Source organism: Phyllobates terribilis, unplaced genomic scaffold (assembly GCF_046119375.1).
Source record: "Phyllobates terribilis strain yellow unplaced genomic scaffold, ASM4611937v1 Scaffold_7__3_contigs__length_470593459, whole genome shotgun sequence".
Classification (NCBI taxonomy): Eukaryota; Metazoa; Chordata; class Amphibia; order Anura; family Dendrobatidae; genus Phyllobates; species Phyllobates terribilis.
Genome location: NW_027362767.1, coordinates 57,832,433 through 57,963,470, shown reverse-complemented (window position 1 = coordinate 57,963,470; position 131,038 = coordinate 57,832,433). Strand labels below are relative to the sequence as shown.

The window sequence follows — 131,038 nt, the reverse complement described above, 5'->3', positions numbered from 1 at the left end:
CCTCCCATCCAACCAGACAGAACAGAGATCTTCAGATTGTGGGAAAGCATGCCCACATACAGCTGTGCCAACCTTATGGAGTCATACAAGAATGCATCCACTCTGCGTTTCAGATATACATTTTTTTGCTTAGTCACAGAAGCAGAACAAATCTGATGGCAATGTCAGACGCCAACAGACCCTAATGTGTATGTGTAGACACAATCGTGCTGCCCATCCTTTGGGCAACTCTCTAAGAGGGCCCCTGTACACCACAAGCCCCTATTATATAGTAGTTGGGGGTCCGGTTCCTGCAATTAGGGCTTCAAACTTCTCAGTGCCTGCACCAAATTCATCTACATCCACACAGATTAGTACCTGGATGTTCCATTCAATTACTGCAAAAATAGATCTGAAAAAAAAACACACAGTGGAGTAACACAGACACTATCATAGAATCCTAGAATGTTAGAGTTGGAGGGGACCTCCAGGGTCCTCGTGTCCAACCCTCTGCTCAATGCAGGATTCACTAAACCATCTCAGACACATATCTGTCCAGCCTCTGTTTGAAGACGTCCATTGAAGAAGAACTCACCACCTCTCGTGGCCGCCTGTTCCACTCATTGATCACGATCACTGTCAAAAAGTTTTTTTCTAATATCTAATCTGTATCTTCTCACTTTGAGTTTCATCCCATTACTTCTAGTCTTTCTTTGTGCAAATGAGAATAAGGATGATCCCTCTACACTGTGACAGCCCTTCAGATATTTGTAGACAGCTATTAAGACTCCTCTTAACCTTCTTCTTTTACAAGCTAAACATTCCCAGATCCTTTAACCGTTCCTCGTAGGACATAGTTTGCAGTCCGCTCACCATCCTGGTAGCTCTTCTCTGAACTTGCTTAAGTTTTTCAATGTCTTTTTTTTTTAGAATGTGCTGCCCAGAACAGGACACAGTATACCAGATGAGGCCTGACCAAGGAGGAGTAGAGGGGGATAATTACTTCATGTGATCTAGACTGTATGCTTCTTTTAATACATCCCAGAACTGTGTTTGCTTTTTTTGCTGTTGCATCACACTGTTGACTCATGTGCGGTCTGTTATCTATTAGTATATAATGGAAAATGCAACAGGTAAAAGCTGCTGAAAAAAAAGCGCTAAGGCATATAAAATTCAGCAATTGCTACCTTTATTCTTCATCTTTTTTTAGCCATCCAGTTTCTAGACCTGTTAATTCAAACAGATGATGCAGGGAGGCTGTTCACATGATGTGAAAGTTACTTGCAATTTGATAGCGGACATCTCCCAAGCTGGATTCGTACTGTTCCTTACGGTCAGTATTGGCGAATCCGTAAAAATTGCACACGTGATCGTGATTTTTGTAGAGAATCCCATATATTAAAAAAGAGGTTCCTTGCAAAAGGTTACCCAGAAAAACTTTTATGGGATGCATTTAATAAAACAAAATCACTAACACAGGAATCCTGTGTAAATGAGGTTTTGGATTCCAGGTCATCTGTGTGTAAATCTAGCGATTTAGCTAAATGGAGTTTGATAACCACATATTGCCAGCCCCGTCTAATTATTCATACGTTATTGCGTAAATATTGGTATATTTTGAAGGCAGATCCATTTCTCTCAGAAGTTCTCCCACATAAACCAATGGTAATATATAGGAAGAATAAGTGTTTATGAAATTTAGTAGCCCCCAGTAGCACAACCTGTAAGAGAATAGTAACACACATTGAGGATTCTAGTGATGTGGGCTGTTACCAATGCAGTATCCCTAGGTGCTTGTGTTGCCATAGTATTATCAATGGGACTTTGAGTTTCACATCTAGAACTACAGGTGAACGCTTTTTCATCAAACATAGGTTGTCATGCCAATCCACCTATGTGGTTTATTTGTTGGAGAGCACGTGCGGTCTTCAGTATGTGGGCTGCATGGTACAGACCATGCATGCCCGTTTAAACAAGCACAGACAGAATATCAGAAATGGGTATCAATTGCATAGTTTATCAAGGCATTTTAATATTGTGCGTCAGAGGGACCCTAGTCAAATGACCCTTACAATTATTTGTCATATAGATAAAACTATGCAAAATTGTTTGGGCAATCTTATTAAGAAAGAAAGTTTCTGGATTTTTAAATTGGGCACTTTAGCGCCGGAAGGACATAATCTTACTATCGAGAATATAATGAAATGAGCTTTATAACAGCTTCTTTTAGCGCACATAATTAAATGCATGTTTTAACATTTTTTACATTTATTAATTTTAAATTAAATATGCATGCGTGTGTGTGTTTATGTGTGTGCATGTATGTACAGTACAGATCAAAAGTTTGGACACACCTTCTCATTTAAAGATTTTTCTGTATTTTCCTGACTATGAAAATTGTACATTCACACTGAAGGCATCAAAACTATGAATTAACACATGTGGAATTATATACTGAACAAAAAAGTGTGAAACAACTGAAAATATGTCTTATATTCTAGGTTCTTCAAAGTGGCCACCTTTTGCTTTGATGACTGCTTTGCACACTCTTGGCATTCTCTTGATGAGCTTCAAGAGGTAGTCACCGGAAATGGTCTTCCAGCAATCTTGAAGGAGTTCCCAGAGATGCTTAGCACTTGTTGGCCCTTTTGCCTTCACTCTACGGTCCAGCTCACCCCAAACCATCTCGATAAGACATATTTTCAGTTGTTTCACACTTTTTTGTTAAGTATATAATTCCACATGTGTTAATTCATAGTTTTGATGCCTTCAGTGTGAATGTACAATTTTCATAGTCAGGAAAATACAGAAAAATCTTTAAATGAGAAGGTGTGTCCAAACTTTTGGTCTGTACTGTATATGTGTATGCGTGTATATACAGTGCTGGCCAAAAGTATTGGCACCCCTGCAATTCTGTCAGATAATACTCAGTTTCTTCCTGAAAATGATTGCAATCACATATTCTTTGGTCTTATTCTCTTCATTTAATTTGTCTTCAATGAAAAAAACACAAAAAGAATTGTCCTAAAGCCAAATTGGATATAATTCCACACCAAACCTAAAAAAGGGGGTGGACAAAAGTATTGGCACCCTTTGAAAAATCATGTGATGCTTCTCTAATTCGTGTAATTAACAGCACCTGTAACTTACCTGTGGCACCTAACAGGTGTTGGCAATAACTAAATCACACTTGCAGCTAGTTAACATGGATTAAAGTTGACTCAACCTCTGTCCTGTGTCCTTGTGTGTACCACATTGAGCATGGAGAAAAGAAAGAAGACCAAAGAACTGTCTGAGGACTTGAGAAACCAAATTGTGAGGAAGCATGAGCAATCTCAAGGCTACAAGTCCATCTCCAAAGACCTGAATGTTCCTGTGTCTTCCGTGCGTGGTGTCATCAAGAAGTATAAAGCCCATGGCACTGTGGCTAACCTCCCTAGATGTGGACGAAAAAGAAAAATTGACGAGAGATTTCAACGCAAGATTGTGCAGATGGTGGATAAAGAACCTCGATTAACATCCAAACAAGTTCAAGCTGCCCTGCAGTCCGAGGGTACAACAGTGTCAACCCGTACTATCCGTCGGCGTCTGAATGAAAAGGGACTGTATGGTAGGATACCCAGGAAGACCCCACTTCTTACCCCGAGACATAAAAAAGCCAGGCTGGAGTTTGCCAAAACTTACCTGAGAAAGCCTAAAACGTTTTGAAAGAATGTTCTCTGGTCAGATGAGAAAAAAGTAGAGCTTTTTGGGAAAAAGCATCAACATACAATGTACAGGAAAAAAAAAAGGCATTCAAAGAAAAGAACACGGTCCCTACAGTCAAACATGGCGGAGGTTCCCTGATGTTTTGGGGTTGCTTTGCTGCCTCTGGCACTGGACTGCTTGACCGTGTGCATGGCATTATGAAGTCTGAAGACTACCAACAAATTTTGCAGCATAATGTAGGGCCCAGTGTGAGAAAGCTGGGTCTCCCTCAGAGGTCATGGGTCTTCCAGCAGGACAATAACCCAAAACACACTTCCAAAAGCACTATAAAATGGTTTGAGAGAAAGCACTGGAGACTTCTAAGGTGGCCAGCAATGAGTCCAGACCTGAATCCCATAGAACACCAGTGGAGAGATCTCAAAATGGCAGTTTGGAGAAGGCACCCTTCAAATATCAGGGACCTGGAGCAGTTTGCCAAAGAAGAATGGTCTACAATTCCAGCAGAGCATTGTAAGAAACTCATTGACGGTTACCGGAAGCGGTTGTTCGCAGTTATTTTGGCTAAAGGTTGTGCAACCAAGTATTAGGCTGAGGGTGCCAATACTTTTGTCCGGCCCTTTTTTTGAGTTTTGTGTGAAATGATCAATGATTTGATTTTTGCTTCATTCTCTTTTGTGTTTTTTCCTAGCAAGCAAATTAAATGAAGATAATAATACCAAAGAATTTGTGATTGCAATCATTTTCAGGAAGAAACTGAGTATTATCTGACAGAATTGCAGGGGTGCCAATACTTTTGGCCAGCACGGTATATATACACACACACACATATTGTATATATATATGCATTTTTTTAACTAATTTTTTATTAATGTTCTTTTTTTGTGAAATATAATTTGATTCATGGTATCCTATATGCTGGTTTGTGTTTTCACACGCTGGCTTGCAGACAATATTAGGGGGTTAAATTACTGATTGTTATTATGTCATTAATGAGCGGTTCAATCGGTTTGTTTTTTGATCCTATATAACATTCCTGAGGTCATTTCCTTGTATCACCTGATGAAGACGACTTGCATGCCGTCGAAACGCATTGTGTTTTTAGAATGACTTCAATAAAAGGTAGCAATTGCTGAATTTTATATGCCTTAGCACTTTTTATCACCAGCTTTTACCTTTTGCATTTTCCACATTTCACCCCTTTTTGGGGTTACTGGTGAGCTGCTTTGGCTTACTTTTTAATTTTAGCTCATGGACTGTTTGCCCCTCATTTTGACATCCTAGCGCTTCCCACTACCAGCTTCAACGTTTTTTTTTTCTTTTCACTATTAGTATATAAGTCTTTTTCACACATGCTGTTGCTTAGTTCTATTCCTCCCATTCTGTGGATGTAATTTTTGTTTTACTTACCCAGATGCAGAACTTGCATTTCTCCCCTAAATACCATTATATTACTCACTGTCCATTGTTCAAGCTTATCTAGATCCTTCTTAATCCTTTCTCTGTTAGCTATCCCTCCTGGCTTTGTATTGTCTGAAAATTTGATTAGTTTCTAAGGTTGAGCGAGTATGTTCTGTCCGAGTATACTCGGGTCGAGCGACGAGTATTTATAGCTGCTCGGTGATAAGGTTGAATCGCTCCCGTGTGCATGATTTGCAACTGTTTGCAGTTTTATTACATATGAGGAATGTGTAAGAAATAGACATTCCTCACATGTAATAAAGCTGTCAAACAGTTGCAAATCATGCACACGGGAGAGATTCAACCATATAACCGAGCAGCTATGAAGACTCGGAGCTCGGCCCGAGCATACTCGGCGAAAGGGTTAATAGAACATACTCGCTCAACACTATTTTCCCTTCAGTTCCCTTATGTACATCATTTATAAAAAATGTTGAACAACACTGGGGCCAGGACATACACTTGTTGGTACCCCACTTGGGACACACTTCCAACTGGATGTGCAACTAACATACACTGCTCAAAAAAAATAAAGGGAACACTTAAACAACAGAATATAACTCCAAGTAAATCAAACTTCTGTAACATCAAACTGTCCACTTAGGAAGCAACACTGATTGACAATCAATTTCACATGCTGTTGTGCAAATGGAATAGACAATAGATGGAAATTATTGGCAATTATCAAGACACCCTCAATAAAGGAGTGGTTCTGCAGGTGGGGACCACAGACCACATCTCAGTACCAATGCTTTCTGGCTGATGTTTTGGTCACTTTTGAATGTTGGTTGTGCTTTCACACTCGTGGTAGCATGAGATGGACTCTACAACCCACAGAAGTTGCTCAGGTAGTGCAGCTCATCCAGGATGGCACATCAATGCAAGCTGTGGCAAGAAGGTTTGCTGTGTCTGTCAGAATAGTGTCCAGAGGCTGGAGGCGCTACCAGGAGACAGGCCAGTACACCAGGAGACGTGAAGGGGGCGATAGGAGGGCAACAACCTGTAACATCCCTGGCGGCGTGCTGGCATGGCTTACCACCTCCCACCATGCAAGACCGCCATCTTACCTATCAGTCCTGGCTGCACACTTTGCTCCAGTATCTGCTGTGTGCATGTCTCTTGTCTGATAGCTTAGGACGGCGGCGCGGTTACTGTCTGATTCTTATAGTTACTGTGTGTGTACAGCCTATTGTTGTGAGTCACTGGATACTTAAACCCCCTCCACCCAGTAAGAGGTGCCTGAGCAACACTTTCTTTCAGTGTGTTCTGTGCAACTGAGTTGCTAGGTCCTGTCCTGTATCTTGTCTGTTTCCGCCACCCTGAGGGCTGAGTACCTAGGCCTGTTACCTGTATCTGTGACTTGTAGTCTGTTTCTGCCACCCTGGGGGCTGAGTTCCCAGGCTCGTTCCTGTATCTTGTTCCTGGTTCAGATCCTGTCTGAACAGTGTCCTAGCCCGTTACTTGTTTGTCTCTATGTTCGTATCTTCCCTTTTCCTGCAGTGTCGGAACTTGCACCTAACTCCAATTCGTTGTCTCTGTACTTCGGTTTGTGAGTTTAGTGTTCACTCGCTACTTCATTGTAAATACCTTGTGTGTATCTGCTCTGCTTGTGTACAGCACATGCGGGTTTTGCTCTGCTCTGCTTGTCTACCGCACCTGCGGGTTTTGCTCTGCTTGTCTACCGCACCGGCGGGTTTTGCCCTGCTCTGCTTGTCTACCGCACCTGCCGGTTTTGCTCGGTTCTGCTTGTCTATCGCACCTGCCGGTTTTGCTCGGCTCTGCTTGCCTACCGCACCTGCCGGTTTTGCTCGGCTCTGCTTGCCTACCGCACCTGCGGGTTTTGCTCTGCTTTGCTTGTCTACCGCACCTGTGGGTTTTGCTCTGCTCTGCTTGTCTACCGCACCTGCGGGTTTTGCTCTGCTCTGCTTGTCTACCGCACCTGCGGGTTTTGCTCGGCTCTGCTTGCCTACCGCACCTGCCGGTTTTGCTCGGCTCTGCTTGCCTACCGCACCTGCGGGTTTTGCTCTGCTTTGCTTGTCTACCGCACCTGTGGGTTTTGCTCTGCTCTGCTTGTCTGCCGCACCTGCGGATTTTGCTCTGCTCTGCTTGTCTGCCGCACCTGCGGCTCTGTTCCTGTATCCCAGTCTGTACTGGTCCCTATCCTGCCTGAGTTCCTACCTGCCAGTACCCACCTGTCTGCATACCAGCCGTGCCTGCCAGTACCCACCTGTCAAAATGCCAGCCTAAATTGCCTGTTCCTGCATTCCCCGATGTGGGTCAACAGCTGTGACTGGGGTCTGACCTGGAGTAGCACCTGGTCCCTCTGCTCGGTTCCTCCCTTGTTCACGGAGTCGACTGAGCCGCCGTGCGACCTTGGTCGCACCGAGTTGATACTTAGTCACGCCCCTCCAGGTACTCCTCGGTTCATGGCCCAGTGGGATCACTAACCACGCTCACGCCAGTCAGTCCGGGCGTGAGCGTAACAGTTTGCTCAGGCCATGGTCCCCGTTGAGCCCCACGGCCCTTCGCTCTCAGACATTTTAATTCTTGTCTGGCAAATACGTGCACCAAGGAAAATTTTTTTCTCAAGCTGAGGTCCAGGCGATTTACGCACCAGTCCAAATGGAGCTATCAGCACTTGTTCCTGCGGATCCAAAACAAAGCCGTGCGTTTGTGGAGCAATGTATGCTGCATTTCAAATTCTATGCTCACTATTTTCCCACTGATCGGGTTAAAGTAGCACTTATGATGTCCCACTTAGCGGGTGATGCCTTGAATTGGATCACCCCCCTATGGGAAGCATGGGATCCTATCGTCTCTGACCTGCAGGCCTTCCTGGTGGCCTTTCTAATGGTCTTTGATGACCATAACCCTGAGGCTTCTGCTAAAGCTTCCCTTCCCAATATCCTGGAGCAGTCCCGATGGGTGATGCGTGTAGGTAGCCTACCAGCTCTCCAGCCTGAAGAGACTGCTGCCCACACAGAATCCACACAGGATGACAATGCTCCACAGAATTCTTCTCTTCTCAACCTCAAGAGGTAGTCCAGACGTGCTAGGCGTAGAGGTAAACCATCACGCCAGGTTCGCTCCTCCCAAAGACCTCCTGTTCCCCAGCCTCTAGAGGCAGCTACCCGCACAGAATCTATGAAGGATGACCATGTTAGTCAGGCAAAGCAGAGGCCGCAACTCAGTCACAAAATCGGATTGCGGTCCCGCTGTGGTTGTTTGGGACACCCTGACGGTCTTTGTCCAGCGAAGGTTGGAGAATCTCAAGACATTAGGCCTGTAGGAGAGGCTGCCCTTGGCGTTAGTGTTTCCTCTCCACAGATGACCGTGACTGTCTCCATGGCAAGTGAAGGCCTCGGATTAACCGGAAGTTTCGGGCGTATAGCCTTGAAGAGTCGGTGTCTGATTCCCGTCCGACAACTCCAGAATCCGGATTGGACATTGTCAGCGGAAGGAAGAGCCCTACTTAGAAACAGTCAAAATATGTCTGTACAAATTAAGCTCCAGATTGAAGCATTACATATGAAGAAGTTCACATTCCAGGTGCTGTCTGGCTTACCCACAGGTCGTCCAGAGCCGAGAGATCTAGTGCCCGCTCAGGTCTAGAGATCCTGTATGGTGTTTCCTGGGGGACTGATGAGGTACAAGGGATGTTCAGTCCCCATATCTTCAGGACAGTCAGCAGTGTCTTCTTCTTCTTCACCAGATCTGCTAGTCGCTGACTCGCTGTGTGCTGAAGTCTCCGAAGGAAGGGAAGTGGAGGCATTGTTGTTATGTTCTGCTACCAAAGCTAAGGAAAGAGAGGAGATCTGTCCCTACTATAGGACTCAGCTGAATCCCTACGATGTAACAGGGAACCTGATCCTGCGATCAGACCTGCTAAAGTCCTAATCTAGTCTGTACGGAGACCTATAGATGTGGGGAGGGAATCCCTACAAGTACTAAGGACTGGGAGGAATATGGGACACCTCCTAACAGAAATAGTAGCAGACAGACGAACAAACAAAATAGATAGAACATAGAGGTCCGTAGACCAAGCAAACTAACAGAGCTAGATACAGAGCACAGGCTAGCTAGAAAGTAGATATACAATGAAGTCCAGCAAAGCCAGAAGGGCGGAGCAGGATTAAATAGGCCAACAAGGTCATGTGACCAGCAAAGGAAAAAAAACCTAACAGCAAGGTTCTAACAGTACCCCCCCTTCTAAGAGGATCCTCCGGATCCCCTAGGACCAGGCTTATCAGGAAATCTCCTGTGAAACGCTCTGATAAGTCTGGACGCGGAAACATCATCTGACCTCACCCAAGAGTTATCCTCGGGTCCGAAACCTTTCCAGGCCACAAGATACTGCAAACTACCTCTATACCGTCTAGAGTCAAGGATGCGAGAAATTTCATATTCCCCGTCCTCCACCACCGGAGGAACAGAGGCAGAGGCGTCACCATCCGACACAACAGCTTTTTTTAACAGAGAGACATGAAAGACCGGATTAATTCTCCAGGAGGTAGGAACCTCCAACCTAACAGCAGATTGGTTGACAACCTGAAGCACCTTAAAGGGCCCTACAAACTTGGGACCCAATTTCTTAGAAGGAATCCTCAACCGCAGATTCCTAGAGGACAACCAAACCATGTCACCAACAGCGAACAAAACCTCCTGTCGTTTCCTATCAAAGTAGTCTTTAGATTTTCTGTTGGCCTCCTGAAGATTACCACGCACATCCGTCCAAACTCTTTCCAAATCACCGGAAAAATTCTCCTCCTCAGGCACGGCAGATCCCAACTTGGAGAACGACCCAAACGACGGATGTCTCCCAGAACAACAAAAAAAAGGCGAACAACCAGCAGAAGAAGATGTATGATTGTTCAGAGCAAATTCGGCAAGTGGCAGAAACTCAGACCACCCCTCTTGATTGTCTGCCACAAAACAACGCAAGAACTGCTCAACATCCTGGTTTTTCCTTTCTGTCTGGCCATTAGATTCAGGATGATATCCGGACGAAAACGACAAATGAATTCCCAACCTGTCACAAAAGGCACGCCAAAAACGAGCCACTTCCAGAGAGAGTCCCTGCAGGTGTTTAGCCAAATCCTGAACCGACACCATGATGGAACAAAAAAAAAAAAAATCTTTCCTTAGAGAATTTGCAGGCTGGACTTACTGTTATGTTCTGCTACCAAAGCTAAGGAAAGAGAGGAGATCTGTCCCTACTATAGGACTCAGCTGAATCCCTACGATGTAACAGGGAACCTGATCCTGCGATCAGACCTGCTAAAGTCCTAATCTAGTCTGTACGGAGACCTATAGATGTGGGGAGGGAATCCCTACAAGTACTAAGGACTGGGAGGAATATGGGACACCTCCTAACAGAAATAGTAGCAGACAGACGAACAAACAAAATAGATAGAACATAGAGGTCCGTAGACCAAGCAAACTAACAGAGCTAGATACAGAGCACAGGCTAGCTAGAAAGTAGATATACAATGAAGTCCAGCAAAGCCAGAAGGGCGGAGCAGGATTAAATAGGCCAACAAGGTCATGTGACCAGCAAAGGAAAAAAAACCTAACAGCAAGGTTCTAACAATTGTCCCCACATAGTCTCGACGATTGTACCAATGATCTGGCTTCAGATACCGTCCCGCCTCGTAGATGTGTCATCTCAGAAACCAGACTGAATTTGGTCCCTAAGCAAGGATCCTCCATCTTTAATAAATCTGGCAATAAGTCCATCAAGGCGGTGGCTACCTCCAAGTCTCTGCACCCCTCCAACCAGGCGGAGGACTTCCAGTTGTCTCTTGAATCTTCTGGGGTGCTACCTGATAACAAATGGAGAGAGACTTTTCTGCACCCTGTACCTGGTACTTCGCCCACTTCATCCAGTAAGCTTGGCAAAGTGTACGTCAAGGCGGTGGTTACCCCCGAGTTTCTGCACCCCTCCAACCTGGTGGAGGATCTCCAGTTGTCCCGTGAATCCTTTGGGGTGCTACCCGATATTAACAAATGGAGAGAGACTTTCCTGTGTCCTGTTACTGGTACTTCAGTCACTTCATCTGTTGCTGTGGATGGCTCGATGGGAGGAAGCATCCTAGTCACCAAGATGGTGAGACCAGTTTCGTTCCCTCTAGTGGATAGAAGAGGTAATCTTCTTGAAGAGAAGGATCGGCCTCCAAATTTTCCGCAGAAAATCCTTGCAGGCTTGAAGAGGGGGTGTAAAGGGGGGGGGTACTGTAACATCCCTGGCGGCGTGCTGGCATGGCTTACCACCTCCCACCATGCAAGACCGCCATCTTACCTATCAGTCCTGGCTGCACACTTTGCTCCAGTATCTGCTGTGTTCATGTCTCTTGTCTGATTGCTTAGGACGGCAGCGCGGTTACTGTCTGATTCTTATAGTTACTGTGTGTGCACTCCTAATGCGTCCCCAGCCTATTGTTGTGAGTCACTGGATACTTAAACCCCCTCCACCCAGTAGGAGGTGCCTGAATAACACTTTCTTTCACTGTGTTCTGTGAAACTGAGTTGCCAGGTCCGGTCCTGTATCTTGTCTGTTTCCGCCACCCTGGAGGCTGAGTACCCAGACCTGTTACCTGTTATCTGTGACTTGTAGTCTGTTTCCGCCACCCTTGGGGCTGAGTTCCCAGGCTCGTTCCTGTTTCTTGTTCCTGGTTCAGTTCCTGTCTGAACAGTGTCCTAGCCCATTACTTGTTTGTCTCTATGTTCATATCTTCCCTTTTCCTGCAGTGTCTGAACCTGCACCTAACTCCAATTCGTTGTCTCTGTACTTCTGTTTGTGAGTTTAGTGTTCACTTGCTACTTCATTGTAAGTACCTTGTGTGTATCTGCTTGTCTACCGCACCTGCGGATTTTGCTCTGCTTGTCTACCGCACCTGCGGTTTTGCTCTGCTCTGCTTGTCTACCGAACCTGCAGGTTTTGCTCTGCTCGTCTACGGCACCTGCGGGTTTTGCCCTGCTCTGCTTGTCTACCGCACCTGCGGGTTTTGCTCCGCTCGTCTACCGCACCTGCGGGTTTTGCTCCGCTCGTCTACCGCACCTGCGGGTTTTGCTCCGCTCGTCTACCGCACCTGCGGGTTTTGCTCCGCTCGTCTACCGCACCTGCGGGTTTTGCTCTGCTCGTCTACCGCACCTGCAGGTTTTGCTCTGCTCGTCTACCGCACCTGCGGGTTTTGCTCTGCTCGTCTACCGCACCTGCAGGTTTTGCTCTGCTCTGCTTGTCTACCGCCCCTGCGGGTTTTGCTCTGCTCTGCTTGTCTACCGCACCTGCGGGTTTTGCCCTGCTCTGCTTGTCTACCGCACCTGCGGGTTTTGCTCTGCTTGTCTACCGCACCTGCGGGTTTTGCTCTGCTCTGCTTGTCTACCACACCTGCGGGTTTTGCTCTGCTCTGCTTGTCTACCGCACCTGCGGGTTTTGCTCTGCTTTGCTTGTCTACCGCACCTGCGGGTTTTGCTCTGCTCGTCTACCGCACCTGCAGGTTTTGCTCTGCTCTGCTTGTCTACCGCACCTGTGGGGTTTGCTCTGCTGTGCTTGTCTATCGCACCTGCGGGTTTTGCTCTGCTCGTCTACCGCATCTGCGGGTTTTGCTCTGCTCTGCTTGTCTACCGCACCTGTGGGTTTTGCTCTGCTCGTTTACTGCACCTGCGGGTTTTGCTCAGATCTGCTTGTCTGATGAACCTGCGGCTCTGTTCCTGTATCCCAGTCTGTACTGGTCCCTATCCTGCCTGCGTTCCTACCTGTCAGTACCCACCTGTCTGCATACCAGCCGTGCCTGCCAGTACCCATCTGTCTGCATACCAGCCGTGTCTGCCAGTACCCACCTGTCTGCATACCAGCAGTGCCTGCCAGTACCCACCTGTCAGTTTGCCAGCCTAACTTGCCTGTTCCTGCATTCCCCGGTGTGGGTCAACAGCTGTGACCGGGGTCTAACCTGGAGTAGCACCTGGTCCCTTTGCTCGGTTCCTCCCTGGTTCACGGAGTCGAGTGAGCTGCCGTGCGACCTTCGTCGCACCGAGTTGATACTTAGTCACGCCCCTCCAGGCACTCCTCGGTTCATGGTCCAGTGGGATCACTAACCACGCTCACGCCAGTCAGGCCGGGCGTGAGCCTAACACAACCCAGCAGCAGGACCGCTACCTCCACCTTTGTGCAAGGAGGAAGAGGAGAACTGCCAGAACCCTGCAAAATGACCTCCAGCAGACCACAAATGTGCATGTGTCTGCACAAACGGTTAGAAACAGACTCCATGAGGGTGGTATGAGGGGCCGACGTCCACAGATGGGGGTTGTGCTCACAGCCCAACACCGTGCAGGACGCTTGGCATTTGCCACAGAACACCAGGATTGGCAAAGTCGCAACTGGTGCCCTGTGCTCTTCACAGATGAAAGCAGGTTCACACTGAGCACATATGACAGACGTGACAGAGTCTGGAGATGCCGTGGAGAGCGATCTGCTGTCTGTAACATCCTTCAGCATGACCAGTTTGGAAGTGATGGTGTGGGGTGGCATTTCTTTGGAGGGCCGCACAGCCCTCCATGTGCTTGCCAGAGGTAGCCTGACTGCCATTGGGTACCAAGATGAGATCCTCAGACCCCTTGTGAGACCATATGCTGGTGCGGTTGGCCCTGCGTTCCTCCTAATGCAGGACAATGCCAGACCTCATGTGGCTGGAGTGTCAGCAGTTCCTGCAAGATGAAGGCATTGAAGCTATGGACTGGCCCGCCCGTTCCCCAGACCTGAATCCGATTGAGCACATCTGGGACATCATGTCTCGCTCCATCCACCAACGTCACGTTGCACCACAGGCTGTCTAGGAGTTGGCGGATGCTTTAGTCCAGGTCTGGGATGAGATCCCACAGGAGACCATCCGCAACCTCATCAGGAGCATGCCCAGGTGTTGTAGAGAGGTCATACAGGCACGTGGAGGCCAAACACAATACTGAGACTCATTTTGACTTGTTTTAAGGACATTACATCAAAGTTGGATCAGCCTGTAGTGTGTTTTTCCACTTTCATTTTGGGGGTGACTCCAAATCCAGGCCTCCATTGGTTAATAATTTGATTTCCATTGATGATTTTTGTGTGATTTTTGTTGTCAGCACATTCAACTTTGTTCTCTACAAAGTATTCAATGAGAATATTTCATTCATTCAGATCTAGGATGTCATTTGAGTGTTCCCTTTATTTTTTTGAGCAGTGTATATATGAGACACTTGCATACCTTTCTAGGATGCAGTGAATACCCCTTCAACTGAGAATATTGTAAAGCCCTGCAGAAATAATCCGATTTTTTTTTCATGCTGAAACTTCACATCCCGTATCCTGTCCCCATCTCCAGAAAGCTTTCGGGTACTGGAAGGATCCGCCAAGTATATTAATTACCGCATTAATCAAAGCTTCTGGAAAGTCCTGTTTAATTAAGATTACAGAAGTAGCAGCTTAGTGATAACGATGCAGGTTTCATGGTTGACATTTAGTCTTAGTCACAACCGAAGGAAAATTTGGGCTATTTTTATGGGTTTCAGATGAAGAAGGTTACAGCATAAAGTAGAGGTCATTCGCCAATAAGATCCTTTAAGTGGGCTTACATGCCCACTCATGTGTTTCTGAATTTCAGATAGGACCAGATTTGTCAAATCTGCCATTTTGTACTCTAGTGTTGATGAAGTGTGTGATGACATAAGATGCGTCCTTTAATGAATTCGATGCACCCTTCTGAAGCCTTGCGCCAGCGCAAGACATGCTTGCCAGCTAGGGACTGGCGTACATCTGTGTCCTAATCTGTCAAAATATGCATCACTTTTGTGGCATAAATTAGGAGGAAATTTGCCAAACTCGCTTGGCCATGCCCCCGCCCAGTTGGCCTCTGACCACTGTTCAAAAAGATTGTTCTCAATACATCAGAAGTAGAAAAAGAAAGAAAAGAGGAGAAAAGAACTGTCTGAGGACTTGAGAACCAAAAGGATCGAAAAATATCAACAATCTCAAGGTTACAAGTCCATCTCTAGAGACCTTGATGTTCCTTTGTCCACGGTGCGCAACAAAAATCAAGAAGTTTACAACCCATGGCAATGCAGCTAATCTTCCTGGACATGGATGGCAGCAAAAATGATAAATGGAACTCAATATAGTCAATCAAGTTCCAAAGAAATTAAAGCTGTTCTGCAGGCTCAGGGTTCAGCAGTGTCAGCGCTATCTACATCAACATTTGAATGAAATGAAACATTATAGCAGGAGGACCCCACTGCTAACTAAGAGACATAAAAAAGCAAGACTGCAGTTTGCCAAAATGTACGCAAGTAAGCCAAAATCCTACTGGGAAAGAGTCTTGTGGACAGATGAGACCAAGATAGAGCCTTTGGGTAAAGCACATCATTCAACTGTTTACCGAAAACAGAATGAGGCCTATAAAAAAAAAAGATACCAAGTTACTTACCGGTAACAGGATTTTACAGAGCCCATGACAGCACCACCTGAGAGAGGGTATCCGCCCACCAAGGACAGGAACCTACTGAATAAAAAGGCGGTACCTCTCTTCCGCATCAGTTTTTGTTTCAGAGCATGAGAGGGCCTCCGAAAAAAAGGTTAGTACACAATTACCACCAAAACATTTCTTTGTAAACCACCCATAGTAGTGCACTGCACACCATAAGTGGTAAAAGGGAGGGAATTAATAGGGTGCTGTCATGGGCTCTGCAAAATCCTGTTACCGGTAAGTAAGTAGGATCTTTTCCCATTCTCCCATGTCAGCACCACCTGAGAGATTTAGAGAGATCAGACAAAAGAGGGAGGGATCAACGCTTGCAACACCATCCTCCCAAAGGACAGATCAGTAGAAGAAGAAAGGTAAAGACGGTAATGCTTGTAGAATGTAGAGGGGGACGACCAAGTTGCCGCCTTACATATGATGTCGATGGGCACATTAGCCTTCTCAGCCCAGAAAGCAGCTACGGCCCTGGTGGAGTGGGCCTTCAGGTTCTCTGGAACTGGCAGATTGCTAGAGGAGTACGCTAAACCAATGGTGTCCCTGACCCATCTAGCTATGGTCCCCCTCGTAAGCTTAAGCCCTTTCCTAGCACCCTGAAATGCGATGAATAAGGCGTCACTTTTCCTCCAGGCCTTCGTCACCTCCAAATACTGGACTAATACCCTCTTTACATCTAGAGTGTGAAGCCTTTGTTCCTCCGAATTTCTAGGATCAGGATTGAAGGAAGGGAGAGTAATTACTTGTGTCCTGTGGAATTTGGAGGCTGCTTTTGGAAGATAGAGTAACCTTAAGACCAGACCCGGCCTATCTATAGATACCTGAGTGAACTGAGTGAGGTTTACTGATAGCGCTTGCAGATCACTAACCCTACGGGCTGACGTTAATGGTACCAGCATGACTGTTTTTAAGGTGAGAACTTTCACCGAAACCTTCTCAAAGGGCTCAAAGGGAGGCTTGGTTAGCGCCTCCAGAACCAGATTAAGGTCCCATGGAGGCATCCTTGGAGTAGGGATGGGTCTAGATCTACTGCAAGCTTTAATGAATCTAGAGATCCATCTATTTGCTGCCAAGTCGCAATTATATAGTGCCCCCAGAGCTGATACTTGTACCTAAAGGGTACTGGTGGCTAACCCCATGATTAAGCCCCTCTTAAGGAACTCCAGGATGGCCCCAATAGGAACCCTACCTTTAGCGGACTGACCCGAGGTAGACAGAAATTTAGCCCAGGTTTTGCCATAGATCCTAGTAGTCACCGGCTTCCTACTTGCCAGTAGAGTAGTGACTAGACCTGGAGAAAACCCCTCGTGTTAGTAGTGACATTTCAAAATCTAGGCCGTCAAATGCAGGCCCGATCTCTGGGGATGGAAAACTGGGCACTGCCTGAGGAGATCTGGGGTGTTTGGAAGGACCCATGGTTCCGACTGGGACATCCTCCTCATCCAAGTGAACCATGGCCTCTTGGGCCAAAAATGGGGCGATCAATATAACCCTCACCTGTTCTTCTCAGATCTTCCTCAGGATGGTAGGAATCAGCATTAGAGGGGGAAATGCATAGGCCAGGGTAAAGTTCCAGGGAACTTGCAGCGCGTTTACAGCAAATGGCTTCTCCTTTGGATTTAAGGAGCAAAAGACTTTGGTTTTCCGATTGCGTTTGTTCGCAAACAGATCTATCCAAGGTTCCCCCATGGGCAAACAATCTGCAGGAATATCGCTGGATTCAATTCCCATTCCCCTTGTTTCAAAACGTGAAGACTTAGAAAATCGACTCTTACGTTCTCCTCTCCTCTTACAGTATATGCAGCGCCAAGAGCGTAAATAGATGATTCTCCGCAAAGTGAAGGATCTGTTCTGTCACTAACATCAGAGGAAGGGATCTTGTTCCCCCCTGACGATTGATATAGGCGACTGTTGTTCGGCTGTCCGACATTATCCGGATGTGTTGACCCTGATGCTGAGAACTGGACTCTACTACTGCGTTCCTGACTGCCAACAGTTCACTCATGTTGGAGGAGAGACCCGTCTCGCTGCTTGACCAGAGTCCCTGTATTGAAAGGTCTCGCAGGTGAGCTCCCCAGCCTTCTGCGCTTGCATCTGTTACCTGGAATGACCAAGGAACCCCCAGAGATAGATTTTCCGGATTCATCCACCAATCCAGCGAGCTGATTACCGAACTCGAAAAAGATATTCTTCCATCCCGGTAACCTCTGAGCTGCTTGTCTGTTGTCGGGATCTCATGCTGTAGACGTCTGGAATGAAACTGGGCCCACTGTACTGCTGGGATAGAGGATGTCATCGTACCCAGTAGAGACATTGCATTTCTCAGGGTCATGGATGGATTGCCGATTACACGTGAGATGAGGGAAATGATCTTCAACTTCTTGTCCTCTGGCAGAAGACAAGTTTGGTTCTCCGAGTCTAGAATGAGACCCAAAAATGACTGAACCTTCCTTGGATCTAGTTTAGATTATCCTAAATTTAGGATCCATCCCAATCCATTTAGAATGGCTGTGACCTCCGCTGGAGCCAGAACGCAGAGTTCTTTTGATCTGCCCACTACCAAAAAATCATCCAGGTAAGGGATGACTAGAATATCCTTGTCCCTTAGATGTGCAGTGACTTCCAGGATAATCTTTGTGAAAACCCTCGGAGCCATGGAGATGCCAAAGGGAAGAGCTGCAAACTGAAAATGCTTTATATGCTTGTCGATATGTACTGCTACCCTTAGATACTGTTGTTGTCCCGGAAAGATTGGGACATGGTAGTAGGCGTCCTTCAAATCTAGGACATCCCCTATAACACCCTGGGAACAACATCTTTATGGCTGATCTTATTGACTCCATCTTGAATAGTTTGTAAGTTAAATGGTCGTTTAGCCTTTTCAAGTTGACAATGGTTCTGAAGGAGCCATCCGGTTCCTTTATTAGGAATAGAGTTGAGGAAAACCCTTTCCCTTGCTCGGATATTGGCGTTTCTATTAAAAACCCCTTCTCGACCAGAGTGAGTACTTCCTGCTGTAGGGCCATCTGTTCTCTCAGGCCTCTAGGGGCTGAAATCATGATGGTGTCTCTGGGAATGGTTTTGAACTCCAATTTCAGCCCCTTTTCGATTATCCCTAAAATCCAAGCGCAGGATGAGATCTTCTCCCAGGCGGGAAGGAAGTGGGACAACCTTCCTCCTACCTGGGGAGGTCCGTCACTTAGGGGTTTTTTTACCCTCGGAGGATGGACCCCCTGTAACATACCTGGCGGCGTCCTTGCATGGTGGTCCATCTCCCACTGTGCAAGAGCGCGCACTTGATCTCCAGTCCAGAATGTCTCTCTGGCTTCCCTCCTTGCTGTCTGTTTGTCTGTTTTGGCTGCATAGGGCGACGCCCGCTGAACTTCCTGTTTCTTGTACCTGCTGCGGACACGCCCCTGTTGCACCTTCAGCCTATTGCTGTCCATCTTTGGGTATTTATACCACCTTCTTCCTCAAGATGGCGCCTGAGCACTGTGTCCTGTCAGTCGGCTTTTTGTCTCTGACATGCCAGGTCCTATCCTGTTTTCCTGCCTGTTTTCCAGTTCTGTGTCTGAACTGTGGTCTGTTCTTGTGAACACGCTTCTTGCCTGTTCTTTCGCCTTCTAGGGGCCGTATTCCTAGATCTGCCTGTCTGTGCCTTGCGGTATCTGTTCCCGTCTGAACAGAGTCCTGTTTGTGTCCCTGCCTTGCGGTATCTGTTCCTGTCTGAACTGAGTCCTGTCTATTTCTCCTGTCTTGCAGTATCTGTTCCCGTGTCTGAACTGAGTCCTGTCTATGTCTCCTGCCTTGCGGTATCAGTTCCCGTGTCTGAACTGAGTCCTGTCTGTGTACTCTTGCCTGCTGCCTTTCCTGGAGGCTGTATTTCCAGGCCTGTCTGAACACGCTCCTAGCCTGTTCCTCCCACCTTCTAGGGGCCGATTACCTAGATCCGTTCCTGTATCTTGTCTGTCCTGTCTGAACACGCTCCTTGCCTGTTCGTCCCGCCTCTCTGGGGGCCGTATTCCCAGACCCGCTCCTGTATCCCGCTGCAGTGTCGGTCTCTTCCGTACACTCAGTTCCAGTCTGAACTCTCTCCTATCCTTTACCTGTTTTGCCTCTATGTCCGTTCCTTTCCTTTTTCTGCAGAGTCTGAACTCGTACCTAACTCCTGCTTGTTGTCTCTGTACTCCCGTTTGTGAGTTTGTGGTCCCCTCGCTACTTCGCTGCAAGTACCCTGTGGGTATCTGGCTCTGCCTTTCCCTTCCTGTCTGTTCCGTGTGAACAGAGCCCTGTCCGTCCTGCTCTGACTCCTTGCTCACTGCTCCGGCAGCCTTGCTCCGCTCTTACCCTTTTGCTCACTGCTCCGGCAGTCCTGTCCTGCCCTGCTTCTGCCCGCTGCTCCGGCAGTCCTGTCCTGCCCTGCTTCTGCCCGCTGCTCCGGCAGTCCTGTCCTGCCCTGCTTCTGCCCGCTGCTCCGGCAGTCCTGTCCTGCCCTGCTTCTGCCCGCTGCTCCGGCAGTCCTGTCCTGCCCTGCTTCTGCCCGCTGCTCCGGCAGTCCTGTCCTGCCCTGCTTCTGCCCGCTGCTCCGGCAGTCCTGTCCTGCCCTGCTTCTGCCCGCTGCTCCGGCAGTCCTGTCCTACCCTGCTTGTGCTCGCTGCTCCTGCAGCCCCGTCCTGCTCTGTTCTTGCCCACCGCTTTGGGCGTTCCCTCTCTGCTGTGGTTGTCTACCGCATCTGCGGTTCTGTGACCCAGTCTGTACTGGGTCTTAACCTTTCTGTGCTCCAGCCCGTCCTTTCGGCCAGTACCTCCCTGCCTGCATACTCGCCTGTATCTACCCCTCTGCATACCTGCCGTGTTTGCTTACATCCACCAGTCTGTGCCAGCCTAACCTGCCTGTTCCAGTAATTCCAGTGTGGGTCAACCCCCGTGTCCGGAGTTTGACCTGGAGTAGCACCTGGTCCCTCTACCCGGTTTCTCCCTGGTGCACTGGCGTCGTATGCCGTCGTGCCACCTTGGTCGGATCGGCCAGATACTTAGTCACGCCCCTCCAGGCACTCTCCGGTCCATGGTCCAGTGGAACCACAACACCCGCACACGCCAGTCAGTCCGGGCGTGTGCATAACAGCATGCTCAGGCCATGGTTCCCGTTGAGCCCCACGGCCTTCGCTCTCTGAGAAGTTTTCCAGCGAATACATGCATTAAAAATAAATAAATTTTTTTTTTTTTTTTCTCAGCTGAGTTCCAGGCGAATTACGCACCCATCCAGATGGATCTATCTGCTCTCGTTCCTGCGGATCCGCCACGTTACTATGGGGATCCAAGACAAAGTCGTGCATTTGTGGAGCAATGCATGCTACACTTCAAGTTCTACCCTCTATGTTTTCCCACCGATCGGGTTAAGGTGGCATTCATTATGTCTTACCTGGCGGGTGATGCCTTGGAATGGATCAACCCCCTATATGAAACACGGGATCCGATCCTCCTGGACCTAATGGCCTTCCTGGTGGCCTTTCTAATGGTCTTCGATGATCCTAACCCGGAGGCTCCTGCTGAAGCTTCACCTCCCAATATCCCGGAGCAGCCCCGATGGGTAATGTGTGTGGGTAGCGCAATAGTCCTCCAGCCCAATGAGACTACTGCCCACCCAGAATCCTCACAGGGTGACTACGCTTTCCGGAATACTTCTCCCAACCTCAAGAGGCAGTCCAGACGTGCTAGACGTAGAGGCAAGCTGTCACGCCAGGGTCTGTCCTCCCTGAGACCTCCTGACCCCAACCTTGAAGTCCCTACTGAAGCTTCATCTCCCTGTATCCCGGAGAAGCCCCAACGGGTAATGTGCGTGGGTAGTGCTCCGGTTCTCCTGCCCGAAGAGACTTCTGCCCATCCAGACTCCACACAGGAGAACTTCCTGCACCCAGCATCAGATGCTTCACCCACTTTAACCGGTGTGCATGTCCAAGGATGCTCCAAAGCTGTGGTTACCTCTGAGTCTGTGCACCTCTACTACCTGGCGGAGGACCCCCTGTTGCCTCCTGAATCCTCCGGGATACCACTCGATGACAAATGGAGAGAGACTTCTCTACACTCGGTACTCGATACTTTGTCCGCTTCGTCCTGTGAGCCTGACAATGGGTACCCCAAAGTGGTAGTTACCCCCGAGTCTCTACACCCCTCCGATCAGGCGGAGGACCTCCAGTTGTCTCCAGAACCCTTCGGGGTGCTACCTGGTAGTGAAAGGACAGAGACTCTCCTATACTCTGTACCTGATACCTCGCTCGCTTCGTCCAGTCAGTCCAACCTAGTGTACTCCGAAGCAGAGGTTAATCCCGAGTCTCTACACCCCTCCGACCAGGCGGAGGACCTCCAGTTGTCTCCAGAACCCTTCGGGGTGCCACCTGGTGGTGAATGGACAGAGACTTTCCTATATCCTGGATCTGATACCTCGCTTGCTTCGTCCAGTGAGTCCGACCTTGTGTACTCTGAAGCAGAGGTTACCCTTGAGTCTCTACACCCCTCTGACCAGGCGGAGGACCTCCAGTTGTCTCCAGAACCCTTCGGGGTGCCACCTGGTGGTGAATGGACAGAGACTTTCCTATACTCGGTACCCGATACCTCGCCTGCTTCCTCCAGTGAGTCCGACCTAGTGTACTCTGAAGCAGATGTTTTCTCTGAGCCTCTGCACTCTTCTGACCCGGCGGAGGACCTCCAGTTGTTTCCTGAATTCTCCGGGGTACCACCAGATAACAAAGAGACAGTGACTTTTCCTCATTATGTACCTGATAACCCGTCTATTTCTTCCTGTGAGCTTGACAAGATGTACCTCGAAGCAGAGATTACCCCCAAGTCTCTGTCCCCCTCCAACCCGGTGAAGGACTTCCAGTCGTCTCCTGTACCCTCTGGGGTGCCACCTGAAAATATGTGGAGAGAGACTTCCTTGTGTGCTGTTCCTGGTACTCCACCCGTTTCGTCTGTTGCTAGGGATGGCTGGATAGGAGGTAGCATCCTAGCTAACCAGATGAGATCAATTTTTCCTGTGGACAGTGGAAGTGATCTCCTTGAAGTGAACGACTGGTCCTCGAATTCCCTGCGGAAGATTCTGGCAGGCCTGAAGAAGAGGGGGCGTAAGGGGGGGGGTACTGTAACATACCTGGCGGCGTCCTTGCATGGTGGTCCATCTCCCACTGTGCAAGAGCGCGCACTTGATCTCCAGTCCAGAATGTCTCTCTGGCTTCCCTCCTTGCTGTCTGTTTGTCTGTTTTGGCTGCATAGGGCGACGCCCGCTGAACTTCCTGTTTCTTGTACCTGCTGCGGACACGCCCCTGTTGCACCTTCAGCCTATTGCTGTCCATCTTTGGGTATTTATACCACCTTCTTCCTCAAGATGGCGCCTGAGCATTGTGTCCTGTCAGTCGGCTTTTTGTCTCTGACATGCCAGGTCCTATCCTGTTTTCCTGCCTGTTTTCCAGTTCTGTGTCTGAACTGTGGTCTGTTCTTGTGAACACGCTTCTTGCCTGTTCTTTCGCCTTCTAGGGGCCGTATTCCTAGATCTGCCTGTCTGTGCCTTGCGGTATCTGTTCCCGTCTGAACAGAGTCCTGTTTGTGTCCCTGCCTTGCGGTATCTGTTCCTGTCTGAACTGAGTCCTGTCTATTTCTCCTGTCTTGCAGTATCTGTTCCCGTGTCTGAACTGAGTCCTGTCTATGTCTCCTGCCTTGCGGTATCAGTTCCCGTGTCTGAACTGAGTCCTGTCTGTGTACTCTTGCCTGCTGCCTTTCCTGGAGGCTGTATTTCCAGGCCTGTCTGAACACGCTCCTAGCCTGTTCCTCCCGCCTTCTAGGGGCCGATTACCTAGATCCGTTCCTGTATCTTGTCTGTCCTGTCTGAACACGCTCCTTGCCTGTTCGTCCCGCCTCTCTGGGGGCCGTATTCCCAGACCCGCTCCTGTATCCCGCTGCAGTGTCGGTCTCTTCCGTACACTCAGTTCCAGTCTGAACTCTCTCCTATCCTTTACCTGTTTTGCCTCTATGTCCGTTCCTTTCCTTTTTCTGCAGAGTCTGAACTCGTACCTAACTCCTGCTTGTTGTCTCTGTACTCCCGTTTGTGAGTTTGTGGTCCCCTCGCTACTTCGCTGCAAGTACCCTGTGGGTATCTGGCTCTGCCTTTCCCTTCCTGTCGGTTCCGTGTGAACAGAGCCCTGTCCGTCCTGCTCTGACTCCTTGCTCACTGCTCCGGCAGCCTTGCTCCGCTCTTACCCTTTTGCTCACTGCTCCGGTAGTCCTGTCCTGCCCTGCTTCTGCCCGCTGCTCCGGCAGTCCTGTCCTGCCCTGCTTCTGCCCGCTGCTCCGGCAGTCCTGTCCTGCCCTGCTTCTGCCCGCTGCTCTGGCAGTCCTGTCCTGCCCTGCTTGTGCCCGCTGCTCCGGCAGTCCTGTCCTGCCCTGCCCTGCTTCTGCCCGCTGCTCCGGCAGTCCTGTCCTGCCCTGCTTCTGCCCGCTGCTCCGACAGTCCTGTCCTGCCCTGCTTCTGCCCGCTGCTCCGGCAGTCCTGTCCTGCCCTGCTTCTGCCCGCTGCTCCGGCAGTCCTGTCTTGCCCTGCTTGTGCTCGCTGCTCCGGCAGTCCTGTCTTGCCCTGCTTGTGCTCGCTGCTCCTGCAGCCCCGTCCTGCTCTGTTCTTGCCCACCGCTTTGGGCATTCCCTCTCTGCTGTGGTTGTCTACCGCATCTGCGGTTCTGTGACCCAGTCTGTACTGGGTCTTAACCTTTCTGTGCTCCAGCCCGTCCTTTCGGCCAGTACCTCCCTGCCTGCATACTCGCCTGTATCCACCCCTCTGCATACCTGCCGTGTTTGCTTACATCCACCAGTCTGTGCCAGCCTAACCTGCCTGTTCCAGTAATTCCAGTGTGGGTCAACCCCCGTGTCCGGAGTTTGACCTGGAGTAGCACCTGGTCCCTCTGCCCGGTTTCTCCCTGGTGCACTGGCGTCGTATGCCGTCGTGCCACCTTGGTCGGATCGGCCAGATACTTAGTCACGCCCCTCCAGGCACTCTCCGGTCCATGGTCCAGTGGAACCACAACACCCGCACACGCCAGTCAGTCCGGGCGTGTGCATAACACCCCCCAAACATGAAGCCTCTATTATTCGGCTTCTTGTCTCTCCAACTACTTTGGTCTCGGGAAAATTTGCTCCGATTATAATTCTTTTTCCGAAAGGAGGTCTTATAAACGGGGAACAGATACGCTAGGAAAACCAGTTTTCTTGTCTGCGGCCTTATCCAGGATGTCATCTAAGGCTTTCCCGAAAAAAAGTCCCCTTCACATGGGATTGAGCAGAGTTTTGATTTAGACTGCACATCTCCTGGCGAGGTCTTGAGCCATAATGCCCTAAGGGCTGCGTTGGAAAGGTTAGGTAACCTAGCAGCCAGCCTAACTGAATCTGCCGATGCATCCACAAGAAATGCAGCTGCCCCCTGCATAAGAGGAAGACCCGACAGAATCTTATCCCTAGGGACATTCCCTTTAATCTGTTCCTCTAATTGCTGTAGCCAGATTATCATAGACCTGGCAGTGCAGGTGGCTGCCACTGCCGGTTTCAGAACCCCCACTGTGGACTCCCAGGTCTGTTTTAGAAAAGACTCCGCTTGTTTATCGAGCGGATCTTTGAGGGCCCCCAAATCCTCAAAAGGCAGTGTGGATCTCTTTGAGCATTTCGAGATGACCACATAAATTTTCGGGGTTTTGTCTCACTTAGCCGCGTCCTCCTCAAAAGGGTACACCCGCTTCGAAGAAGAAGGCAGCTGGCCCTTCCTTTCTGGCTTTTTCCATTCCCTATCTATAAGAGTCTTGATCCTCTCATTGACTGGGAATGTGCATCTCTTCTTCTGATCCAGGCCCCCGAACATGATATCCTGAACCGTTTTGGGGGCTTTGGAATCGGCAATACCCATGGTTGCTCTAATAGTCTTGACTACAGTTAGTTCCATATATATTTGGACAGAGACAACATTTTTCTAATTTTGGTTCTAGACATTACCACAATGAATTTTAAACAAAACAATTCAGATGCAGTTGAAGTTCAGACTTTCAGCTTTCATTTGAGGGTATCCACATTAAAATTGGATGAAGGGTTTAGGAGTTTCAGCTCCTTAACATGTGCCACCCTGTTTTTAAAGGGACCAAAAGTAATTGGACAATTGACTCCAAGGCTATTTCATGGACAGGTGTGGGCAATCCCTTCGTTATGTTATTCTCAATTAAGCAGATAAAAGGCCTGGAGTTGATTTGAGTTGTGGTGCTTGCATTTGGAAGGTTTTGCTGTGAAGTAAATGACTAGCCCAGGGGGATGGGGACGACTCGGTACCCGGGCCTTTGCCTGGCCTTGGGGATGTCGCGGTGGTCGGCTCCCGGGCCCGTACCCTGGGGTCAGCTTTTAAAAGGGGATTGTTTGTTAATTTTATGGAAGTTTGTGACGCCACCTGTGGTTTCTGGTGAGAATCACCAGCGCTGCGGCAGTCCACTGAGGCCGGTGATAAGGCAGCTCGATGGTATAGCTCCCCACAGGTGGAGCTAGGCCTCAGGGCAGCGTACGAAGAGGGGGATGCAGGACAGGTGAGACCCAGCCGGGTCAGAGCAAGAACGGGGACGGACACGGTAGTCACTTCAGTACCTTTTACTGGTGGTAGTTCAGGCACATCCCGGAGCACTGTAGGGTGAAGGGTGCATATCAGGATCCTCCCCAATGAGCGGGTGTAGGGCCTCCTGTTTCTTGCCTCTGCGTAGTAAGTTTCTGACCTGCCTGAAGCTAGGCCTAACTTTATCTCTGTCCTGCAACGGCTGACGTTGTGGTAGGGCCTTCTCTTGGAATGCACGCTCCTCAGCTTACGGGGCCTACAGTGGTGGCCAAAAGTATTGGCACCCCTGCAATTCTGTCAGATAATACTCAGTTTCTTCCTGAAAATGATTGTAATCACAAATTATTTGGTATTATTATCTTCATTTAATTTGTCTTCAATGAAAACACACAAAAAGAATTGTCCTAAAGCCAAATTGGATACAATTTCACACCAAACCTAAAAAAGGGGGTGGACAAAAGTATTGGCACTGTTTGAAAAATCATGTGATGCTTCTCTAATTCGTGTAATTAACAGCACCTGTAACTTACGTGTGGCACCTAACAGGTGTTGGCAATAACTAAATCACACTTGCAGCCAGTTAACATGGATTAAAGTTGACTCAACCTCTGTCCTGTGTGTACCACATTGAGCATGGAGAAAAGAAAGAAGACCAAAGAACTGTCTGAGGACTTGAGAAACCAAATTGTGAGGAAGCATGAGCAATCTCAAGGCTACAAGTCCATCTCCAAAGACCTGAATGTTCCTGTGTCTTCCGTGCGCAGTGTCATCAAGAAGTTTAAAGCCCATGCCACTGTGGCTAACCTCCCTAGATGTGGACGGAGAAGAAAAATTGACGAGAGATTTCAACGCAAGATTGTGCGGATGGTGGATAAAGAACCTCGACTAACATCCAAACAAGTTCAAGCTGCCCTGCAGTCCGAGGGTACAACAGTGTCAACCTGTACTATCCGTCGGCGTCTGAATGAAAAGGGACTGTATGGTAGGATACCCACGAAGACCCCACTTCTTACCCCGAGACATAAAAAGGCCAGGCTGGAGTTTGCCAAAACTTACCTGAGAAAGCCTAAAACGTTTTGGAAGAATGTTCTCTGGTCAGATGAGACAAAAGTAGAGCTTTTTGGCAAAAAGCATCAACATAGAGTGTACAGGAAAAAAAAAGAGGCATTCAAAGAAAAGAACACGGTCCCTGATGCTTTGGGGTTGCTTTGCTGCCTCTGGCACTGGACTGCTTGACCGTGTGCATGGCATTATGAAGTCTGAAGACTACCAACAAATTTTGCAGCATAATGTAGGGCCCAGTGTGAGAAAGCTGGGTCTCCCTCAGAGGTCATGGGTCTTCCAGCAGGACAATGACCCAAAACACACTTCCAAAAGCACTATAAAATGGTTTGAGAGAAAGCACTGGAGACTTCTAAGGTGGCCAGCAATGAGTCCAGACCTGTATCCCATAGAACACCTGTGGAGAAATCTCAAAATGGCAGTTTGGAGAAGGCACCCTTCAAATATCAGGGACCTGGAGCAGTTTGCCAAAGAAGAATGGTCTACAATTCCAGCAGAGCATTGTAAGAAACTCATTGATGGTTACCGGAAGCGGTTGTTCGCAGTTATTTTGGCTAAAGGTTGTGCAACCAAGTATTAGGCTGAGGGTGCCAATACTTTTGTCTGGCCCATTTTTGGAGTTTTGTGTGAAATGATCTATGATTTGATTTTTGCTTCATTCTCTTTTGTGTTTTTTCCTTGCAAGCAAATTAAATGAAGATAATAATACCAAAGAATTTGTGATTGCAATCATTTTCAGGAAGAAACTGAGTATTATCTGACAGAATTGCAGGGGTGCCAATACTTTTGGCCACCACTGTATGTGTCTCCTGGCTCTATTACGTATCAGCTCTCTGGTGAACCTGGGACCTGTAGTTCTCCAGGGATTCCGGTTATGCCTTACTGGGTCGTAGAGATCCCAGTAAGCTCGGACCCGATGTCCGGTATATGTTTCGGGGTGAGCTGGGTAAGCTCCTCTGCCCCCACTGCTACTCACTTTCCACTCGCCTTCAGGCCACGCTCGGGCCCTCACTAGGCTACTCACACTAGCGGCAGCTTGCCGCGCTTCACCGATCTTATGGCGCCGGCACACCTTGAGCTCTAACTGAGCTACAACTGCGTCTGGACTGGGCTCCACTGCAGGCTGACTTCTCTGTAGACTCCAGACTAGACTGAGCTCGACTCTGTATTCAGTTCTGTACTTACTGAACTCTCCAGAGGAACTGCTGAATCCACTCTCTGTCTAGCTCCACCTTCCCTATTTATATCCCTAACGGGCTCCCTCTAGTGGTCTGAGGGGGAAGGTGGAGGTGTGTGTGTGCTGTGGGGGCCTCTTGTGGAGGAATCCGTTAATGCACCCCTCTAGGGTCTGTGGCTCCAAGCACAGCTGGGCGCCACATAAACATGCGGTCAAAGGAGCTCTCCATGCAAGTGAAACAAGCCATCCTTAAGCTGCAAAAACAGAAAAAACCCATCCGAGAAATTGCTACAATATTAGGAGTGGCAAAATCTACAGTTTGGTACATCCTGAGAAAGAAAGAAAGCACTGGTGAACTCATCAATGCAAAAAGACCTGGGCGCCCACGGAAGACAACAGTGGTGGATGATCGCAGAATAATCTCCATGGTGAAGAGAAACCCCTTCACAACAGCCAACCAAGTGAACAACACTCTCCAGGAGGTAGGCGTATCAATATCCATAAAGAGAAGACTGTATGAAAGTAACTACAGAGGGTTCACTGCACGGTGCAAGCCACCAAGAATAAAAAGGCTAGACTGGACTTTTCTAAAAAACATCTAAAAAAGCCAGCACAGTTCTGGAAGAACATTCTTTGGGCAGATGAAACTAAGATCAACCTCTACCTGAATGATGGAAAGAGAAAAGTATGGCGAAGGCGTGGTACAGCTCATGATCCAAAGCATACCACATCATCTGTAAAACACGGCGGAGGCAGTGTGATAGCTTGGGCATGCATGGCTGCCAGTGGCACAGGGTCACTAGTGTTTATTGATGATGTGACACAGGACAGAAGCAGCCGAATGAATTCTGATGTATTCAGAGCCATACTGTGTGCTCAAATCCAGCCAAATGCAGCCAAACTGATTGGTCGTCGTTTCATACTACAGATGGACAATGACCCAAAACATAAAGCCAAAGCAACCCAGGAGTTTATTAAAGCAAAGAAGTAGAATATTCTTGAATGGCCAAGTCAGTCACCTGATCTCAACCCAATCGAGCATGCATTTCACTTGTTAAAGACTAAACTTCAGACAGAAAGGCCCACAAACAAACAGCAACTGAAAACCACCGCAGTGAAGGCCTGGCAGAGCATCAAAAAGGAGAAAACACAGCGTCTGGTGATGTCCATGAGTTCAAGACTTCAGGCAGTCATTGCCAACAAAGGGTTTTCAACCAAGTACTAGAAATGAACATTTTATTTACAATTATTTAATCTGTCCAATTACTTTTGGTCCCTTTAAAAACAGGGTGGCACATGTTAAAGAGCTGAAACTCCTAAACCCTTCATCCAATTTTAATGTGGATACCCTCAAATGAAAGCTGAAAGTCTGAACTTCAACTGCATCTGAATTGTTTTGTTTAAAATTCATTGTGGTAATGTCTAGAACCAAAATTAGAAATATGTTGTCTCTGTCCAACTATATATGGACCTAACTGTAGTCTCTCTGTATTGTCAACTGAAAAACATGGTCTACCCCCTCCATCATCATCCGAAGATTCTGATGAAGACGATGACGAAAGGTCAGAGGGGGAAAGGGATTCTTTTGCAATACAGGATTCTACTGAGTCAGAAGTAACCCGTCTCTGCTCCACCCCCTTCAGGCCCCTCCCCCTGCCAGACGGCAGCGTGCTCTTTTTTTCTTTTAATTAACCAATTAAATTAACTCTTGCGCGGGCGTAGACCAAGCGGCTCCCGGTGCGCCTGTGTACGGGGATGCGTCATCCTGAATCGCACCCCGCGCACGAGCAAACCCGGGCTTCCGGCGCATTTGTCACAGGGGACGACGCGACCCTGCACATGCGCAGACCCGGACTTCCGGAGCACTACGTCACAGGGCGCGACGCACGTGCGCAGATCCGGAAGGCCTGCCTGCTGGCGCGCTCAGCCACAGACCTCCGTGCGTGCGCAGCCCCAGCCGCAGGACCCAGCGCACGTGGGAGAGGCCCCCGGAAGGCGCCCCCTCCCCCCCCCGCACGCAGACCCAGGTGCCAGCAAGATGGGGCTGAAGACAGAGGGCCCATCTGCTGCTTCTTCGCGACCTCCAGGCAGCATCGATCCCGGGATCCCGCTCCAGACCCCACGATCAGGTATGCGAGGCATTCCACCTAGAGAGGCACCCATCAAGGACAGGAACCAAAAACTGATGAGGAGGAGAGGTACCGCCTTTTTATTCAGTAGGTTCCTGTCCTTGGTGGGAGGACACCCTCTCTCAGGTGGTGCTGTCATGGGAGAAGGGGAAAAGAACACAGTACCTACAGTCAAATATGGTGAGGTTCAAAGGTGTTTTGGGGTTGTTTTGCTGCCTCTGGCATTGGGTGCCTTGACTGTGTGCAAGGCATCATGAAATCTGAAGATTACCAAAGGATTTTGGGTCACAATGTAGTGTCCAGTGTCAGAAAGCTGGGTTTGTGTCCAAGGTCATGGGTCTTCCAGCAGGACAATAACCACAAACATACTTCAAGAAGCACCCAGAAATGGATGGATACAAAGCACTGGAGATTTCTGCAGTGGCAGCAATGAGTCCGGACCTAAATCCCATAGAACACCTGTGGAGAGATGTTAAAACTGCCGTTGAGAGAAGGCGCCTTCAAATATGACAGACCTGGAGCAGTTTGCAAAAGAAGAGTGCTCCAAAATTCCAGCTGAGAGGTGTAAGAAGTTTGTGGATGTTTATAGGAAGCGAATGATTGCAGTTATTTAATCCAAAGGGTGTGCAACCAAATATTAAGGTGAGGATGCCAACAATTTTGTCAGGCCAATTTTTGGACTATTGTGTGAAATTATGTCCAATTCGCATTTTTTTCTCCGTTTTTTTTTTTGTGTTGTTCAAATACACACAAAGGGAATAAACATGTGTATAACAAAATAGGTGTAATTGCAATAATTTTCTGGGAGAAATACTTCATTTTCTGGAACAATTTAAAAGGTGCCAACTTTTTCAGCCATGGCTGTACCGATAAGCTATCATTAGGATGGGTCATCAATATCAGATCAGTGGGGGTCCGACATCCGGTCAGTTGTTTGCAGCTTCTGCTGCCAGTGTGCTCCATTCATTGTGTAGAGCCCATTTTCGAGCACCGGAGTGCAGCTCCCATTCACTTTAATAACAGCTGAGCTGCAGTACCCCAGAATAACCACTACGCTATATACAGAGCTGTGCTGTTACGACTCTATATACATTGTCCTACAGATGATTAGTGCAGGTGCCGGGCGTCGGACCCCCACTGATCTGATATTGATGGCTTATCTTAAAGAACATTAATCTATATATAAGTCCAGGACCTGTTTAAAGGCTCAGTATGTGTCCGGCCTCCTCCCCTCTGTCTGCAACGTTTGCTATTTCCATGAGTCACATGGAGCAATAGTACATGTTCAAAAGGGGACTTGAAGACCCCCGCTCTCAAGACCAGTTAGGGTCCCAGTGATCAGTGTGGATTAGGGATTTCTTGCATTAATAGTACAACCTGTTAGTTGAGTTGATGCTGGCAAGACTATCCACCCTCCCTCCCCGTAAGTAAACTGGAGCCGATGATCATGGGTGATCAGTAGATAAATTTAGACAGAGGTTCAGATTCAGGATTAAAACTCATCCCTTGGTGGATGGAAAAATCACTTTGTGCAAAACATAGTAGAGGAGGGAATTTACTGCCAAACCTCCCTGCTGTGCAGAATTATTCAGGAGGAAATGACTAATTAGTCACAGAGCAGAAAACATGACAGGCAGCGAACAAGCGCAAAGCAAAGAAACTTAACAGATTATGAGAAATGTAATGACGTCCTCATATAGGATACACGACTGTGATCAGCCATTATCATCACACTCCGCAATTTCACTAATATTTCATTAATTAGAGCAGCAGTTTGTGCTCCAGAGCAGCATTTCTTTCCATCTGGTCAAGAAATTGAAAAATGAGTGAGTAATTTTGGATGCTGCGGAGTCTTAAAAGAAGCTTTAAAGTGCAATTATACTTTTAGTGCATTATTCTGTAGACCCTTAAAGGGGGGGGGTCGTTTAAGTCCTCGGAAAACCCATCTCCTGGCTACAGTTTGTTTGAAAAAAAAAAAAACTAATTGCGCTTTACTCACCCTCCCCAAGTCCAGTACTGAGTCTCCACCGCTGCTCTTGGGAGTCTGCTGTCATCTGCAGCCAATCAGTGAGCTTGTGATGTCTACATTGACAGAACCGCTGAGCTCAGGGACTGCCTGCAGCGCTGTCGATGAGACGTCAGTGCTTCAGAGAGATTGGGCAGTGGCAAAGACTCAGCGCTGGACCTGGGAAACAAGAGAAAAGCACAGTTTTGTTTTTGTTTTGTTTTTTAACAAACTGCAGCAGTCTGCAAGAAAATAGGTAAAAATAAAATAAGGATATGCCTTTTTAAATAAATAAAATGTTTTAATATTGCATTTCGGGTGAATCTCTACAAGTAACCTGATATATGCTTTCAATAATTATGTTGGAGTATCTCTGAGCCGACGGTGCACGACTACGTGAGACAGACGAGGATACCTGTGGCTTTATAACTTGCATTTAATAAACATTTTAATCCAATTTCGCCTATTTCCATCGCATCTTCTTCAGTGCTCTCTGTAATGTGACTTGTCCCATAAGGAACGTGATGGTAAAATTCCTCTTGTACCATTCTCTGAAAAAAAATGGGAAAAAATACCATAAAGGTTTCATGGAGTATAATAAATCCCCAGCCTGCAGTTATAATAGTGTTAAATAATAAACCCTGTCTCTACCTCCAGGTCTGATGTGGGGTGTAAATTATGTAATAGTGTCTTACTGCCAAGAGTCTGCAGGACGGTGATGTCTGCCATAAATCCCCTATAAATACATTATAATAGGAATCTAAATATACATCAGCAGAAAGAAAACCTGGAATAATGTGAATGCTGCTGGTGCTCATATATATGGGCAATCGTACTAAGGAACGGTCCGGTCCAGATACACAGCGCAGCGAGAGCGAGGGCGGTCCTGATACACAGCGGAGCAAGGGCAGTCCTGATACACAGCGGAGCAAGGGCGGTCCTGATACACAGCGGAGCGAGGACGGGAGCAATCCAGATACACAGCGGCGTGAGCAGTCCAGATGCACAGCAGAGTTAGGGTGGGGGCGGTCCGGCACACAGCAGAGTTGGGGGGGGGGCGGTCCGGCACACAGCAGAGTTGGGGGGGGGGGGGGTCCGGCACACAGCAGAGTTGGGGGCGGTCCGGCACACAGCAGAGTTGGGGGGGGGGCGGTCCGGCACACAGCAGAGTTGGGGGGGGGGGCCGGCACACAGCAGAGTTAGGGTAGGGGTGGTCCGGCACACAGTAATACCAGGCGAGATTGATCAGACACATAGTAGTTAATGGGCGGAGGTGATCCGGGACACAGCAGAGCTAGACTGGGGGTAATTCGGCACACAGCAAGGTTAAGGTGGAGGAGGTCCGGCACACAGTAATACCAGGCATGAGTGAGCCGGCACATAGAAGTAAAAGGGTGGGAGTGGTCTGGGACACAGCAGAGCTAGGTTGGGGGTTGTCCGGCACACAGCAGAGTTAGGGTGGAGGTGGTCCGGCACACATTAGTTCTCTGGTACAAGGAAGAACAGAGGTAAACATTGAGTAGGGATGGAGTAACCTGACATATAGAGCTGGGGACTGAATAGCCTTATAGGTGGGAAGTTGTGGGGGAGATCTCCCATAGTAGTTTGCTTCTGAGTTAGGGAAGACCGGCGAACACACAACAGAGATAGGAAAAATATACAGAAAGATAAAAACCTCACAGTCTTTTATACAGAACAGTTTTGTATACCATCCTCCCAACCATTAGCAGGACATCTCATAATATACTATACACTGAGCCCTGCAGTGGCTCGGGGGACACACGTACCCATAGGCGGATTATAATGAGGGCAATCTGGGCTCCAGGGGGCCCATGGCCAGATTGCCCTCATTATAATATGTTGGCGCCAATGCGGCACATACCGGCAGACAGTAGCAGGGGGGCCCCGGACCGCTCGCCCAGCAGCAGCGCACGGCCGCTGCTTCTTCTTCGGCCGGGCCAGCACTGCACCTGTTAACTTCCCTGTGTGCTGGCCCAGCCGCGTCACAGCTAGGAGACACGGCCCTGTGCGCGGCCGTGTCTGCTAGTGTGACGTCACACAGTGTGCGCCCTGCACTGCTGCACCGGAAAGGAGCTGGACGACTGGAGCCGGGGGATGATAAGTAAGTGAGTGATTGAGTGTGTGTGTGTGTGTGTGAGCGTGTGTGTGTAGGCAGATATCATTGTGTGATGTCTGTTTATATGTATTTTTGTGTTTCAAATGTGTTTATGCGTGTATGTACAGTACAGACCAAAAGTTTGGACACACCTTCTCATTTAAAGAAATTTCTGTATTTTCATGACTTTGAAAATTGTACATTCACACTGAAGGCATCAAAACTATGAATTAACACATGTGGAATTATATACTTAACAAAAAAGGGTGAAACAACTGAAAATATGTCTTATATTCTAGGTTCTTCAAAGTAGCCACCTTTTGCTTTGATGACTGCTTTGCACACTCTTGGCATTCTCTTGATGAGCTTCAAGAGGTAGTCACCGGAAATGGTCTTCCAACAATCTTGAAGGAGTTCCCAGAGATGCTTAGCACTTTTTGGCCCTTTTGCCTAAACTCTGCGGTCCAGCTCACCCCAAACCATCTCGATTGGGTTCAGGTCTGGTGACTGTGGAGGCCAGGTCATCTGGCGTAGCCCCCCATCACTCTGCTTCTTGGTCAAATAGCCCTTACACAGCCTGGAGGTGTGTTTGGGGTCATTGTCCTGTTGAAAAATAAATGATGGTCTAACTAAACGCAAACCGGATGGAATAGCATGCCGCTGCAAGATGCTGTGGTAGCCATGCTGGTTCACTATGCCTTCAATTTTGAATAAATCCCCAACAGTGTCACCAGCAAAGCACCCCCACACCATCACACCTCCTCCTCCATGCTTCACGGTGGGAACCAGGCATGTAGAGTCCATCCATTCACCTTTTCTGCGTCGCACAAAGACACGGTGGTTGGAACCAAAGATCTCAAATTTGGACTCATCAGACCAAAGCACAGATTTCCACTGGTCTAATGTCCATTCCTTGTGTTCTTTAGCCCAAACAAGTCTCTTCTGCTTGTTGCCTGTCCTTAGCAGTGGTTTCCTAGCAGCTATTTTACCATGAAGGCCTGCTGCACGAAGCCTCCTCTTAACAGTTGTTGTAGAGATGTGTCTGCTGCTAGAACTCTGTGTGGCATTGACCTGGTCTCTAATCTGAGCTGCTGTTAACCTGCGATTTCTGAGGCTGGTGACTCGGATAAACTTATCCTCAGAAGCAGAGGCGACTCTTGGTCTTCCTTTCCTGGGGCGGTCCTCATGTGAGCCAGTTTCTTTGTAGTGCTTGATGGTTTTTGCAACTGCACTTGGGGACACTTTCAAAGTTTGCCCAATTTTTCGCACTGACTGACCTTCATTTCTTAAAGTAATGATGGCCACTCGTTTTTCTTTACTTAGCTGCTTTTTTCTTGCCATAATACAAATTCTAACAGTCTATTCAGTAGGACTATCAGCTGTGTATCCACCAGACTTCTGCACAACACAACTGATGGTACCAACCCCATTTATAACGCAAGAAATCCCACTTATTAAACCTGACAGGGCACACCTGTGAAGTGAAAACCATTTCCGGTGACTACCTCTTGAAGCTCATCAAGAGAATGCCAAGAGTGTGCAAAGCAGTCATCAAAGCAAAAGGTGGCTACTTTGAAGAACCTAGAATATAAGACATATTTTCAGTTGTTTCACCCTTTTTTGCTAAGTATATAATTCCACATGTGTTAATTCATAGTTTTGATGCCTTCAGTGTGAATGTACAATTTTCATAGTCAGGAAAATACAGAAAAATCTTTAAATGAGAAGGTGTGTCCAAACTTTTGGTCTGTACTGTATATATCTGTATATGTTTGTGTGTATGAGTAACAGCGTGCGGCCTCCCGCTGTCTCTTGGGGGGCGCCGTGCGGCCTCCCGCTGTGTATCGATGGCTACGTGCGCCTCCTGCTGGGTAACGATGGCTACGTGCCGCCTCCCGCTGGGTAACGATGGCTACGTGCCGCCTCCCGCTGGGTATCGATGGCTACGTGCCGCCTCCCGCTGGGTATCGATGGCTACGTGCCGCCTCCCGCTGGGTAACGATGGCTACGTGCCGCCTCCCGCTGGGTAACGATGGCTACGTGCCGCCTCCCGCTGGGTAACGATGGCTACGTGCCGCCTCCCGCTGGGTAGCGATGGCTACGTGCCGCCTCCCGCTGGGTAGCGATGGCTACGTGCCGCCTCCCGATGTGTATCGATGGCTACGTGCGGCCTCCTGCTGTGTATAGGAGGATTGTGGCAGCTCATATTGTATGTAGGGTCTCATAATGTATATAGGGGATGTCAGCATACTTAATTGTGCATACTGTATATAGGGGATGTCAGCATACTTAATTGTGCTCAATATTAAGTCATACAATTAATGTAAAAAAATGATTCTAATTCATGTATTAATATTGTGTCAAATGAATTTCACGTGAACTATCACATGATCTATCACAGGGGATCATGTGACATGTCACGTGATACATCAGGGGTGTGTGTGTGTGTGTGTGTGTGTGTGTGTGTGTGTGTGTGTGTGTCTCTTCTAAACTACCTGGGGCCCTTGCTACTCTTAATCCACCCCTGCACGTACCTGTTGTATTGTGCATGTTTGGTAAAGTTCTTGTTGAGGAAATCGTTATAAAAATCCGCCATCACTTCTGCCTCTAGTGTCCTTTTCCGTCCTGTGAAGGGCAGAGGAGATGTTTGGCACGGACGGTACATTGGCCGAGGATTAATCATTATGATGAGACAGCGATGTGCAGAGTCATCAGACTTTATGTCCAAGATGGAGATAAACACATTCCTGTTGCCTTGAATCAGCAATTTCCAACCTGTGCATCCACAGCTGGTGCAAAATTACAACTCCCAGCATGCAAAAAGGGGTTGTTTTGCAACAGTTGGAGAAATGCCATGTACTTATAGTAGTGACAATGCTTTCTGGGTTGTACACCAGGAGAGATGTCTAATTACAGAGGACCAAACCTCCTGGTGACCCCTGCGGTCTCTAGAACCAGGGGGGTACCGCGCTGCGAACAGGAAGCATTTGAATGGAGAGGAAGGGGTGACACATGCACTGATGGCACAGGTACCCAAACACTGGAAGACATACAGTCCGAAGCATATCCCGGGAAGTCTCACCTTCCTCATCTCTCTGCCCCAAACCCAAGGCGTGAAGTTTTGAGATGATAAATTCTTCTTTTTCCTAAAAAAAAAAATAAAAGAAATACATTCAATAATGATGATGGGATTACAGCCTGCAGAATAGTCCGGCCATTACTCTACTAGGACTAGCTGAACTATACAGTCATGGCCAAAAGTGTTGGCACTCTTGAAATTGTTCCAGAAAATGAAGCATTTCTCCCAGTAAATTATTGCAATTACACGTTTCATTATACACATATTTATTTCCTTTGTGTGCATTGGAACAACACAAAAAAAAAAAAGAGAGAAAAAGGGGCAAATTGGAGATAATTTCACACAAAACCCCAAAATGGGCCAGACAAAATTGTTGGCACCCTCAACTTAATATTTGGTTACACACACTTTGGAATAAATAACTGCAATCGCTTCCTATGACCATCAACAAGCTTCTTACACCTCTCAGCTGGAATTTTGGACCACTCTTCTGCTGACTGTCCCAGGTCGCTCATATTGGAAGACGTCTTCTCCCAATAGCAATTTTAAGATCTCTCCACAGGTGATCAATGGGAATTAGATCCAAACTCATTGCTGCCACTTCACAACTCTCCAGGACATTTCTGGGGACTTCTTGAAGTATGTTTGGGGTCATTGTCCTGCTGGAAGACTCAAAAACACCCGATGCCAGAGGCAGCAAAACAACCCCAAAACATCTTTGAACCTCCACCATATTTGGCTGAAGGTACTGTGTTCTTCTCTTTGCAGCCTCATTCCGTTTTGATAAACAGTAGAGATTAGCTATGGGTTGTAAACTTCTTGATTATGTTGTGGACCGTGGACAAAGGAACATAAAGATCTCTATGGAGATGGACTTGTAACCTTGAGATTGTTGATACTGTTCAATAATTTGGGTTCTCAAGTCGTCAGACAGTTCTCGTCTCCTCTTTCTAGTCCCCATGCTTAGTGTGGCACACACAGACACACAATGAAAAGATTGAGTCAACTTCTCCCCTTTTCGTCTGGTTTCAGGTGTGATATTCATATTGCCCACACCTGTTACTTGCCATAGGTGAGTGTGAACGAGCATCACATGCTTGAAACAAAGAGGTTTACCCACAAATTTGGAAAGGTGCCAACAATTTTGTCCGGCCCATTTTTGGGGTTGTGTGTGAAATTATGTCCAAATTGCCTTTTCTTCTCTGCTTTTTTTGTGTTGTTGCGAAACGCACAAAGGAAATAAAACATGTGTATAACAAAAATGTGTAATTGCAATACTTTTCTAGGAGAAATACTTCATTTTCTGGAACAATTTCAAGGATGCCAACACTTTTGGTCATGACTGTAGGCTCTGTCCAGAATGGCGAGTGTCTATGTTGGGTCTACACAGCCACTCTGGCCGCAACACAAGTGCCCAAAGATTAGTGCAAGTGAATGCATAAATTAAATAAGAAAATAAACCCATTTCTTAGATAAAACATTGTAACTGTAAGTGCTGTAGAGCTTGCAAGGACTGCTCTGAAACTGGGCAGATCCATCGTCCAGCTTCAGTGTCCCTGAGCTCCTGTGATGTTGCGGAGGCAAAGCTGCCTCTGCATGCAACATGGCAGAGCTTTGATTCGGGAGCATTTCGCCATACAGCAAGCAGGGGCAGAGTATCGATATGCCCCTGAGAATAAACCTTTAATTACTATCACTGGGTATGTAGGTGCAGCTGCAGGGTAGACACTGTATGTATAATATAGGCCATCCTGCTTGAAAAGGCCTTGCAATGTCTATAATTATCCCTGTAAATCCATTACAGCCTTAATTATGTGGATAAAGGGCATATAACAAGCAATGAATGCCAAGTCGTAGCATCTTCTGTCTGAAATATCAAACTATGCTAAGCCCTTTAACATGATTATTTCACAAAGAGGAGTTATACCTTAAGGAAAGTCAGATTTTGATTTGCCCAAAACTTTTGATTCCAATCTTCCGTTTCCTGACGCAATTCCCGAAGTTTTCTTTCCAAAGGAGACTCATCTGCCGGGACAAAGTATTTTATAGGTCGAAGATTGGAATATCTATCGGGAGGACCAATCCAATCATACTTGGATTCCACAGGTGGGCAGAAGCTAATAGCCTTAAAAAGAGAAAAAATATATATAACCTATATACAATGGTGGCCAAAAGTATTGGCACCCCTGCAATTCTGTCAGATAATACTCAGTTTCTTCCTGAAAATGATTGCAATCACAAATTCTTTGGTCTTATTATCTTCATTTAATTTGTCTTCAATGAAAAAACACAAAAAGAATTGTCCTAAAGCCAAATTGGATATAATTCCACACCAAACCTAAAAAAGGGGGTGGACAAAAGTATTGGCACTGTTTGAAAAATTATGTGATGCTTCTCTAATTCGTGTAATTAACAGCACCTGTAACTTACCTGTGCACCTAACAGGTGTTGGCAATAACTAAATCACACTTGCAGCCAGTTAACATGGATTAAAGTTGACTCAACCTCTGTCCTGTGTCCTTGTGTCTACCACATTGAGCATGGAAAAAAGAAAGAAGACCAAAGAACTGTCTGAGGACTTGAGAAACCAAATTGTGAGGAAGCATGAGCAATCTCAAGGCTACAAGTCCATCTCCAAAGACCTGAATGTTCCTGTGTCTTCCGTGCGCAGTGTCATCAAGAAGTTTAAAGCCCATGGCACTGTGGCTAACCTCCCTAGATGTGGACGGAAAAGAAAAATTGACGAGAGATTTCAACGCAAGATTGTGCGGATGGTGGATAAAGAACCTCGACTAACATCCAAACAAGTTCAAGCTGCCCTGCAGTCCGAGGGTACAGCAGTGTCAACCCGTACTATCCGTCGGCGTCTGAATGAAAAGGGACTGTATGGTAGGATACCCAGGAAGACCCCACTTCTTACCCCGAGACATAAAAAGCCAGGCTGGAGTTTGCCAAAACTTACCTGAGAAAGCCTAAAAAGTTTTGGAAGAATGTTCTCTGGTCAGATGAGACAAAAGTAGAGGTTTTTGGGAAAAAGCATCAACAGAGTGTACAGGAAAAAAAAAGAGGCATTCAAAGAAAAGAACACGGTCCCTACAGTCAAACATGGCGGAGGTTCCCTGATGTTTTGGAGTTGCTTTGCTGCCTCTGGCACTGGACTGCTTGACCGTGTGCATGGCATTATGAAGTCTGAAGACTACCAACAAATTTTGCAGCATAATGTAGGGTCCAGTGTGAGAAAGCTGGGTCTCCCTCAGAGGTCATGGGTCTTCCAGCAGGACAATGAACCAAAACACACTTCCAAAAGCACTATAAAATGGTTTGAGAGAAAGCACTGGAGACTTCTAAGGTGGCCAGCAATGAGTCCAGACCTGAATCCCATAGAACACCTGTGGAGAGATCTCAAAATGGCAGTTTGGAGAAGGCACCCTTCAAATATCAGGGACCTGGAGCAGTTTGCCAAAGAAGAATGGTCTACAATTCCAGCAGAGCATTGTAAGAAACTCATTGATGGTTACCGGAAGCGGTTGTTCAGTTATTTTGGCTAAAGGTTGTGCAACCAAGTATTAGGCTGAGGGTGCCAATACTTTAGTCTGGCCCATTTTTGGAGTTTTGTGTGAAATGATCAATGATTTGATTTTTTCTTCATTCTCCTTTGTGTTTTTTCCTTACAAGCAAATTAAATGAAGAGAATACCAAAGAATTTGTGATTGCAATCATTTTCAGGAAGAAACTGAGTATTATCTGCCAGAATTGCAGGGGTGCCAATACTTTTGGCCACCACTGTAGGCAGAAAAAAAATGGCAAAAATATATTATAGCTGTTCATCCTAAGAGTTATTTTTTACCCTTACTAGTATATTGTATAAACGTTTCCGTCAGTTCTAGAAGATGCATTACTGTATCAAGTTCTGCCAAAGTCTATAGCAACAGTGCCGCCTGCTGGAGAAACAGTGTTATAACAAATGGAGTAGGAGAAGAAACTGCATCAGCAGGACAACTCCTTCATTGACAGGATTGGTGGGGGTCTCAGAGGTTGGACAGCCTCCGATTACAACCTGATGGCATATCACCATATAAAATGGGAAAAACCCTTTAATCCTACATGTCCAGCATCTGTAACCCCCCTCATTAAACCTGGAAGGCTGCGTTCACACTGGTGACTGCAGTTTCGTTACATAAAAATAAAAAGGATCTGACTTAATACGGCCTCTAATGGAGCCTGACAGACCCCATAGGGACAGCAGTTCCCTTACACAGTCAGGCAGACAGGATTGTCGCTGCTGAGGCCACCATATTTTTTTTATTTTTGGGGTGGCCCTTTGTGTAGAAAAGCGTAGTCTGCTACTTTATTTTTCCTACATGGTTAAATGAATGGTATCCAGAGACACAATAACCAGTTGGAGGTTAAAAGGACGCTTATGGAGCTATAGACACAAAGGGCGAGATCTGCCAACCAAGGGAAGAGGTGAGGAGCAGGGACTGGCCTTTTTGACTAGTAAATTCGAGCGGTATGGTCCCCAGTTTTTAAATATATGTTTTAGGTTTTTTCCCACAGTGCAAAAACAGTGGATTTTCTACTGTGTATTAGTTTACGGAAAATTGGCTGCATTTTACAGCGCTAGCGAAGCAAACGAGATTAAGAAGTTTAATGCACATGCGGCAAAATAGGTTCACAGCATAAAGTTGACAGGAACTGAGGGTTTGAGATCTGCAGCAGGTAAATTTATGCAGCAGATACAGGTGCGAGTTCCACCCCTTGCCATGCAGCTTCCCTGCCTGTTTTCCGCAATAACTGCAGTAGCATATACAGTTGCAGGTATCACCATGTGACCTCCGCTTCCGGAGGCACAAAGCAAGAACGTTCCGTGCCTCCGCGTTTCAGAGTAAAACATACCTGGCTGAAATGAAACAAGATAGTGTCTGATAATGTCACGCCAGGTGTGGGAAAGACTTAGTGCAACTCAGAGGGAAAGGGAGCCCAGACACTAGGGAAAGGGGGGAGTGGAGACCTTCTAATCTGGTCTAGTGTCACCCTGTCTCAACTACCGTCCCTATATTGGCTCCTCACCAATCGCCGCACACGTGCCTTGCCCTGACTTTCCCTGGCGTATGGCTAAGGCTAAGGAAGGGAGGAGATGAGCACTAGTTGATCTCCGCTAAACTCTATAGACAACAAGGGTAGACAAACAGAGGGGGGATTGCTTAGCTGTAGACGACTCCAGCAAAATGCGCACACGTCCTCAAGCTCCAGAGAGGACAAAGTACTGCTCTTGCTAAGACTCACAGATGTCTGTAATGCCAAACGTAGAGATCTCCAGCAACCAACTGCAGGGCGACTGTCTGTCACCTCTGACACACCCGTGACAGATACATTCTTTAAAAGGAGTTGTCTCAACTTTATCAACGAGCACAAATTTCAATGTGCTTGGAAAAACAAGCAAATTTGCAATTTCTCTCTTATTAAGAATCCTCTCTGTTCTCAAGAATGGAGGGATAGAATGCCACTTCTGCAGTCTGTGGTGGTCAATCTCTTAAAATGAAGAATACAAACAAAACATTGGATTGCTACTTTATAAGTAGTATCTTATAAAGGTTACAGGCTTGCAATAACAAGAAGCCTAGTTAGAATAGCAAATAAGAAGAACTAAGTCATACCATGATTGCTCCGAGATTTAGAGAATCAGAGAAGTGAAAGAAAAACAAAAGAATTAACCAAGGGGTTTTCAAGAAGAAAACCAAATCTGTTGAGCCCAAAGCACCATACAAGGAAATTCCTCATGGAGATTTAGGTCTCAATAATGAGAACACACTCATCTGCAGAGCCCATGCCCGTATTTTGGATATAGAAAGAGATCTTTCAATGGGCAGTTAATATCAATTATGGTAGTACAAATGGGTTCTCAATATGTCAAGTAGTAATTCGCGCTTAAGGAACGGGATACAGACGCAAAGGGAGGTATTGGAAGTAAAAAGTGGGTCTTTATTAGAATATCAAGACATAAAATGTAAAAGGTATAAAAAGGTATAAAATATATAAGGAAGGGGGGGGTTTTGGAGTAAGAGCTAAAAGAAGTGGGGTCTAGAATCTAAAAAACACACACTGAGGTGTGTATAGTGAAACAATGGTCCTGAGGAACAATAATTGCTGGGTACAGATAGATCCTCTGTGGAGCTCAGAGTGGGAGGACCTGTAAGGAAGAGGAGTGGGTGGTTAGGATATTTAAGATTTTTTAAAGATATTTTAAAATCATTTAATTAAAATGGGTCCTGGAAGAGTAGTAGGGGTGGTATGAATGGATAAATACCTGATCAGATGAGTAGGGATGATCAGGTGGGTCGTCTCGGGCGATCCTCAGGTTAATACCTATGGTATCATCGATAATGAGTAACTGGTATGATGCGGTATTATGGTACAATATGGGGGTCTTAGTACCTGTATATGGGGTCGTGCTCCTGAGTCCAAACTGTTGATCACGTAGTAGGGATGCGGCTTATTGGGTTGTATGGTAACCTGCTCAGTGGCTGGGTTCCATTGTAGGTGGTACCTCTGACTGGTAGCAATAAAATAAGTAAGGCTAGTAAGAGGGTGGTGGGTTGGGTGTGTTGATCTAAGATTGGGGGGGGGGGGGGTTACCTGGCTTTCATCATACTCAGATATGTTGTGGTAGGTATCTAAATGGTTCAGAGAAATCTGGTATATAAGTAGCCGTGGGGATCCACAAGTGGTATTTGATATCACCTGTAAATGAGAATACAATATTATAGTATTGGGCAGAGATAGAGACCAGGAGGAGTAAGTGGTTGTAGGTTACCTGAGTCACTAGATATTTGAGTGCTATCCTATAATATTCCTGGTGGGATGATAGTGAGCTGTTGGTGGCCTATAGCCTCTGATCCAATATGTCCAGTGGTAAATAATATTACCTGTAGACGGAAATACAGGATTATGGTATTGGGCAGAGATAAGGACCAGGAGAAGTAAGTGGTTATTGATTGATTACCTGAGTCGCTGGGTTTATAAGTGCTATCCTATAATATTCCTGGTGGGATAGTGATGAACTGTTGGTGGCTAATAGCCTCTGATCCAATATGTCCAGTGGGGCACGAAAGTGGATGGTAACATCTTTAAGAGGTCGTCCCTGGATGGGGTAGATAGTACTGGAGGGAGGTCAAGGGATAAGATTAACCCCTTAATAACATCTGACGTACTAATACGCGTCTGTGCCCTGGGACTTAAGAGCCAGACCCGTATTAGTACGTCATCGCGATCGCGCCCGCACACAGGCTGTGCGGGCGCGATCGCCGCCGGGTGTCAGCTGATTGTCACAGCTGACACCCGGTACTATGTGCAGGGAGCGGTCACGCACCGCTCCCAGCACATTAACCCCCGCGATGCTGCGATCGAAGTCGATCGAAGTCGATCGCGGCATTGCGGGGGCAAGGGGAGGTGATCGGCGATACTCACCTCCTCTTCCGGCTTCCAGCGCAGTCTGCAAAGGCTTCCCGGGTGTTGCCATGACGACCCGATGTCGTCATGACAACATCCGGGTCACCAGAGAGCAGGAAGATTGCTTGGACATGCGCAGTGCATCTCCAAGCAATCTTCACACTGTGCACTTCTGACAGCCTTCATGGCATAGGGATGGTGCTCCATTCCTGTGCCATGCAGGCGATCAGAAAAAAAAAAGTGAAAGTCCCAGAGTGGGACAAAGTAATAAAGTGTATAAACTGTGTGAAAGTGGAAAAAAAAAAAAAAAAAAAAATGTGCAAAAATATTATAAAAAAATAAAAAAAATAATACACCAAAAATAAAAATATAATGTACCCATCAATAAATTTTATTATAAAAAAAATAAAAAAAAAACAATAAAAGTACACATATTTGGTATCGCCGCGTCCGGAACAACCTGACCTATAAAACTGTCCCACTAGTTAACCCCTTCAGTGAACACGGTAAAAAAAAAAAAAAAAAAACCAAGCAAAAAACAATGCTTTATCACCATACCGCCAAACAAAAAGTGGAATAACACGCGATCAAAAAGACGCATATAAATAAAAATGATACCGCTGAAAATGTCATCTCGTCCCGCAAAAAACAAGCCGCCATATAGCTCCATCAGCCGAAAAATAAAAAAGTTATAGCTCTCAGAATAAAGCGATACTAAAAAATATTTTTTTCTATAAAATAGCTTTTATTGTGTATAAGCGCCAAAACATAGAAAAATGATACAAATGTGGTACCGCTGTAAACGTACTGACCCGAAGAGTAAAGCTGCCTCATCAATTTTACCACACGCGGAACAGAATAAAAAAAAAAAAAAAAAAACAATTCCTGAATTGTTGGTTTTTGTTTATTCTGCCTCCCAAAAATCGGAATAGAAAGCGATCAAAAAATGTCACGTGCCTGAAAATGGCACCAATAACAACGTCAAGTCATCCCACAAAAAACGAGCCGTCACATGACTGTCTGCCAAAATCTGGAAAAATTATAGCTCTCAAAATATGGCGATGCAAAAACTAGATTTTACAAAAAATGCGTCTTTTAGTGTGTGACAGCTGTCAGTCATAAAAACCCCATATGATTCTGGCATTGCTGTAATCACACCGACCCGAAGAATAAAGTCGTCTAATCACTTATACCGCACAAGGAACGGCGTCAAAAATAAACTCTTGAGTTAGGATTGGGCTAGGGTTAGGGCTGGGTTTGGGGCTAGGGTTGTGCTGGGGCTAGGGTTGTGCTGGGGCTAGGGTTGTGCTGGGGCTAGGGTTGTGCTGGGGCTAGGGTTGTGCTGGGGCTAGGGTTGTGCTGGGGCTAGGGTTGTGCTAGGGTTAGGGCTGGGGTTGGGATTTTTTTCAAAAGTAAGAAAAAAAGATGACGATATGGCGACTAGTGTTGAGAGCAAGTGCTCGCTACTTGAGTTTGCATCGGGTGCTCTGGTATGCATTTAGTATCGTGGGTATTTGAGTGACATGCTCGAGTCTCTGCCCCATATGCTTCGCGGCCAAAAAACTTTACGGGGATTGCCTGCCATGCACGAGCGATCCCCGCATGTTTTTTTTTGGGTGTCTAATAACCGTGAAACATGCGGAGCAGGGACTCGAGCATGTCACTCAAGCACACGCTGTACATGGTGCATACCTGAGTACCCGATGCAAACTCAAGTAGCGAGCACTTGCGCTCAAGAATAATGAAAACTTATTCAATATGATGACCTAATGTAAACAAATAATGTGCCGTACCTCTGGGTTCAAAATGTTCACTATACACCTTAATAAAATCTTTGAGGGGTATAGTTTCCAAAATGGGGACACTTGTGGGGGAGCTCCACTGTTTAGGCACATCACGGGCTCTCCAAACGCGACATGGTGTCCGCTAACAAATTGAATGGAAAATCGGCTCAAATTGTTAGCGGACGCCATGTTGCGTTTGGAGAGCCCCTGTGTGTCCAAACATTGGAGCTCCCCCACAAGTGACCCCATTTTGGAAACTAGACCCCCCAAGGCACCTATCTAGATGCATAGTGAGCACTTAGAACCCCCAGGTGCTTCACAAATTGATTCGTAAAAATGAAAAAGTGAAAATAAAACACTTTTTCATTTTTATGAATCAATTTGTGAAGCACCTGGGGTTCCAAGTGCTCACTATGAATCTAGATAGGTGCCTTGGGGGGTCTAGTTTCCAAAATGGGGTCACTTGTGGGGGAGCTCCAATGTTTGGGCACACAGGGACTCTCTAAATGCAACATGGTATCCGCTAACAAATTGAATGGAAAATCGGCTCAAATTGTTAGCGGACACCACATTGCGTTTGGAGAGCCCCTCTGTGCCCAAACATTGGAGCTCCTCCACAAGTGACCCCATTTTGGAAACTAGACCCCCCAAGGCACCTATCTAGATGCATAGTGAGCACTTGGAACCCCTAGGTGCTTCACAAATTAATTCGTAAAAATGAAAAAGTGTTTTTTTTTTCACTTTTTCATTATTACGAATCAATTTGTGAAGCACCTGGGGGTTCCAAGTGCTCACTATGCATCTAGAAAGGTGCCTTGGGGGGTCTAGTTTCCAAAATGGGGTCACTTGTGGGGGAGCTCCAAAGTTTGGGCACAGAGGGGCTCTCCAAACGCAATGTGGCGTCCGCTAACAATTTGAGCCGATTTTCCATTCAATTTGTTAGCGGATACCATGTTGCATTTAGAGAGTCCCTGTGTGCCCAAACATTGGAGCTCCCCCACAAGTGACCCCATTTTGGAAACTAGACCCCCCAAGGCACCTATCTAGATGCATAGTGAGCACTTGGAACCCCTAGGTGCTTCACAAATTGATTCGTAAAAATGAAAAAGTGTTTTTTTTTTTCACTTTTTCATTATTACGAATCAATTTGTGAAGCACCTGGGGGTTCCAAGTGCTCACTATGCATCTAGAAAGGTGCCTTGGGGGGTCTAGTTTCCAAAATGGGGTCACTTGTGGGGGAGCTCCAAAGTTTGGGCACAGAGAAGCTCTCCAAACGCAATGTGGTGTCCGCTAACAATTTGAGCCGATTTTCCATTCAATTTGTTAGCGGATACCATGTTGCATTTAGAGAGTCCCTGTGTGCCCAAACATTGGAGCTCTCCCACAAGTGACCCCATTTTGGAAACTAGACCCCCCAAGGCACCTATCTAGATGCATAGTGAGCAGTTGGAACCCCCAGGTGCTTCACAAATTGATTCATACAAATGAAAAAGTGTTTTTTTTTTTCACTTTTTCATTGTTACGAATCAATTTGTGAAGCACCTGGGGGTTCCAAGTGCTCACTATGCATCTAGATAGGTGCCTTGGGGGGTCTAGTTTCCAAAATGGGGTCACTTGTGGGGGAGCTCCAATGTTTGGGCACACAGGGACTCTCTAAATGCAACATGGTGTCCGCTAACAAATTTAACGCAAAATTGGCTCAAATTGTTAGCGACACCATGTTGCGTTTGGAGAGCTGCTGTGTGCCCAAACATTGGAGCTCCCCCACAAGTGACCCCATTTTGGAAACTAGACCCCCCAAGGCACCTATCTAGATGCATAGTGAGCACTTGGAACCCCCAGGTGCTTCACAAATTGATTCGTAACAATGAAAAAGTGAAAAAAAAAAACACTTTTTCATTTTTATGAATCAATTTGTGAAGCACCTGGGGGTTCCAACTGCTCACTATGCATCTAGATAGGTGCCTTGGGGGGTCTAGTTTCCAAAATGGGGTCACTTGTGGGGGAGCTCCAAAGTTTGGGCACACATGGGCTCTCCAAACACAACATGGCGTCCGCTAATTATTCAAGCAAATTTTACAATCAAAAAGTCAAATAGCGCTCCTTCCCTTCCGAGCCCTGCCGTGCGCCCAAACAGTATTTTTTCCCCAAATATTGGGTATCTGCGTGCCCAGGGGAAATTGCACAACAAATTTTGGGGTCCATTTTTTCTTGTTACCCCTGTGAAAATAAAAAAAATTGGGTCTAAATTAACAATTTTGTGAAAAAAGTTAAATGTTCATTTTTTTCTTCCACATTCAAAAAATTCCTGTGAAGCACCTGAAGGGTTAATAAAGTTCTTGAATGTGGTTTTGAGCACCTTGAGGGGTGCAGTTTTTAGAATGGTGTCACTTTTGGGTATTTTCTGTCATAAAGACCCCTCAAAGTGACTTCAAATGTGATGTGGTCCCTAAAAAAATGGTTTTGTAAATTTTGTTGGAAAAATGAGAAATCGCTGGTCAACTTTTAACCCTTATAGCTCCCTAACAAAAAAAAATTTTGGTTCCAAAATTGTGCTGATGTAAAGTAGACATGTGGGAAACGTTATTTATTAACTCTTTTGTGTGACATATCGCTCTGATTTCAGGGCTTAAAAATTCAAATTTTGAAAATTGCAAAATTTTCGCCAAATTTCCGTTTTTTTCACAAATAAACGCAAGTGATATCGAAGAAATTTTTCCACAATCATGAAGTACAATATGTCACGAAAAAACAATCTCAGAATCAGGGGGATCCGTTGAAGCGTTCGAGAGTAATTACCTCATAAAGTGACAGTGGTCAGAATTGTAAAAATTGGCCCGGTCATTAACGTGCAAACCACCCGCGGGGCTTAAGGGGTTAATGAACAGAGGGAGACGGTGCAGAGTGCAGTATACTCACAGTTGGATGGCCTTACGTGGGGGTAGTCGCGGTCGGTCGTGCAGGATGTACCGCTGTCTGATGGGGCTGGTAGAAGTGTCCTGGATCCGGAGCGGGAGCGGAGTCCCGGCCGGTGACTACCGCTTCCCGCGTCTTCCGGATATAGAAGTAAGTGTGCTCCCTGCAGAGAGCGCTTGAGGACCTGGGTCACGTGACGGCACGTGATGCTAAAGATACGGTGGCTGTAGTGGGGCAATCTTCCAACGCGTTTCGAAAGGCTCGGCTTTCTTCTTCAGGGATAGCCTCACACAGCGCTATGGCACCTATATATGGTCTGATGGGGGTGTGGTCCTGTGAGTACCTGTCAATCTGTCAGTCAGCAAATGCAAATAATTCAATTTCGCTGTTAAGTCCTCTGGGTTTGAGGGTGTTTAATTGAAAGATCCATTTGCTTTCTGTTCTGGACATTGGGTGATTTCATCAAAACTATCTCCAATGTTTTGGCACAATTTGGATCCCTGTGACCTGGCTCCCATTAGGGCATCCTTTGTGTTTTTCCATATAGTGTTTAGATAGTGGGTGTCCGATATACTTATTTTTTATATTTCTTAGATGTTCATTAATTCTGACGTTCATAGGCCGTTTCGTTCTCCCCACATACATTTTTTTACATGGGCATAGTATACCGTATATCACCCCTGTAGTGGTGCATGTGATAAAGTCCTCAATAGGGTATATCTCAGGTCCATGGCTGACAGTACACTGTTTAGGTATTTTTAATGTTTTGCACATTTTACATTTTTTGCACGGAAAAAAACCTTTAATTTTTTGTTGAAAGGGGGTGTGTGGTTGGTTGTGTTGTTGGTAATTGTTTATTGTTGGGGCTATGATGTTTCCTAGGTTCCGTGCTCTTTTGTATATGAATTTTGGTTTGTCAGTAAGTAGTTCTCCGATTATTTTATCATCCCTAAGTGTGTGCCAGTGTTTAGTGACGATTTTTCTGAATAGGTAAGTGTTGGAGCAGTATGGTGTGATTATTGGGATATTTAACTGGTGTTTCACCGGTTTTTCATATGGGATTTTTTTATTATTATTATTGGATATCCCCAAGAGGTTTTCTCGTGGTATTTTGGCTACCAAATTTACCGTTTCTTTCAGGAATTCTGCATTATATCCTTTTTCGATGAACTTTTTAGTTAGTTGGTCGGCCTCTTCTTCGAAGTCTGGACCCTTCGAACAGTTCCTATGTAATCGTATAAATTGGCTACGGGGGACGTTGAGTAGCCAGTTTGGAAGATGGCAGCTGTCAAGTGGTATGTATCCGTTAGTATCTGCTGGTTTACAGTATGTACGGGTGTGGATATGGTTATCCTCGATATAAATTTTTAGGTCCAGGAAGTTCACCGTTTGGGTGCTGGTAGTTGAGGTGAAGTGTAGGAAATAATCATTCAAACTGGCTACTCAACGTCCCCCGTAGCCAATTTATACGACTACATAGGAACTGTTCGAAGGGTCCAGACTTCGAAGAAGAGGCCGACCAACTAACTAAAAAGTTCATTGAAAAAGGATATAATGCAGAATTCCTGAAAGAAACGGTAAATTTGGTAGCCAAAATACCACGAGAAAACCTCTTGGGGATATCCAATAATAATAATAAAAAAATCCCATATGAAAAACCGGTGAAACACCAGTTAAATATCCCAATAATCACAACCATACTGCTCCAACACTTACCTATTCAGAAAAATCGTCACTAAACACTGGCACACACTTAGGGATGATAAAATAATCGGAGAACTACTTACTGACAAACCAAAATTCATATACAAAAGAGCACGGAACCTAGGAAACATCATAGCCCCAACAATAAACAATTACCAACAACACAACCAACCACACACCCCCTTTCAACAAAAAATTAAAGGTTTTTTTCCGTGCAAAAAATGTAAAATGTGCAAAACATTAAAAATACCTAAACAGTGTACTGTCAGCCATGGACCTGAGTGTTATGCACACGCCTGGGCTGAGCGGCGTGTGCGTGTGATTGTAGTGATTCCACTGGACCATGAACCGGAGAGTGCCTGGAGGGGCGTGACTAAGTATCTGGCCGATCCGACCAAGATGGCACGACGGCATACGACGCCAGTGCACCAGGGAGAAACCGGGCAGAGGGACCAGGTGCTACTCCAGGTCAAACTCCGGACACGGGGGTTGACCCACACAGGGATTACTGGATCAGGCTGGTTAGGCTGGCGCACAGACTGGAGGGTATAGGCAGGCACGACTGGTATGCAGGCAGGCGGGTAAAGGCAAGCGCAGCTAGAGTGCAGACAGGGAGGCACTAGCAGGTAGGAACACAGGCGGGATAGGACCCAGTACACACTGGGACTCAGGAACAGGCAGGTTAGGCTGGCACAGACTGGTGGATATAAGCAAACACGGCAGGTATGCAGATGGGTGGATACAGGCGAGTATGCAGGCAGGGAGGTACTGGCCGAAAGGACGGGCTGGAGCACAGAAAGGTTAAGACCCAGTACAGACTGGGTCACAGAACCGCAGATGCGGTAGACAACCACAGCAGAGAGGGAACGCCCGAAGCGGTGGGCAAGAACAGGGCAGGACAGGACTGCCGGAGCAGCGGGCAGAAGCAGGGCAGGACAGGACTGCCGGAGCAGCGGGCAGAAGCAGGGCAGGACACGACTGCCGGAGCAGCGGGCAGAAGCAGGGCAGGACACGACTGCCGGAGCAGCGGGCAGAAGCAGGGCAGGACACGACTGCCGGAGCAGCGGGCAGAAGCAGGGCAGGACACGACTGCCGGAGCAGCGGGCAGAAGCAGGGCAGGACACGACTGCCGGAGCAGCGGGCAGAAGCAGGGCAGGACACGACTGCCGGAGCAGCGGGCAGAAGCAGGGCAGGACACGACTGCCGGAGCAGCGGGCAGAAGCAGGGCAGGACACGACTGCCGGAGCGTTAAGCAAAGGAGTCAGAGCAGACTAGAACCGCCGGAGCGGTGAGCAAAGGAGTCAGAGCAGACTAGAACCGCCGGAGCGGTGAGCAAAGGAGACAGAGCAGGCTAGAACCGCCGGAGCGGTGAGCAAAGGAGACAGAGCAGGCTAGAACCGCCGGAGCGGTGAGCAAAGGAGACAGAGCAGGCTAGAACCACCGGAGCGGTGAGCAAAGGAGTCAGAGCAGGCTAGGCTGAGTAGGGGGGACAGGGCTCTGTTCACACGGAACAGACAGGAAGGGAAAGGCAGAGCCAGACACCACAGGGTACTAGCAGAGAAGTAGCGAGTGGACCACAAACTCACAAACGGGAGTACAGAGACAACAAGCAGGAGTTAGGTACGAGTTCAGACTCTGCAGAAAAAGGAAGGGAACGGACATAGAGGCAAAACAGGTAAAGGATAGGAGAGAGTTCAGACTGGAACTGAGTGTACGGAGGAGACCGACACTGCAGCGGAATACAGGAGCGGGTCTGGGAATACGGCCCCCAGAGAGGCAGGACGAACAGGCAAGGTGCGTGTTCAGACAGGACAGACAAGATACAGGAGCAGGTCTAGGTAATCGGCCCCTAGAAGGCAGGAGGAACAGGCTAGGAGCGTGTTCAGACAGGTCAGACAAGATACAGGAACGGGTCTAGGTAATCGGCCCCTAGAAGGCAGGAGGAACAGGCTAGGAGCGTGTTCAGACAGGCCTGGAAATACAGCCTCCTGGATAGGCAGACAAGAGAACACAGAACGGGACCTGGCACCTTCAGAGTGCAAGCACACACTGAATGAAACACTATGCTCAGGCAGGGATAGATGGGAGCAGCTGAGCTATATACCAGGTGACAGACAGCAATAGGCTGAGGACGCACAAGGGGTGTGACCCACAGCAGGTACAAAAAGCAGGAAGTGATCGGGCGCCGCCCTTAAGCAGCAGAAACAGACACAAACAGACAGCATGGAGGGAAGCCAGAGAGACATTCTGGACAGGAGATCAAGTGCGCGCTCTTGCACAGTGGGAGATGGACCACTATGCAAGGACGCTGCCAGGTATGTTACACTGAGATATACCCTATTGAGGACTTTATCACATGCACCACTACAGGGGTGATATACGGTATACTATGCCCATGTAAAAAAATGTATGTGGGGAGAACGAAACGGCCTATGAACGTCAGAATTAATGAACATCTAAGAAATATAAAAAAAAAGTATATCGGACACCCACTATCTAAACACTATATGGAAAAACACAAAGGATGCCCTAATGGGAGCCAGGTCACAGGGATCCAAATTGTGCCAAAACATTGGAGATTGGGTGATTTCATCAAAACTATGTCCAGAACAGAAAGCAAATGGATCTTTCAATTAAACACCCTCAAACCCAGAGGACTTAACAACGAAATTGAATTATTTGCATTTGCTGACTGACAGATTGACAGGTACTCACAGGACCACACCCCCATCAGACCATATATAGGTGCCATAGCGCTGTGTGAGGCTATCCCTGAAGAAGAAAGCCGAGCCTTTCGAAACGCGTTGGAAGATTGCCCCACTACAGCCACCGTATCTTTAGCATCACGTGCCGTCAAGTGACCCAGGTCCTCAAGCGCTCTCTGCAGGGAGCACACTTACTTCTATATCCGGAAGACGCGGGAAGCGGTAGTCACCGGCCGGGACTCCGCTCCCGCTCCGGATCCAGGACACTTCTACCAGCCACATCAGACAGCGGTACATCCTGCACGACCGACCGCGACTACCCCCACGTAAGGCCATCCAACTGTGAGTATACTGCACTCTGCACCGTCTCCCTCTGTTCATTAATCTTATCCCTTGACCTCCCTCCAGTACTATCTACCCCATCCAGGGACGACCTCTTAAAGACGTTACCATCCACTCTCGTGCCCCACTGGACATATTGGATCAGAGGCTATTAGCCACCAACAGTTCATCACTATCCCACCAGGAATATTATAGGATAGCACTTATAAACCCAGCGACTCAGGTAATCAATCAATAACCACTTACTTCTCCTGGTCCTTATCTCTGCCCAATACCATAATCCTGTATTTCCGTCTACAGGTAATATTATTTACCACTGGACATATTGGATCAGAGGCTATAGGCCACCAACAGCTCACTATCATCCCACCAGGAATATTATAGGATAGCACTCAAATATCTAGTGACTCAGGTAACCTACAACCACTTACTCCTCCTGGTCTCTATCTCTGCCCAATACTATAATATTGTATTCTCATTTACAGGTGATATCAAATACCACTTGTGGATCCCCACGGCTACTTATATACCAGATTTCTCTGAACCATTTAGATACCTACCACAACATATCTGAGTATGATGAAAGCCAGGTAACCCCCCCCCCCCATCTTAGATCAACACACCCAACCCACCACCCTCTTACTAGCCTTACTTATTTTATTGCTACCATTCAGAGGTACCACCTACAATGGAACCCAGCCACTGAGCAGGTTACCATACCCCCCAATAAGCCGCATCCCTACTACGTGATCAACAGTTTGGACTCAGGAGCACGACCCCATATACAGGTACTAAGACCCCCATATTGTACCATAATACCGCATCATACCAGTTACTCATTATCGATGATACCATAGGTATTAACCTGAGGATCGCCCGAGACGACCCACCTGATCATCCCTACTCATCTGATCAGGTATTTATCCATTCATACCACCCCTACTACTCTTCCAGGACCCATTTTAATTAAATGATTTTAAAATATCTTTAAAAAATCTTAAATATCCTAACCACCCACTCCTCTTCCTTACAGGTCCTCCCACTCTGAGCTCCACAGAGGATCTATCTGTACCCAGCAATTATTGTTCCTCAGGACCATTGTTTCACTATACACACCTCAGTGTGTGTTTTTTAGATTCTAGACCCCCCTTCTTTTAGCTCTTACTCCAAAAAACCCCCCTTCCTTATATATTTTATACCTTTTACATTTTATGTCTTGATATTCTAATAAAGACCCACTTTTTACTTCCAATACCTCCCTTTGCGTCTGTATCCCGTTCCTTAAGCGCGAATTACTACTTGACATATTGATATCCCTACTCACTGACACATAGTGGTTTGTGTCTCCCAAATTCGCTGCTGTAGATTGACTAGCCTGCCAGCGCCTCTTTATTTGCATTATTACAAATGGGTTCTATACAGAAAATGTTCCACATTTTCATGAAAAATCTTGTTTAGTCTGTAGCCCAAACCATGCCACAATGTTCTTGGACTTGTGATAGATGCATGATCTTCGATGACCCATCAATGGTAACTCTTAGGCGAGCTGAGTAGAATAGCTACAATTTGTGCATAAAGGAGATTTTTTTTTGGGGGGTAGACAGATTGAAAAATCTTGGAAGAAGATTTTCTGTTCTTGTACTTTTAATTCCCTCAATATCTGATCTTTCGCTTGAATGTGGAAAAAATGAGCTATTACAAGGTGATATATATGTTTTTGGTCCTCTCTCTTGGGGCCAAGTCTTTAGGCACAATAGATAGCCGTGGTGGACAACTAAAGATGAAAACTCAAGGTTGTTGGGAGGTCGTTTTAAAGAAAATGAACAAGGCTTTCTAGTATTCCAACAAAACGTAAATTATTTTGGTGGTATCTATTTTCTAGGTCTCTAATTTTGTCTTGCATTTGATGAAGGCGGGTTGTTGGGTGATGGATATTTCTTAGGTAATGGTCTTCATTTCATAACAACCAGTCTGGTTTTAATTTCGCCAATTCTCTGTGTGTTGTTGGTAACTTATGCTAGCACTTAGTTTAATGAAGGCTATAGTAAATCCAGTCCCTTGCCCAGCACGGGGAGCTAGTAGTCGTGATCCTTCTTGGCTTACTGAGGCAATTGGGTGACACCCATGATCATCTGCAGATACCAAGCTGTTTGCAAAAAAGAAATCGAAATTCGGAGTCTCCATCAATTGAGAGGAATGGAACGGTTACGAGTCTTGAGCGTGTAAAACATTTGTAAGCACAGCCACGTCTTCTGTGCCAGCATCAGTAGATTGGGTGCTGCCTTGTGATCTTCCTTTTCTTCTGTGGCTGTTTTGTGAAGATAATTTTTCCATCATCAGATGAGGTCTTTCAGATGGTTGCAGAATAAAAGTGTATTTATGACTAGGAACGCTCGTTCAAGATAACTGTGCAGAGTAAAAAAAGGCTGCAGATCACTTGACGAATGAGGTCATTCAATGGGTGAAATGATCTTTTGGTTTAAAAAACATTGTTCGCGCAGTGCATCATCATGCGGAAATAAGAAATGATCGATGGTGATCGTTCTGAGCAGTCTTGTTTCAAAAGGCTAACAAGCATAACTAACTAAAAGTGTAGCCGATCGACATTCGTTTAATGTTGCCAATTGGGTAGTGTAAGCCCACCTTAAGGAGGGTGATATAATAGTTGGGAACAAATTGGAAATACTTGTTAAAGGTTTAAAATTAGATCCTGAAGTTACTCCCCTAAAGTCCGATTTATATAATAGTAAAAGGGTAGGATAACTTTGATGTTGTATGACTTGAATTAACGCACATTGGCATTGAGAGATATTTTAAAATCCTTTGGCACAGAAGTGCAGTGTGTTATTTTGAGTTTAAGATTTATTTTGTATCGTCACGTACAGAAGTTAGCGAATATTTACAATTTCAGGCGTTGAGAAGACAGAACACTTGATAAATTGTACTCTTCAGAACATTTCTGGCCACTTGCCTTTATAAAAGTTTCAATAAAGACGACTACTTGGTGGTGATATTGTATGTCATGGTTACATCTTCCCTGTCGAAAGGGTGTTTAAGCCAGTACAGACAAAACAAGTCAGGTAGGCTTTCTACAGTCCAGGTAGAGGCCTTTGGTGGTGACTAAGTCCTCCGTGTGTTGAGGGTTCTGGAGTAAACGCTGAGCTCCAGTTTCTTCCGAGTGCATCAATGGGAGTCGGTGTCCCAAGCCATGCAGCTAGCCCAATTAAAAAGTATTCTTCTGGAAGTAAGAGAATTGTGGCCTGTATGGTGAAAGATGGGATTTAATGATCCTGTTTCTGCGAGTAGTGTGTCCAGGGATCTCACAATACTTCCCTCTCTCCAGTTCACCCCATGTCTTATGATCTTTAATGGCGTCAGGCTTTGGATGTGAAGCACATATCTTCTAGGTCCAAGGCTGATGACAGCGCGAGGCGTCTAGTGGGAAAGTGCGGCTTGTGCACTGGGTACCCGAAGGTAGAAATTTTGAGATCTCTTTAGAGATTGTCCAGTAGATCAAAGACTTTCTTCTTTTCTGGCCTTTTTCATGTTGGATAGTGAGAAATTATAGAAGCAGCTATCTGGAACGCTAGTAATTCAGGATCTTCCGTCGCTTGGAAGTCCTCAGTAAGTAATTCTTACAACAAGTTTAGCCGGCTGGAAGAAGTTTTCGGAAAGTGGACAACCGCTTTAAAGGTTTATTCCGGGAGCTTTTCCAGGCTTCTTTGTTCGGCTAAGTGTAAAGATGCAGTATAGGCTTTAGTAATATGGCAAAAAAAGTGAAGACGGATCGTTAGGAATGAAATGGTGGTTTCAACAACCTTTGCAAACGAAAATCAAGAGCATGTAGAATACAAGAAACAATGTAAGACACAGTATCAGACAAAAATGATTTTATCCACTCACGAGCACCACTTTTTCCCCTTCCACCTCCTTAACTTAGCATTTAATAACAGATAAAATCTGAGAGCCTGTGAACTCACTGAGGAGTCAGATTGTAATAAGTGTTTTATCTCACCCGCTGCGCTGGAGTCACAGCTACACTGCTCAGTACATGTGCCACATAGGGACAGGAGACCCTCATGCGTGCAGCATAGAGGGGACATAAAACAGCTAGTCCCCACTCACTACCTCAGAGACAACTGAAAATTAGCAATCTGGTGAAAAACAGAACAATACAAGGCCTATAATGGCCAGAAATACTGTTATACAAACTCCACCAGGTATTATAATTAGTTACGCCATACGACAATAGATCCATAATAACACATTGAGCCCATATAACTGCGTCAATAAAACACAATTTGACGCAAACATCGTCAGCTTTATGGTCTCAGACGAGTATTGTGCGGCTGAGGCGGCGCTACTGCAGCCGAGAAACTTCTCTGACAGGAATTGGCGCGCTCTGCAGCAGCAGGCTCACGGCCGCACGGCATTCTGGGAGCCAGGCGCCAATAGTACAGGGCAGGGATGACGCAGTAGTTCATGACGTCACCTTGGCAGTTCCCGCTCTTGTGTCGGCGTCTCCGGAGCGCAGAGTGCGGGAGATCAGCAGCCGCGCGGTGTGAGGGCGAAGAAGGGGCACCCGGCCACAGGACGCCGCCATTAACTCCCCCTTTCAAAGATGGCGACGCCGGCTATTTTCTGCGCAGCTTTACGGCAGGACATCACTTCCGCTGTTGCTACGGCAACGTGGGAGTGCTAAGAGACGGCTTTTACAACCAGCGAGACGGCTGGGCCATGGTGACCCGTCACTGACAGGAGCCCGGAGAGGGGCGGGGAGGAGAATACAGCTTGGAAAAGGTGGGGACACCCGGGACCACCCCCCAGTGCTGGGGAGACAGGTAGGGCCGCCATGTTCTCATTACTGTCACTGCCTTGTGTGCTGAGACATCAGCTCCTGTATATGTGTGTACTGCCATAGTGTGCCCATCTACTACACTGTATATACTACTGTACTGTGCCCACAGAGTGCCCATCTACTACACTGTATATACTACTGTACTGTGCCCACAGAGTGCCCATCTACTACACTGTATATACTAATGTACTGTGCCCACATAGTGCCCATCTACTATACTGTATATACTACTGTACTGTGCCCACAGAGTGCCCATCTACTACACTGTATATACTACTGTACTGTGCCCACATAGTGCCCATCTACTACACTGTATATACTAATGTACTGTGCCCACATAGTGCCCATCTACTATACTGTATATACTACTGTACTGTGCCCACATAGTGCCCATCTACTATACTGTATATACTACTGTACTGTGCCCACATAGTGCCCATCTACTACACTGTATATACTACTGTACTGTGCCCACAGAGTGCCCATCTACTACACTGTATATACTACTGTACTGTGCCCACAGAGTGCCCATCTACTACACTGTATATACTACTGTACTGTGCCCACAGAGTGCCCATCTACTACACTGTATATACTACTGTACTGTGCCCACATAGTGCCCATCTACTACACTGTATATACTAATGTACTGTGCCCACATAGTGCCCATCTACTATACTGTATATACTACTGTACTGTGCCCACATAGTGCCCATCTACTATACTGTATATACTACTGTACTGTGCCCACATAGTGCCCATCTACTATACTGTATATACTACTGTACTGTGCCCACATAGTGCCCATCTACTACACTGTATATACTACTGTACTGTGCCCATCTACTATACTGTATATACTAATGTACTGTGCCCACATAGTGCCCATCTACTATGCTGTATATACTACTGTACTGTGCCCATCTACTACACTGTATACACTACTGTACTGTGCCCATCTACTACACTGTATATACTAATGTACTGTGCCCACATAGTGCCCCCCTATCCTGCCTGTATATACTGCTGTACTGTGCCCATCTACTACACTGTATATACTACTGTACTGTGCCCACATAGTGCCCATCTACTATACTGTATATACTACTGTACTGTGCCCACATAGTGCCCATCTACTACACTGTATATACTAATGTACTGTGCCCACATAGTGCCCATCTACTATACTGTATATACTACTGTACTGTGCCCACATAGTGCCCATCTACTACACTGTATATACTAATGTACTGTGCCCACATAGTGCCCATCTACTATACTGTATATACTACTGTACTGTGCCCACATAGTGCCCATCTACTATACTGTATATACTACTGTACTGTGCCCACATAGTGCCCATCTACTATACTGTATATACTACTGTACTGTGCCCACATAGTGCCCATCTACTACACTGTATATACTAATGTACTGTGCCCATCTACTATACTGTATATACTAATGTACTGTGCCCACATAGTGCCCATCTACTATGCTGTATATACTACTGTACTGTGCCCATCTACTACACTGTATACACTACTGTACTGTGCCCATCTACTACACTGTATATACTAATGTACTGTGCCCACATAGTGCCCCCCTATCCTGCCTGTATATACTGCTGTACTGTGCCCATCTACTGCACTGTATATACTGCTGTACTGTGCCCACAGTGCCCATCTACTACACTGTATATACTACTGTACTGTGCCCATCTACTGCACTGTATATACTGCTGTACTGTGCCCACATAGTGCCCATCTACTGCACTGTATATACTGCTGTACTGTGCCCACAGTGCCCATCTACTACACTGTATATACTGCTGTACTGTGCCCATCTACTGCACTGTATATACTGCTGTACTGTGCCCACATAGTGCCCATCTGCTGCACTGTATACACTACTGTACTGTGCCCATCTACTACACTGTATATACTACTGTACTGTGCCCACAGTGCCCATCTACTACACTGTATATACTACTGTACTGTGCCCACATAGTGCCCATCTACTGCACTGTATACACTGCTGTACTGTACCCATATACTACACTGTATATACTACTGTACTGTGCCCACAGTGCCCAATTATTGCACTGTATACACTGCTGTACTGTGCCCACATAGTGCCCATCTACTGCACTGTATATACTGCTGTACTGTGCCCATCTACTGCACTGTATATACTGCTGTACTGTGCCCATCTACTGCACTGTATACACTGCTGTACTGTGCCCACATAGGGCCCATATACTGCACTGTATATACTGCTGTACTGTGCCCACATAGGGCCCATCTACTGCACTGTGTATACTGCTGTACTGTGCCCATCTACTGCACTTTATATACTGCTGTACTGTGCCCACATAGGGCCCATCTACTGCACTGTATATACTGCTGTACTGTGCCCACACAGTGGCCATCTACTGCAATGTATATGCTGCTGTACTGTGCCCATCTACTGCACTATATATGCTGCTGTACTGTGCCCATCTACTGCACTGTATATGCTGCTGTACTGTGCCCATCTTCTGCATTGTATATACTGCTGTACTGTGCCCATCTGCTGCACTGTATATGCTGCTGTACTGTGCCCACATAGTGCCCATCTACTGCACTGTATACACTGCTGTACTGTGCCCATCTACTGCACTGTATACGCTGCTGTACTGTGCCCACACAGTGCCTATCTACTGCACTGTATATGCTGCTGTACTGTGCCCATCTACTGCACTGTATATGCTGCTGTACTGTGCCCATCTACTGCACTGTATATGCTGCTGTACTGTGCCCATCTACTGCACTGTATATGCTACTGTACTGTGCCCATCTACTGCATTGTATATACTGCTGTACTGTGCCCATCTGCTGCACTGTATATGCTGCTGTACTTTGCCCACATAGTGCCCATCTACTGCACTGTATATGCTGCTGCACTGTGCCCACATAGTGCCCATCTATTGCACTGCATATGCTGCTGTACTGTGCCCATCTATTGCACTGCATATGCTGCTGTACTGTGCCCATCTATTGCACTGTATATGCTGCTGTACTGTGCCAACATAGTGCCCATCTACTGCACTGTATATGCTGCTCTACTGTGCCCACATAGTGCCCATCTACTGCACTGTATATGCTGCTGTACTGTGCCCACCTACTGCACTGTATATGCTGCTGTACTGTGCCCACCTACTGCACTGTATATGCTGCTGTACTGTGCCCATCTACTGCTCTGTATGCTGCTGTACTGTGCCCATCTACAGCACTGCATATACTGCTGTACTGTGCCCGCATAGTGACCATCTACTGCATTGTATATACTGCTGTACTGTGCCCACATAGTGCCCATCTACTACACTGTACATACTACAGTAACCCAAAAGAAATTCAGCAAATTCTGCACTACCAAATCCAAATGCCCCGCACCCTTCTGAGCCCCACAGTGTGCCTAATCCGCAGTTAGCGTCCACATGTTTGTCATTTGTGTAGTGATGAGAGCTCGTCTAATTTTTGGGTGCAGAAGCACGAGCTGGGCATAATGTGCTGGTCACTATAATGGCAGTTTGCAATTTTCACTCAGCAACGTCCACTGCTGCTTGTTTCTGGAAAAGATCCATGGAGTCAAAATCGTCACTACACCTGTAGATAAATTCCCATAGTGGTATAATTTCCAAAATGGAGTCACTTGAGGGGGCATTCTACTATTCTAGCACTTGGGGGCTCTGTATACGGCATCCACAAACTATTCTAGAACAATCTGCACCCCCTGGAGTCCAATGGCACTCCTTTCCTCCCGAGTCTTGCCATGTGGCTAAGAAGTACTGTACAGCCACATATGGGGTATTGCTACATTCAGCAGAAATTGTGGGACACATTTGGTGCAATTTTTACCCATTTCCCAGTGTGAGCATGTAAAATCTGGGGCTAAAACAAAATTTTGTTGTTAAAAACCGGAATTAGTCTTACCGGTAATGATGTTTCCAGGAGTCCACATGACAGCACCATAGGAGGAGGAGTAATCCCATATCCTGTATAGGGACAGGAAGCACAAGAGGTTAAAAGCCCTCCTACCCCCAACCTCAGTGATTTTCCAAGAACCACATTGACTGGGTACAGCAAAATTTTATTTTAGACTGCTTAGACATATGTTAGTCACATACAGAAACAATATAGGGAGGGAAATAAGGGTGCTGTCATGTGGACTCCTGGAAACATCATTACCGGTAAGACTAATTCCGGTTTTTCAGTACGTCCCCATGACAGCACCATAGGAGTATACCCAAGAACTCATAGCTTAGGATGGGATAACTGCCTGAAGTACCTTCCTACCAAACGCAGATCTCTGCTGTGAGAGAACATCTAGCTTGTAGTGTTTGCAGAAAGTAGTATGTCCTGACCATGTGGCTGCGGTACATATTTGTTCAATGGTAACCCCTGCTCTAGTTGCCCATGAGGTGGAAATTGCTCTGGTGGAATGGGCTTTGATAATTTCAGCGGGAGGCTGTCCTTCTGAAAGATATGCTAGATTAACCATGGATGTGACCCATCTAGCTAAGGATGGTTTTGAAGCCTTCCTGCCTCTATTTTTTTTCCCCTAAACTGTATAAAAAAGTTAGTCTAATCTCCAGTTCCGAGTGGCTTCCAAATAGGCCAACACTGCTCTGCGGACATCGAGATGGTGAAACTCTTCCTCCCTCTGATTCCTAGGGTTTTCGCAGAATGATGGAAGAACCACTTCTTGGTTTAAGGTCATCGATGACACCACCTTCGGGGAGAAACTTGGATCCAGTTTCAGAATGATGCAATCATCCCGAATCTGCATACAAAGCTCGATGACAGAGCCTGGATTTCACCCAACCGTTTAGCTGTGGTGATTGGCACCAAGAAGACTGTTTTCAGAGTCAAGTTCTTTATTCCCAAATTATTAACTGGGCCGAAGGCAGGTTTGCAAAGGACTCTCAGGACAAGATTCAGATCCCACGGAGGGGAAGAAATTCTCTGTGTAGGCCTAAGTCTCTGGATTGCCTTGACAAACCTGATTATCCAGGGATGCGAGGACAATGATGTGTCAAAGAAAGCACCTTGTGCCGCAATCTGCACCTTCAAGGTACTTGGTCTAAGACCTATGTCAAATCCTGCCTGCAAGAAATCAAGGATCGCAGGGATGTCTGGCTGAGAGGTGTCTACTGTCCTGTGGAAATGACGAAAGGTCCTCCAGACTTTTTTTATACAGTACAGACCAAAAGTTTGGACACACCTTCTCATTTAAAGATTTTTCTGTATTTTCATGACTATAAAAATTGTACAGTCATGGCCAAAAGTATTGAGAATGAGACAAATAGTAATTTTTCCAAAGTTTACTGCTTCATTTTTTGTAATGGCAATTTGCATATACTCCTGAATGTCAAAGAGTGATCAGCTTAACAGCAATTACTGTACTTGCAAAGTCAATATTTGCCCAGAATATGAACTTTAACCCCCAAAACACATTTCAACATCATTGCAGTCCTGCCTTAAAAGGAGCAGCTAACATCGTTTTAGTGATTGATCCATTAACACAGGTGTGGGTGTTGATGAGGACAGGGCTGACGATCAATCAGTCATGATTAAGTAAGAATGACATCACTGGACACTTTAAAAGGAGGCTGGTTCTTGGTATCATTGTTTCTCTTCAGTTAACCATGGTTATCTCTAAAGAAACACGTGCAGCCATCATTGCACTGCACAAAAATGGCCTAACAGGGAAGAGTATCGCAGCTACAAAGATTGCACCTCAGTCAACAATCTATCGCATCATCAAGAACTTCAAAGAGAGAGCTTCCATTGTTGTCAAAAAGGCTCCAGGGCGCCCAAGAAAGACCAGCAAGCGCCAGGACCGTATCTTAAAACTGTTTCAGCTGCGGGATCGGACTACCAGCAGTGCCGAGCTTGCTCAGGAATGGCAGCAGGCTGGTGTGAGGCGGAGACTCTTTGAGCAAGGGCTGGTTTCAAGGAGGGCAGCAAAGAAGCCACTTCTCTCCAGAAAAAACATCAGTGGACTGCTGAGGACTGGGGCAAAGTCATTTTCTCTGATGAATCCCCTTTTCGATTGTTTGGGACATCTGGAAAACAGCTTATTCAGAGAAGAAGAGGTGAGCGCTGCCACCAGTCTTGTCTCATGCCAACTGTAAAGCATCCTGAAACCATTCATGTGTGGAGTTGCTTCTCAGCCAAGGGTATCGGCTCACTCACAGTCTTGCCTAAAAACACAGCCATGAATAAAGAATGGTACCAGAATGTCCTCCAAGAGCAACTTCTCCCAACCGTCCAAGAGCAGTTTGGCGCCCAACAATGCCTTTTCCAGCATGATGGAGCACCTTGCCATAAAGCAAAGGTGATAACTAAATGGCTCATAGAACAAAACATAGAGATTTTGGGTCCATGGCCTGGAAACTCACCAGATCTTAATCCCATTGAGAACTTGTGGTCAATCATCAAGAGACGGGTGGACAAACAAAAACCAACAAATTCTGGCAAAATGCAAGCATTGATTATGCAAGAATGGACTGCTATCAGTCAGGATTTGGTCCAAAAGTTGATTGAGAGTGTTATGCACACGCCCGGGCTGAGCGGCGTGTGCGTGTGATTGTAGTGATTCCACTGGACCGTGCCGGAGAGTGAATGCCTGGAGGGGCGTAACTAGGTATTCACCCGATCCGACCAGGGTCGCACGACGGCATACGACGCCAGTGCACCAAGGAGGAACCGAGCAGAGGGACCAGGTGCTACTCCAGGACAGACCCCGGACACGGCTGTTGACCCACACAGGGGAATACAGGAACAGACTGGTAGGCTGGCACACAGACTGGTGGGTATAGGCAGGCACGACTGGTATGCAGGCAGGTGGGTATGCAGGTCGGGGGGTACAGGCAAGCACAGCTAGAGTGCAGACAGGGAGGCACTAGCAGGTAGGAACACAGGCGGGATAGGACCCAGTACACACTGGGACTCAGGAACAATACAGGCAGAGGGGTACAGGCAAGCACAGCTAGAGTGCAGACAGGGAGGCACTAGCAGGTAGGAACACAGGCGGGATAGGACCCAGTACACACTGGGACTCAGGAACAGGCAGGTTAGGCTGGCACAGACTGGTGGATATAAGCAAACACGGCAGGTATGCAGATGGGTGGATACAGGCGAGTATGCAGGCAGGGAGGTACTGGCCGAAAGGACGGGCTGGAGCACAGAAAGGTTAAGACCCAGTACAGACTGGGTCACAGAACCGCAGATGCGGTAGACAACCACAGCAGAGAGGGAACGCCCGAAGCGGTGGGCAAGAACAGAGCAGGACGGGGCTGCAGGAGCAGCGAGCACAAGCAGGGCAGGACAGGACTGCCGGAGCAGCGGACAGAAGCAGGGCAGGACAGGACTGCCGGAGCAGCGGGCAGAAGCAGGGCAGGACAGGACTGCCGGAGCAGCGGGCAGAAGCAGGGCAGGACAGGACTGCCGGAGCAGCGGGCAGAAGCAGGGCAGGACAGGACTGCCGGAGCAGCGGGCAGAAGCAGGGCAGGACAGGACTGCCGGAGCAGCGGGCAGAAGCAGGGCAGGACAGGACTGCCGGAGCAGCGGGCAGAAGCAGGGCAGGACAGGACTGCCGGAGCAGCGGGCAGAAGCAGGGCAGGACAGGACTGCCGGAGCAGCGGGCAGAAGCAGGGCAGGACAGGACTGCCGGAGCAGTGAGCAAGGAGTCAGAGCAGGCTAGAACCGCCGGAGCGGTAAGCAAAGGAGTCAGAGCAGACTAGAACCGCCGGAGCGGTGAGCAAAGGAGTCAGAGCAGGCTAGAACCGCCGGAGCGGTGAGCAAAGGAGTCAGAGCAGGCTAGAACCGCCGGAGCGGTGAGCAAAGGAGTCAGAGCAGGCTAGGCTGAGTAGGGGGGACAGGGCTCTGTTCACACGGAACAGACAGGAAGGGAAAGGCAGAGCCAGACACCCACAGGGTACTTGCAGTGAAGTAGCGAGTGGACCACAAACTCACAAACGGGAGTACAGAGACAACAAGCAGGAGTTAGGTACGAGTTCAGACTCTGCAGAAAAAGGAAGGGAATGGACATAGAGGCAAAACAGGTAAAGGATAGGAGAGAGTTCAGACTGGAACTGAGTGTACGGAGGAGACCGACACTGCAGCGGAATACAGGAGCGGGTCTGGGAATACGGCCCCCAGAGAGGCAGGACGAACAGGCAAGGAGCGTGTTCAGACAGGACAGACAAGATACAGGAGCGGGTCTAGGTAATCAGCCCCTAGAAGGCGAGAGGAACAGGCTAGGACCGTGTTCAGACAGGCCTGGAAATACAGCCTCCAGGATAGGCAGACAAGAGAACACAGAACGGGACCTGGCACCTTCAGAGTGCACGCACACACTGAAAGAAACACTATGCTCAGGCAGGGATAGATGGGCGCAGCTGAGCTATATACCAGGTGACAGACAGCAATAGGCTGAGGACGCACAAGAGGTGTGACCCACAGCAGGTACAAAAAGCAGGAAGTGATCGGGCGCCGCCCTTAAGCAGCAGAAACAGACACAAACAGACAGCATGGAGGGAAGCCAGAGAGACATTCTGGACAGGAGATCAAGTGCGCGCTCTTGCACAGTGGGAGATGGACCACTATGCAAGGACGCCGCCAGGTATGTTACAGTACCCCCCCCCTTACGCCCCCTCTTCTTCAGGCCTGCCAGAATCTTCCGCAGGGAATTCGAGGGCCAATTCTTCACTTCGAAGAGATCACTTCCCCTGTCCACCGGAAAAACTGGTCTCCTCTGGGTAGCTAGGATGCTACCTACCATCCAGCCACCCTTAGCAACAGACGAAACGGGTGGAGTACCAGGAACAGCACACAAGGAAGTCTCTCTCCACATATTTTCAGGTGGCACCCCAGAGGGTACAGGAGACAACTGGAAGTCCTCCACCGGGTTGGAGGGGGACAGAGACTTGGGGGTAATCTCTGCTTCGAGGTACATCTTGTCAAGCTCACAGGAAGAAATAGACGGGTTATCAGGTACATAATGAGGAAAAGTCACTGTCTCTTTGTTTTCTGGTGGTACCCCGGAGGATTCAGGAAACAACTGGAGGTCCTCTGCCGGGTCAGAAGAGTGCAGAGGCTCAGAGAAAACATCTGCTTCAGAGTACACTAGGTCGGACTCACTGGACGAAGCAGGCGAGGTATCGGGTACCAAGTATAGGAAAGTCTCTGTCCATTTACCACCAGGTGGCACCCCGAAGGGTTCTGGAGACAACTGGAGGTCCTCCGCCTGGTCGGAGGGGTGTAGAGACTCGGGAGTAACCTCTGCTTCAGAGTACACTAGGTTGGACTCACTGGACGAAGCGAGCGAGGTATCAGGTACAGAGTATAGGAGAGTCTCTGTCCTTTCGCTACCAGGTAGCACCCCGAAGGGTTCAGGAGACAACTGGAGGTCCTCCGCCTGGTCGGAGGGGTGTAGAGACTCGGGAGTAACCTCTGCTTCGGAGTACACTAGGTTGGACTCACTGGACGAAGCGAGCGAGGTATCAGGTACAGAGTATAGGAGAGTCTCTGTCCTTTCGCTACCAGGTAGCACCCCGAAGGGTTCAGGAGACAGCTGGAGGTCCTCCGCCTGGTTGGAGGGGTGTAGAGACTCGGGGGTAACTACCACTTTGGGGTACCCATTGTCAGGCTCACAGGACGAAGCGGACAAAGTATCGAGTACCGGGTGTAGAGAATTCTCTCTCCATTTGTCATCGAGTGGTATCCCGGAGGATTCAGGAGGCAACAGGGGGTCCTCCGCCAGGTAGTAGAGGTGCACAGACTCTGAGGTAACCACAGCTTTGGAGCATCCTTGGACATGCACACCGGTTAAAGTGGGTGAAGCATCTGATGCCGGGTGCAGGAAGTTCTCCTGTGTGGAGTCTGGATGGGCAGAAGTCTCTTCGGGCAGGAGAACTGGTGCACTACCCACGTACATTACCCGTTGGGGCTTCTCCGGGATACAGGGAGATGAAGCTTCAGTAGGGACTTCAAGGTTGGGGTCAGGAGGTCTCAGGGAGGACAGACCCTGGCGTGACGGCTTGCCTCTACGTCTAGCACGACTGGACTGCCTCTTGAGGTTGGGAGAAGTATTCCGGAAAGCGTAGTCACCCTGTGAGGATTCTGGGTGGGCAGTAGTCTCATTGGGCTGGAGGACTATTGCGCTACCCACACACATTACCCATTGGGGCTGCTCCGGGATATTGGGAAGTGAAGCTTCAGCAGGAGCCTCCGGGTTAGGATCATCGAAGACCATTAGAAAGGCCACCAGGAAGGCCATTAGGTCCAGGAGGATCGGATCCTGTGTTTCATATAGGGGGTTGATCTATTCCAAGGCATCACCCGCCAGGTAAGACATAATGAATGCCACCTTAACCCGATCGGTGGGAAAACATAGAGGGTAGAACTTGAAGTGTAGCATGCATTGCTCCACAAATGCACGACTTTGTCTAGGATCCCCATAATAACGTAGCGGATCCGCGGGAACGAGAGCAGATAGATCCATCTGGACGGGTGCGTAATTCGCCTGGAACTCAGCTAAAGGAAAAGAAAAAAAAAATATATATATATATTTATTTATTTATTTTAATGCATGTATTCGCTGGAAAACTTCTCAGAGAGCGAAGGCCGTGGGGCTCAACGGGAACCATGGCCTGAGCATGCTGTTATGCACACGCCCGGGCTGAGCGGCGTGTGCGTGTGATTGTAGTGATTCCACTGGACCGTGCCGGAGAGTGAATGCCTGGAGGGGCGTAACTAGGTATTCACCCGATCCGACCAGGGTCGCACGACGGCATACGACGCCAGTGCACCAAGGAGGAACCGAGCAGAGGGACCAGGTGCTACTCCAGGACAGACCCCGGACACGGCTGTTGACCCACACAGGGGAATACAGGAACAGACTGGTAGGCTGGCACACAGACTGGTGGGTATAGGCAGGCACGACTGGTATGCAGGCAGGTGGGTATGCAGGCCGGGGGGTACAGGCAAGCACAGCTAGAGTGCAGACAGGGAGGCACTAGCAGGTAGGAACACAGGCGGGATAGGACCCAGTACACACTGGGACTCAGGAACAATACAGGCAGAGGGGTACAGGCAAGCACAGCTAGAGTGCAGACAGGGAGGCACTAGCAGGTAGGAACACAGGCGGGATAGGACCCAGTACACACTGGGACTCAGGAACAGGCAGGTTAGGCTGGCACAGACTGGTGGATATAAGCAAACACGGCAGGTATGCAGATGGGTGGATACAGGCGAGTATGCAGGCAGGGAGGTACTGGCCGAAAGGACGGGCTGGAGCACAGAAAGGTTAAGACCCAGTACAGACTGGGTCACAGAACCGCAGATGCGGTAGACAACCACAGCAGAGAGGGAACGCCCGAAGCGGTGGGCAAGAACAGAGCAGGACGGGGCTGCAGGAGCAGCGAGCACAAGCAGGGCAGGACAGGACTGCCGGAGCAGCGGACAGAAGCAGGGCAGGACAGGACTGCCGGAGCAGCGGGCAGAAGCAGGGCAGGACAGGACTGCCGGAGCAGCGGGCAGAAGCAGGGCAGGACAGGACTGCCGGAGCAGCGGGCAGAAGCAGGGCAGGACAGGACTGCCGGAGCAGCGGGCAGAAGCAGGGCAGGACAGGACTGCCGGAGCAGCGGGCAGAAGCAGGGCAGGACAGGACTGCCGGAGCAGCGGGCAGAAGCAGGGCAGGACAGGACTGCCGGAGCAGTGAGCAAGGAGTCAGAGCAGGCTAGAACCGCCGGAGCGGTAAGCAAAGGAGTCAGAGCAGACTAGAACCGCCGGAGCGGTGAGCAAAGGAGTCAGAGCAGGCTAGAACCGCCGGAGCGGTGAGCAAAGGAGTCAGAGCAGGCTAGAACCGCCGGAGCGGTGAGCAAAGGAGTCAGAGCAGGCTAGGCTGAGTAGGGGGGACAGGGCTCTGTTCACACGGAACAGACAGGAAGGGAAAGGCAGAGCCAGACACCCACAGGGTACTTGCAGTGAAGTAGCGAGTGGACCACAAACTCACAAACGGGAGTACAGAGACAACAAGCAGGAGTTAGGTACGAGTTCAGACTCTGCAGAAAAAGGAAGGGAACGGACATAGAGGCAAAACAGGTAAAGGATAGGAGAGAGTTCAGACTGGAACTGAGTGTACGGAGGAGACCGACACTGCAGCGGAATACAGGAGCGGGTCTGGGAATACGGCCCCCAGAGAGGCAGGACGAACAGGCAAGGAGCGTGTTCAGACAGGACAGACAAGATACAGGAGCGGGTCTAGGTAATCAGCCCCTAGAAGGCGAGAGGAACAGGCTAGGAGCGTGTTCAGACAGGTCAGACAAGATACAGGAACAGGTCTAGGTAATCGGCCCCTAGAAGGCAGGAGGAACAGGCTAGGAGCGTGTTCAGACAGGCCTGGAAATACAGCCTCCAGGATAGGCAGGCAAGAGAACACAGAACGGGACCTGGCACCTTCAGAGTGCACGCACACACTGAAAGAAACACTATGCTCAGGCAGGGATAGATGGGCGCAGCTGAGCTATATACCAGGTGACAGACAGCAATAGGCTGAGGACGCACAAGAGGTGTGACCCACAGCAGGTACAAAAAGCAGGAAGTGATCGGGCGCCGCCCTTAAGCAGCAGAAACAGACACAAACAGACAGCATGGAGGGAAGCCAGAGAGACATTCTGGACAGGAGATCAAGTGCGCGCTCTTGCACAGTGGGAGATGGACCACTATGCAAGGACGCCGCCAGGTATGTTACAGAGAGCATGCCAGGGAGAATTACAGAGGTCTTGAAGAAGAAGGGGCAACACTGCAAATATTGACTTGCTGCATTAACTCATTCTGTCAATATAACCTATTGGTACTCATAATATGATTGCAATTATATTTCTGTATGTGATATAAACATCAGACAAACACTAATAAAAACCAGAGGCCAGCAGATCATGGGAAAATATAATTTTGGTGTCATTCTCAAAACTTTTGGCCATGACTGTACATTCACACTGAAGGCATCAAAACTATGAATTAACACATGTGGAATTATATACTTAACAAAAAAGTGTGAAACAACTGAAAATATGTCTTATATTCTAGGTTCTTCAAAGTAGCCACCTTTTGCTTTGATGACTGCTTTTTACACTCTTGGCATTCTCTTGATGAGCTTCAAGAGGTAGTCCCTGGTTGGGACCATCAGTTGTGTTGTGCAGAAGTCTGGTGGATACACAGCTGATAGTCCTACTGAAAAGACTGTTAGCTGCTTTTTTCTTTCCATAATACAAATTCTAAGTAAAGAAAAACGAGTGGCCATCATTACTTTACTTTAAGAAATCAAGGTCAGTCAGTCCAAAAAATTGGGCAAACTTTGAAAGTGTCCCCAAGTGCAGTTGCAAAAACCATCAAGCGCTACAAAGAAACTGGCTCACATGAGGACCGCCCCAGGAAAGGAAGACCAAGAGTCACCTCTGCTTCTGAGGATAAGTTTATCCGAGTCACCTGCCTCAGAAATCACAGGTTAACAGCAGCTCAGATTAGAGACCAGGTCAATGCCACACAGAGTTCTAGCAGCAGACACATCTCTACAACAACTGTTAAGAGGAGACTTTGTGCAGCAGGCCTTCATGGTAAAATAGCTGCTAGGAAACCACTGCTAAGGACAGGCAACAAGCAGAAGAGACTTGTTTGGGCTAAAGAACACAAGGAATGGACATTAGACCAGTGGAAATCTGTGCTTTGGTCTGATGAGTCCAAATTTGAGATCTTTGGTTCCAACCACTGTGTCTTTGTGCGACGCGGAAAAGGTGAACGGATGGACTCTACATGCCTGGTTCCCACCGTGAAGCATTGAGGAGGAGGTGTGATGGTGTGGGGGTGCTTTGCTGGTGACACTGTTGGGGATTTATTCAAAATTGAAAGCATACTGAACCAACATGGCTACCACAGCATCTTGCAGCGGCATGTTATTCCATCTGGTTTGCGTTTAGTTGGACCATCATTTATTTTTCAACAGGAAAATGACCCCAAACACACCTCCAGGCTGTGTAAGGGCTATTTGACCAAGAAGGAGAGTGAAGGGGTGCTACTCCAGATGTCCTGGCCTCCTCAGTCACCAGACCTGAATCCAATTGAGATGGTTTGGGGTGAGCTGGACCGCAGAATGAAGGCAAAATGGCCAACAAGTGCTAAGCATCTCTGGGAACTCCTTCAAGATTGTTGGAAGACCATTTCCGGTGACTACCTCTTGAAGCTTATCAAGAGAATGCCAAGAGTGTGCAAAGCAGTCATCAAAGCAAAATGTGGCTACTTTGAAGAACCTAGAATATAAGACATATTTTCAGTTGTTTCACACTTTTTTGTTAAGTATATAATTCCACATGTCAATTCATAGTTTTGATGCCTTCAGTGTGAATGTACAATTTTCATAGTCATGAAAATACAGAAAAATCTTAAAATGAGAAGGTGTGTCCAAACTTTTGGTCTGTACTTTATATGGCCTGGGTTACAGGTTTTCTACTAGCCTGCATAGTCTGAATCACTCTGGCGGATAAGCCCTTGTTCTTCAGGATCTCCCCTTCAGAAGCCAGGCTGAGAGCTGGAGCGGTTGAAGATTCTGATGCAACAGTGGACCTTGCGCCTGAAGATCTTCCTGAAAAGGTAAAATGATTGGGTTTTCCAACGCTAGATGGCATAGAAGGGAGAACCAACTTCTCCTTGGCCAGTACGGGACAATTGCTTTGACTGTCGCCCGATCTTCCTGAATTTTCCGCAGCATTCTCGGAATTAGAGGAGCAGGTGGGAAGTTTTATGTTAGGCCCTCTCCCCAATATTGTGAGAGTGCGTCCAGAGGATGATCTCCTGGGTCGAGAGAGAAGCGAAGACGACATCTTTCATTTGTTCTGGATGCAAAAAGGTCTAGGTGCGGCTGACCCCATCTGCGGGTTAATTGCTGGAATACCTCTTCCTTCAGTTCCCATTCTGAAGCCTTCATCTGACGCCTGCTGAGGTAATCTGCCTCCTGATTGTCGGATCCCCGAAGGTGAACTGCTGAAATGGAGCTCACTATCTTCTCTGTCCCTAAGAATATCCTGTTGGCCAGGGACTGGAGAAGTGGATGTCTTGATCCGCCCTGATATCTGATGAAAGAAACTGCCGTGATGTTGTCCGACAAAATTTTTACATGTCTGTCTTTTAATACCGCCCGGCTTCTCTGTAGGGCTTCCCAGATTGCCTGCAGTTCCTGAAAATTTGATGATCGGGTCTGAATCTCTGTGGACCATGCTCCTTGCAGATAAGAATCTCCCACTCGAGCTCCCCATCCTGAGAAACTTGCGTCCATGGTCACTAAAAGAAAAGGTTCCAGAATCCACTGCACGCCCGTCTGTAGATTCTGCTGGTCAAGCCAACAGTGTAGAGAGTCCTGGGTGTCTCTGGACAAAGACATCTTCCTGTCTAGGTAATTCTGATGTCCGTCTGTTACTTCCAGGATGCATTTCTGTAGAGGCCTGGAATGGAACTGGCTCCATCTGACGCAGGTGATTCCCAAAATACTTATTGCTTTCCGGATTGGAGGTTTTTTTTCTCTTGCGAAAGAACGAATCCTTTATGGAATTGAGAGCATCTTGTCTTCCGGGAGACAAGACATTCATATTCGGGAGTTGAGATGGACTCCCAGGAAGATGTGTGATGTACTTGGGACAAGATTGGATTTTTCTTTGTTCACAATCAAACCAAGGCTGGTTAATGTCCGTAGGACAAATTCCAGATGTTGCGTCATTTCTAGAGGAGATCCTGCTACCAACAGGAAGTCGTCCAAGTACGGAATGATGGTAATATCGCTGAGTCGGATATAGGCCACCACCTCTGCCATTATCTTTGTAAAGATTCTGGGAGCAGATGACAGGCCAAAGTGAAGACATCGGAACTGGTAGTGTAGAATCTGACTGCCTGATGGTAGTGCAAACCTCTGATATTGCTGACTTGAGGAATGTATTAGCAGGTGGTAGTATGCATCCCTGAGGTCCAGGGTGCACATTACCGCATCCATGTCTATTAGCGGGATGGCTGATCTTACTGATTCCATGCGGAATTTCTTGTAGCGGACCCATCGGTTTAGGGGTTTCAGGTTGATAATCGTACGGAACTCCCCTTACTGTTTCTTTATTGAAAACAGAGAGGAGTAATGGCCCTGATGATGTTCGTGTTCTAGAACTGGCACAATAACCCTCTGATGTAGCAGCTTCTCTATGTCTTCCTGCAGACAGGAAAGAGAGGTAGGGGAACCTCTCGTCAGGCGGAATTTTTAAGGGGGATTTTGAGAAAATTCTATCCTGCGCTATAGTTGTTAGTATCCAGGGATTTTGCGTTACCCGATGCCAACTGTTTCTGAAAAACTTGAATCCCCCCCCCCCCCTACTCTGACATAGTCATTGTCGTTTTGGACGGGAACTAGTACTAGGCTGGTATCTTTTATCTTTGTTCCCCTTATTAAAACTCCAGCTTGTGGACCCCAACTTTTTTCTGCGTGTTATATTTACGGGAGAGGGACGGTTTACGAAAGGGCTGCTCCTTCTTTTTCTCCTCGGGGAAGCCCTTCTTTTTATCTATCGGACGCTTTTTCTAGAATGTCATCTAGTACAGGTCCGAATACTCCTGAGCCCTGAAAATGGAATGGAGCACAGCTTGTTCTTAGAAGCTGTATCTCCAGACCATGTTTTTAACCAAACAGTTCTACCTGCTGAGTTGCAAAGAGCATTATTTCTGACCGCAAATCTGACCGATTCCGCTGAAGCGTCGGCCTTAAAATTTGTTGCTATTTTTAATAGGGGCAATGATTGAAGGAGATATTCCCTCGGGGTGCTATCTCCTGGGTGACTCTCTAGCTCTTCTAGCCAGACTCTCATGGATCTGGCAATAGATGTAGCAGAGACATTAGATTTAATAATTGCCACTGAAGCTTCCCAGGCTTTTTTCACCCTCAGAAGATGGTGCTATATCTTCTCTGGGTCTTTTGGGTCCCAGGACATCCTGGACTCCTGAACGTGGGGGCTGCAGAGACGTGATAGAAGCCTGAACTTCTTTTAATTATACTGCGCATCTCATTTAATAAAGCCCCGTGCTCCTTTAGCATGGAGGCTCTACATTCAGCACATAGACGTTTTGTATGTGAGTCGGGAAGTTTGATGTTACAATCCAGGCACCTCTTGGATTTTACTGTGGCCTTTTTCCATCCTTCTTTTTTTCAGAAGGAGGTGGTAATTGCCCAGAGACATCCTATAAAAAATATGGAGGGCCTGGTAAGCTTAAGCCCCATTAGCCATATAAAAAGGGGTAATGGTACACTTACATGACTGTGGGGTGATCCAGGGAAGGTATCAGGGTGAGACATATCTGCCATTGTACTGCCAGGGGTGCCAAAGCTGTAAGCCTGCCTTTGCTGCTCCCCAGCCCCCCTTCTCATACCTTACCTGGTCATCCTGTCATTTTTCTCCTGCTCCCTGGCGTCTGTTCTAACCACGGTTTGAATTTCCCGCGCGACCGCCACCGGAAGTCGTCATCTCCGGACTTCCGGCTTCGTCGCTGGGCGGTCCTGGAGACGGGAGAAGCAGGACGCCGAGAGCCCTGCGATGGGGAAGCGGCACCCCGAGGCTCCAGCACACCGGAGGGTTGAGGGACTCTCGACAGGGAATGTCGGCCCACGACCTTCTTGGCAGCGGGAAGGAGAGTACCGAGGCCACCCCGATTCCCCCCCCCGTGGTCCCCTGAGGTATCTTTTCCTTCGCACCAGCGCTCCTCCTGTACTCCCTGTCCTGTGTAGGGACAGGAAAAACATTGAGGGGGTTGGGGGTGGGAGGGCTTTTAACCTCTTGTGCTTCCTGTCCCTACATAGGATATGGGATTACTCCTCCTCCTATGGTGGTGTCATGGGGATGTACTGGAAAATGTAATTATTTTTTTCTTTTTCTCTGCCCAATGGTATAAAATTCTGTGACCCACCTCTAATGTCAATATGATCACTGCACCCCTGGATGGATTCATTGAGAGGTGTAGTTTGTAACCTCTTCTGTTCTGGCACCTCAGGGGCTCTGCCAGTGTGACATGGCACCCTCAAACCAGTCCAGCAAAATCTGAATTCCCAATATGGTGCTTCTTCCGTTCTGAGCTTTGCACTGTGCCTCAAAATTAGTTTTCGACCACATATGGGGTATCGGCATACTCAGGGAAAATTGCACAACAAATTTTGAGGTCCATTAATTTCTGAGTACAGATCACCTTAAAAAATATGAATCCGTCAATGAGTGTATGGAAAGAATCAATCTAGTTATGCACTATGGAAGATATGTATGTGACCAGAATGAACACTCTCTTCCAGCCGATGTTACCACCTAGCACCTGTTCCTATTCTAAATGCAGCGAACAGCGGTATCATTAGGGAATAGAATATATATATATATTTTTTTGTTTCTTTACAGAATCAAAGAGTATAAGGCAATAATCCCTGGCTGGATACGTATAATACACTATCCACACTGCGATAGCTCACCTGTACACGAATTTCAGATAGGGGCGGTAATATTGTAGAATAAAAAATAAATAGATTTTAACCGGCCCCGAAGGTTTTTTTTTTTTTTTTTTTTGTTGTGGCAGCACCAAACTATGGAGCAACGCAAGCAACCCTGCCTGCTTTGATCAATTTCGGAGTGCAGATTATATTAAAAAAGCATGAATCTGTCAATGATTTTTGGGAAAAAAAGCAATCCAAGTTATAGACAGTGTAAGAGATGTATGCGACCAGAATGAACACTCATTTCCAGCTGATGATGTCAGCACCTGTCCCTTTTGTAAATGCAGATATTAATAGGGAATAGAATAGATTTTTTTTTTTGCAGCAGCATGGAGTATAAGGCAATAATCCTTGGCTGGATGCATGTAATACGCTATCCCTAGTGCAATACGCTATCCCTAGTGCAATAGCTCATCCGTACACGAATTGCAGATAAGAGAGGTAATATTGTAGAATATAGAATCAATGTGAATTGGCCTTCCCACTATTAACGAGTGTGTCTCCTAGACTGTTATTGCATATGCAGTAAGTTCAATGGCTGCCAAAAATTAGGACACACTCCAATACCACTTTGAAGAGACGTAGTGATGGGGCTCAGAAACATTGTGTTGCAAATTATTAAGGAGTGGGTCTCCTAGACTGGTAATACACCTGGGGTACGTGTATGTATGTATGTATGTATGTATATATATATATATTACAGTACAGACCAAAAGTTTGTATACACCTTCTCATTTAAAGATTTTTCTGTATTTTCATGACTATGAAAATTGTACATTCACACTGAATGCATCAAAACTATGAATTAACACATGTGGAATTATATACTTAACAAAAAAGTGTGAAACAACTGAAAATATGTCTTATATTCTAGGTTCTTCAAAGTAGCCACCTTTTGCTTTGATGACTGCTTTGCACACTCTTGGCATTCTCTTGATGAGCTTCAAGAGGTAGTCACTGGAAATGGTTTTCACTTCACAGGTGTGCCCTGTCAGGTTTAATAAGTGGGATTTCTTGCCTTATAAATGGGGTTGGGACCATCAGTTGTGTTGTGCAGAAGTCTGGTGGATACACAGCTGATAGTCCTACTGAATAGACTGTTAGCTGCTTTTTTCTTGCCATAATACAAATTCTAAGTAAAGAAAACGAGTGGCCATCATTACTTTAAGAAATGAAGGTCAGTCAGTTTGAAAAATTGGGAAAACTTTGAAAGTGTCCCCAAGTGCAGTTGCAACAACCATCAAGCTCTACAAAGAAACTGGCTCACATGAGGACCGCCATAGGAAAGGAAGACCAAGAGTCACCTCTGCTTCTGAGGATAAGTTTATCCGAGTCACCAGCCTCAGAAATCGCAGGTTAACAGCAGCTCAGATTAGAGACCAGGTCAATGGCACATAGAGTTCTAGCAGCAGACACATCTCTACAACAACTGTTAAGAGGAGGTTTCGTGCAGGAGGCCTTCGTGGTAAAATAGCTGCTAGGAAACCACTGCTAAGGACAGGCAACAAGCAGGAGAGACTTGTTTGGGCTAAAGAACACAAGGAATGGACATTAGACCAGTGGAAATCTGTGCTTTGGTCTGATGAGTCCAAATTTGAGATCTTTGGTTCCAACCACCGTGTCTTTGTGCGACGCAGAAAAGTTGAACGGATGGACTCTACATGCCTGGGTCCCACCGTGAAGCATGGAGGAGGAGGTGTGATGGTGTGGGGGCGCTTTGCTGGTGACACTGTTGGGGATTTATTCAAAATTGAAGGCATACTGAACCAGCATGGCTACCACAGCATCTTGCAGCGGCATGCTATTCCATCCGGTTTGCGTTTAGTTGGACCATCATTTATTTTTCAACAGGACAATGACCCCAAACACACCTCCAGGCTGTGTAAGGGCTATTTGACCAAGAAGGAGAGTGATGGGGTGCTACGCCAGATGACCTGGCCTCCTCAGTCACCAGACCTGAACCCAATTGAGATGGTTTGGGGTGAGCTGGACCGCAGAGTGAAGGCAAAAGGGCCAACAAGTGCTAAGCATCTCTGGGAACTCCTTCAATATTGTTGGAAGACCATTTCTGGTGACTACCTCTTGAAGCTCATCAAGAGAATGCCAAGAGTGTGCAAAGCAGTCATCAAACCAAAAGGTGGCTACTTTGAAGAACCTAGAATATAAGACATATTTTCAGTTGTTTCACACTTTTTTGTTTAGTATATAATTCTACATGTGTTAATTCATAGTTTTGATGCCTTCAGTGTGAATGTACAATTTTCATAGTCATGAAAATATAGAAAAATCTTTAAATGAGAAGGTGTGTCCAAACTTTTGGTCTGTACTGTAATATATTATAATATAATACACCCTGCTCAAAAACATAAAGGGAACACTTAAACAACAGAATATAACTCCAAGTAAATCAAACGTCTGTGAAATCAAACTGTCCACTTAGGAAGCAACACTGATTGACAATCAATTTCACATGCTGTTGTGCAAATGGAATAGACAATAGATGGAAATTATTGTCAATTATCAAGACACCCTCAATAAAGGAGTGGTTCTGCAGGTGGGGACCACAGACCACATCTCAGTACCAATACTTTCTGGCTGATGTTTAGGTCACTTTGGAATGTTGGTTGTGCTTTCACACTCGTGGAAGCATGAGACGGACTCTACAACCCACAGAAGTTGCTCAGGTAGTGCAGCTCATCCAGGATGGCACATCAATGCGAGCTGTGGCAAGAAGGTTTGCGGTGTCTGTCAGCGTAGTGTCCATAGGCTGGCGGAGCTACCAGGAGACAGGCCAGTACACCAGGAGACGTGGAGAGGGGGTTGTAGTAGGGCAACAACCTAGCAGCAGGACCGCTACCTCCGCCTTTGTGCAAGGAGGAACAGGAGGAGCACTGCCAGAGCCCTGCAAAATGACCTCCAGCAGGCCACAAATGTGCATGTGTCTGCACAAACGGTTAGAAACCGACTCCATGAGAGTGGTGTGAGGGCCCGATGTCCACAGATGGGGGTTGTGCTCACAGCCCAACACCGTGCAGGACGCTTGGCATTTGCCACAGAACACCAGGATTGGCAAAGTTGCCACTGGCGTCCTGTCCTCTTCACAGATGAAAGCAGGTTCACACTGAGCAGATGTGACAGAGTCTGGAGACACCATGGAGAGCGATCTGCTGGCTGCAACATCCTTCAGCATGACCGGTTTGGCAGTGGGTCAGTAATGGTGTGGGGTGTCATTTCTTTGGAGGGCTGCACAGCAATCCACCATGTGCTCGCCAGAGGTAGCCTGACTGCCATTAGGTACCGAGATGAGATCCTCAGACCCCTTGTGAGACCATATGCTGATGCGGTTGGCCCTGGGTCCCTCCTAATGCAGGACAATGCCAGACCCCATGTGGCTGGAGTGTGTCAGCAGTTCCTGCAAGATGAAGGCATTGAATCTATGGACTGGCCCGCCCGTTCCCCAGACCTGAATCCGATTGAGCACATCTGGGACATCATGTCTCGCTCTATCCACCAACGTCAGTTGCACCACAGACTGTCCAGGAGTTGGCGGATGCTTTAGTCCAGGTCTGGGAGGAGATCCCACAGGAGACCATCCGCAACCTCATCAGGAGCATGCCCAGGCGTTGTAGGGAGGTCATACAGGCACGTGGAGGCCACACACAATACTGAGCCTCATTTTGACTTGTTTTAAGGACATTACATCAAAGTTGGATCAGCCTGTAGTGTGTTTTTCCACTTTAATTTTGGGGGTGACTCCAAATCCAGGCCTCCATTGGTTAACAAATTTGATTTCCATTGATGATTTTTTTGTGATTTTGTTGTCAGCACATTCAACTTTGTGCAGAACAAAGTATTCAATGAGAATATTATATATGTATATATATGTATGTGTATGTGTGTGGGCATCATAAATGCCCTTAAAAAAATAATGGGGGTGTTGCATGATGGCTACCCTGTTATGGTGGTCGAGGATGAGAAGGAGGAAGACAACATAAAAATATGAAATCTTGAAGCGCATACCCATGTCTGAGTGCGAAAGGGGTGCATGGGAATAGATAAAAAAAAAAAAAGCCAAAATGCTGGATTTGAGTTTATGTTCCGCTGCTGTCATCCGGTGGTGTTGAGAAGTCTGGGCCAATCCAACCCTTGTTCATTTTGATAGGCGCAAAAATGCTAACAGGCTGGCTCTTATCAGTTATAATACCCTTGGCGGCACTAAAAACCGTCTCTGACAAAACTCTGTCGGCAGGGCAGGCCAGGACCTCCAAGGTGTAGAGAGACCGTTCATGCCACGATTCCAGCCCTAATATTCACCCAGTGTGCCGTCAGTGAAATGTACCATCGGTGACAAGCACTTGTCCACGAGTCCATGGTTAGGTGGACCGTCCTAGTTAACTACGTTGGTGAGGACATGGGTAATGTTCTGGGACACGTGCTTGTGTAAGGCGGGGACGGCACACCGAGAGAAATAGTGGCGTCTGGGGACCGAGTACCAAGCGACAGCCGCCGCCATGAGGTTGCGGAAAGCTTCCATCTCCACAAGCCTAAAAGGCAACATTTCCAATGCAGTTTAGTATTGTGGCCTGTGGGTGGGTGGCTGCATATTTGCGCTTGCATTCCAAGGATTGGGGTAGGGAGAACTGAACGCTGCGCTGGGACAAGGGCATGGACGTGGTTGCTGACAGTTGTGGTTGCAAGTGTGCAACGACAGGTGCAGGGTGGGAGGCATCTTTGCCTGCGTCATGGACAGGGGATTGGCATGCACGTACAACGGGGAAGAGGCAGTGGTGTCACCCTGGCGTTCAGCCCAACAGTATTAATATTCTTCAGAATGAACCCTTACAAGGACTGATGGTGTAGATGAAATAAATAATAGTGGTGTGGAATCCCTGCCTAAAATAACCACCAATTCTCTCCCTCACTCAGTAGCACCTCTCCCTACTCTGCCTGTTTGAAGGTTAGACTGTGACGAGCATAGGGTCCCGGGTCTTCTATAGACCTGATGACGCTATACAGCCAGCCAATCACTGTAATGCCATAACCAACATGGCTACGGCATTACAGTGACTGTCAGGCAATCCCTGCATGTTAATTGGCTGCCTACTAAGCGCCAAACATGCGGGGCGGGGTTTCTAGTTCCCGTCCGAATATTCAAAAAATACTTGCCAAGTAACAAGCATCTTGACCACTGTGATGCTCGGGCGAGTAACTAGTAGTGACGAGCATGCTCGCTCATCACTAGTTATGAGAAAACAATCTTGGAATCAGTGGGATCTGTTGAAGCGTTCCAGAGTTATTAACTCAAAGTGACAGTGATCAGAATTGTAAAATTTGGCCCATTCATGAAAGTGAAAACAGACTCGGGGGTGAAGGAGTTAAATTAGGCCATTGGGCCATATACTTTTTACTGCTCTAACATCTTATTCTAAGATCTATTAATTAAAATGTACTTTGTTCATGGGACAACCCCTTTAAGTTTGTTTGCATGTGAAAAAGTTCATCATATTTAATAAGGAAGAACTTCAACTGTAGAAACTTTTTTTTAATAAATATCAAGGTTGGCCTGCGATGTTGTCCAAACTTTTCATTTTGGCCCTTTGTGTATTTGAGTTTGACGTCACTGGTCTAAGAGGTAACGTTTCTCCTTATGGAGAGTGAAAGCCAAGCATGGTATATCAGAGTCAGGAGAATTATAAGCAGGGCTGTGGAGTTGGTAAGCCAAACCTCCGACTCCTCAATTTCCATGACACCTGTAGCGACTGCGTCTCTGCCGGGCAGAGAAGCCGTTCCCCTCACCACCACTGTCCCGATCCAGCGTCCTCCAGCTCCCCTGCTGATGCCCGGGGTGCGCGCAGCTTTCCCGGGCACTGTGCTTGGGGCGCGTGCTCCCTCCCTCTTAAAGGGGCCGCGCGCGCCGTCCTAAAGAGTCCCTGGCCAATAGCTGGAGGACCAATCCTATTTAAAGCACCTCCTCCAAAATGGAGGTGCCTGTGCAAGGTTGTTGTTTGTGTGCTAACACTCTCCTCAGCCCTCAGGTTCCAGTACCCGCTAGCCTGTCTATCAGCCGTGCCCGCCTGCCTGTCTACCTGCTGTGCCTGCCTGTCTACCTGCCGTGCCCGCCGCTTGCCTATCTGCATCACCTGTCAGTTTACCTGCCATGCCTGCCGGTTTGCCTACCCGGATCACCTGTCAGACCACCTGCCGTGCTCATCCGCTGTACCACTCAGCTTCAGCTATCTGACCAGTTTGAGTCGCCTACTCTCACACAAGGTCGATCCCAGCGTGGCACCTGGTTCACCTTCCCGGTCCCTCCTTGGTTCACGGAGTCAACTAAGCCGCCGTGTGGCCAGGGTCGGCACTTAGTTACGCCCCTCTGGTCCCTCTTTGCATCTCTGCACAGAGGTTCCACCACCCGGATCCGTAACAGTTTGCACAGGCCATGGAACCCGGTGGCTCTCAGGCTCCTTCGCTCTCAGACCTGTATCAAGAGTTCTCTCGCCAGAGATCCCAACAGGATACTATCCTGTCTTATCTGCGGACAGTCAACTCCCGTCTGGACGCCCTGTCCATCCCGACTGTGTCCGCCTCTAATCGAGCAGCACCCGCTTCGCTGTGGCACCCGGCTTCGGACCCCGGCTTTCTGCGCCTCCACGTTTTGGTGGTGTCCCTGTCCTATGTCGGAGCTTCATAAATCAGTGCACGCTGCACTTTGAACTCCTGGCACACCAGTTCACCTCCGACCGGGGCAAGGTGGCATTCTTCATGTCTCACCTCACCGGAGAGGCCTTGGCGTGGCTTAACCCTCTGTGGGAGAGAGGGGATCCTCTGGTGTCCGATCTCCAGGCTTTCCTCGCAGCTTTCCGGAAGGTGTTCGATGAGCCTGGACGAAAACTTTCTACTGCCTCCTCACTTCTCTGACTCCGCCAAGGGAGTCTATCTGTGGGACAGTATGCCATGCGTTTCCGAACCCTCGCATCTGAACTTGCCTGAAACAATGAGGCCCTGGTGTCCACTTTTTGGGAGGGCCTTTCCAGACAGATCAAGGATGAGCTAGCCGGTCGTGACATACCTCCCTCCCTGGACGACCTGGTGTCATTAGCTACCCAGATGGACATCCGTTTTCTGGAATGTGCTACGGAGACAACCCATGAAAGGAAACCTCTGCGCCTTGCTCCAATCCTCCAAAGTCCAGTCTCGCAACCAGCACTCCCACGGGTGTCTTCTCCAGAGCCTATGCATATTGACTAAGTTAAGATGGTCAAGTCTCACCAGGATACCCGCCGCGCAGAGGGGAGTTGCTTCTACTGTGGCAATATAGAGCATCAGATCCGCTCCTGCCCGGTGAGGCTGGGAAACTGCAGCGTCTAGGACCGCTCGGAGAGTTCGACCTAGGCAAGAGTTCTTCCTCTCCGCCCTTGACTCTGTCCGTTTCTGTTACCAGTGGTGAGACCCGCTTCTTCAAGACTGCCCATCTGGATTCCAGAGCCGCTGGGAATCTCATTCAACAGGCCGTTGTGGAGCGTTTTCAGATTCCTACCATACGTCTGGCGGATCCTTTAATGGTTTCCTCTGTGGATGGTAAGCTTCTCCCTGAAACCATCTTGTTGGTTACTGAGCTGGTAACTCTTCAGGTGGGAATGCTGCACTCAGAGAAGATCTCCTTTTACGTACTGTCCGGTCTCTCTCATCCCCTCTTGCTTGGTCTACATTGGTTACAGAGACATGAGCCCGTCCTGAATTGGAGCTCGGGTGAGGTGCCCCATTGGGGTAAGGAATGTCATAAGACCTGTCTGGTTCCGGTTCATTCTGCTCGACCCCCCCCCCCCCCCCGTCTACTTCGGCTAACCTACCTGGCCTGCCAGCACCCTACTGGTCCTATGCAGATGTCTTTGATAAAAAGGAGGCAGAGACACTACCACCTCACAGGCCGCATGATTGCCCCATCGACCTAATACCTGGTGCTTCACCTCCTCGCGGGCGAATCTACCCCTTGTCGCTGGCCGAGACCTGTGCCATGTCTGAATGCATTGAAGAAAATCTTCTGGCTGGAGCAGGATTCTTCTTAATCAAAAAGGAAGACGGCGCTGTTCGTCCTTGTATCGACTACAGGGGCCTAAAGCAGATTACCATCAAAAATAAGTACCCCCTGCCTCTCATCTTGGAGCTGTTTGATCACCTAAAAGGCACAAAGATCTTCACTGAGCTCGATCTTCGTGGGGCGTACAATCTCGTCCGGATTCGCCTTCTCCTTCGCTCCAGTGCTACACCGTCCGGATTGCAATAAACAGTTCTTCCTGGAGGTTAATGCCTCTTCCTCCAGGGCCGGAGCAGTGCTCACCCAGAAATCCTCGTCCGGGCGAATGGTGACCTGCGGTTTCTTCTCCAAACTCTTCTCTCCGTCCGAGCGCAATTACTCCATAGGAGATCGAGAACTGCTGGCCATCAAATTAGCACTGGAGGAGTGACGCTACTTGCTTGAGGGGGCCCTGCACTCGGTGGTCATCTACACTGACCATTAAAACCTTGCTTATTTGCAGACCGCCCAAAGACTAAACTCGCGTCAGGCCAGATGGTCTTTGTTCTTTGCTCGATTCTGCTTCACCCTTCATTACCGCCCGGTAGACAAGAACATTAAGGCCGACACGCTTTCCCGCTCATTTCTGTCTACCGACCAAGAGGAGGGGCCTCTACACATCATTGACCCCTCCAGAATAATGACTGTTGCTCTGTTCGACCTGTCTCATCTACCTCCTGGTAAGACCTTTGTAGCGACTCAGGATCGGAAGAGGGTCTTACGCTGGGGTCATTCGTCCAAACTGGCTGGCCATGCCGGCCAGAGGAAGACGCTTCTGCTCATTGCCCGGCATTATTTGCTCAAGGATGTTGCGGATTTTGTCGCGACTTGTTCCTCTTGTGCCCGTAAAAAGATACCTAGACACCTTCCAGCCGATCGTCTTCTTCCTCTTCCCATGCCTTCCACTCTGTGGCAACATATTGCAATGGATTTCATCACGGATCTTCCTGCATCGGCCGGTTGTACTGTCATTTGGGTGGTCGCTGACCGCTTCTCCAAGATGGCTCACTTCATCCCTCTGGCCGGTCTTCCGTCTGCACCTGTGCTGGCTAAGGACTTCATCCGTCACATCTTCCGTCTCCACGGCTTAGCCCTCCACATTGTCTCGGACCGAGGAGTTCACTTCACTTCTCACTTCTGGAGAGCCACGTGCAAGCTGCTAGATGTCTCCTTGGATTTTTCTTCGGCCTATCATCCTCAGTCCAATGGTCAAGTGGAACATATCAATCAAATCCTTACCAGTTTTCTTTGGCACTTTGTCAACGCTCACCATAGCGATTGGGTAGAGCTCCTGCCCTGGGCCGAGTTTTCCTATAACAACCATGTGAGTGAGTCTTCTGCTTAGTCTAGGTTTTTTTGGTTTACGCTCCGGATTCCATCTTCCGTCTCCTCTTCAGTGGACAATCCTGCCATGGAGTCTCTAGTCAGTGAATTTTCTGCGATTTGGGAAGACACTAGATCTGCTCTCCTTCAGTCCTCCGAGCGGATGAAGAAGCATGCTGATAAGAGACGTCTGGATCCGCCTCAATTCCGTCCGGGAGACGAGGTCTGGCTTTCCTCCAAATATGTCCGTCTCAAGATACCATCATACAAGTTGGGTCTGCTAGTCATCGGTCTGTTCGAGATTCTGAACCAAATAAATCCAGTGGCTTACAAGCTGAAACTCCCAGCCTCCTTACGGATTCCCAACTTCTTTCATGTGTCCCTCCTCAAGCCGGTTGTCCTTAATTCTTTCTCTGACGATCCAGGTACCACTCCAGCTTCCGTCTCCGCTGAGGACGTCTTTGAGGTAGAGAACATTTTGGCCATCAAGAGGGTAAGAGGAAAGACTTTCTTTCTTGTGGATTGGAAGGGGTTTGGTCCTGAGGAGAGGTCTTGGGAGCCCAGGGAGAACATTCATGCCCCTTGTCTTCTAGAAAAATTTCTTGCGGGCCTAAAGAAGAGGGGGCGTAAAAGGGGGGTACTGTATTGTCGGCGTCTCTGCCTCCTGCCGGGCAGAGACGTCGTTCCCGCTCACCGCCGTGTTCGTGGTCCGGTGTCCTCCAGCTCCCCTGTTGCTGCCCGGGGTGCGCACACCGCGTGCAGCTTCCCAGGCACTGTGCTTGGGGTGCACGTGCTCCCTCCCTCTTAAAGGGGCCGCGTGCGCCGTCCTAAAGTGTCCCTGGCCAATAGCCGGAGGACCACTTCTATTTAAAGCACCTCCTCCAAAATGGAGGTGCCTGTGCAAGGTTGTTGTTGTTTGTGTGCTAACACTCTCCTCAGCCCTCAGGTTCCAGTACCCGCCTGCCTGTCTCTCAGCCGTGCCCACCTGCCTGCCTACCCGGATCACCTGTCAGGCTACCTGCCGTGCCCGCCTGCTTGCCTACCCGGATCACCTGTCAGACCACCTGCTGTGCTCATCCGGTGTACCTGTCAAATTCAGCTATCTGACCAGTGGGAGTCGCCTGCTCTCACACAAGGTCGGTCCCAGAGTGGCACCTGGTTCACCTTTTCGGTCCCTCCTTGGTTCACGGAGTCAACTAAGCCACCGTGTGGCCATGGTCGGTCCGGGTTGACACTTAGTTACGCCCCTCAGGTTTCTCCTTGCTTCTCTGCACAGAGGTTCCACCACCCGGATCCATAACAACACCGACTACGACTCCGACTCCCTCATACATGGCTCATGTTTAAGTGATAAATTTACTGTAGCACAGATTAATCTCAGCTAAAAGTCTAGACCCTTAGATCAGGAATAGGACCGACATTTATAGGACATTTCATAACTTTCCCAAATTCTTCAGAAAAATATTCCCCACAAACTGCATTGAATTACTGTACCCAATTTATTATATATTTTAGGAGTCGAAGTCGGTCCATTTTATACCGACTCCACGACTCCGACTCCACAGCCCTGCTTATAAGCCATGCATGCTCCTCTGGGAAATTAAATATGCAAATTGTTTCTTCAGAGAGCATGAGGAGTGGAACTCTAGCCCCTCCCATTCGAAGCAGTGATCCTAAAATTCAATATTGACTCTTCAACGAGCATTGCAATATGATTTAGGATAAAAGCCAAACCATATTCTCAATTTTTCAGACATGGTGTTTCGGGGTGTTGCCCCTCATCAGTGCAAAGTATAAGTCTCCTCACTCTGCCATGCCAGGCTTGGCTTGTCACTCTCCACTAGGAGAAATGTTACCCCTTAGATCCCAGTCCAGAGCCTTTCACATAGCCAAATCAGATCTCATACTTTGCACTGAATAGGGGCAGCACCCTGAAACATCGTGTCTGCAACTTGGGATTCTAGTTTGGATTTTATCCTAAGTCTGTTAAAGAGTCGTTATTGACTTTTAGGATCGCTGCTTCCAATAGGTGGCGCTAGAGTTCTGGTCCTCTTCCTCTCTGAAGAGAGAATTTGCATATTTAATAGTAATATTCTAAATACTCCGCCCTGACGGAGGATCCACCCTGATCTGATAATACAAGTTCTTCTACCTAGAATTAGGAAATTATTGCTCTCCTATGCTCACAGGAGGAATTACACTGAGGTAGGTCCTGTCCAAACACACAGAGCTCACGGGTAGGATGGGAAGCGAATATCTAGATTGCCTTTTTTTTAGCTTGACAGCATGTTAATATAATTCAGCACATTCCAGCGCTAGTAATATCATGTTATTTGTGCATTTGAGCTGAACTTTAGCCAAACCCTTAATATGGTGTCTGAGAGGAGCCATCTGTATGGCTTGTTCATTTATCGATTTAGAGGGAGACTGGCACATAGGGCTCATTGGTGAAACTAGATCTGTATTCTGGGAAATGGAATATAGAACTGTCTAGTTGCAGAATTGCTTCCATTTCAGACAGCATCACTTAAGTCATTGTTGATTGTTTCCCAACAACATCATAGAAAGCAAAAGTTTATGCTGCTAATGTGTAAGTGCCCATGACACTAAATGCTACCGTGGACTGTGCAGGTGTCACAATTCCACCCTAAATGTGTCTGGGATACAGTTAGGATAGCTCAGCCATCCAATTTGGTGCTGGGAAGTGCTGAGCTGTCTGTTTTGATTGATAGCTCAGCCTGCTAATCTAGTGCTGAGGCTTGCTGACGCTGTGAGCACTTTTACAACCCAGCCGTCCAATATGGTGGAGGGGCATGCTGAGCTGTTGGTGTTTTGATTGACAGCTCGGCCGGCCAATCTGAGAATGAGAGGTTCTGGGCTGCCTTCAGGTGTTCCCTGTCCCAGGTGATTGCCCAGCTACTTAGCAGGACTGTCAGTCATAGATTTCTGCCAGACATACCTTTCAGCTCTGTGTGGTTTGTCTCTCTGTGCCTTGTGTTCTGCTTTTGGATCTTCTTGCTGTTTGACCTTGGACCTCGTTCTGACCATCCATTTTGCCTGCTCCCTTTGCTCTGATCCACTTAACTCTTGGTATTCTGACCTCAGACTGTTGCTTGATTATGCCTCTGTCACTTCCCTCTGTTTATGACGTACCCTCCTGCCTTTTGACCTCGGACTCCTTGACTACCCTGACTCACTGTTTGTCCGCGAGAAGTGACTCGGCGTCACAGCAAGTTCTCAAGCTGTGATTCCCATTGTCTAGCTGTTTGGTGGACTCTTTGGGTTCATACCTGCGGTAGCCATTCTGTTATGCTCCTACTAAATGAAATATATTACGTAGAAGTTGGAAAGTATGTCAATTCCTTAGAATAAAAACAGGCTGATTGCACGGTCCATGTCGGCACTGCAATTTTCAGAGCAGCCGCTGGTCTCCTAACCAAACTTGAAAGGTTCATACATGCTTATGCGGCTGTTGAGTTTGGGTTAAGAGATTCACTAACTCAAACTCAACAGCAGTTGGTCGCAGTCCGAACACAGATGTGTGAAACCAATCTAAGTTGGGAAAACTATTGTCCTCACTTCAATATTTTCCCTTAAGTGGATGACAACTGTATTTTATGCACCTGCTTAGAGTAGGTCACACATGGATGATGATCAGCCATTGATGGAGCTGGATCAAAATTTGCAATTAATCAATCCAGGCAGTATGTGAACATGGTGTAATTGTGGAAAAAACCGGGGTACCATGTATGCTGGTGTACTTATCTGACTATCATCTGACTATCACCATGGAGATGCACGACATGTCTCTAAGCGGTTGTCGTGTGGACACAGTCCATGATCACACATTTTTAGACGTCATTTAACTAGTGATATATAGCTAAGAAACATTGTGAAACACAAATGTGAAGCAGGCCAACCCTTACATAAAAGTCGGCAGAACCCTCAAATATGGGCAGTATCAGTCCACCTTTTAATCTGTGTGTGGGCCGTTTCGAGTCACTGTGAGGCAGGCTGCTGCCAGTGATGTCTGGTGGAGGCTGTCTCATAGAAAACATGGAAGCACTCAGCCAAGCGTTTCTGCTAGGGGGAGAAAGCTGGCAGCCGATCAATCATACAGATAGGTATTAGAAACAGTAAACCCAAAAACATGATTGCTGGGGACACGTCAATACCTATGGGTACTATGAGTATTCACGTGCCGTGCCAGCAGCATAGCTCCAAGATACATATAGCAGCAAGAGACAAAAGGAGCTTTTTGATGCAAATAGGAAAATATTTTATTAAATATTATAATACACTATAAAAATTCATGAAGAGTCCATAAAAGGATTTTATAAACGATGTGTTAGAAAAAGAGCAGACACCCCAACAGAGTAATCGGCCCTCGGTAGGCAGTGCGGGATAGAGATTATGATAAAGCACAACCAAAAATCAGCACATAAGACACCTGGCCAGTTGGAGGCTTAAGGGACAGGGAAGCAGACAATGCTGCTATAGTACCCCACAATGAGTCAAAGCCAAGGAGATGAAAGGCAACAGGTGGGAGACATAATAGTGCAATATGCTGAGAAGTGGAGTATAGGTAAACAACAGTAACAGGGCACTTACCCGAGGGCTGAGAATCCCCCAATGGGGATGAAAGGGTGCAAGGACACCTACCCAACGCACGTTTCGCGTGGACAATGCGTTGCTTTCTCAAGGGATGGTGTAATGAAGCCCTTCCAGGACCTTTAAGTAACCCTGGCAACCGGTCACGTGTAGTATCACGTGGCCGGAAACCAGCCAATGGCGCTGCATATAACGGCGCATGCGCGTCCGGCAAGCCCCGCCCCCCCACCACGCGCCCGGCAGTCAAGCCCTGGGGGTGCGCGCACCACCGTCAGTCAGCTGAGCCGGCTGATGTAGGAGGGATGGAACCTACCCCGACGACTCATGTGAGTACATATACATATCCTCTAGTCCTGCTATGATTTACTATCTATCTATCTACTTATATCTATTTATCTATATCTAGCTGTCTTTATTCATAATAAGGGGACTTCCCTGATAGATGCACTTTGCACTTTTTATGCTTAAGATAAGTAATCGAGTCCAGCATTGCCATTTAGTCCACAATTTTGGGCGTATTTACCTGGTTACCCCTGGCTGGTATAGAGCGATTTGATACTGTATGGGGCTATGTTATAATATTATTTTTGCATCTATTTTGAGAAGCTGTGCTTCCTGTTATTTATGTATGATGTTGATGGATGGAAACCGAAGGTCTCTGTTTTTTTAATTATTTGTTGTTTTTAAAGATTGGAAATAAAATTTACCTTTTATCTACAACTTTATCTATCTTCCTTTGAAGCTGGGCCGCTTTAGCTTGAGCTTTTTTTGCGTTATAGTCTCTATCATGCTGGAGAAAGCATTACACTCTTGTTATTATGCATTATGCCACATACCCTCCTAATGTGGACAAGCTACACCATGCAGAAATAATGTTTTATCTTTTGAGGCTTCTTTATTGTTTTTTAAGTATTGTTTTGCAGAGGTGGAATGGAATATTTTAGACTTTATGAGGCTGTGTGAGTCACAATAAATAGTCAGATCCTACTACAGACTGACTATGGGCACCTTACAATAAAGACTATTGCATCTACCAGGACTCAACTTGCAGCCATGTAATCTCGGTCAGCAGGAGAAATTCCTGCGCTGGCTTGTCAGGGGAGCAGCTGTATTCTGTGGATGCTCTGCTTTAAATATATTTCTAGCCGCAGTCCTAGCCTGCAGTTGAAGAGCTCATGGCTGCAGCGAGATTCCAGGCACGCGCACACTAACTCCGCACTACAGCACCGGCTCACCGGCAAACAGGCTGCTGCAGTTTTATAGGGATGGGTGCTTTGTGGCTTTTAATTTATGATTTAAGCAGGATAATAAATTCAGGTAGTTTACTAAATCTAATCAGTATTACCATTATGGTGAAAATGATCGATTAAACTGTCTCATGAGAAAGAACGGGTGTTCATAAGCTGTTCACAGATCCCATATATTTCTAAATACCACAGAATAAACAGATTGAAAATGAACAAGCGGTCACATTGCGTTCATTATGAATTGTACTTAAGGCTTTTCTGTGTTTGCTTAATTTCGCTACAAGCCCAGCTCTACAGAACAAAAAGAGTTTCCTACTTGGAAATAATGAGGTTTTTGCTGTTGCAACCTGTTCCAGGACAATGAAGTTAGGGTATGTGCCCACGTAGAGTTTTTCAAGCGGATATGCTGCGGAATTTTCCCCTTCTCCCATGACAGCACCACCTGAGAGAGGGTATCCGCCCACCAAGGACAGGAACCTACTGAATAAAAAGGCGGTACCTCTCCTCCGCATCAGTTTTTGGTTCCTGTCTCTGATGGGAGCCTCACTAGGTGGTACCTCACGTACCTGGATTATGGACGGTGCGGCCTGGAGGCCGTGGAAGCAGCAGATGGTCCCTGTTCCCAGCCCATCTGGCTGCTGCCCGGGTCTGTGTGTGGGGAGGAGGTGCTGTTTTTTTTTTTTTGGATTCCTCCCTGCGTGCGCCGGGGCCTGCGGCCGGGTCTGCGCCTCGCAAGACGAGCTGAGCGCGCCGGCCGGCAGGTCTTCCGGGTCTGCGTACGTGGGGGCGCGTCGCACCCTGTGACGGAGCGCGCCGGAAGTCCGGGCTGAGCACGCGCGGGGTGCTGGAGCGTCCTATCACGGAGTGCGCCGGAAGCCGGGTCTGCGCATGCGCGGGTGGAAAGCCGCTATCCCGTTGCAAGCGCGCCGGGTGCCGCTGGGCTGCGCACGCGCAGAAGGGAGCGTATCTGCGGGTAGCGCGCCAGCTGGCTGAATTTAAATTTAAAAAAAAATAAAAAAATTTTTTGGGAATGAGCACGCTGCCGGAAGGGGAGGAGCCTAAAGGAGGTGGAGCCCTACTGCTTTTAAGGATGGGGAGCAATCAAGATGGCGGTGTCTGCATCCCCGCCATGATGAATGAGGAGCCGCAGTCACCTGGGCAGCAGCTGTCACCGCCACAGGAGGTACAGCAGCAGCCGCAGCCATCAAAGCAGCGCAAGCAGCTTAAGCAAATGGAACATCGAGAATCTTCCCATCGACAAAGTCACAGCAGTGGAGGGCGTGCGAGTTCCGGCAAGACTGGTCAGAAAAGACTTCGTCAGTCCACCTCCGCCAGATGGGAGCCCTCATGTGAACGGCAACCACCGCATCCGGTACCTTAGTCTGAACGGCAGTGTGGTGAGTGATCTTCGTGAAAGTCTCACCCTGAATAATGTGCTCTTCTCTCTCTCTTTTCCTCCTTCTTCTCCTTTCACTTCTTGGGGCAGGAGGCGAAGAAGTGTAGTGCTAAAAGTAAAAACAGGGAGTGTGCTTTATGCAAAATCGGTCTTCCCACCTCCTATGCCAAAAACCTTTGCTCTGACTGTATTCAGAAAACCATTGCGGAGGAGTCCCCCAGGTTTTCTTTAGAATTAAAGGATCTAATCCAAACAGAGGTCAGAGAGTCTTTAAAGCTATGTGCCCACGATGCAGAAATGAAGCAGAAAATTTCTGCAGCATTTCTGCATCTCCCTGGCAGAAGAAAACGCATGCAGATTGTGCATGCGTTTTTCCTGCAGAATACATGCGGGTTCACATGCGTTTCCGCATGCAGATTGACAAGCACTTTCCAGGCGATAGCATCACTTGGAAAGTGCTTGACAACTAGGTCACACTGTATAAATCCATGCAAACAGCATGGATTTATACAGTGTGAACCGTAAAAATTAAAACAAATAAAGCTATACTCACCCCCGAGGCCCCGGCGTGGCTGCAGCGCTGCTTCCTGGCTGGTTCCCGGCTGCCGGCATATCGCGATGCAGAGCGGTGAAGGGCCTGCGGTCACATGACTGTGACGTCACCGAAGGTCCTTCAGCGCTGCTGGCATTCAGAGAGAAGACGCCGGACAGGTGAGTATAAACTTTATTTGTTATTTTATTCTTTTTTTACAGGTACAATGGTACCCAGGTCTGGATGAGAGTCTCCTCTCCTCCAGAACTGGGTACCATCCGCACATAGAGACGCATAGAAGCCGCTTGTAAAAATGTACAGTTGCGGTTTCTGTGCGTCTCAATGCAAGTCAATGGCGGGAGTTCCGCTGCACTTCCGCAAAATTAAATGACGTGCTGCGGATTTTTGTACGCAGCATAAACGCTGCGGAAAAATCCGCAGCATGTGCACAGAACATGCGGAATCCCCTTGGGGACCATGGGGAGCGGATTACCTAGCGTTTCACAAGCGTTTCCGCTGCGGAAATTCCGCAGCATAAACGCTTGAAAAACGCTACGTGGGCACACAGCCTAAGAGGCTTAACCTCACGCAAAAAGAATAAACGAAAACTAGTTTCTTCAGAATCAGAGGAATCAGTGGAGTCCCGTTTTACAAGAGAACTGCCTTCCTCCTCTAATCTCTCCTCATCATCATCGGAGTCTTCGGATGATGATGGGGGGGGGCAGACCTTGTTTTTCGGTTGATAATACTGAGAGACTAGTTAAAGCCGTCAGAGGGACTATGGGTATTACCGATACCAAGGTGCCCAGAACAGTCCAGGATGTTATGTTCGGGGGCTTAGACCAAAGGAGGAGACGCTCATTCCCGGTCAATGACAGGATTAAATCTCTGATAGAAAGGGAATGGAAGAAACCGGAGAGGAAGGGTCAGCTGCCGTCATCCTCCAAGCGGAGGTACCCCTTTGAGGATGAGGATGCGGCTAAATGGGACAAAACCCCTAAGATTGACGTGGCCATTTCAAAATCTTCAAAAAAATCCACTCTGCCCTTTGAGGATTTAGGAGCCTTAAAAGACCCGCTGGATAAAAAAGTGGAGTCCTTCCTTAAACAAGCCTGGGAGTCGTCAGCAGGGGCCCTTAAACCGGCAGTAGCAGCCACCTGCACCTCTAGATCTATGATGATCTGGCTTCAACAATTGGAAGACCAGATCAGGGGGAATGTGTCCAGGGAGAAAATTCTATCGGGTCTTCCTCTTGTGCAGGGAGCGGCTGCATTCCTGGCAGATGCATCGGCAGATTCAGTTAGGCTGGCTGCCCGGTCTGCAAACCTCTCTAATGCAGCCCGTAGGGCGCTATGGCTCAAAAGCTGGCCAGGGGATGTGCAGTCAAAGTCTAAACTGTGCTCAATCCCTTGTGAGGGGGACTTCTTGTTTGGCAAAGGTCCAGATGACATCCTAGATAAAGCCGCAGACAAAAACATGGATTTCCCACAGTGTCTGGTTCCCGGTTTAACAGCTCCTTTGGGAAGAGAAAATACAGCCGCAGTAAAGCTCCCAGAGACCAAGGAAGCTGGAAAGACAGAAAGCCGTATAACAGAGGCTTCATGTTCGGGGGTCCCTCCTCCGAGAATAAGAAAGCCCCTAAGTGACAGTTCCCCCCAGGTGGGAGGAAGATTGTCCCACTTCCTGCCTGCCTGGAAGGAAATTTCATCCAATCCTTGGATCTTAGGTATAATCAGGAGGGGGCTCACATTAGAGTTCAAAAGCAGGCCCAAGAACACTGTCAAAATATCAGCCCGCAGGAGTTTAGCGGAACAGATAGCCTTACAGCAGGAAGTTCTCTCTCTGCTCAGGAAAGGAGTTCTGGTGGAAACACCTGCACCCGAGCAAGGAAGAGGATTCTATTCGACTCTCTTCCTAATAAAGAAGCCGGACGGCTCCTTCAGGACCATTGCGAACTTAAAGAGGCTGAACGACCATTTAATTTACAGGCCGTTCAAGATGGAAACAATAAAATCAGCCATAAAGATGTTATTTCCGGACTGTTTTATGTGCGTCCTCGATCTGAAGGACGCCTACTACCACGTCCCGATTTTGCCACATCATCAACAGTTTCTAAGAGTAGCTGTACAATTCGGCAGGCACGTAAGGCATTTTCAGTTCGCAGCTCTTTCCTTTGGCATTTCCATGGCGCCAAGAGTCTTCACAAAAATTATTCTGGAGGTCACAGCGCACTTGAGGGAAAGAGATATTCTGGTCATCCCTTATCTCGATGACTTCTTAGTAGTGGGCAGATCAAGTCAACTCTGTGCTCTAGCCCTGGCGGACATCATGGCCTGTCTAAGACGCCTAGGTTGGCTATTAAATCTGGAGAAGTCAAGGCTGGAACCAAAGAGGGTTCAGTTTTCCTGGGTCTCATTCTGGACTCAGAAAACCAAACCTGTCTTCTGCCAGAGGAAAAGAAGCTGAAGATCAGATCCCTAATATCTCAGGTTATCAGCAATCCAACCATGACCCTGAGGAGTGCAATGTCTCTGTTGGGTACAATGACGTCTTGCATCCCGGCGGTTCAGTGGGCCCAGTACCATTCCAGATGTCTTCAACAGGAGATTCTGGCAGCGGACAGGCGGCTCAAAGGTCACCTGAATGGGAAGATGTCTCTTCCAGATGTCGTGATCAACTCCCTGGACTGGTGGACATGTCCGGTCAACCTATCTTTGGGGGTTCCTTGGACCTTCCAGGTGTCGGATACAATTACAACAGACGCAAGTGCAGAAGGTTGGGGAGCTCACCTAAGGGATCGTTCTGTACAAGGCCTCTGGTCGGACAGCGAGACAAGTCTCTCTTCCAACACGAAAGAACTGTTGGCAGCGAGAAACGCTCTAAAAGAATTCAGTTCTGCTCTTCAGGGTCCTCACGTCAGGATAATGTCAGACAACAGATCAACAGTCTATTTCTCATTCCTCATTCTCCATTGATAATTTAAGTAAAGAGATCAAAATACTCAATAAGTCTGCTATTTCAAATTTTTATTAATGTTATCACAAGACATACACACACCCCATAAAATCATGTCAATAACCCCTAAGACATAGAAAGCCCCAATAAAATTGAGGCAGTGTGGTCAAAAGGTATCACTATAGGCACATAGAATTAATGTAGTTCACAGAGTAAAAGTGTAGGATTATATCAGTAGAGTTCCAGACCTCTTAGTTACGTGGGATATGCCCCATATCCCTAGTGGATTATCACAAAACATGCATAAATAGAATACATACCCATATATATAGGCCATAAACAAATCATATGACATTTACAAGAAATTGCAGATTTTTACATAGAGGGATATATTCATATGAGATTATCATATAGCATATATAGACTGAATACAGGTCCTCATAATTTAAGGAAAATATCCCACTATACAAGTCATTAGATTATTATGTAACACATATAGGTAGAGTATAAATCCTCATAATTTGAGGGATATTTCCCATATACAAGCTAGTAGGATAATCTCAATGATCACAGTAATTATAACTTGCATATAAGCCTCATAGGCTAGTATATAAAACCAGATGCATGTCACCAGTCATAAGGATCAGAACAGAATCCTATTCAGCAAACAAGTGATATCAACATTGTAATACCCCCAGGGCAGGCATAATACAAACCAATGCCAAAGTATTGTGAGACCACACTGCCTCGTACCCCAACGCGCGTTTCGCGTGCTGCTTCGTCGGGGGGATCAGATCTTCAGGTTTGCCGAGAGTCGGCTGGTCACGCTCTCGGCACTGCATATAAAAGGGGAAGAGAACATAAAGGCCGATTTCTTGAGTCGTCACACCTTGAAACAAAGAGAGTGGGAGTTGAATCCAGCCGTTTTTCAGCAGATTGTGGGTCGGTGGGGACAGCCCTAGATAGACCTATTTGCAAACAGACACAATCGGAAGACCGAAACCTTTTGCTCCCTGAATCCAAAGGAGGGGGCGTTTGCGGTGGACGCGCTGCAGATTCCATGGGATTTTACTCTAGCTTATGCCTTTCCCCCTTTAGTACTGATCCCTACTATCCTGAGGAAGATCCGAGAGGAACGGGCGAGGGTTATAGTGATCGCCCCGTTCTGGCCCAAGAGACCATGGTTCACTTGGATGAAGAGAATGTCCCAAGCAGATCCATGGGTTCTTCCGGACATCCCGGATCTCCTCAGGCAGGGCCCAGTCTGTCATCCCCAAAGAGCAGGCCTGCATTTGACGGCCTGGATTTTGAGAGGTCGCTATTGACGCAAAGGGGGTTTTCTCCGGATCTTGTTACTACCCTTCTGGCAAGTAGAAAGCCGATAACAACTAGAATCTATGGTAGAACCTGGGCTAAGTTCTTGTCTACCTCGGGTCAGTCTGCCAAAGGGAGGATTCCTATTGAGGCCATACTAGAATTCCTCCAGAAGGGGTTAAATATGGGACTAGCCACCAGTACTCTTAAGGTGCAGGTATCAGCTCTGGGGGCACTGTATAATTATGACTTGGCAGCAAATAGATGGATCATTAGATTTATTAAAGCTTGTCATAGATCCAGACCTATTCCTATTCCAAGAATGCCTCCTTGGGACCTTAATTTAGTTCTGGAAGCGTTAACCAAACCTCCCTTCGAGCCCTTAGAGAAGGTTTCAGAAAAAATCTTAACTTTAAAGACTGCTCTACTGGTAGCCCTGACATCAGCTCGTAGAGTCAGTGACTTACACGCACTATCCGTTAACCGTCCATTCACTCAAGTATGTACGGATAGAGTAATCTTAAGACCAGACCCAGCCTATCTTCCAAAAGTAGCCTCCAAATTCCATAGGACGCAAGTAATCACTCTCCCTTCCTTCTATCCTAATCCTAGGGATTCTGAGGAACATAAGCTTCACACCTTAGATGTTAGGAGGGTGTTAGTCCGGTATTTGGAAGTTACAAAAGCCTGGAGAAAGAGTGACGCCTTATTTATATCCTTTCAGGGGGCTAGGAAAGGACTTAAGGTTACAAGGGCGACCATAGCTAGATGGGTCAGGGATACTATTACCTTAGCCTACTCTTCTAGCAATCTGCCGGTTCCAGAGAACCTGAAGGCCCATTCCACCAGAGCGGTAGCTGCTTCCTGGGCTGAGAAGGCGGATGTGCCCATCGACATCATATGTAAGGCGGCAACTTGGTCATCCCCCGCTACATTTTACAAACATTACCGTCTTGACCTTTCCTCTTCTACTGATCTGTCCTTTGGTAGGAAGGTGTTGCAAACGGTGATCCCTCCCTCTGGTATTTGATCTCTATAAATCTCTCAGGTGGTGCTGACATGGGAGATGGGGAAAAGATCCTAGTTACTTACTGGTAACGGGATTTTACAGAGCCCATGACAGCACCCTATTAATTCCCTCCCCTTTATCACTGTGGTGTGCACTTTTTAAGGTGTTTAGTACAAATATTGAGGTGGTGGTTATGTATTAACCTGTCTTCGGAGGCCCTCTCATGCTCTGAAACAAAACTGATGAGGAGGAGAGGTACCGCCTTTTTATTCAGTAGGTTCCTGTCCTTGGTGGGCGGATACCCTCTCTCAGGTGGTGCTGTCATGGGCTCTGTAAAATCCCGTTACCGGTAAGTAACTAGGATCTTTCCGCAGCGTAAACGCTATGTTATCCGCCCCCCATGGGCCTCAATGTGATTAATCAAGTTCAATGCCCATGCTGTGGATTTTTCCGCAGCGTTTTTGCTGCGGGGAAAAATCCGCAGCATGTTCATTAATTTTGCTTTTCCGCAAGCGGAATTGCCTTTGCAGTGCAATAAAAAACGCAAGGCAATTCCGCATGTGGAAATCGGGCGATAAACGCGTGCGGAATTCCGCATGCGTTTATCCGGGAGAGGACATGCAGAAATGAAGCAGAAAATTTCTGCTTCATTTCTGCAGCGTAGGCACATAACCTTAAAGGGTTTTTCTTAGATCCTGGCCAGCTTCAGAAAACCCCATTCTGGAGCCAGTCTGTTTAAAAAAAGCTGTGGTTGAGGGGTGTGGCTTGGCAGGACATGTGAGCAGTCACAGGACAGATCAGGAGCAATAGCCTGTAAAAGTCTCCACTGGGCCCTAAATAGTAATAAAACCAGAGATAACATCTCCCTCTGAGCTCCTGTAACCATCGGTGCACAACAGAGGAGTTTTTTATGGCTGGGAAAGCAGGCAGAAGGCACCGTGAGGTGACTGTAGGAGCAGACAGACAATCTCAAGATTGAGAAACTGAAGCTTTCCACATCCCCTGATGCATCAGGCAAGTCTACTTCCATGAATGCTGCAGTTAAACTAGCCAGTTATGCTAGGTCAAAAGGAGCAGCCCCCTTGAGTAATACAGTGCAGACACAGATGAAGGGGATGGCTAATGGCTTCTCTGCTCTCCCAGGAGATTGTGACAATACAGATAATACTAACACCTCAGATAACAGCCTGCAGCTTCGGCCAGAGGTTAACCCCTTCAGCACTCTCTCAACCCAGCAGACAGAAGACCCTACAATTAAGGATGTTTTCATGGTGGTTACACAGTATGGATCTGTCCTGTCCTCACTTAGTAATCAAATGGGTGAAATTAAGGAAGAACTTTCCTACATGAGACAGGGGCTGCAGAAAGTAACAGATAGCACCACAGCAGCTGAGAGGAGAATTTGTGATTTGGAGGATAAACAGCCTCAAATTATCAGTGACAATCGCAGACATGACCAACAGATCCTGGCATTGCTAGCTAAAACTGACGATCTGGAGAACAGACTCAGGCGGAATAATATAAGGGTAATTGGCATCCCTGAAAAAACCGAGAGCAATAACCCTACTGAGTATTTTGAGAAATGGCTGCTCTCCCTGTTTGTGGCAGAACACCTGACCCCTCTATTTGCTGTGGAAAGGGCGCACAGAGTTCCTACTCGGCTGTTACCCGGAGCCCCGCCGAGGACAGTCCTAATGAATCTGCTCCACTATAAGGACCATGACAGCATCCTTAAGGCAGCTTGTGATAAAGGGGACATCTCCATCAACGGCCAAAAGGTGTCCTTTTTCCCTGACTACTCCATTGAAGTGTCAAAACGCAGGGCACAATTTGTGGATGTGAAACAAAGGCTACGCCAGCTACAAATACCATACTCCATGCTTTACCCAGCGAAACTCAGAGTGGCCGCCCTGGGAGGGACCTCCTTTTTTGAAAATCCTAAGGAAGCACTCCGCTGGCTTGATCTAAATGAACAGCAACTTCGCCAGAACCCACAACGTTGAATGAAGACGTATAACTTAAGTCATGTGCCATCAGAAGATATCTGATTGACTGTTGGAGTCATAATTCTTACCAAGTAACCCACGGCCCAGTGGAAAATGGATATTCTGTCTATTATCCTAAAATGGCAGGCTCCCAAGAAACGTTTATTTTTCTCTTTTAGTAGGTTGCTCGCTTGCTTCATGTGCGGATGCGAGTTGGACTGGTACCCCCATCCATCTGGTTTTTCTGGATGGATCGGTATTTTTCTGTTTGTATGTTTTTGTAAGTTGTATGTTTATAGATTGTGCTGCGCAGTTCTGCCGCCCGTATGGATTACAGTGATCTTGTATGGAAAAGGGGGTATTATCATGACCTTGTATTTGGGAACCGGAGTTATGTTAATGCTTGTCATACGTATCCTGTCCATCCCCTATTCGTTATATCCTAATGGCTAACCAAGTAAAATTCCTTTCTTGGAACGTGAGAGGGTTGGGAGACCCCTTAAAGAGGACGGCTGTCATGGAATATATACGGGGTAATTCACCAGCAGTGGCATGTCTGCAGGAAACGCATCTAGAAAAAAGTAATATAGCGGCCCTGAAGCGTTCATGGATCAGCCATAGTTTTCATTCTACCTTTTCAAGTTACTCGAGGGGCGTCAGTATTTTAGTACATAGATCTATCCCTTTTGAATTGATATCCGCTAAGGTGGATGAGGAGGGCAGATTCATTGTGATTCATTGTAGAATATTCCCCAAAGAATTATTACTGGTGGCAGTCTACATTCCCCCTCCCTATAATAATAATATTATGAAGGAAATTGCGTCACTCATAGACAAAGTACCGGGGTCCCTGTGCTATGCATGGGCGATTTTAACAATATTGTACACCCATACTAGGATAGATTCAGATCAGACACAGCTACATAGGCTACCCCCATAACTAAGTTTGGTGAGCTCCTATCAGAGTTATCCTTGACTGATATATGGCGTCTTAAATATCCCAAAACACAACAATTCTCCTGCTACTCTAAATCACATAACACCCTCTCCCGCATAGATTTAGTACTGGGAACAAAACACATTCTCCCTTTAGTGGAAAGGGTGGAATATTTACCTAGAGTACTGTCGGACCACTCACCCCTGATGATGAGCCTATGCCTTTTACCCAGATTGGAAGCTACCCTTACTAGATGGTCCATGAATCCCTTTTGGTTGCAAATCATAGACACAAATTTGATTACATCAACTCTTCAAAACTATTTTATAGAAAATAACGGCTCTGTGATGCAGAACTCACTATGGGACGCTATGAAGGCCTGTCTGAGGGGAGTCCGGATACAAGCTATCAATAGATCCAAGACTAAAACTAACCAATTTGGGGAATTCTTGCAAGACAGGGTTAGACTCACGGAAAATAAATTTGTCCAATCAGGTACAGAGGAGGACCAAATGACCTGGAAAGAGGCGCAGGAGGCATACTCCACACACATTAGGGAGAAGGCCAAGAATAAGCAACTATTCTCCCAAACACATTTTTTTGAAGAAGGGGAAAAGGCAGGGCATTTACTGGCTATGATTGCAGGGCTCAAATAGGGACATCCTTTATAGGCGCTTTAAAAAATAAGGAAGGTGCAATGGTTAATCAGCCAGATCAAATATCAAATACTTTCAGAGAATTTTATCAGGACTTATACAGAATCAAAACAGGGTTTAGCAGAGAACAAATCCTGACTTATTTGGAGGGGATTGATCTTCCAGCTATCTCTGAAGCAGATAAAAAATACTTATAGTCCCCTGCAGTTAGAGGAGTTACAAATGGCCACAGCTTCAATGGACAATAATAAATCACCAGGGTTGGACGGGTTCCCTATGGAAATATACAAAAAATTTGGGGACATATTACTACCTCAATTGCTGTGCACCTTCCGGGAGGCAGCCAGGGAAGGCATTCTGCCCCTCTCAATGAGAGAAGCAGTTATCGTAGTGATACCCAAACCGGGTAAGGATCCATTGCTTCCCGAATCCTATAGGCCTGTATCCCTGCTACCTACAGACATTAAAATTATAGCAAAAGTTCTGGCCTCCAGGTTAAATAACATAATATCTAATGTTATACATAGTGATGAATCGGGCTTTATGCCAGCTAGGTCTACAGCCGTTAATATCCGTAGACTATTTCTTAATCTTCAGTTGCCAGTGGACAATGCAGGAGACAGGGTTATTTGCTCGCTAGACACCACTAAAGCATTTGACTCTGTTGAATGGGAATATCTATGGGTAGTTTTGGAGAAATTTGGTATGGGCGCTGGATTTATTTCATGGATCGAGCTACTATATGAGAGGCCATTGGCACGATTAAGGGTAAATGGGCGTCTTACTTCAGCCTTTGAACTGGGGAGGGGTACCCGGCAGGGCTGCCCGTTGTCCCCTTTACTGTTCGCACTGGCCATTGAACCACTAGCTGTGGCTATCAGGATGCACCCTGGCATAATGGGATTTCGCAGAGGGAATATAGAGGAGAAAATTGCGCTTTATGCTGACGATGCACTACTATTTTTAGCGGAAGCCTCCAAAACATTATCTGTAGCTATGGAGACAATCGAGAAGTTTGGGAAATTTTCGGGTTTGGCGATTAATTGGACTAAGTCAGTACTGCTTCCAATAGATAATGGGAACATTAATGCACCTCACTATACTGACTCGGGCTTACAAGTGGTCAGTGAATTTAAATATTTGGGTATTAATGTAACATCTAATGTCACTGACTATGAGAAACTAAACCTCAACCCAATACTGGCCAGATTCAAGTGTAAACTGGACACGTGGTCTAAATTGCCACGGTCAGTGGTGGGCCGCACTAACTTGGTCAAGATGATCTGGATGCCACAATTGCTATATATATTGCATAATTCTCCAATATGGCTTCCCCAGAGATATTTCCTTAAAGCAAACAGCATGTTTTGGGACTTAATCTGGGGAAAACAAGCTCCAAGAATTAAACTGGAAACTTTGCAAAGAGATAAAACAATGGGTGGCCTTGCTGTCTCATATCCGTGGGTTTATAATATGGCAGCTCAGCTCCAGCATATTCATGGGTGGGACGACCCTGGAGGGGGGCTCAACGCCTTCTACTCCAATCACATTTTAAATCGCTCAGACTCTATGAAGCATTGGCGGCTCACAAATTTAAGACACCCTCTTGTAGAACCCTAACTACGCTGTTAATACACAAACTTTGGTGGGCAGTGAGGAAATTACAGGGGATACAAGGGATCTCACAATTTACATCACTGTGGGAAACGCCATGGCTCCCTAACCTATATAAATTGGAAGGGTTTAAAAATTGGAGTATAAAAGGACTAGAAAGATTCACTCATGTTTCAGAGGGATATTCACTCAAGGAGTTTTCACAGATACAAAATGAATATGGACTGCCCAACACCGAATTTTATAAGTACCTTCAGTTACGACATGCATATCAGGCAGAGGGTCTTGTGCTAAATAATGGAGTTCCTCAAAATGCTATAATACAGAGAATGGCTAGCTCACATAATTCTGGGGGGCTAATCTCATTGCTTTATAGGGGTCTGCTGAACCTGGTATTAGCAAAACACCCCATAAGATCAAAAGAAAAATGGGAGAGCTTGATAGGCCCTATTGAAGAGGGGCTGTGGTCTGAAATACTGGAACGAGTTCCCCAGTTATCTCTGAGTGAGTCCCATAGATTCTCCCACTTACAGGTGCTGCACCAGTCATATAGAACACCCCAATTTCTCCACGATATAGGGCTTCGACCAGACTCCCTATGTGCTAGATGTAAAACATCCCCGGCTAACATGCTTCATATGATGTGGACCTGCTCTGCTCTGGAAAACTTCTGGAGGGATGTAATAGCGATCATTGATAGAACATACTCAGTCGATTCAGATCCCTCACCATTAGTATGTATACTGGGATATACAGAAGATCTGAGCACTGACGAACATGGCAAAATAGCGGTGGCACGCATGTTATACATGGCCAGGAAACTAATAGCCCAACATTGGTTATCAGAGCAGGCGCCCACGGTGACGGAATTTATAAATAAGATTAATTGGTTATTAAATCAGGAAAAAAGTATATATCTGAAAAGGAAGGCCATCTCTAAATTTGAAAAAATATGGGCTCCATGGATTGACGGCTCCGGCCTTGCATCCAGAGAACTGCATAGATTTCGACTTGGCCTGCTATGATTGGTGTATAGATTACTTGACAGGTGCAAAATCCTACATTGGACTGCTTTAGACATGTATAAAACTGCTGCAAAGCAAGAGTTAGATACCCCAATACAATTGAGACTATTCATACTGTAAGATTGTTAATTTGCTGTGGACAGAACTGTGGAACATTTAACTCAAAATGTTTTGTTTGAAAGGGCGATGTGTAGTGGGGGGAGGGATCGAATAGGGACTGGGTCCCTTCTTTGGTTGGGTTGTTTTATTTGTTTCGCTGTTGTGTTACAAAAAAAGTTTTAACAATAAAAAATATTTGATTAAAAAAAAAACAACCAGTGGTTTACGCACCCTTTAACACTATCCCGGTGTCTGTAGCTCTAACATCATGTGATGGTCCTGGAGCCATTCAGCGAGCTCAGTAGACAAGATGAGCCGCTGAACTCCCTGATTGACTGCAGTTCAGTTGACATGACGTCAGCGCTGCAGACAATAACAGGCAGTAGCGGAGACTCAATGCTGCAATTGGAGAGTGAAAAAGGCAGTTTTTTTTGTTTGTTTTTTAACCAAACTCGGATTTTGGAAAGAGGTTTTCTGAAAACCCCTTTAAGTCAACTGACCACTACTGCGATTTGGACACCTGTCTGCTTTAGATGAGCGCACACCTATAATCTGAATCCCTTTTTAATAGTCATGTTGGTTATTTTATTACTTTGTGTCTCAAAGGAGTTATCTAGCCCCTTGAAATCTTATATAATATGACAAAAGAGGTAATATTCATCTTACCAGTTCCTCTGTTCACCCGGCTCCTAGTAATTACATTGTCGATATCAACCATGACCGCTGCAGCCTATCACTGGCCATGGTGGTGGCGACACGTCACCAGCCATAGGGCATTTCAGAGCTCTGTTCTTGTGGGTCCCAGTGGTCAGGGTGATAACTTGGAATGATGGAAATAACCCTTTAAAATTGAGATAGTACATGCATAGTACTATGGCAAATGTGTTTGACGTGTTGCTAAAAACTGTCTTTCTCTCTTTCAGTTTAGATAAAAAACAAAGGATTATCGGAGAATGGATATGGGTAATCAACATGCTTCAATCACAGCCCTTCAGGAGATCCAACGGAAAGTCAAAGACCTTGAGCAGAATGTGGCTAGCTTCAGCGGCTTACAGAGTGACCCTGAGTACAAGAAATTAGAGAAAGCTCTGACCAAACAGCTCTTCGAGATTGAATCTATAGATACAGAAGGAAAGGGGAACATTCAGCAGACCCGGCGGAGAGCAATTGAGGAGGTAGAAAGGCTTCTGAAAGAACTGGAGAAGACTGCAAACCATCCTTGTCGACTGGAGATCGAGAAGATTTTCAAGGAGGTTCAGAACCTTGTAGGTCAACAGATAGGGCCTTTGTATGGAGGAAGAGGATGTATCACAGAGGAGTTCGAAGAAGGCATTCAGAACATTCTTATGAGACTTACACAAGTCAAGACAGAGGGAAAAGCCTCTTTAAGAAAAGCCAGATATCGCACTTTAACTAAAGTTCTTGCAATTCAAGACATACTGGAAAACTGCTTGAAGCAGCAGGTGCTGGCCCTTCCCCTCTCCACCGATGCTCATCCATCCATATCTAAGATTAACTTCATTATGTGCGAAGTCAACAAGGCCCGCGCCAATCTGATTGCTCTCCTCGCTGGCGTAAATGAATGTGAAACTTGCAGACACTTATCTTGCGTCCTCTCCGGGTTCATAGCAGAACTAGACGCCTTAGATGTTTCTGGACACGTAGAAGTGAGGACATACAGGAAAGAGGTAGTTGAAGAAATAAACAGCTTATTTAAGTATTTAGACATCGAAGAGGAAGCACACTTCACCAGCGCTTATGACCTGGCCAAGAACCAGTCCATAGTCCAAATTGAAATGATCCGCCAACGACTGGCCGACATAAAAGCCAGGCTGTTGGAAAGACAAAACAACGTGTCTGAAATTCACTTAGGAACCAAATCTGAACTCCAGAGTCTTATTGCCCAGTTGGACGAAGTAAGCGTAGAAAAGAATCCCTGCATACGAGAAGCGAGAAGAAGAGCGGTGGTGGAGGTCCAAACTGTCATCACGTACACTGACCTCAAGGAGGCTCTTGAAAGGAGACACAACATCGGCGATCAAGTCAATCCAGAACACCCTTCTCACGTCGCCGTGTGGAGAGTTCTCGGGAGCCTGTCCGAGCTTCAGAGAGAGGTCCTGTCCTTTGACGGCAGAAGGGCAGATAGAAGTTACATGCGGCTAGAAGAGCTCCTAACCAAGCAGCTGCTCGCTCTAGATGCCATTGATTCACAAGGCGACGAGCGGTCTAAAACAGCAAGGAAACAAGCAGTAAAGTTCGCCAATAATATGCTGAGCTATTTGGACATGAAAACGGATGAATGGGAATATTAGGATTTGGTTTACCTAAACTTGCACAAAATTAATGATTGTAGGAAAAAAGAAAAATGTGGAGTTTGAGTTTTTACGATTTCGCACACCAAAGCCTGGTGTAAAACAGGTTTTTATTTTTGTTTTATTTTCTGTCTTTATGAATATTCTTCCAAAGAAGCATTCCTACACATACAAGATTGATAAGCTCAATGATGACACATCCAAAGCTAGTGACATAGATGACTATGTACCGGCTCTTGGTATGGGGCGTTGTAATTATTGGGTTCTAGCCAATAAGCCATCAGTATATGAAAGTTTAGTGTTGCCTATTATTGGATCAGTTGCTGTAATTTGCGTCATGTAATTTTTTTTTTGTTTGCTCGCACTTTAATGATTAAATGTTTATGTCCAGATCTATTACTCAGTAGTTGATGGAAGGGAAAAGACATCCTTCCCATTTGAAAGAGGTTGTCCTCTTTGGACAATCCCTTGATTGTTAAAGTAGCTTCAATCAGTGATCAGCTGTGATCTTGACAGCAAGTGTTCAACTCCCAGACAGTGCCTCCGGAGGAGAAATAAAGCATTACATTTGTTCTGTAATTTATTTTTCTTTATGTATTTACATGCTCATTAATTTTTGTACAACATTAAGGGGATCCTGACAGTTGATTTCATGCTGTTCGAATAATGGGCAGCATAATTCAGAGTCTGGCCCCATCATTTCAGCCAGCTATGTTTTAGCTGGCCCAGGACCAGGCCGATCAAGTGACTAGTCCAAGAAGTTGATCACCGGTGGCTTCTCCCTGCCCCACTCCCCATGAGTGACAGGTCTCTTCCTACATGTTTGTCTAGGAATTGATTGTCAGGTTCACTCTAAATGGGTCGTTTAGGGAATGATTGTTTAGTGATTGATGTAAATTGTGCTGCTTTTCTCCTGCTCAGCAGCCTCTGGCTCTGCACTAAAACCACATTGCTAAATAGGACCGGCTGGAAACTTAAGGCCCCGTCTCACATAACGACGCACCAGCGATCCCGACAACGATGTGACCTGGTCGGTATCGCTGGTGCGTCGCTTTGTGATCGCTGGTGAGCTGTCAAACAGGCAGGCTCACCAACGATCAGGGGAGCTGCGACATCGTGGAAAGAATCTTTCCACGATGTCCTGCTCCTGGTTACCAGCCTGCTGAAGCAGGAGCAGGCTGGTAACCATGATAAACAGCGGGTTACTAGGGGCACACGCGCACCTAGTAACCCACTGTTTATCATGGTTGCCACTCTGCTACGGTGAGCGGGAGGTTACTGCTCAACTTAGCAGAGTGGTAACCATGATAAACAGCGGGTTACTAGGTGCGCGTGTGCCCCTAGTAACTCGCTGTTTATCATGGTTACCAGCCTGATCGCTGGTCACACACAGCAATGTGTGCTGACCAGTGGGAGGGCAAAGACCAAAAAATGGTCCAGGACACTTTGCAGCGATCAGCGACCTCACAGCGACCTCACAGCAGGGGCCTGATCGCTGCAAAGTGTCACACATAGCGACATCGCTGGTGAGGTCGCTGTTGCGTCACCAAAACCGTGACTCAGCAGCGATCTCGCTAGCGATCTCGCTATGTGAGACGGGGGCTTAAGTTGGCTGAGAGCGCTGCTGTGTAGGGAAAAATTAGGAGGTTGCATTGCTGTACCAGCACTGAAGCTGCTTCATTCTTGGGCTCAGTGGGGGTCATACAGGTCAGGCCCCTATTAATTAGATGGCATATTCCAGTGATATGGCAAAACTCCTTAAAGGCTTATTCCCATCTTCATAAATTGGTATTGTCGGATAGTATTTGTAAATGCAAGCAATTTACTGATTTATTACTATGCACAGCCGTTCTTGAGATATTAACACTTTTTAGTTTGTTTTTTAGCTCATTGCCTTGGAGACCGGCCACTGTTGCTAGATAGAACAACATGCACCGTGCTTACAAGCTCTCTTCTATTGAGCTTGTAATCTCTGTTTTGAAGCTGACCATGAGTGCACAATGTTACCTCCTAATTCCGGGCAGTTTCAGCACAGTGTTTATAAGCTTGAAAGCAGCTGTGGTCGGTCTCCAAGGCAACACCCTGCAAACAAAAGAAAAGTGTTAGGGTATGTGCCCACGTAGCGTTCTACAAGCGTATATGCTGCAGAATTTCTGCAGCGTAAACGCTTGTGAAACGCTTGTTAATCCTTCCCCCATGGTTCCCAGTGAGAATCCGCAATTTCAATGCCCATGCTGCGGATTTTTCTGCAGCGTTTATGCTGCGCTCAAAAATCCGCAGCATGTCCATTAATTTTGCGGACACGCATGCGGAATTGCCTTGTCAATGCAATAAAAAATGCAAGGCAATTCTGCATGTCCCAAACGCATCATAAACACGCGAAAAACGCTTGCCAAATTCCGCAAGCGTTTTTCTGGGAGAGGACATGCGGAAATGAAGCAGAAATTTTCTGCAACGTGGGCACATAGCCTTGATATCTCAAGAACGGCTGGAAATTTATATAAGCAGTATTTTGCAAAAGTGCTTGTAGTAACAAATACTATCCAATAATACCCTTTTAGGAAGATAGAAATAACCCCTTAAGGCATAATTCATTATATCATTCCTCCCCCTACTGATCCGTGCTCTTTTTCCACTTTGGCACTGCAAGGATAGGGAGGCCCAATCCATCATCATATGGGGGAACAACTTAAAGAGTTTGGGAGGAAAAAAAAGTGGGTCTGCTTTTTAGAAACTTCACCATTTTGCGGGACAGCCCCTTTAATTTTGTTGGGTTTATTTCATCCCCTAGTCTTGTTAAATTACAATTTTTGTTCCTATTTATCAGGTTAAGAAAAATCCTCTATATTCACCAGCATATATGACTACACAGTGGAAACATATCAGAATTCAAGTGGCAACTATAGGTAGTAGAAAATCGTACCTGTTGATACTGCATGATGCTTGTCAAAGTGTTTCTTTATTGAACAGATAATCAGTAAAGGCGATATTTATTTTTCCCCACCCCGCCATCGAGGACCCTTTAGCGGAGGGTGTTTGTTCTGACCATGCTATTGTAACGCATGTTACACCGCGCTGTACTCTGGGGAAGAGCCGAACATTAAAAACTGCAACACAGGTGAAAAAAAAACTTGTCCTTTCTCATTGCAGCTGCTGATTTATTGTATGGCCTCCAGCATTAATGTGCAAATCCGTCTATTAATGATTGTAATTTTTTTTCTTTTTCTATTAATTGGCGCTAATATGGAACCAGCAGTTGTACTGGCATATCTGTCATTAAAAGAAGCGTTGCTTTCATGGGTGTCCTTTTTTGTATTTTCTTGTTATACAGGTTTAATAAAGTTCAGGTGTTTTAGCTCGTCCTGCGGCGGTGGTACGATGTGTTTTCCAACTTCATCAATGATATACAATTAGCAGTGATGCAATTATTGTGACCACTGCTCGGACAAAGTTAGTTCTGGTTGGTTAAGTATAGTCAAAGCCACTGAGATATGACTTGTGTAGTTGTAGCGGCACATTGCTGAGGGCAGAAGGTTGGGATCATCATAAAATAAATACCAATCAGGACTAAAGTATCCATCATTCATCAGCTGAGGCCAATGATCGGCTGCAGCGAGCAAGAGACTGATGGCAGAGAAGTGATAGCATCCTGTTTATCAGTTGTGTGGTTGCTGCAGCCAATGATTAGCCTTAGAGATCACATCCTATACATACACACATGACCCCACTGCTGCAGCCAGTGATTGGCTGCAGCAGTCTGGTCACTGACGTACAGTCCTGGCAGAGATCACTTAGAGTGACAGGAGGATTTAGGTGATAGTATCGCTTTTTTTTTTATTCATTTTATGATAACTACTCTGGCAAATTAGGCCAACTTTTTTAGGTGAGATTTAAGCCTGGTTCACACAATAGTTAATGGGTTATTTTTTTAAAGGCTGCCCTCCCTCCCTGGGCATTTTAGATAATCAGCGTCTCCCTTTCCCCTCTCACAGCATGAACATGGCAAACAACTGCAGCTTCATCCCCCTCCCTCTTCCTTAGTTGTGTTACCGAAAATAATTTTGTTTTTTTACGATCAGAACATTTGCCTTAAATTGAATCTGTCAGCAGATTTATGCTTTGGAATCTGAGAGCAGCATGATGTAGGAGCAGAGACTCTGATTTCAGTGATATGTCACTTACTGGGCTGCCTGTTGCAGTTATGATAGAATCCCTATTTTCTCTGCTGTAGATGTAGCAGTGCTCAAATTCTGAGCTGTGTATAACCCCGCCCACACTCTTGATTGGCAGCTTCCTCTGTACACTGTCAGCAAGCTGCCAATCAGTGGTGGGGGCGGGGTTACACAGATCAGCTGGACTGTCTTGCGTGTGATACCTAGTCCTCTAGTGATAATCTCTTGGTGATAAAACACTGATTGTATTGAAACTACATTAACCTACTGACAAGTGACACATTGCTGCAATCAGGACCTCTGTCCCTACATCATACTGCTCTCAGATTACATAAACTGCTGACGGATTCCCTTTCAAAGGTTATTCCCATCTTCATAGATGGATATTATCGGATTGTGCTTATAAAAACAATCACTTTAGCAGTTTACTATTATTTGAAAATTTGCAGTCCTTCAGATCTGAACACTTTTACTTTGTTTCCATCTTTTTTTTTTTGCCTAAGAGACCTACCACCACTGCTATCTACTGTGTTTCCCCGAAAATAAGACTGGATGTTATATTATTTTTTGGTCTGAAAAATGCTCTAGGGCTTATTTTCAGGGGATGTCTTATATTTTTTCATGAACAACAATCCACATTTATTCTTTGAGATACAGCCATGAATATATTATAAATTACGCTTTTTTGTTTCTAACCTTTTGTGATATTTAATAAAAGTAATAAAGATATCCTTTTATATTTTGTGCATGGCTATACATCATTTGATGAATACTCCACTCAGGATTATTACCGTAATTTACATGTTCTTACCTTTCCCTATTTGTTGTATATTGTGCCATCTACTGGCTAAATATATACAGCATATTTAATTTTCATTTTTACATTTATTATTCTCTACCCCCAAAAAGAATTGCACTTGCTAGACCCTAAACAATAGAGTTGGCAAATGAATGGACTCTCGCATACAAATCTGCATCGCTGCCAGGTCTCCCTGCATTCAACAGAGGTTTGCTCCACCTGCTGGCCGGAAGCAGTATCACTCGTGCAAAGTTGGTGAGAGCGGAGTGATACTGGGACTCGATCTGTGTGCGCGAGCTGCAGTGCTATACAGCTATATCGGCGATGGACCTGACAGCGACGCAGATCTCTGCGAGAGCCCATCCACTGTTTGCACTTACAGCTATAATTGGGGTCATGCTATATTTAACTGCCTGGACACTTCTTCATTGAACGGCAACTAGGGCTAATTTTTTGAGTAGGGTTTATATTTCAAGCCTACTCCGAAAAGGCTGAAAAATTTCTACAAGGGCTTATTTTCGGGGAAACACTAAATTGTAAGCGCTGTGCTAAAGTTGGATGGGCTTAGGAGGTAGAACTCGCCAGAGATCTCGTCCAGCTTCAAAACAGTGCTTACAAGTTCCATAGAAAAGAACTTGTAAGTACAGAACATGTTCTGCTGCCTAGCATCGGTGGTCGGTCTCCAAGGCGATGAACTGTAAACAAAAGTGTTGCTAGCTCAAGAACGGCTGAAAACTTTAATAAGCAGCAAATTACAAAACTGCTCGTATTTACAAACACTGTCAGATAATACACATTTATTATGATGGTAGTGGTAGATTGGGATCGGGGAGCTGCTAACGGTCCCTAATAAAATGCATTAACTCTGGTAGGGCATCTGAAACGGGGGTTGTCCAACCATGTGAACCCTTTTCTGCCAATACAGTGACCCTGCAAATGGTGACAGCTGTTCTGTTCGCTCATGCTTCAGCAGTGAAAAAAAAGTCTCTTTAGCTTTTATAATAAATTGATCTGCTGAATTAGGGCCGTACGTGGAGTAGGTGCGAGTATTGTACAAGAACAGTACATGCCAGACTGTAAACAATAGAAACCACATGGGTTCCAAATTATACGGTTTGCAGGTTCCCCTGACAACCAAACTGGGTACATGACATCATAAAATTGGCATTGTTATATGCCAAGAAGGATGCCCGCATGGCTAATGCACACATGTCTGATAGATCTGCTGAATTACTATTGCTCTAGAGCACCAGAACATTTTCTTTCTTCCCTTTTACCTGGCGACCATCCAAAGTTCTCCAGATATCACATTTTCTGCTCCTCAGGTCCTTCTGTATTGCACCAGGTTTTGAATAAAAAAAAGAAAAATCATCTGTTTTTGTATTTTACCTTGTTCCAAAGTGTAAAGCATAATTTTTCTCCATTTTCTAAAGAAGCCCTCCGTTTCTCCTCTCTTCTGGCTTTTTATGTTTAATTTTCCTAGATTTTTGACGGATTATAATTTCCTTCAATGTCGGTTTTTGGATCTGTAGCCAGCGATGTAGAAGGCTATGGTTTTTTTCTGCTGCATTGAGAAAAACATGTATTTTGTTTTATAGCTAGTAATTCTGGTACATATAGTACAGACCAAAAGTTTGGACACACCTTCTCATTTAAAGATTTTTCTGTATTTTCATGACTATGAAAATTGTACATTCACACTGAAGGCATCAAAACTATGAATTAACACATGTGGAATTATATACTTAACAAAAAAGTGTGAAACAACTGAAAATATGTCTTATATTCTAGGTTCTTCAAAGTAGCCACCTTTTGCTTTGATGACTGCTTTGCACACTCTTGGCATTCTCTTGATGAGCTTCAAGAGGTAGTCACCGAAAATGGTTTTCACTTCACAGGTGTGCCCTGTCAGGTTTAATAAGTGGGATTTCTTGCCTTATAAATGGGGTTGGGACCATCAGTTGTGTTGTGCAGAAGTCTGGTGGATACACAGCTGATAGTCCTACTGAATAGACTGTTAGCTGCTTTTTTCTTGCCATAATACAAATTCTAAGTAAAGAAAAACGAGTGGCCATCATTACTTTAAGAAATGAAGGTCAGTCAGTCCGAAAAATTGGGCAAACTTTGAAAGTGTCCCCAAGTGCAGTTGCAAAAACCATCAAGCGCTACAAAGAAACTGGCTCACATGAGGACCGCCCCAGGAAAGGAAGACCAAGAGTCACCTCTGCTTCTGAGGATAAGTTTATCCGAGTCACCAGCCTTAGAAATCACAGGTTAACAGCAGCTCAGATTAGAGACAAGGTCAATGCCACACAGAGTTCTAGCAGCAGACACATCTCTACAACAACTGTTAAGAGGAGACTTTGTGCAGCAGGCCTTCATGGTAAAATAGCTGCTAGGAAACCACAGCTAAGGACAGGCAACAAGCAGAAGAGACTTGTTTGGACTAAAGAACACAAGGAATGGACATTAGACCAGTGGAAATCTGTGCTTTGGTCTGATGAGTCCAAATTTGAGATCTTTGGTTCCAACCACCGTGTCTTTGTGCGACGCAGAAAAGGTGAACGGATGGACTCTACATGCCTGGTTCCCACCGTGAAGCATGGAGGAGGAGGTGTGATGGTGTGGGGGTGCTTTGCTGGTGACACTGTTGGGGATTTATTCAAAATTGAAGGCATACTGAACCAGCATGGCTACCACAGCATCTTGCAGCGGCATGCTATTCCATCTGGTTTGCGTTTAGTTGGACCATCATTTATTTTTCAACAGGACAATGACCCCAAACCCACCTCCAGGCTGTGTAAGGGCTATTAGACCAAGGAGGAGAGTGATGGGGGGCTACGCCAGATGACCTGACCTCCACAGTCTCCAGACCTGAACCAATCGAGATGGTTTGGGGTGAGCTGGACCGCAGAGTGAAGGCAAAAGGGCCAACAAGTGCTAAGCATCTCTGGGAACTCCTTCAAGATTGTTGGAAGACCATTTCCGGTGACTACCTCTTGAAGCTCATCAAGAGAATGCCAAGAGTGTGCAAAGCAGTTATCAAAGCAAAAGGTGGCTACTTTGAAGAACCTAGAATATAAGACATATTTTCAGTTGTTTCACACTTTTTTGTTAAGTATATAATTCCACATGTGTTAATTCATAGTTTTGATGCCTTCAGTGTGAATGTACAATTTTCATAGTCATGAAAATACAGAAAAATCTTTAAATGAGGTGTGTCCAAACTTTTGGTCTGTACTGTATGACAAAGGATCATTTAGAAAATGAATATTTTAAAGGGGGTTATCACAAGCGCAATTTAGGTAAAGAAAAGAACATGGGATATTATGTAATTTAGCAACATAAATTGTTACTCATTGCTGAGCTAATGTACTGATTCTTTTAGGACAGCGCCTCCTTGTGTTTTTTTTGATCCTCCTAATGCTAGTCCACCTTACACAGGAGCCACCGGTGGACACATGTTGATATTTCTATAACACAAAAGGTTTACATATATTTTTATATTGATGGCCTGGACATTGCCCCTTGACCTCTTTAGGGGCAAGAAAAGAGAGAGGTTACAGTGGTCCCTTCTTGAACTATCCACCAGTGATTTTAAAGAATATACACACTCCTCAACATTGAAATTGCAACACCGATGTCAGATAACAGCAGATATCCCACCAATTGCCAAAGCAATTATGCAATTGACTGACGAGTGATGGACGAGGTCGCAGCTGTTTTTCTTACTAGACCAGTTATTGAGCTCACAGTGAGTGTATAGTGTATACACATCCGATTCTAATACATGGAATATATATATATGTATATTATGTCACCACACACCTCCTGATGGTGTGTGGTGATATAATATACAGTAGCCTGACTCCTCTAGTCTTCATTCCTGCTGCACTAACAGCTCATTGTTACATTGATTTGGCCATAGAACCATTGGTGCAGCCATTTCTCCAAAGTGTCCAAGAAGTTGTTTTTCAACACAACAACACCAGGCCGCGTGTTGCTTGTGATACTTTGAGCAGCCTGCGTGGCCTAAGCGTCTCCGGACTTGTCTCCCATCAATCACATCTGGGACGTCAATAGTCGGTGATTATACAAGAGCTGCCAGCAGTGGATCTTGATGGTTTGCCCAAGTGCATTCAGCAGTAGAACATTCTTCAGATGACCATTAATAACATCACTGATAGCAGCCAAGGAGTGTAAGTGCGAGAATTTCAGCTTGTGATGCTCATACTCCATACTGAATATATCAAGATATGTTTAAAATATTGTTTCCAATTATTTTTTTTATCATTTGCAGATCATTAACATGTCTATCCATCTTGTGATTTTCAGAATTCTCTGACTTCTTCTTAGTGTTGCAATTTCAATGTTGAGGAGCTTATATCCTTGCATCATTAAAGGATTTATGGAAGTCAAATTAATGGTGAGAATAACTCAATTTTTTTTTAGCATTGTCCCCTATGCCTACACTAGAGGAAAAAGAAAAATCAGGTGGTGTCTTGGAGGAATCATTTTTTCTTCTCTTCCCAGCAACGTTCTGGTGTAAATGTAAAGAGATGACCAGCTGCCATGTTCCTCCTGAAGACATCAATGCTGCTGTAGTATAGAATATGAATAATGTTTTGTTCCTGATATGTTTCCTTGTGGGCTGTAGTATTAACTAATGGTCACAAGATGTCACTGTCTAGAATATGGGTGAAAGGTGAAGTTTGCCTGGTAACACAGCCTGCATAGAGAGAGTGTGAGAGTTAATTAAGTGTGAGGACAGCCCATAGTGGGTGGGCACTTGGGGAATCTCTGGTTAGTTTGAGGAACAGGAAGTAGAGTGCAGTCAGTAGTTGTGCAGTACAGCAGAAAGCAGCAGGCTCTGTAGGGGCTGCGAGGGTAGACGGGGGCCTAGTATCCTGGACAGTGGATCACCAGAGAATCCCTCCACATGAGTCCCCTTAGCCGGCCTGGGAACCTCGAGATAGTTGTCAGGGCCTGGGGGTACATTCTGTCTGCGAGGCTGCAGAAGAAGTCAGGACTCAAGATCTCAATGACGGAGTGAAATGGGATCCCGAAAATAGCTGTCAATGGTGAGGAAGAATTCCTAGGGCCAGAGAAGAAAGCAGAAGAGATGCTTCACCTTGATCGGGAACCAGGGCTGAAGATGTATCCGGTACCTGTGGGAAATATGACAACCCGTTGGGCTTTATCCTTTATACCTGCCTGTAAATACTGTATATACTGCCAGTTACTAAGTAAAGTTGTGGTTGTTTTTATGAACCCTGTATCCTCTGAATTGATTGCTGCCCTGGTTTCAGAAGAAGGATTCCTGGAGTCAGAAAAGGCCAGCTGGGCAGAAGTAAGTGGGAGACCCCACATACACAGCAGCACACCAGGGAGAGGAAACACTTTGTCTGTAGGGTGCCAAAGTGAGTGGAAGTGACAGCTCGTCCACACTACATCGCTTAGGCTTCTTACATTTGGCTTCAACATACCACAGAAGAGTTCACATCATACAGCTAATATGTTGCCACACTGGGAAGACTTATGGACAATCAGAGAATGGGCATCGCAAGAAAGGCATGGAATCAATGGGAGGAAAAGATCGCGACATAAAGCCCAACACTATAATTCAAAATATAAAAATACAAAACTTTATTACATATATTTCAATAAAGATCCATTAAATTACATACAGAGTGTGAAGCACCAATGATCATGTGCAAAATTGAAAAACGGACATATCACCACCAGCACAAATGGCCCAACACTATCAATCATGTTAATTTCCCATATATCATGGAGTAATTTAGAAATCATGATGCTACATAGAACAGAGTGTATAATACACTTAAATACAAGAAGCAAAAAAATGAGCCAGGCAAAATATGTAGCTACCTTGGTATAGGATACAGGGAGTGGGCCAGCGGCTGGAGGGTGTACATCCACCCCAACGTGCGTTTCGGTGAACCTTCTTCAGGGGGTATGCATCCATATGTCTGTTTGCAGTATGGCTTGAGGACCTTGGATGACACTTTCCGCGTCATTGTAGGCGGAGCGGCGTCGGCATCATGTGACGCACACGTGACGGTCAGCTGACCGCCACGCAGGTCCTCACGATGAGATGCCGAAAGCCGGGGGACGCGCAGACAGCATAACGCGCAAGCGTACTCGATCTCCAAGACAACTATGCAGGAGCCAAGCAAATAGATTGCGTTAGTTGAATCTTATCCTCACCACAACTATAACATAATTAGATAATGCCTATCCACCTAAGGACGAGCTTAACCCGTCCACACACAGCCAAAACAGTTGATCGCTACCATGACGCGGAAAGGGTCATCCAAGGTCCTCAAGCTGGTGCTGGTGGTGATATGTCCGTTTTTCAATTTTGCACATGATCATTGGTGCTTCACACTCTGTATGTAATTTAATGGATCTTTATTGAAATATATGTAATAAAGTTTTGTATTTTTATATTTTGAATTATAGTGTTGGGCTTTATGTCGCGATCTTTTCCTCCCATTGATTCCATTTCTTACATTTGGCGTAGTCGGCAGGATGTGAGCTCCTCTCAAGAAGAAAATGGGGAAGAACCGACTCAGAGCACAGATGGAAGAGTGCTGGAAGACATGTGGCCCCTAAATGGCGGCCAGAAGCATAGATCCCAAAATGGCGACAGCGGCTGTGAAAAGGAGAAGAACTGCCTATCGTGGGTGTGGATGGCACCCGAGAGCGCAAAAATGTATCCACCCCCCATGAGTGACAGCTTGAAGAAGAATGGGCCCAGCAGCGAGGATCCGTCCCGGAATGGGCAGTACGTTGATGAAGAGGGCGCAGAGTAAAGCCCGGCCCAGCGAGTGGCAGCTTGCCATGAAAGGAGGTGTGGCTGAAGGTGGAGCTGCCGAGAGTGAAATGTGACGGGGGTGGCCTCGTCAGAAATTCGGCCTAGGAAGAGGCAGAGCCGGACGTGCAGGAAGCGTGTAGTCAGAGAGCGACCGGCGCCATTTTCATCCCAGCACATGAGAGGTAAGGAGCTGGGGAAGACATCAGTAGTGACGACACACAGTGATGAGGAGGAGATGGAAGACATGAGCGGCGAGAGTCAATATGGGAGCCCGAATGCAGTGGACCAGTACTGGTGGAGATTTGGAGTCTTTTGCCTGCCCTGGGCAACTGATTACCGCAATCAAGTAGTTCCGGAGATACTAACTCCCCCAGTTATTGTGGTTCAGCCTGAAGGGAGACAATCAGTGTACACCGCTCAGGGGACTGGAGAGTCCGTGACCACTCCAGAGTACAAGAAGAGGTGGAGCCCACTGCAGAAGGTATGCAAACCTCAACTCCATCCCGTTCAGTAAGGCCTGACGCAGGCCAGCAACTATTGCATGGTGCTCAGAAGCATTGAGCAGTGGTATGCCGAGGGGAGGAAGATGGTAGATGAGCTCCAGGAAGGACTTTGGGCCATGACTTCGCTCTGGGAGCCTGATGCAGATGTGCAGGTAGTTCCAGTGATGACTTCGTCTGGAAGTGGCTTGGTTCTGCCTGAGCGGAGTCTGGAAGAAGATGGAGAAATTTCCGGAGACACCGGAGCAGTGACCAAGGTGCCCTCTGGCCAGTTGCAGTTATTCGATTGGTCCAGCAGGCTATTTTGAGGGGTCGAGTTCCAAGGAATCCCTATTTAAAAGCTGAAGAATAGTCAAGTCTCAGGAAACCAAGTTAAGGGGCTTCACCTTTGTTATTTTTGGAAGGACTGTTAGTACCTTTGTGGCCAGAAGGCCTGTGTGTTTCTCCTTACAGGTATCGGAGGGACTGTTCGAGATACCCTCGAGGCCAGGTGGGCCTGCAGTAGCCACGGACGGCTGAAGGTTGGTTTGCCACCTGCTTACCCCCCGCTGGTTGAGGGTCTTTGCCTTGCGAGAAAGTTCTGCACCCTTCGCCGGGGACCTTGCCCAACCAGTTGGGGACTTTGTCCCAATGCCCCTATGGACTGGTGGGGAACAGGGGATTGTACCTCCCATGGACTGTGTCTTGGTTGTAAGGACCAACATTTCGAGGAGGGGGGAACGGACGACCTGATGTTCCAACCAGGTCAGGAAGGGCCGATGCTGTTTTGGCCTGTGGGCCTTTGTCAAATATGGACATGGACACTTGGTTCCGGGGTCCCAACTTTTTTGTGCAGCTGTGGAGTGATACATCCAATCTCTTATTGTCTTGTTTATATTATATATCAGATTTTGAGTCCTTTCTTTTTAGGATTTATTAATCCCTCTGTTCCACTTATAAAAAAAATCTGACCTGAACATACTAAAGGTTTTGTTAGAGGCAAAAATGGAATTTGCAGATTTTTGGATATATATTTTTTGTTTTGGGGGAGGGGTTAGGAACATTGCTCTTTTATATTGGTTGAAAAGGAGTATAAATACATTTTTTTTATGTTTAAAGCAATTTCTATAGTAATTATGTAAAATTACAAAATCTTAAATCAAAAATTGTACTTTGTTCTGTGACAGTGATCTGACGTGCCTTAGTTAAGGTCACTTTGTCGAGGGCAGGGCTTTATGACTGTTTATATATATATATATATATATTTATATATATTTATTTTATATATATGTGTATATAAATATTGAACAAGATTTATTGCATTGTACACTTTTCGTTGTACTTCCTTGTTTTTACAATCTGCAGTGCAACGGTTTTTGCATTGCATTGAGCGAGGCCGCGCATGTCTAGTCGGCACGTGACTGCATGTATGCAAATCACATACTTGCAGTCATGCGGCCACCCGCTCCTGGCCCTGGAGCATCCTGACAGAATGCACACTGAGCACTATGAGGATTCACAAGTCTGCATTCACATAGAGTGACTGAGGCCATGTGCCCCAAGGCCGGACAACCCCTTTAAAAACAAGGCATTCTAGAACAATATGCCCATTAATGACCGTCGTAAAAAGTAATTTGCAATTGAACTTCATTAAAAAAAAAAAATGCACCATTTGTCTTCTAGAGCTTCTGTGTTGCCCTGACTGCAGAATGAGTTAACTGAGAATCTGTCAGTCAGCTTGTAATGATGATCTGACAGGGAGTTGTTAACTTTTCTATCTGTCTTTTTCTGAGCTCCTCTCAGCTGACTTATGACCACACTATATGTAACTAACAAATTAAAGCTGCGCTCTGTAATGCTATAGTATACAAACATAGAATATATAAAAATGGAATTGTATTACTGCTATATAAAATAAGTTAAAATGAAGATACTTAGCACATAAATTGGCCAACTCATGTGTGCCCAGAAGCCAACGACAAGGCGACCTTCTTTGCTGGGAGCCTAACCTAATATGATACCTCTCCCGGGCTGAAAGCCTATAATTATATGGGTAGGTAGGATCAAGCTGTGATTAAAACCACCATAGGCTGATGGGTGGAGTGCTCAGTCAGAAAGCACGTGTATACAAATATTAAAAGACTGACCGTCACTTCCATATAGAAAGATAAATGTGAACAAGAGCAAGCTAAGCGAGCCACTCCACTTATCAGCCCATGGTGGTTTTAATCGCAGCTTGATCCTACCTACCCACATAATTGTAGGCTTTCAGCCTTGGAGAGGTATCATATTAGGTTAGGTTTCCAGCAAAGAAGGTCGCCTTGTCATTGGCTGTTGGGCACATATGAATTGATCAATGTATACGCTAATGTCACGGGTGTTTCAGGGGTGACAGACAGTCGCTCTGAAGCTGACTGCAGAAGGTCACTGTGCTTGGCATTGCAGATGCCTTCTTGATCCTCTCATCTATTTAATATTGTTATATCCTTCTTCCTTTAGGACCCAGTGGCTACCTCCACCTTTTGCTGCTGATTGACACACCCTTGCTTGGTAGTTAAAAACTCTCAGTTTCTCCAGAGAGGTGCCAGTGATAGTTCTATGTACATCTGTGTTGGCTTGCAGCACTAGCAGTTGGCTAGTTTCTTCTCTGGTGCCTTTGGAGGAAAGTTGGTGTTATCGCTATGGTGTCTGCTCAAGCAAAGTTAATCCCTTTGTTTATCTACCTTGTTGTCTTTAGTTTGTAGTGGGACTTGACTAGTGCTCACCCTGTCCCCTCCCTATCTAGGGCCAAGCTCTAGGGATATTCAGGTCTTAGGTTCCTGCTCGGCGATAGGGACCTATAGGGACGGTAGGGTAGGCAGGGTGATATTAGATCTGACTAGTGGTCTCCTCTCCCCCTTTCCCTAGTGTTTGGGCTTCCTCCCCCTCTTCCTTTAGTGTTACTCTTAGTCTTTCCCTCACCTTGCGTGACAGCTAATTATCGTCATTTTAACTTAATTTCTATAGCAATAATGCAATTCCAATTTCATATATTCAATGTTTGAATAGTATAGCATTACAGAGTGCAGCTTTAATTTGTTAGTTACGTATATAGTGGGTCTCTTAGCTTGCACCTGTTCACATTTGTCTTTCCATATGGAACTGATAGTCAGTCTTTTGAAACTTATGACCATAGAACCAGAGACGTAGCTAGGGGTCCAGCTCAAAGGGGGCTAAACATCTGAGTGGGCCACTAAGCAAGTAACTCTGATTACAACTACGGTGGTGAACCCTGATCGTGGATAAAGAGGAACGTCAGCAGATGACCACGCTGTTACTTAAAATAAATCTCTTCCCTAAGACCAACAGTGGTAGATACCAGTCTTGCAGACCATACAAGTATTAACTGTATATAGTAACTTACAGTTGATGTTCTTTGTGGTGGAGTAGTTCATTTTTCCATCTGGCCCAGACCGTCACGACAACTTCTTCCAGCCAGGACTCGCCTCTACAAATTACAACGAAAACATATTTGACTTCTCACATTACCAGCCCCTTACCCATCTATTCCCAACCTGCACAAACTCCTCATCCTTCGGATATGCCAATACTGAGCCGCTGCCGTATGTGTCCCTATTACTGCACCTGCTGCGTGGTACAAAAGCAGGGATCCCACATAATAATACCCACCACTGTGTCCCTTAAATGTAATAATGCCTCATTTGTGTCCTCTAGATGGTAAAATTGCTCCCCTGAAAAGATTAATGCCCTGTGCAAATACCCTAGAAAAGTGTCCACATTTTGCCCCTTTGATGGTTACAATACTCTGAGTGCCCCTATAACAATAATGCTTCTTGAGTGCCCACTAGACATTTAATAATGTCCACTTGGTCCCCAATATACAGCTCCACTGTACAGTATGATTCGCCCATAGCTCCCTTATACACAATATAATGCCCCACAGCTTCCCTATACACATTATGGTGGACCCACAGCTCCCATATACACAGAACCACCATCAGTACATGAATGCAGCACCAGAACTACTTTTCCTCCTCTGCATACTGCCCACAAGATAAGGTGCCTTCACATTAACATCCTTCATATACAATAAAAGTCCCTATAACCTTCGGCTCTATAAGGCGCTTACCTTTCCCACTTCGGCAACAGGGTGACGGCAGCAGCAGAGTGACAGCCACAGTAGGGAACCAGTGGCAGAAAGGTGACGTCCTCAGCCGGGTGACGACCTCTGTTCAGTTATGGATTGGTACATTTGTACACCATCAGGACCACGGTCAGTACATGAATCCATAACCAGATCCACTGTCAGCATACTGTGCCCCCACTTCTCCATATTGTCCCCAAAGCTCTCACCTCTCCATACTGTCTGCCCACGGTCCCACCTCTAAATATTATGTCCCCACTTCCCTATATTGTTCCCAAAGTTTTCACCTCTCCATACTGTCCCGCCACGCTCCCATCTCTAGACTGTTCCCCCACTTCCCTACATTCTCTCCCACCTCTCCATACTATTCCCCCACGACCCCATCTCTACGCACTGTTCCCCACTTCTCCATTCAATCCCCTCACACTCACACTTCTCCATATGGTCCCCACACACTCCCAGTCCTCTATCCTGTACCCCCACTTCTCCATATTGTCCCTATGCTCCCACTTCTCTATACTGTACACCTGTAATGACTGGAGGTCCGAGAGAGATCCAGTGAGTCACAAACTGAAACAGAGACAGAAATAAACAACACTTTCTTTACTAAAACAGGGATTACACTAAAATTCAGTATTGCATAAATCAGTCTCAGCTTCTACCTGGGACACTGTCTCTACTAACTACACACAATCAGCAAAAGCTGAAATCAATGTGCAAATCTCAAGGTTTCCAGTTTATGTGAATTATACTAAAGATCTGGAACAATTTTACTTAAACACTGTGTCAATCTAGTGTGGGTGTTCTATAGGGACCCCTGAGATGGCACACTGAGTACAATCCTACCACTATTAACAATAACAATGCATTAAACTATACCAATTGCTCTTATACCCCTAGTATAGGGATACCCGGGTATCTTAAAGTTACGGTACCGTTAACCTCAGATGTGGTCTATCACAGGCCTGTGAATCGTGGTGGCTGCAGCTAATCCCTTAAACCTTTGGCGCCAAATAAAAAGCAACATTTACAAAAACAGCAAAGGTTTCTTGTCTTGTCAGCTGAGGCCGAGCCCACATGCCGGGGACTTTAGTCCTGTAGCCTCAGGTTAAGGTCTGGGAAGAACTCTTCACCAGGCTTGTCAGTATCCTCTCAATGTGAATGGCACCGGACCCCGTCTCTCCTTTCGCAGTCACTCACTGTTTTCTAGACCATTGACCACGCGCTCCGTCACAGAGATGATATCCTCAGTCTCTTTTCTTTCTCACTCGACACTTGGCTCCTTCAGCACAAAGTCTCTAGTCCACTCAGCATGGACTTCCACAAAACTCCAAAGAGCCACACAGCTTTCCCCTGCTCAGCACTCGTTCTTAAGCAGGGACACAGCTTCACCAGGGCCAGTGGTTAACAACCCCCACAGGAAAGCTTGTAGAGAGAGAGTCTTGTTGAAGTTCAGTCCTCACAGTTCTCCTCAGACTCTACTTCCAGCATCTCACACAGCAGACACCCACAGAACACACAGGGTCTCCTGATCTGCCCCTGTTCTGAGCTCAGCCAGGCAAAACCCACAGGGTCCTAATGCTCTCCTGCTGTTATCACAGTTCACACTCTCACATGCCACCCCACTAGAGGTTGGCGTCCTTGACACACCTCCGCACTCAAAGTCGTCTTGTGCATATAGCTGTGGGGGTATACCCGCCGCAGCTCGAGTAGTTCTCCTGAGACCCACCCCAACAGGTTTGGTCCCCGAGGGGGCAGAAGTCTCTTCAGCGGTATCATCAGAGGGAGCCAATGAGGCTGCTCCCTCCTGCGGTGTGGCGCCCCTGTCCCCACCGGCTCGACCTCGTAGACTGGAATCTCAGGGCTCACCCGTTTTTTTTTTTACCAGGTACGGAGTCGCCTCCCATCGTTCACTCAGCTTTCCGGACCGTCGTTTGATTCTCACCAACACTCTATCCCCCAGGGAGAAAGGCTTGGCTTGCACGGGACGCGCGTCCCTATGGGTCACCTGACTGAGTTGATCACCCACCACCTGATGCACCACCGTTAATCGCCGCCGGTGGTCTCGAACCCATTGTAATGTGGTCCGAGGGGGATTGGAGGAGTGACCTGGCATGCTCAAATCCTCAATGTCCCGCCCTGGCCTCCCGAACATCAACATGTGTGGTGAGTAGCCAATAGTGCTGTGCACTCTATTATTGTAGGCCCACATCAATTCGGGGAGATACTCAGGCCAGTGTACCTGCTGTTTACCCTCTAACGTCCTCAACATCTGCAACAGAATCCGATTAAAGCGCTCACAAGCTCCGTTACCTTTGGGATGGTAAGGTGTCGTTCTCGATGGTGTGATGCCATACAGCTGGTACAGCTCCTTCATCAATTCCCCCTGGAAACATGCCCCTTGATCCGAGTGTATTCTTTGAGGACACCCAAACACCTGGATGAAATGTCGACACACGGCCTCAGCCGCCAACTCCGCCGTTTGATCTCTTGTCGGCACTGCTACAGCATACTTGGTGAAGTGGTCTGCCGTTACCAAGCAATAGGAATACCCAGACGTTGAGTATCCTATCAAGACATAGTCAATCATGAGCAGCTCTAAGGGAGCGGAAGTCTTAATAGATTGCGTGGGCGCCCGCTGCTCAGGGCTCTTACTGAACCCACAGACCCGACACTGCTGACACGCCTCTGTCACCATCCCCCCCAATTAAGGACAATAGAGGACTCGCTGTAGCCACTGGAGTGTCTTTTCACTCCCAAAGTGGGCCCTCTACTCATGCGCCTTACGAGCGACCACCGGACCCATCCCCATAGGGATTACTAGCTGGTACCGGTGCTGCAGCTCAGATGGCAGGTACACCTTACGGTACAAGAGGCCCTGTTCCACACACAACTTATCCCACTGTCGTAGTAGTTTCATTACTTCCGCAGACAGCTGGGCCTTATCCTCTGCATGCGGCCAGACCCCTTTTTGTACCCAATTGCGCACTAATGTAATGTCTGGGCAATCATTCTGGTCTTTCGCCCAATCCGAGGGCGTTTTTCCCAGAACACACGGCATCCCTGACGCCACCCTACTTGAATGTACCACTCTTCGGAAGATAGGTACCTGCCCCAAGTCAGGGGTTTCAGTGTCCTCAAGCTGGCCATCAACATTTTCCCCCGAGGACCCAAGGGGCACCCTTGAGAGTGCATCCGCATTTCCGTTTTCCCGCCCAGAGCGAAACTTAATTCGATAGTTAAACTTAGCAAGGCGAGCGACCCACCGCTGCTCCAACGCTCCCAGTTTTGCGTTCTCTAGGTGAGCCAGAGGGTTATTATCAGTCATGACTAGCACCTCAGCTCCAGTTAAATACTCGGCAAAGCGTTCTGTCATCACCCACACCAGGGCCAGTAGCTCTAGGTGAAACAAGCTGTAGTTAGCTGGGTTGCGTTCAGTGTCTCTTAAAGACCTGCTGCCATTGGCGATTACTCACTCCTGACCATCCTGCACTTGTGCTAGTACCGCCCCCAGCCCATGCAGACTGCCATGGTGTATAACAGGAAAGGGGAATCAAACCGGGCATACGCCAACAATGGAGCACTCGTTAAGGCGGCTTTCACCTCCTCATATGCCTTTTGCTGCCGGGGTCCCCATGGAATGGGGCGATTTTGGGGGCCCTGTGCTGTCCCTCTTAAAAGCTCATTCAGGGGTCTCACTACTTGTGAAAACTTAGGTACAAATCGCCGATAGTACCCCGCTAAACCCAAAAAGGCCCGAACCTCTTGCAGGGTACTGGGAAGTGGCCACTCCTGCACGACCATGACCTTACTGGTCGAGGGCAGCACCCCATCCGGAGTCACCACGTGCCCTAAATACTCAATCTGACTCTGTAACAGTTGGCATTTCTTTTGTTTTATTTTTAGGCCGTAATATCTGAGCCGCCGGAGAACTTGACGTAACTTCTGAAGATTGTCTTCAAATGAGGTCCCGAACACCACAATGTCATCTAGATATATCAGGACTGATTCAAAATTCAGATCGCCTAAGCAATGTTCTATCAGACATTGGAAAGTTCCTGGGGCGTTAGTGAACCCGAAGGGCATCCGGTTGAATTCATACAGCCCCATTGGTACGACAAACGCCTTCTTGGCCCGATATTTTTCGGCCATTGGTAATTGCCAATAGCCACTTGCTAAATCCAGCATCGAGAAATATTTGGCCCGTCCCAATGCCGACAGAGACTTCTCTATGCGAGGTAATGGATATGCGTCCTGCACCGTGTGAGCATTCAATTTGCGATAGTCCACACAAAACCGAAGGGTCCCATTCTTCTTCCGCACCAAGACCACAGGGGCCGCCCAGGGGCTCTGGCTCTCTCGGATCACTTGGTTGTCAAGTATCATGGCCACCATGCCCTTCACCTCTTGATAGAGCGTCGGGGGAATTTGACGATAACGTTTCCTAATAGGAGGGGTATCCCCCCGTGGGAATCTAATGCTCAATCGTCCGGGAACAACCGAAGTCCTCAGCATGTTGCAAAAAGGTGTCTTGATGTTCCCACAAGACCCTCTCCATCTGCTCCAATTGCACGGAGGTCAGTTTCTCCCAATCCAATCCCATCTGGTCCATGATCCCACGACCATTCCATTCTTCAGTAGGAGGTTCGGTCTGGCCTACTACGACCGCGTATGTCCAGGAAAACTATTCATCTGGGCACAGTTCGAACATTGCCTTGCCAGGCACCTTCCCCGCTAGCACGAACAGCTCAGCCAGAATGGTCCCAGCAGGAATTGTAACAGCTTCATCTAGAACGTTGATGCATCTGACCGGCACCCGTCCATTCTTCACAATTGCCAGAGACCGGGCCATGTGCGCCTTGGCGAACGAGGACTTCTCTGGGGCTGGCTCGAGTAGTACTTCAAGCCCATTCAGTCTCTGTGCAGCCCCCACCGGTAGCATTAAGAGTTCTTCTTGTCGGGACGCTAGCGAGATCGTGGTCCGCGATGGCACTCGGACCAGGCCCACCCTGCCCCCAGGGACCGCACTCTTCAGGAGATCGCAGCTCAGCACTAGACAGTGTAACATTCTCTGTGTGGGTCGATGGTGGGTAGCACGAACCCAGTATCGGGGTCCCTCACTGGCATACATCTGATGATTTAAATCTCGCAGAACGTTCATTCCAAGCGTCACCTCCATCCCTCTTCTAGGAGGGTGGTCCACCAGCACTATCCCTTTCTGTCCCAGCTTTTGACCAAACATTTTCAGTTGCATCCACACGATCCCCTTCACCGTCAGTTGGCCATTGTTAGCGGCGGTAAGTCGTATCACTCGGCCGTC

The 131,038-nt window shown here is 46.9% G+C and overlaps 2 protein-coding genes and 1 long non-coding RNA gene across 6 annotated transcripts; 2 read left to right on the top strand and 1 right to left on the bottom strand.

The window, feature by feature from the left end:
• Window positions 1-32,921: 32,921 nt before the first annotated feature.
• On the bottom strand, window positions 32,922-59,495 carry COA8 (cytochrome c oxidase assembly factor 8). The gene is given in 6 exon segments (XM_073638610.1): window positions 32,922-33,192; window positions 37,292-37,382; window positions 37,840-37,903; window positions 39,764-39,961; window positions 59,229-59,353; window positions 59,356-59,495. Coding segments are annotated over 6 exon segments (612 nt in total). The 5' UTR covers window positions 59,402-59,495; the 3' UTR covers window positions 32,922-33,104.
• Window positions 55,282-55,884, top strand: LOC141152863 (uncharacterized). Its single transcript, XR_012247173.1, has 4 exons — window positions 55,282-55,326; window positions 55,411-55,524; window positions 55,594-55,652; window positions 55,770-55,884. It is a non-coding gene; the product is annotated as an uncharacterized lncRNA (long non-coding RNA).
• Window positions 59,191-112,583, top strand: BAG5 (BAG cochaperone 5). Of its 4 annotated transcripts, none has more exons than XM_073638608.1 (2): window positions 59,191-59,536; window positions 107,898-112,583. In XM_073638608.1, the coding sequence occupies exon 2, from the start codon at window positions 107,928-107,930 to the stop codon at window positions 109,284-109,286; it is 1,359 nt and encodes a 452-aa protein (XP_073494709.1). In that variant the 5' UTR covers window positions 59,191-59,536; window positions 107,898-107,927; the 3' UTR covers window positions 109,287-112,583. The 4 variants fall into 4 exon arrangements, with proteins under 4 accessions (XP_073494709.1, XP_073494708.1, XP_073494707.1 ...); XM_073638607.1 differs by having other exon boundaries at window positions 59,191-59,577; window positions 107,903-112,583; XM_073638606.1 differs by having other exon boundaries at window positions 59,192-59,577.
• Window positions 112,584-131,038: the final 18,455 nt, after the last annotated feature.

Coding starts and splice junctions, on each gene's coding strand:
- BAG5 (XM_073638608.1), top strand. CDS start 107,928: ATGGATATGGGTAATCAACATGCTTCAATCACAGCCCTTCAGGAGATC.